The following is a 144179-nucleotide window of genomic DNA, read 5'->3' as shown; positions in this document are numbered from 1 at the left end:
AGCCGTTTGAAAGGTATTTCAACTAATTCAAAACAGAGACATGGAATTTCAACAGAGTTTAGCCACCAATAATTCTTTTTATTCCATTAAAAAAAGTATTTAGATTGAGACGCTTCCAACAATTTAAACACTTTAGTTGTGAACATGCAATGTTGCGGGAAATACATCCGCGCCATAACTCTCCTTGTACAATAAATACGACACGTAGCTGGCATCAGGTCAAATCACAGTAATTTAGCTAGCAAAGACAATCAAACACGGAGCAATAAAATTGCCTGACGGCAGGACGCTTTAGTGTTGTCGTGAGGCAATTACTTGGAGCGGTCACGCGATGACCGCACCAAGCACTGCCATATTGCTCAGGTGGCACTACGCTCAACCGACACAAACTACACTACTACTCACTACTCCGAAACTCACGTTTGACACAACACCAATTAAAAAACTGAAATACAGAATACATTCTATTTATCATTTTCTAAGTAAAGAAATCTCAACAGAAAATAATCCATATTCAATTTGATTGAATCAAACTCAAAGTGAAAGCAAAAAAATCTTTATAGAAACATCTCAGTCGGGAATTTAATAGCCAGCAATAATAACCGGATGAGGTCTAAAAATTATCATAAACCTAACACTGAAGTCGTCCTTAGAGAAAATATGAACCATGACGGTTGTGCACTTCGGAAGCATACATTTCGACCTTATTGCTTTGACATAAAATCTGTACAGAATACAACGAGATATTTGCAGCTGAAAATGTGAACACGAGTGTGTGCATATGGGATTTAGGAATGTCAACTCTACGGTGGTAGTAATAAGGTTCAGTTAGACGCAGTCAGCAATTTGGTGGTCCCCAGCCTGCGTATATCGATAGGCAGTGAAAGGATCGACGGACCTCCTTTATGTATTATTCATGGGCCGAATTGGTGTTTGTTTAAATTTGATGTACAATATCTTACACGGATTGAAATTTTGTTCAAACTTTTGATATTTGACATGTACATATTGAAGTCTATTAAAAGTTTGTCGATTTATCTTTTGCTCTCAATAGAAGTTAGGCTTTATCAACATAAAGTTTGGGGCAATCAAAATTTCTATACTAGCTGTTCGTTAAACATATTCGAACTTAATTACTCTGAATCTGCGTTATGGAAATTTACCAATTACTTAATCAGTATTTAAATAAATACGTTTCTAGAAGAAATTATGATTTCTTCTCGTATGATAGTCTTAGATGCTAGAAAGTATACCAGTTCTTTGGAATAGGTATCAAAATGGTTTCAGATGCTTGAAGGTTTTACTTGCTTGAACATTTTTAGGTCTATACTTAACTATCTTAAATAAAAAACATTTTTCAAAATAAAAAGATAAAAAAGTTGTTACATGTGGAGCATGTATAAAATAAAATATTCGTTCCTCCGACTGAAAATTATTAAAAACTCCTGGTTTTCGATTTTATGAATTCATTTTATTATACCGTCGTATCAGTATGAAAGTCAAAAAGAAAATAATAATGTAAGAATAAATAAACATAATAAATGTTGCTATCATAACTCCTATTTCATTACTCTGATGAATTATTTAAAAAGTTTCCTCAACTTTCGTTGTTGAGAATAAATTTTAAATCTTTTGATCTCTCAAACAACTCCAAGTTTATCACATTGTTTGCATTAGTCTGAGAACAAATATCGTTTACAAACTCTAGTACAACAATAGCTTACTCAGGATCCGCGAGATACTGCTTCAAAACCCTCCGAGCCGTCCCATCTGAAAAAATCCTCTACACGCCTGACAACAGGCAGGCGATAAGATTGCCGTCGTTCCATTGCTCATCGCGTTGAAGGATATTCGTTTGTAATTGAGTATAAGGCAGCGATGGTTCGGGAACTACGTAGGGTATCGATCGCGGGGTCTTGGCAGAGATCGGCCTGATCAGATTGACGGGCATTTATTTTATTTATCAGTAGCTGAGCGCGTCAGTTGCCGCTCCACGACTTTTATTGCGCTCCCCGCGAGCAAAGTGAATTTTGATGTGGGCTTTTATGTATTTCAATGAAACGTTTACAGTTTTTTCTTGTTTTTCTTTTTCTTCCCTTGTTCCTTTGCTTCTTAAGCCTGTTAATTTGGAGATCTATTTACTGGTGGCAACGCTCTGGGGATTTTGAGTTACGGGATTGACTTTGTCATAAAGGCATTTTGTGAAGCGAATTTAGAAATGTGATTTTTTAGGTTTCATTTGACAGTTTAGACATTTTTTTTCGTTACGACCATTGATTAATTGTGTTATTAAAACGAGTAAACTCCCTTTGTGATACAAACATCACATGCTTTACAATTTTACTTTTCACACACTTTGGTGTAAAAATAAACCAAACAAAAATCTTTCTAGCGGCCTAAATCCAAAATGACAAAACATTTACATTGACAACTTATATCATAAACCATATTTTGGTACGATCCCAATAGAATTTTACAGTACTAATATTTTTTCATTGAAATATCAGAATAGTTGAATAGTAAAAAACGAGCGAAATAGACCACAGCACAAAAAGTTCAATTCGTATATGCTACCAATATATTTGCGGATTTCGATTTAGAATTTAAATTGGAACCAAAACAGTAGGTACGTTTGAAATAACAAGGGTTGAAATAATAACACTTGTAAACCGTGGAGTTGTTAAGCAATTTCCTGGCCACACGAGCAGAAACCCCTTCGTCAAATGTTACGACTTTTCAGGATAAAACCTCAAAATAACATATTCGGTTTTTCTTTTATTTCCCAATGTGCTTGGAATGTAATCTGTGTGCCGCTTAGCTGGCAACCCCGGGGCCTTCAAATGTAACATGTTCAGATTAATTTCTTGTTTTATTTTCTTTGATTATACACGATTATTCTGATACGATTTTGTATGCTTTATGGTATAAGCATATAGCTACGTTATGCTATGTTATGTTATAAATTGTTATGCCAACTGACGAATTTACGTGTTCCTAACGCAAACACGTTTGGTCTTTTATCGTAATCATCTTTACCTAAAAATAGTGTTATTTTAATAAATCTGACCTATATCATTTACTCATATTACCCCATATTCGTTACCATAAAGACTGCTCACCAGTTCGTCATTCCAGAACTTAAGGGATATGACAGCTTTTACAAGTTTGGGCTCCTCACTGCTCCTTACCATCAGTCACCTTAAAATTATCTATCATACGAATGGTTATTATACAAAAGAGGAGTCACAAATGCTCAACGTCCTCGCATCTACACATAATGTAGGTCAGTCCGCTCGTCCGAGTGCAGCGCTCACTGTCCAAGGTCCTCTACAGGGACATTTGTCTTCATTGTGCGGAACCCACGTTATTGAGGTTTACTTACCAAATAAAATACGTGTATATTGTCGTTTTATTTTTATGTCGATTTTGTATTTTGAAGTTATTCAGCGAAATAATATGTGATTTTATTTATTTTTATAGTTTTAATTCGGAAATGAGTAAAAAAAAAAGGTCACAATCCTAATTCATGAAAATTGACATTGCTAAGTATCAGGCACTTACAATGCATGATTACTTTGATATATCAGACTTTTGTAATCTCACGATTGTCGAGTTTATTTCATTTAATCTCAGGAACTTCTGTACCAATTTCAAAAAATATTTCAGTGTCAGTTGCTTATTTATACTATACTACAGGTCACTTTTGATCAGGTAGCACGAAGTAGTTCTCACGGAATGCGAGGAAACTGATAGTATAAATAAATACGTATGTCGGAGATAGATCAATTACCACTGTGGATATCCGAACAAAAATGTGACAGATAGATGTCAATGTCAATCACCGTTGTCTGTATCCAAACGAAAATAAAAAAAAAAACAACAATGTATGACCATAGATTAAAAATGGTTCGCGCCCCGGTGCGTGAACAATAGTAATATCCAAATGAATGTTTTGATTCTTTTATTACCGATTATTATTAAGTAATCTTGCCAATTTCTTGTCTAATAAATCTAATGAATTTTTGACTAGGTACTTATTATAATAACAGAAACTAAATGGATTTTGTCAATATCAACAATAACATGTTATTTTGATTATTTTAACGTTTAAATGCGATTGTCTAATTACAATAATCATTCTTGGATAATTTAACAACTTTGCAATGTAAAAGTCTTGTAAGAATCTAGTTAGACTAAGCTAAATTTTAATTATTTTGTATCAAGTAAACGCTTGGCGCGCTTTCGCGCGCTTTGGACAGAGTTGTTGTGGAGAGGGGTCATTGTTCGAACGTCCTATAAAAGGACATGCATTTGATGACGAAATCAGTCTATCTTCGGATTAGACTCATTATAGAGCTCCTGCTCCCGACAAAACTGTCGGTTTCCTTGGTACAGCCTCGCTGTATATTCACATAGCTGTATTGGCATACGATACACTTTGTACTTGGGTGGCTTACGCCGCTGTACGGACTGTGACCCTAGTCTAGGGTCTGTTCGTTTCGCCATATTATTTACAAACATACTTTGTATGTGGGTGGCTTACGCCGCTGTACGAACTGTGACTGTAAAGTCTGTTCGTGTCGCCATATTATTTACAAACATACTTTGTATGTGGGTGGCTTACGCCGCTGTACGAACTGTGACTGTAAAGTCTGTTCGTGTCGCCATATTATTTACTAACATACTGTGTATGTGGGTGGCTTACGCCGCTGTACGAACTGTGACTGTAAAGTCTGTTCGTGTCGCCATATTATTTACTAACATACTGTGTATGTGGGTGGCCTATGCCACTGTACGAACTGTGACCGTAAGGTCTGTTCGTGGTCTACCTAATTTATTGTTTTAAAATGTGTATACTGTGTGGATTATTATTTTGTGTAATTACCCATTTAAAGTAATTAAACATTGTTATTTTGTTATAAAGACTTGTCTATCCCAATAAAATGGGGACTCCAAACCCTGATGGTGTACCGCTCGGCGCTGATCCTGATCCTACACGTATATGTATACTCGTATATACAACGACTAAAACAGCATGATAATTATTTGTGTTATCATTGAACAATAGTAAACAAAAGCCTAGATAACAATCAACGTTGACGCAACATTAAGTCGAATCCTTCATATAATTTGGTGAACATTTCGCAAATCATTCGTTCAGCAAACACCTCGGTCCTGGGACCGGTGAACCTATTACTGAGTGAATGAAAACTATCTGATTGATGCGATCGAGTCGGCCTTTCATTGCACTTTATTTACTAACTGTACTTTGTAGTGTGTGTTTGTTCGTTTATATTAGTAGATAGTTCCCAGTTTGTTTATGTAATTCGTTCTACGTGGTGATGATTTGTTTGAAGTAGAACGCTTTTTGTTAAATATAATTGACGTTAGGTAATTTTAATCTATTAATATAATAATCAATTAATTTAATATATTAATCTCTAGATAAATGACAATATATATAAAGCCGAACCCAACATAGTTGAGAAAAAGGCTCGGAGGATGATGATAAAATGACAATATATATCAATTGTATTTTACGTTTTTGACTTGATTAGATTTTATAATATTACTAAAATCTGCATAATTTAATTAACTTTATTTAAATCATATAGCCATTTTATTAGAAGTGTTACTGCTTTCTCAGACAAACGGAATGAACACTGTTTAGTATTAACAGTACAGGGTTTTTGGTGCAATTTTAACCTTGTAGAAACAAATGAAAACATTTTCACCTCGCCACCACAGTCCATGTGTTTGATATAAAACAACAGTTACAGTAGATAGAAAATTCTCAGTATTTTGCATACAAGTAACGAGTGACGGAGGAGTGGTCCGTAACGAACGGCCCGGAACCGGCGCTGTTTGTGCGACCGGTCCGGCGGCAGCCCGGGAGCTAGACACTACTGCGAAATAGCTTGTTTTGGGTTGTTATTTTGACTAAAGTTTTATTTGATATTGTTGAAAGTAGATTAATGAATAGGTATATAGTAGGTATCACAAGTTTTATGCAGTGTGAAAAATTAAGTAGATTAAGTGTATAAAAAATGCGCAGTTGTCTGATTAAGGTCTGCTAATTAATCATCAATTTTATAATTTCGAACTACTTGCCTATGTTTTAATAATAAAAAAAGTTTCAAAATTAAAATGTCCATGTGATCCATTCATGGTCTTAATAAAATACCAACACGTAGGCACTTAATGTATACTGATTTAGGGGGCTAATTGAAATGGGGTTATATGGTAGGTAATCATGTCATGTAAGCTGTAAAAGTTAATTGACGGAACCCGGTTTTATGGCGTGCGTGGAGATGACCCTTTATATGTATCGCCAGAGTCGTTAAAAGCTAGCCATTAAGACTTTAAATGGCTTTAAAGGACGTCGGCTACCTTTGAAGTTTTAATCAAATTCAAGTAGTAAGTTCTGGATGACGTAAGTGTATTAATCAAGTTGAATAATACTTATTTAAAATTCAGTTGAGCAGTAATCTGCTTTCTACCTTTAAAATCTAGATCACACAAACAAGGTATCTTAAAATTTAAAATAAAATGGTTTCCCGCCCCGGCTCCCGGTCTATCTAAGACAAGATATACACGACGAGGGCACAAAGAATCAATCGGACAGCGGCGAAGCTGTTTTCTTTTTCAATCAGTGGACGTCCTTTGAGAATTCGTGCGTACATTTGTAATGCAAGCCGCAACACCGACCACAGTCTAAAAAAACATCCAACAGAATTTCTACCCACTGACATTTCTGGTTAGAAGTCGGAAGGACTTTTCTACTCTATGACTTTAGGTGCTCGTACACTGGACATGTACCGAGTGTAGTTGTTAGAAAATAAATTGAATATTGGAGAGTGCCTGAGATCCCTTCGTATTTCGCTCCCAGATTGAGTGTGGCTTTATTTTAACTCGGCACATCGTAAATGTTAAAGTAAGGTGAAATTATGGGCAGCGAGCAATAAATACGTACGGGATAATGGAAGGCTGGCAACATTGATGTGGTTTACGACTGGCCCTGAGTATATTGTGCAAACGGCCTATTAATGTCCTATTATTTTGGTATTTTGAGGGGAAATTGAGAGTTAATAATTCATGCGCTAAATTATTCGCATAAATTATGAGTAGGTATTTCAAATTAAGTATGGCATACCTATATTTTAATTTGATCCAAATATTTAAATTTAATATTTGATCCAAAATGAAAAATACCTTAAAAACAAATACTATGAAAACTCCACAAACAAACGCACTCCTCATAATATAACTAGCAAAAAGAACATAATAACGTCTATTTCCCTTGCCATAGACACACGAATATCTAGACAGGGCCGTCATCAATAACCTATCGAACTGAAGAGCCGGACATATTTTATTCATGTCTATCCGTTCCGTAGCCGATACAGATTTTGTTTACCAAGTACTAGTGTTTGTCCAAGATTTGCTCGCGTTTTCCACTGTTTATTTAAAGAACAAGCTTTGCATAAGAAATGGAGTCTGAAATATATAGCATTGGAGAAGGTATGGGGCTCACTTAGCTTAGGCAAGTACGGGGTATTTTTACTAGCTATAATATTATTTGTTTGAGAGTTAAGGTTAATAATGTGGATAGAACTATTTTAGATGTTTTGGGCTTTTTGTATATGAATGTACATTTTATTTTGTTAGTAGATAAATAGTTTTGTTACGGTTTTATTTCTGTCTGATATCAAAACATTTTTGACCCATTAATATATAAATAATTCATACTGATTTAACGGTTTTTGTGTACAAAAAATATCATTGTAATGTATACTTTATGTATCCAGTTACAATAACAGTTCTGGTTTCTGTGGTTAATCCTTTCACTTTTGATTTAATTAACAATGAAGTGCATTGTTTTATTGATAACTTTTGCCTGTCAATCAAAATCGTTGTTCCGATTTAATTTTATCTCATTGGGTAAAAGTGCAATTTTATTGTTTTTCTGATCGGAAAACCTTCAATATTAGACTAATAAGTGACATACATAAGTAGGTATATATTGAGGTTATGATTATTTACTATCGATATTATTTTCGATAGTGCTCTGATTGTATTTTTCGTACATTCGTCATATAACATAGCCAGTGGGCAACAAGGCTCAGTTGAAAATAAGCTCCTGTTCACTTACATTAGCCGGCGGCTATTATATCTATTACACTGTTTGTATGTCCGTGTTTCTGTACATTTTCTTCACTGACGTATAATTAAAGCAGTTTTGTTGTTGTCTTGGGGAACAATTTCATAAACCTAGACTTTTTATTCTATTGCCCAATCTGATTTGCTCAATCAAAGTTTCATCAAAATCCGTGGAAGGTCACATACAACTATTGAAACCGCTCCTACAAACCTAGACAAACATACATTCGCATTTACTCTGTTGAAAGTATATTTTTTCTTTGCCTTTTGAGCTAAATATTCTTCTATCGGAACAAAGTGTAGGTGAAGTGAACAAAGAGTGCGTTTATTAATATTAGACGGTGATAACAATTCCTGTGGGATATATTATTCCTTTTCCCCGCACGTGATCAGAATAGGGCGCGCCGCTTCTTTGTAACAAATAGTTGGCTCAGCGGCTGGATACACTGTATTATTTGCTGCTTTGAATTTTATTTGAATATTACTCTGCATACAATGTTCTAAAATATCCATTCACGTCTATTCTTGGTACTTTACAACATACACTCCTCGTGTATAGTTAGGTATCGTCATTTACGTAAGTGTTTAGTAGCATCAAGTCTCAGTGCAATAGCAAAGAATAAGTGCTGTTTACTGCAATAAATGAATGCGAAAATAAACGACATTTAAAGCGCACAGCCAAGCGAGAATGTTGGTAACATAGTAATCGGGCAATATATCCCGCAAACTTGCGCAAACATTATCAAACGAAACTGTTCACAGCGGCGCGCTTCCGCAACAATTAAAAATGTAATAAATCTTTCAAAGTGTAACAGAGACGAGCGGAGCCGAAAGTCGAAATAAAGCGCGCCATACACGAGACATAATAAACACGGCTATAAAACCGCGACCGTGGCCCCGACAAAAGTAAACAGGACATCCGTTTAAAAAACAATGCGAAGTGCTGTACACAGAGCACGCCGAAAAAAATGAATATTTGTTCAGCAAACGAATTTCGCACAGTCCAAACAAAGTTTGTGAACAGAAACCGCGCGGAAACGCGGCCGGACGAGCGAAACGCGAACGGATGGCTTTTCGAACGGAATTTTTTACGAAACGGTTTAGACGAACTTTTTTTAGAGATAATTCAGTTAAAAAATTGGATGCGGACGCGTTGACTGGTTCCACCGATACCAGTACAAGTGCTATGAAAAATAGTTGTACTTTTATACAAAAATGTGCGTCGCCGAGCGCCATTGGCTATCGCTGACGGTTCGCGCGTGCACTAAAATAATTTTATAGTTTTTATCTGGTTACACAAAAAATATTTTTATGACTGAAAAACTATGTTTTGTTTGGGCATTGAGAGCGGAGCTTAGCGTAAAATAACCATAAGCGGATTATGAATAGAAACTATGGAAATGAAAAACGTTTAAGCGGACAGGATGAAACGTAAATCCACAAAATGGGGACAAAAAAATCCAATTTTTGGCTATTGAAATTCCAGGAAAAGTAGGTATGTTTGCATTTGGAGCCGAGTTAGAGAAAAACGTGTTTGTATTAAAAGCGAGTTCAGACGTAGCGAGTTGGCGTGACGGCACCTAATGCAACTCAACATCGTTCCTTCACTGGATGCTCGCCAGCCGACATGATTTGTAGCTCAGGAGATGGGATGCCGAACTAGATGCTTCGTTTGCTTAAACATTTTTTTTACTGCAAAAAAATCGTAAAAAAGCTTAATACTAATACTAGATGCTTTTTCATTTTTTTTTTAATTAATAAAACACTAGAGTTATTTAAATTGTTAAAACTAAGTAACACTTTCAGAGATATTACATCAATGTTCTGTTGTTATGTTCTCAGCAGTATTTTCACTAACCCAATGTTCTTTGGAGTATCATCAGAACTATCACCTTACGACACGTAGCAATGGAAAAGTCACCTTCAATACTTTCTACTATAGCATTTTACGTGAGAAGTGGGTACTTTTAAAACCCACGCTCCCAGTCTAACTTCTTTCGTAGAGACAGGAGCGTTCCGTCAACGTCGCGGCGTCTCGAATTTAATAACATTTCCCGTGGAGGAGAACTTTATTAGCCGCCCGTAAAACGGAACGCAGACCGCTAGCCGTCACCGGGGAACCTTCGACAAACTATCGCGAACCTCCATCATGTTTTATAACTCTTTGCCTAAGTTTATTAAGATTCGAGTTTGTCTATAAATTTGTGAGTCTATGTACCTAACTGTTATGTAGGAATTAGCTACGAAGTCTTAAAGATTTTTTTCATATTTTTCCTTAAAATACGAATTATAATTTGTTTTAGATTTTCTTATAATTGCGCTCAAAATGTTATATGTTCTCCGTTAGTTAGGTAGGTAGATACATGACATTCAATGTATTCAGAGATGACACAGAAGATCCTATTTTAGTAGATAACTTTAACTCGACCATGATCCCTGAAGATACTTCATTAATTCAATTAAATCCTTACATTGTATCTTATCCGGACAATTCAGCAACGAATAACCAGTATAGCACCAAACTTTCTTAGTATAATCTTAAAACATACTAAAAAGTGTGGTGTGTACAGTTTCAGTATACTTTGTTGCACCATAGAGTATAGAAAAATATCAATAACGAGTTTACAGCTGCTCGTTCATGAATGCTAAGAACGCTGTGAAGTGGGAGACAGGGAAGGGGAGGGGGGGTGCAGGCATAGCCGCGGGCTACGCTAGTAATAAAATAACTGTATAAGTAATCTTTTTACCCTTTGTTCTAGGATGTGAGATAGTTCTATGGCGTGGTGAGATGAATGCACGTTATATTTTAAACTGGTTTGTTCGTACTCAGAATTAAAGACATAAGAATAAGAATAAGAATCTTTATTTGTATGATTCTTATTCTTATGTTCTTTAATAAAATAAAAGTACATAATAATTACTTTGTCGCGCACATTTTTTTAAAAATGCCTTCTTAGAAAAATAGGCTTACAATGTTTCGATTCTTATAAGATCAAGCAAAAAAACAAACTTCCCATCTATATAACACATTAGTTTAGTGACTTTGGTGCTAGCTACTGACATTTTTTAAAATAGGTAAAAAATCCAAGCAGCCGTCTTCAGTAAGTTTTGCACGAAAAAGCATGTAATTTGAGTATTTCAGGCGCGTCTTACTCGCACGCTACCGACAAACATACATGACCATTTATGAATGTAAACGAAGAGCAAGTTTTCCTTAAGCTTTGACTTTATATACGGGTATTTAAAATTAGTCAGATGCTAGAGAGTCTGACAACCAGCCTAACCATGGGGCATTGGGTTTTTCGGGTATCTGGGTTTGTAGAGGTCAAATAGGCAGTCGCTCCTTGTAAAAAATGATACTCAACTGCATTTGGTTATAGTGGAAACCAGCCCCAATATGTTTGAGAAATGGCTAGGCAGATGATGGTGATGATTTTAAAATTACAAAGTGTTAAGCAATTAGGAACACAAAATGGTGATTTTCCATCAAAAATGAAACTAAATTAACATTCTTTCACTGTTTTACATAAATATCGCTGGTTACTGAGAAGAAATTAAAAACTAATCAACACTCCTCCATTTTCAGTACTCCAGCCTTCAGAAACAAGTATAATGAATGTATAGTCAAGTTAAACTTTCCTTACTTAAGTTCAAAACAAAATAAACATTTAACAGTTTTTTGCTCTGACTCAACAGTTTACTTGATGGCAAGTTAAACTTGAAACACTAGTGCTGAAACAGTTAAGAAATAAACTTTTCAGTTAAAAAGTCGTGCTGAATAAAAAGTAGAAGTCATACAGGACTGTGTACGTAAAAGATTTATTTTCGTATTCTAGACATTTTGTCTCTAAATGTTTTATGTTGTGAAGACTGGTGCCGATTTATATTCTTTCTGCGTATCAACCGATGTGTAATGAAATAAAATTGAATAGACTGAAGTTTTTATTAATTTAGCAACTTTTTTATTATAAAGTAATAATAAACATGGTTAGAAAATCTGAGCTTTCTTTTTGAATTTGAGGCAATGGGGACAGTTCAATATACAGTTTTAACTGACTCCTTAAAAATAAAGTTTTATTCCATATTTTTGTATGCTTTCTTCAATTCAAAGGATCTTATTATTTAAAGAACCTAAAGCGAAAAGATTGTCTGTCTATAGACGTGATCAAGGGAGAAGGAAGTACAACTATGACTATATTATGGTATGTCTTTCATCACGGAAACATATTTCTTCTCAGCATCAATAAACAGTATATCCAGGATGCAAGTAAATAATATTAGCATAAAATTTACGACCAATCATTCCGTTGTCAAAGTTTTACTGGCATTCAAGTATATTTACTGGCAACAGCCAAGATATTTGAATAACAACATGTCGTAAAAACAAGTAAATACGAACTGTTGCGAACGAGGGAAAAGTTCAAAACTCATTTCTCAATGTTTACCTAATAATAACTAGTTTAGCTGTCGTAATAATACAATTTGTTGTAGCGGAACGAAAAACTGTGTTAGCTGTTGTTTTTGAAATTATAAGAGTTGCCTTGAAAGTTCCTTTATTTTGGCTGCAGAGTAATGCAGGGAAACCATTATTCAAATGCAGCACGGCAGCTATGCTTATGTACCTGATAATGCATAGTGATACATGACTTAATGCTGCTACGAACTTACTACGCCGTAGCATATTTCACGCCTACGCGCTACGTGCCTACACAGTCGTGCCAAATCAACCCACATGTTTACTGCCGGATACTCAAAATAACAAAACTTATTAAACAGTATTAGATATTTACTAGAAAACCTTTTAGTACCTTTAACATTTACCCTCATCAATAAATAAAGCGTATCAGACGAAGTTGTTGATTCGCCTAGGTTCCTAAATTAGTTAGGTAATGGGCCTCAGCAGGTACCGGACTTAGGCCTTATTAAGTGCCGTCTGAACATACGTAGGGACATGAAATACTGCGGCACTCGTACCCCATTAGTTTCGAAGTTCACTCTGTTTATTGGAGATTTTCTGTGGAGTTATCGAATAACAATGGAAAATAAAAAATAATATTTTTTTTGGTGCTAACTGGTTAAGGCAATTATACGTGCATCATATTGTACATCATGTTGCACCGTGGTCGAAGAATAGGAATATGATATCTGATGTATCAATTCCAAAAACACATTATTTTTTTTTTATAGTGGAAGCCTTTTTTCCAGAAATCATATCTGATTTACATGTAACTGTAATCTAAAAGAGCTTATTTACTTTAATATAAGTAGTCCAGTCTTCCTGGATCTTCGAGGAAATACTCAGAAACACCGTGAGTAAATGTGTGGAGATAAAGAAATTCCTGTAACTAGCCTGTAGTAAATAATTATAATTGGTTTTACAAGTCAAAGTATCCATAAAGATTTCCAAAAATACTAGCCGCTTTCTTTGTGGGGCTTTATGTGCCCGACATTAAGGTATAGACACATTATAATAATCATCGGAATTAAGTTATAGGTACTTACGAATAAGATAACTATAGCTGTATGTACGCAGATATCTGCGTGCGTAGAACATTTATACATAATGTATAAATGTTCTGTCCTCGTGCACAGACACTAAGAGGTGATTTTATTTTTATAATAATCGTTAAGAAAGTTAACCTACATTTGTTTTATTGTTCGTTTTCCAGTAAACACGTGTATATTAAGTCCTTGAGTTCTGTGAAGGCGAAAACAATCGTCTTCGTGTCTGACTTCAAGTGATTGCGCGAACAAAGTTCACTCTAATTTCGTTGAGATTAATACATTATTAGGGCTTGATATTACTCCAAACTTCTATATTACTGTGTTGTAGTAAAGGAAATACAGTAAAACTGGTTCTTTTGGAACCCAATATCCGCGATATAAGCTGATCAAAAATAAAATATTGGTTTACTTTCAATCCACATTTCTAATTGTGTTTCTATAAAAAATCAAACAATCCAATTTTTAAGTCATAATTTATTGCCTACAAAACAATTAATCATTACACTTTTTATCAAGGTCTTCAAAGTACGTCCAGTATTGACATAGCCGCTAAGACGTGGAGCCACATAAAGTGATTCGAAGGCATCTCCTCCAGAGGCTCATAACACCTCCTTAAGCCCACCTCTCCTCATTTTTACGAGCGAAGACGGACAGTTTTATTCCTCCTTACCCCAATTATGAGCCACTGGCTTACAGAAGCTTTACTACAATGATTTTCATTTGATTGAAATGCTTACATTGCGAAAAGATTACTGAAACTCGGCAGTAAACGATTTTATGGACGACAGATTTGTTCGCTCAGTACAGACGAGCTCCGGAACTTTCTAAGGTTTAGGACTAAAATTGAAATACGTATAAATTCGTTTTGTAGGATCCGTTTATGTGAGTGGTGGTAGTAACTGCTGTTGGATTTGTGGACGCGTTTACATAATTTTGGGATTTCGTTTCGTCAGTAGGTTTTTGAACGGCGTTTAGTGGATTACGTTTTGCATTTTCTGAGAGACCTACTCGTAGAAACTAGATCAGAAAGAAAGAAATAAAACTGAGTGAAATAATAATCGTAAAATTATAATTACGTTGGCAAGAGCGAAGGAAGTTAAATATAAAAGGCACTGACACTATCTGGATAATCTCATTGATGCAGAAATGCCACTTGAAGCCAAGGCTATTTATTCCCGTCTCTCATAAACTTATTTCATTTCTCAACGTCTCGTAACGCATAATTTCATAGAAGGAAGAAAACCGAGACCCTTTAGAATACCTTAACATCTCCACGAACATAAATCGCGATTTAAAAAAATAAAACAGCAAGCAGAACTCTGCCAAGAAAGCTTTCACCGCAAGCATTTCTGAACATGGTTTAAATCGCTCCTTTGAGATACGCAACACTGCATTATCTAAATTAAACTCTATTGCCTCACAATAGAGTCTTATTTCCTTTGATGAGTGGTTCACTTCTTCATATATGATATACGCAAAGAAATCCCAACTTTATACAAAACGCAGAATGTGTATTTTCGCGAGCCTGGCGCTCCCCTCGGCCCCGCCTGTCACGCTCCCAGCAGTGGGATTCGGCTGGCAGAACATGTCTTATAGTCAACTTGTTTATTGTCAAGAATTGGTTAAAGTAGTGACGTTTCCCGCATTCCTTTGATTTCCTTATATTTTGTATGGGAAGTTTGTAAATTGAGTTTTTGAAGCGGACTGGTGAAGGAAAATGTTCGTATTAGAGAGCGGCTTGGCTCGCCGCCGTCTGTTTGTTCCACTTACGTGTGTGCATTAAATTTAATAAAACTGGAGCTTCCACGTACCCGCTTTACTATTGTTTTTACTCACAATGTGACTGTGTTTGTGATTATTTTCAGTGCACATTATTTAATTATATTATTTTCGTTATTGGTTCACACGTACAGACGGACAGGATTGAAACACGTCATATCTTCATTCCTTTTTCTACAGATACAGGCAATACCAGTCTTTGTAACCCTGTTCAAGCTTGGTTTAGCATGCACACTTGTAACGCGATCAACACAAATGTATGTTATTGAGCCAAGTTCCCGGGTGCTTACATTTTATGCCCGGTATCAACGTCTCCTGGGCGATATGAAAGGTGTGCAGCTTTTAATAGGCCATTCCCCACTTTGAACGGCCACCGCCGGTGGGTGTGCGCTTCACCCGGGTAATGCGCGCATTCGCTACAAATTGTTGTAAGTCTTGATAATTTTGCTTTGTTTGCTGCGGATGGGAAAAGAATTGTTGAAGAGAGGAATCTTAAGTTTTTTCTTGTTCGCCGCTTTATACTTATTTGCGGTTTAAAGAAGCTTTTATGAAATCTCTTTTATAATATTTGTAACATTTTACATACAGCTGTGTTGGTTTGTTTACGTTGCAAGATTTTAAAAACACAGAAACGAGACTTACTTGATCCCGGTTGTTAGTCAATTCTGGCAATTTTTTTCCATGCCTAATTACTCAATCAAAAAAACACGTAAAAATAAGAGTTTTGTGTCCACTGCTCCGTATCACCGGACCATTAGCGCGGCGCTCCTTTTGAGCGCGTGATGTATGGCGCACGTGATTTATGTACCTCTGGACATGAGCGCTCTTGTGTAGCTCCTAAAGATTTCTGCTGTCCTGGTAAGTGTAGCGACCATGTCTTTTGTGCTGTCTTTATACAAAGAAAACGTATATTTTTAAGCTTGGTTGTTACGTGTTATTTTATTGGCAATATCTTTCCTAGAATGTGTTTTATACTTTAGTAAGTTTTTAAGGTGAATGATATTGTGCAGCGGTATAGGCGAAACATTATCTGCTATTATAATAATCGCCACTGTTCTGTGCGTAATGTTTAATGAGCGATTGACTCAACAGTCTTGGCATTTTATTTCTAGGAGATGATTTGTGTTATACCTCTAGAGTAATAGTTTGTTAAGCTTTTTATAATACACATAACTATGTTATATGGATACCGATACGAAAGCCTTTAAAAATTATTTACCCTTAAAATAAAGGTATTTTGCCAGTATTAGGTTAAAAAGATCAGATAGCAGAGCCGCCCACTCACCGCTTCTAGTTATAGTGGAACCTAACCCGCCGTAGTTAACCAAAGGTTAGGGGGTGATCGATGGTAACGTGTCAGGTTATCAAAATACTAGTCATTAGTGATATCCGATCAGGTGAGACTGATCGATGGTGGAAAAACCACCAGTGTGTTACAGTATTGAAATAATGATACTTTGATATTTTTTAGTGTATCTAGTTCAATAGATGTATCTCTATGTAAAAGGCAAAATTCCGACGGTGTGCGGCTCTGTGACGTTTCAACACAAACACGTAAATATTTCTTCTGGTATACCCGCTTCAGCTAACACTAACAAATTGCGTGCGAACATTTTCTAAAATGTCCGCGAAATTGCAAGCCTAGAGCGAGAATTCCTGATAGTTGTAGACTCGCACCAACACGTATATATTTTTGGTAGGATCTCGCCATAAGATTGACATGAATTATGTACTCTAAACACCACGTAAACAAGAACCTGAAATTCGAATTTCACTCAAGCAATAGATACCATTGTCATTGGTCATTGCAAATATAGCTGTTTGAATGAATGTATTCTGTATTTCACCTGAACGATACAATATAATGTAACCAGATGGATTATTGCATTATATACATTTGACAATATGTATGATATATAATCTAATGAAGCGTGAAATGATGTCCAACTGAAACCCCAAACTCTAAATCCCTAATTAGCGTTACACTATCAATATCAGCGTTATACACTGGTTGTCAATGTATTACCCAGAAGGACCACAAACCGACGCACATCGCAGGTGCCACTCGATATAATGTAAGGATTGAACATGGAGAACAGAATTACTAGAGGAGATGATACAATTCAAAATCTCTTAAGAAAATAGCGCGCCAAAATGCGGGTGTTCGGGGACGAGGAACTTTACTAGCTCCTCTTATGAAACACGCCCATTATTTTCAACATAATAATTTGATTACCAAGCAATCGAGAACAATCTTTGATAGATTTGGCAGATTGATTTTGATTTGACAAGGAACTCGAACGGTCACGCCTACCGTACGTGTTACTTTGACCTACAAGAAGGCGCCTGACCTACCTTCTTAATGGCATCTCCGTTATCTTTCCTTCTTCCGTGTGACGGAAGGTTAATAAATAATTAGCGCGTTAATCTGCCCGCGAGTGTACGCCGCTCGATAATAGGCTTATGTGAGCTGTTCCCTTCATTACATCTTTGTTTCGGTATATCAATAAAGTTTAGTGTTGATTATTTGGTAGATATTGGCATTGTCAACGTGTTATTGCATTTCCCAATAAATGATACTGGATAGGTAAATTTCGTATATGTTTCACCCGGCGCTATTCTTACTAATATCAGGGGTGGATCAAGCCCTTGGAAAGGGTTGTGGCCACATCCATCTCGCATGGCTCTAAATTACACACTCTATTCATAATTTTCATCAAAAACGTCATGTGCATAAGTTAGGATTTTTTGGCCCAAAAATAAACAATGTTTATCCCAATAGAAGCCGGTGTACGAATGTTCGCCATTAAGCTGCAATTGGATAAAGGAGGTTCGCTCGTTAATCAGCGCCTCTCTAATCTGAGACCACGGCTATATATCGGCTTGCACCAATCATGTACTGTTCGCTTTCCATGCCCAATGACTAATATTGTGAGCAACGTTCGATAGGAATAATTGTCCGTAACTTTATACCTATTGTCCATGAATAGATTGACGTTACAGGAATTAACAGAGAATTTACAGACAATGGGGAGATAGGAATGTTAGTCTGAAAAATCCGGAGTGTAAAATAATGTACGGTAGTTTTTTACCAAATTTTATGTACCTACGTTTAGCTCACGTAAATAAAATACTTCTTAAAGAAATACTGTACGTTCTAAGCGGACAGGCCTCGCGCCAACATTTCCGCAAGAATATTTAAAAGTAGTGTCGATAAAATTCACGGAAACGTTCTCTCATACAAAGCGACAGTGCCAGAGACTGGCAGCGGCCTGGCATGCCAGAACACTAGCGACATCTAGTGCCAATAAAACCCCATCTTTTTTACGACAACCGTTCGTTACGTCATCAAAACTCCGTTGATGTTCTGTAATTTCATATACGCGACTTAGAGTATCGTCGACCGTAAAATATTTACGAGTTAAGCACAATTTGCTTTCATTGTCGACACGCTTAACTTGCCTCCATATGGGGCTATTCAATTATGGTCGCTATTAGCATCGAGTAAGGACGTTAATGGCTTGTGAAATAGTGGTATTGATCACGCATGTAGGTCGACAGTGTCTACCTGTCCGTCAGTATGTGAATGTATTGATGAACTGCATATGGCGTGTGAACTACACTGCAGATTTGTTGAGGATTAGGGACGTCTATTGTTATTTTCAGCTAATGAGCTTAGCCAGAAGCTAACTGTTATAATCTGCTTACTGGTCATACGTTGGTATTACTGTACGGCATTACGTCAGCCAGGTGGCCCTCAATTGGTTGATTAGTTTATGTACAATGCAATATCACTTTCATTTATTTACGTTTAAATAATGTCGTGTTGTTTCTATACTCTCATATGTTCCAATTTTGAAATGAGGTTAGTAGATCATGCATCTGCCATCAAAATATCCATGGTATCATAAATAACAGCGTATGGGGCCTCAAGTTTAATATAACCCGTCGCTCGTCAGATTGTATCGTCCCAAAGATTGCCAAAAATCCCCAGAATATTATGAATTGTTTCATAAAAGATTAATCATTGAACTTTTCGATATGAAATTAGAAGGCCGGTCTGTCAAAGGGCGTACGCAAACTCTCCGATGTTATCTTGGAAAAGTTAAATTGATACATTTTTAACAAGTTTGGTTGGCATGTCCCGAGCGCGGCTTAAGTCACAGATTTGTATTCCGCAACTTTCAACTTATTGTTGACTCGCTTCCTTATTGTCGGACTTTGGTTTTACCAAATAAGAAAAAGTCTAGTGTTTAGTGTAAGAGTGTTTTTTTTGTTATCAAAAGCTGTTAAAACAACTTCTGTAGATAATCACATAATTAGGCTAAATGATGGACTAAAATAATTAAAACTGAGATACCATGTTTATTTAAATTTATTTATTCGCAAACATTATTGTAACATATGTAATATTTTCTAACAAGTTAACTTACTCAAAGAACTAAACAACTATCAACTCAAATTGTAGAAATAAATGTCCCCTCATACTCATAATTTATCCCAAAATTGTGTGCGAGAAATTGACCTATATCCACACACTTGTAACCCCTATAGTCCATAAACAGCTCCATCCAATTACAATAATCGCACGTCCAGCTAACCCTGCGAGTGTAACCCTTCAATAACTTTGATCATATTTTCATATCTGCGGGCCGCCCGGCGCGCGCGAGCTCGCTGACTCTCCTCTCTTAGGCCGGGAGCCCAAAGAGTTTTTTCATAAGTTTTAATCAAAATATTCGTCCCGTCACTCACCCTGTGACGAGGTGCCTGTTTATATTAACATAATACTGCCTTATTTCCCGTCTTTCTATTGTTTATACATTATTCGTGTTACTGCGGACTTTTTCATTTATTAGAAATGGACAGTTGTACTCGTGCTTATTAATTTTTTATTTGATGGTTCATAACATTTTCAGAGTTTCATAAAAAAACGTAGACTTCATAAAACACATTCCCAGTTCTCTAGAATTCAGTACTAACACAATTTCTTTTCCAATCTTAACTTAGGTAGTTTGATATTGGTAATTTGCGTGGAGCCGATCAAAACAGAAGATTGGATAGAAGATACTGATGACGTAATTATCCGGTCGGAGGTGTTTGTTCACACTGCATATTATCGTGGCCTCGACAAAGACTTTATTGGCCCCAGAAAAATGACTTAATACTCCTCTCGGCTAAAAAAGCATTTTAAAATGCGCGTCCATTAGATAGCAGGCAAAAAGTGAGGCGATGGCACAAAGCAGTCCGGATCAAAGGATAGCGGGACGCTTTCAGTCTCTGATTGCTATTTGATGTGAGATAAAACCTGTTATCATTCGATGGCTCTATTGTTGATCTTTACATTTCGGTAATGAGGTTCTACGTTTTTGTATTGTGCTCGGAGGAGCGTTGAATTGCGTGACTATTATAAGGTGGCATTTGGAGCTACTTGTCATTTAATGCTGTTCAAATATAATTAACGAGACAACAATAAAATAGGAGGGTGCTGATGATATAACAAAAAACTTCTTCTTATTCCTTATAAATTTAAATCAATAGGTGCCAACACATTGTAACAACTACCATTTTGACATGAAAATCCATCTATTTTACAAACCTAAAACAAACAAAACACCTAAAACCCACATTGTCAGTCAGGTTGAAGCCAGGTAATTACCAGAAGCAGTTCGAAATAACATCGCATTCACGAAGTGGCAGCAATTCAGTGTTTATAACAAGCACAAAGTTTTCGATACAAGTCGAGTTTATCGAGACAAACAGAGCTGACTGAGTGAAATCGAAAGATAACTTCGTATTGTCGGCTCGAGACAAAAATTGGTTCGCACCACTGAATCTGTGAACTTGAGAGGAGTTGTGAATAGAAGTAGAAATGCAATGTTGTTGTGTTGTATTCAATTTGTGGATGTGGTTTGAAATTGTCACTATGATATTACTTGACTGTGATTATATATTTTACAGCTTATGACCAAGGGTGGGTTTTGTTGTATAGGGCCAAACTTATAGTACGTTCTTGTAGTTCCCTTGGAATGCGGGTGAAAGTTAGTACTCAATAATTCATTTAGACTATAAAATTAACATAATGTAATACACTGGTATTCAGCTGCATCCGGTTGGACTGGAAGCTATGCCCGAGATGGTTGGGAAAAGCTAAAAAAAGTATGAGTCAAATCTTGCATAAAAGAAAATTGAAAATCTTAGCTGAAAATTATTAAATCGAGTGTATATATTTGAACCTCTAAATTCTTTATACCCTTATCATAATTTAATCTTTACTTGAATTTTATTTTCACTTGTGTAATAAAATAAAGCCCTTTAGTACCCTCATATTTACATTGCCATGTCAGCATTGAAAGATAACTGAAGCATAAAGTAGATAACTCAAGTAACCGAAGAAATCTTATAAATTATTCTGTAAGCTGTAAATGCGTGAAGAATTATAATTCTGATCGAAAGATAAACGCTTGTCGCTCAAATATTCTTGATACCCACTCACGCGCGCCTAATGCTACACAAGCGAATGATATTTTCGACTCCTCCTCGGAGGAGGAGCTCCGATGAGCCGCTCCTCCGCCACCCCCAGAAGCCCTAGCGGACCCTTCGCTGACGGGCCTCCTGGCGACCTTTTTGGCCGAGGCCCCGCGACCACCAGAGGAGGACCCGGGGTCTTCCCTCCTCCTCTTGAGGAAGGCGTCGGCCCGGTGGTCCTTCTTGTTGCGGGGGAGCTTAAAACCCCCCGCATCCCCCTCGCTGGACACGGACTCGGATTCCGAGTCCTCATCCCACTCCTTTTCGTCTTTTTTGTTGTGTGTGTTTTGTGAATCCATAAACGTCCCACGAGTATGAGAGCAAGTAACCGTCAACCCCGGCAGTGGCCTCATACCGGGGCAAGCCTACATACTGTTGGGGGCGGCTGGCCCCAACAGGGGGGAGCGCTAACGACCGTGTCCCCCACGGCCATTCATCCCCTCGCCGCGCTCCCGAAACTTGGGATTGGGTGGTTTTTTATCAAGAGGTGTCCTTCCTCTGGGCCGGGCGATTAAGCCAAGCCCTCGGCGGCGGCATTATACATGCCTCCGTCTGCTGTCCGGCCAACCCGGCTCAGCAAACCCGCCGAAAGGTTTGCTCTTCGTTGTACGAAGAGCAAACGACCACCGCTTTAGTGCGCCTGCACCTCCGCGGGTATGGCCGCATCCTTGCCATGTCCACTAGCGTCGACTGGTCAGGAGCGGCCCCTCCCTGGGTCCCTCTTTGTCTGGCCTCTCCCCTGAACCTTTCCGGCATGAGTATCTCTACCGGCAGAGCTTCAGGATCATTGAGGCACGCAAGCCCCACCACGACGACAACGTGGGGACCCCCTCGGTGGGGATCCACGTTGTACTCCGATCACCGGTACATCCGGTTTGACGTCTCCGCCCAGAACCCTAGCGCGCCGGTCCTGCAGACCCCGAGTGGTCCACGTTGGGCGCTGAGGCACCTGGACTGGGAGCTTCTCCTGGAAGCCTCAGTCGTGCAGGCCTGGGTGTCATCACCGGACAGGCCCGCCGACATCAACGACGAGGCGGAGTGGTTCCGGGAGACCATGTCCGAGATCTGTGACGTGGCCATGCCCCGAGCCCCGCCAGGACGCGCCCGACGCCAGGTGTACTGGTGGTCTTGCGAGATCGCCGCCCTTCGAGAGGCGTGCGTCGCTGCGAGGCACCTGTACACCAGACACCGCAGGCTGCGCATCCGCCCTCCGGATGCAGTAGCCAGGGAAGCGGAGCTGTACGAGGGATACAGAGCTGCGAAGACCGCCCTCCAACTGGCCATCATCCAGGCCAAGGAGGTGGCCAATGCGGAGCTGCTGGGGTCTCTGGACAGGGACCCGTGGGGGCGCCCGTACAAAATGGTGCGGGGCAAGCTCCGCCCATGGGCCCCCCCGCTGACCCAGAGTCTCCGGCCTCAGCTGGTGGAGGAGGTGGTGAGCGCTCTGTTCCCTTCGCGCGGGGAACACTCTCCCCCGCCCATGGCTCTGCAACCCGCGGTGTCAACGACGGACCACACTTCCGACGACGACGATGTCCCCGAGGTGACTGGGGTGGACCTGAGAGTGGCGGTGGCTAGGCTGAAAGCCAAAAACACCGCCCCAGGGCCTGACGGCCTGCCTGGCAAGGCCTGGGTCCTGGCCCTTGAGGCTCTCGGGCCTCGACTTAGGGGGCTTCTCAGCGCATGCTTGGAGAGGGGCCAGTTCCCACTTCGTTGGAAGACAGGGAAACTGGTCCTCATACGGAAGCCGGGGCGCCCTGCGGACTCTCCGTCCGCATACCGGCCTATCGTGCTGCTCGACGAGGTGGGCAAGCTCTTTGAGCGAGTTGTCGCACACCGCCTCGTCGCGCACCTTGGGGGGATAGGGCCGGACCTTGCGGACCACCAGTTCGGTTTCCGCAAGGGGCGCTCAACGGTGGACGCCATCATGCGCGTGAGAGCTCTCACGACGGGGGATGCTGTGTCCCGGGGGGGGGTCGTCTTGGCGGTGTCTCTTGACATCGCCAACGCCTTCAACACCCTTCCCTGGAGTTGCATTAGGGAGGCACTCCGGTATCACCGGGTGCCGACCTACCTTCGTCGCGTGGTCGAGGCCTATCTGTCGGATAGGTCCATCATTTACCCCGGTCACAATGGGGAATGGAACCGGCGAGAGATGTCGTGCGGTGTTCCACAGGGGTCGGTACTGGGGCCGCTCTTGTGGAACATCGGCTACGACTGGGTGCTGCGCGCCGACCTCCCTAGCGGCGTCAGCGTGGTCTGCTACGCTGACGACACGCTGGTTCTGGCACAGGGGAGGTCGCACCAGGAAGCGGCCGACATAATGACGCGCGGGGTTGCGACAGTCATCGAGAGGATCCAGCTGCTGGGCCTGGAGGTGGCCTTGCACAAATCCGAGGCCATGTGCTTTCATGGGCTTCGGAACGCGCCACCTTCAGGCTCCCAGGTCACGGTGGGGGGGGTTACCATCGGCGTCGAGAGGGCGATGAAATACCTGGGACTCGTCCTCGACGGCCGGTGGAACTTCGTCGAGCATTTCCGACGTTTGGGCCCCAAACTGGAGAAGGCAGGTGCTGCATTCAAGCGGCTCCTGCCCAACCTGGGCGGCCCAAACGCCCCCTGCCGCAGACTCTACGCGGGGGTCATGCGGTCCATGGCCCTTCACGGGGCCCCGGTATGGGCACGTTCGGTACGGCCGCGGGCTTTACACTACCTGAACGTGCCCCAAAGGGTGATAGCCATTAGGCTAATCCGGGGGTACCGCACGATTTCCCGCGAAGCAGCTGGCCTACTTGCTGGACTGCCACCGTGGGATCTGGAGGCGAGGGTCTTCTTGCGCCTGTACGACTGGCGCGAGGAGGCTCAGCGCCGGGGAGAAACCCCGTTGCCGCGGCAAGTTGTCGCGCAGCGGGCGGAGCTCCGGCGCGATCTCATGGTGGCCTGGAGGGAGCGACTGTCGCAACCCAGTGCAGGGCACGCCACCATCGTGGCGGTAAGTCCCCTCTTTGAGGAGTGGCTCGGGAGGAGTCACGGCGCCCTCACGTACCGCATGACGCAGGTCCTCACCGGACACGGTTGTTTCGGGAGGTACCTGCACCGCATCGGTCGTGAGGAGGCGCCCGGGTGTCACCATTGTGCGGACAGCCCCGAGGACACGGTGGACCACACAGTCCAGGTGTGCCCCGCATGGGAGGGGTACCGCCGGGTCCTCGTCGAGGCTTTGGGCGGCGGCGACCTCTCGCGTCCGGCCCTGGTTCAGGCCATGGTCCGGGGCGAGAGGGAATGGGATGCCGTCGCCTCCTTCTGCGAAGCGGTCATGCTCGAGAAGGAGGAGGCGGAACGCCAGAGAGTTCGCACCTCTCATCCCGGCCGCCGCGCTGGACCAGGTAGACACCATGGGCGCCGGGTGTCGCGAGATGACTCCCGGCCACCGTAGGCGTGGGTCTGTGGGCGGTGAGTTCGGGTGGCTCATCGTCCCTCTGTCTTTCTAGACGACAGACCCGTGTCGACGGCGCGCGTTGTTCCACGCGCTCCTCAAAGAGATGTCAGCAACCCCAGCGGGGCCCAGCAGGGCCAAGGCCTGCCGGGGCTGCGGGTTGTTCGAAAGAGATACCGCGGCCCTGGTACATAAAAGGCCTATGACGGAACACGACGATTTTAGTCAGTAAAAGTCTGACACTCCCTCACCGCTGCTAACCCACAGCGGGAGGGGTCATTTGATGATTTTACGTCGCTAAAAAAAAAAAAAAAAAAGCGAATGATATTTTACTACATAATAAATGTATATACAATTTTTGGACGATTTACGCAAAAAAAACAACATTATTTTCATGTTATTGAACTATAAAAAAATATCAGTGTTCAGCACTGTTTTAGATGTTAAAATATAACCAAACACTAAAGTATATACACTCATAGTGCCTACTAAATTCACATTTTAAAATGCATAAATGAATTATTGCACCGTAAGTGCATTTGGCACTTATTCATAATGGATGCTACATTAATGCACCGTGTTCAACTGAAATACAACCCCGACTGTGTCTTCTTATACTGCTAAGAGAGAAATAAATTGTAATATGTTAAGTACATTATGATTCTTACTTTATTTTCATCAACGTCTTGTGTAAAAATATTAGTTCATTGTTGAGTCTCCTCCTGGCATTTTTTTTTCTTAGCCCTTATTGTCCCACTGCTGGGCAAAGGCCTCCCCATTTTGTCTCCACACCTCTCGATCCTTAGAGTGCTCCCGCCAGTCAGGGTTGTAGGCGTCCAGATCGTCACGCCACCTCTTCCGGGGCCTACCACGTCTGCGGTGTTTTTTTTTTTTAATTGACATATCGCCGAGTTTTTTTTTTAAATTACGCATCCAATCTTGCCTTGCCGTTTCTTCTTTACGAAAAAAAACAAGTTTGAAAATCTTTCCTAACTCTGTAGTTGTTCAAGTCCACTGTTAGATAGCCATAAACCCGTCGGCTGCCAATAAAAACTTAGTCGATGACATCACAGCTCCATCACTCTAGTGATACGTCATACGTCACTCGGGTTAGCTAAGCGCTTTTGTTTATCTGCTAGCCGCTGCCTGTTTATTTGACTACCCAACTTAGGACTATCAAAAAAGCGCTGAAAAGCACTTTCAGATTTATGGACACAAACATAAGACGAAAATAATTTACTACTTACAATGAAGGCGTTTTATTTTCTGGAGTCTCTGCCATAAGCATAGCTAAAGTATGGACATATTTGGTGCTTATGTTTAGTATAAATGGAGTCACAAAAATTATAATTCATAATGTAGTAACTGAAGTCAGAATAGCACACCCAATGTCAGCTGCATTTTCTACACAAACAAAATAATACTGCGTAACTTTAAATAAATTTAGAAATAACTGCGCTATAATGCTGAAGACTTGGTTTACCTAATTTCTCTAATTTAAAGAAATGCTGGATATATTTTTTTTGATAGCCTATTTGCCGATAGATAGGCTACTATACTTTATCCAGGTACACTTAAATAAGTAAGACAGACAGATTATATTAGCTATCGGTCACACACGACCGCGGGCGCACCTCGCACCTGCCGACACCCAATACCGCGGAAAGTGCAGCTAACGTGTTTACTTTTACATTAGGGAGAAACGTCGTGTATGTACTTTCCTGTCAGTTTTATATACATAGTTAAGATTGCATTACTTTATTTTGAAAGAATCAATTTGTCCAGAGTTGCAGAGTGAATGAAGCAAAGATAATATGGACATATGTATAATCGTTCCCATCATACCATCATTATTGCTGAAGGATTTTTTATTTGAAGGTAAATCTCCTACTGAAAATCATGTTACTGGCATAACTATTATGTACCAAATTTTCTAAAAGTGGGCCATCTTATTAGCAATAGTCAGAACACAAAAACATAACAAATGCTTACAAACAATTCAATTCCATTCTCTGCACAGTACAAGGGTCCACTAAGGAAGTTTTCACATCAAAAATCCCGAGCAACAACTCTACGCAAGTGGCAACACTATAATAAACACCATACAAGTACAAACTCCATGGTGTTCACACGAGTGAGGACATGCTACAGTCACCATAAGGGACACTTTTATGGGAGTCGTGGTCACTGTTATTGGTACGAGAGAAAGGATGTAAGTTGCTCACGAAAGGGGGATAAAATATATACAGTGGTTTGAGGATTATCTGATTGACATGTGTTTATGTTATGTAGATATAAATAATGTTTGTTAAATAGTTCGTTACTGAGCTCAAAACGAGGTTCTGGGTTCAATTACCGGCTCGTAAAACGTGGGCGTAAATAATAACTGTGAAAGTCCCAGAAAAACGTTTGTTTCAGGAAGAAACGCTTATGTCAATAGTTATTTACAAACGTGTCAATTTAAAAAAGCAATATCATGTGGTTTCCAAAAATCCCACCTAGTCAGCACCCCTATCCGTTATAAATCACAGTTAGAATCACCCTGTAAACGTACACTACCTACATAAATACATAAATATTGAACACCATTCACTTGTTATTCAGATCGCCCGATAAAGAAATTATGATTGGTGCATTACATTTGATACGCCATAATAACCTTTATGATACATACCTTTAAGGGTGATAATGTGATTTAGTGTTATTTCCCTTGTTGTGATTATACGTGCCGGGGTGTAGGCGATGCTTTTTATTGGTTTTTAAAGGCATCGTGGTGTTTATGACGAATCAATTTTTGTTTATAAAAGGTTTTATGTTTGTAATGGTATGAGGTGTTAAATTGAGCTGTCAAAACATTCTGATTTGCTTTTATGGGCTGTTTTATGACAACAAAAACAGTAATTTCTTGTGATAAGAACAATTATAACTTATAAAGCGGAAATGTGACTTGTACTTCAGGTAATACCGATGGTGATTATTGCACAATATTAATTTGATAAATCAGGCTAACATTTATATTTTTTTTCATCTAACAGTGAAAATTGATATGATGCAATGATCTGGATAATAAAATAAAGCTTCATTGAAATGTCTTCCAAGCAAAATACTAACCTGACCTTTTCAATTCAGTAATCGCCAATTACAAAAAGAAATTCAACCTCAAAAACACAATACAGAATCAACGAAAATAATTGAAATAACGGCGACCGCGCTTAATTATCACCTTTCATGTCAACACTAGCGGAATTTTGTTGAATCAGAAATAGGGGGCCCTTGAGGGTTCAGACCCCGGATTCCTGTACCCCCCAGTTTCCAAGTAATTGTAAGTGGTGGTGTCAGGAGCGATAGCCGTCAGTTGTCGGTTATAATTAGGCAGGGTGCAGAACAATGGTTGGACGAGATGGCTGGATCGCGTGACTGAGGCCCGATCAAATGCGAACTCGCCCTAAGGCGCTACAGACGAGTTTTGACGCGCGTTTTGTAGTTTGGACTATCATGTGTTCTGGTAGTCGATTTAGTTGTGACTTGTTTCATAGGTGGCAAGCGTCATGTCCACTTATTTTTTTATTTGTCCTGTTGTATATTGACTTTAAAAGAAGACACTTGCACCAGGCGGAAACCTTACCAAAAATTCAATTAAACACTGATGTATTGCCCAAAATGGGGAAAAAAATCATAGTGTCCTAATCAAAATCTCCAAAACTGAAACAGAAGCCTAAATGAACTCATTAACCAGTACGCTAATGTGTTACAAACATGGTAGATTTGTATCATCAGCTGCACAAAAAATGATGTTCAGTAATGTTCCTTTTGGAGCAAAAACCCGCTACCCTTACCGATGTTAACCTTGGCTGTGATCTTGGCTAAGTGACCTTTTTGTCCCACAGACCCGCCCATGGTCAGCTTGATTACATTTCCGTAACGTTCCAATATGACCCATCCTGTAGGGTAATCGAATATCTTCACTCGGTAAGGAAGATTACTTTCTTATGATATCTAAATCTTATGCAGATTTTTTTGTTTTTTAAATTTCTAAAATAATAAGCAGTTAGGTTTTTGGCAAGTGTCTCTTTTTCGGTTTAGATTCTTGACTTTATTTCATGCTTATACGATGATGTTCAAAATTATGACTTGTATGTCAGAACAACAACGTTTTTAATAATTAACCAATTGAAAAATATCATCAATAAACACTACCTCTAAAAGCTGCAGGAAAAGCTTACGATCCAGCTAATTTGTTGTAGGAACAATCCAGATTCCCGATGCAGCTGAACACAAATATTTTGCAATCCAATTACAATTGTTTACCAATTTAACAGTAAACCGTTGGCCTGATTCTCTGGCTTTTAACTCGCATCGACTGTCGCTGGTACTCGAAATGCCACGCATTCAAGTGCCTTTGAGAGCATAAAAAACATAAATGCATAGTGAGAACAATTATAAAAGCAAATCAAGTTTGCAAAAGTATCGGAAAATTAAAACTGTTTCCTCCATTCTCCATTCAATCCATTATATCTTCTTTTCGAAAAGATTTTTGTTATAAAGCACGCACAGATTGCATGCGATAGTTGTCGATTTATTCGGAAGTACATGGAAGCGACATGAGCACGTTATCGCTGCGATCGGCACCGACGCAGCGATGGACACTAATCCATCAAGCGTCCGTCCTCCTCCCGATATATCGACAAACAAACAACAATACCTACCATTTGACATTAATCTTGTAACGTGTGTATTTTTTACGTCATTTCTCTTTGTCAGTTGTTTTGTACAGCGCTTGTAGATAAATACCAACGTTCAAATGTACGGTTAGTGCTATTTAGTTGACTTTGTATTTTTGTTTTTGGTTTTAATCTGAAAAATGATGTAAATAAAAGCTTGAGTGTAAAATTTTATTAAATAGTTTTTTAAAAAAAAAAAACATTGTTAAAAGAAGATAAAAAACAGTACCTTCTCCTTTAAATATAAATTAATAAATACAAATTTTCGTCGCTGCGTGCGGTCCCTTTCGTGTGTAGTACCTCTAACCTAAGGGTCGGTACATAATAACGGGTATTTTGGGTAATTCACGAAATTACAACATGAAGTATAGGGATAATGTGTATGAGCCTACTGTTTTGTGATTTTCAGTGCTAATGGTACCCGCAGTTTTTATTCTATGTAATAATCCTTATTTTCGGCCAGCCGGTATAATATTACTTTATTTATTTTTAAGAATATGGCGTGTGCGTGTTGGGTGTTGGTTCTTTATGTGTCAGGTATTTAACCTTTTGCTTTGGCGTAGAAAGGAAAATTGGCGTGCTTATTATTTTTAGAACATTATTGTTAGTACTTTGCATGTGGTAATGTAGCTTTGTGATAAGTGTAGTTTCATTTTCTTATTTTCTTTATACTCAGTATTTCGATCCACCCATCCATCCATAACAACCCTTAAGTTGTCCGTTTTCGGAAGTAGACCACTTCCAGATCCCTAGTATTTCCAAATTGGAAATAAAATAAACAAAATATGTTTAACATGCCAGTGAGTGGCTGATGGGCGACACATTTCCGTACAAACGGTTCCTATACAGCCAACACCGCAAAATAAAAAATTCACCGCTACCGCGCAGAGATTTATTAAAATTTAACCCGTTAAGTAGAAAATTAAATTGGCCTTTTTCGAAATGATTACATTCGCGTGTTCCCCTGTTGAAAAAAGGCGAAACTTTTTCGTTTGGCATTCTGTGGAGCCGGCTAGTGTGGGGTACAATTTGGAGAGTTGTGTGGGGCCCGAAGCCGCGGCATCCGCGGGTTCGCTGCTTTTGTGCTTTTTGTTTACCCCCACCCTCCTGTGGTGTACAGCCAGCAGCGAGTCGCTTAGCACTCTTACTTTTTGCATAATATCAACAAAAAATATCTCCTTCATTTTTTTCGAGCACTCTACCGTGTAATTTTGTAATACATAGTTTGAATGTTTTATTGTGTATTGAAAATATAAGTTGCCTACTTAATTGCGGCAGTTTTGCTATCTGTACTCGGTATCATCGAAATGTACATGTGCTACAATGTATCTCTTCATTACGTTTGTGCTCGCATTGTGGAAGGAGTGAGCAGTTTACGAGAACGGTTTTAAAACACAAATGTATGCCTGACAAGTAGTTGTATTTCTAGCCAGCGTCAAGTTAAAAATATGTTGACTTTCTTTTGCATATTTTCCTGATTACCTGACATTACGTCGTGGGTTACCTCTTAGGGAATTCCAAACATTAAGATCTATTTATTTTATTTTTTATTGAGCTCAGTTTTCATAAAATAACGTCTAGTTACGTAAAGAGCTGTCACAGTAGAAACGTAGATATTATTTATCATGATGTCACATTGGGACACAGAATAAACAGCCACTTGAAGTGAAATAAAGAAGTTATTTCGGGGCGAAGGAATTTGATTGTCTTTGATCTTATTTCTCGACGTGGAGTAGCGACTGAGCGCTGATATTGCCTAAAATTTCTCGAGAATTCCTATATTTGTAGAAAATCCACGATAAACCTCGTTAGTAACGTCTGCAGAGAGGAAATGGAAACTCTTAGACAGTTGATTGATGACGTTTATTTTAAGTTGTTCAATCGATCAGCTGACGTTAACTTAACATTTTCGACGGCGTTTTTTGGAATACTTTTACCAAATCAATTTTGTTCAGTCAGTTTGCGAAAGCGGCTTTTTGTACTAGCAACATAAAAACCATTAGCTTACTTTAACCAATGTTTGGAGTCATTTGCAGGAACTGTATGAAAATAAATAATACGGATTCCATCAAATAAAATAAATAAATTACGCCCTCTATTTATTACAACTATTTAAAGTTGTAGGTATTAACAATAAACAATTGAAAGATGCAAATAATACCATCAACATAACCGTTAAACTGATAGTCCAAGACAAAGATAGCAACATATATTATACAGAATAATATTTACTTTTTTCAGTCAAAGGGGCGTTCCATGTATCTCTCTCCGGTCACTCAGTTGCCTCTATATATGTAAATACAGGGTGTTTATGTCCGTTAATCTGTTGGTTCAGACTCCTCACAGTGTGTGCTAAGCCAGCGATTGAACTTTAGCTTTACGTATTGGTAAATTGACTAAATAACTAAATAAATAATTTACATACTACTACTATCTTACATTAAACGCCTTCCTCACTTCTAATTATTTTGCTGTGCCCATCAGGGCAATTGTGACTATCACTTTATATTTTCCACTTGATGTACATTATGGAATGCAATAAACGATATGATATGATAACTAATTACTTGGAATCACTATTTAAAATGTTGAAAGATTGTTTGTAATACTCAACGATGAAAGCCTGTCCATATTGTATTTGTTTCTTGAGAAAAAATAATATCAAAGGAATTATTTAAGAATTTCTTATGAATACAATATTCTGCGGTTGACATGTTGTGGTTCCGATCCAATCTCCATACAAATGTGAGCAACACGATCGCTTGTATATGTCGGTAGAAATACTGAAATAAACACAATATACTTACGTACATTTCTTACGAAGCCAGTGAAAAATCATTGGAAGTCTACCTTTCATATTTTCTTGAGTCTCAGCTACAAGGAGGAGTAATTTGCTTGTCCTTTGTCTTGTCATTTCTGGAAGGTGCAGTCTCGAAATAGTCCTTGATATGAAGGAGCGCGGTGCTCAGGTGTCGCTTCACGGTGCACATTATACTTTATGGCTATGATTCTCCTTGTATCTGATAAATAATATAGCATGTAGTAATCACATAGGCACTGGCACGATGGTGTAGTGATGTTAAAAACCATATTAGGTATATGAGCTCTGGGATTTTTCCGTTTATAAAAACCAGCTACAGATTTCAACTTCAACTTTTCTATGAAACAAATCAATTCGGGTTGATAATTGCTATTTTATCAGAATCACTAAAAGCTTTGATTTAAACTCCTAAATTTTGCTGTACAGATTCTAAATTGAAGCGGAAAGCACCTATCATCGGTTTTCTAGTTGAGCTAAACAACCGCGGCGCTGAGCAAACAATTCGCGTCACTAATGACGTCAAACACGCTGGCCGGCGTGACGTCATCAGCTCAGCCTTCCCCCGGGCGAACCCCGCGGCTTATTATTCCGCGACAAGCAAACACTTCGCCCCAATCGCTTTAGGGATTGTTGTAACGTGGTTATACTCCCGGGTAGGCTGTTTGTTCTCCGATCGCATTTGACGCTAGTAAATAATCGGAGATTGTGACGTTTTATCCTATTGAAGACTGAGCATGTGGTCATAACGTAAATCTTTATCTTTTAGCTCTTAATGAGGTTTCTTTTGATCAAAGATGAGTAAATAAATATTGATGCTGATTATACGTCTAGACTGAATATTAGCCAGACATTATTGGGGTGGGATGGTCAAAAGGTAATCATCGTATCGTGTGTGTATGGGCGTGGAAACTAAACATTTGCTAAGACTTGCTAGATTGACACAAAAGTGGTTTGAATATTACCCTAGAGGGGTTTACTGCAACTGAAGTTTCAAAGGTTTTTGAACTCCCGAACTGAAATGTTCTCAGTATTTAGGGTTCTAAATAAAGCACTTGAGCTATCAGTTTATTCATAGACTATTGATCCCTTTATTAGTTAAAGAGGATTTGAGGGTCCTTGCTTTGATAGAGCCCTTCGCTAAGTGCTAGCCACATGAATCGATAGATCAGCTGTAGTGGTTTATACCCACTCTCGGAGCTTCGAGTACCTACGTTTTAGATCATCTTCAATTTACCCCTTTCTATAATTAATACTGCAAGAAGTGGTTTCACGGCGGTGATTGTATACAATATTCCTACGAGTATATTTTTTTTATATGCGGAAAAAAATCAAGATTTCTTAAAGTTAAGCCGTTATCATGACAAACGGCTCTTAAGAAACAATGATACCTAAAAAGAACCTAACATAACATGAGGATTTACCTAGAAATATATACTGAGAAGCACATAAAGTTATGATATTGTAACGGTAAGTTTATCAGGCGCCTGCCTAAACCGCCTGCAGTCAAGTTGCAACTTAGCTCAAGTTACGCTTATTTTTCACAGTGAAATATCTACTGAAATATATCAACTTCAGAGCAGCGAGGCGAAAATGTGATTTTATGATAATAATCATAATTTACAGCGTTAAAATGATATCAAGTGGTTTTTAGTTTAAGAGATGGAATTATTTTAGTTAGATTAATTGTTTTGTGGTTTGCTTTAGTGAAGGTATTTCTTCTACCTGCCAACTTTATTAATAATGTACTTTTTACAAGTATATGAATCTGAAGATGTAGTACCTACTGGTCAGCGTATGTAATCTCAATGTATACTTAATTCCTTCGTAGCTTCAAAACCAAAACTAAGATCATTCTATGTTCTTACTCGCTTTTTTAATCTACATTGGGCATGAAACATTAAGAAGCATGGATATCCACTCAATACCTGTTAAATACAATAATAGAACTATTCATCAATCTCTCAGGCGATACTCTGCAGTTTCAAGTTGCATTGTGGTGCCCTAGTGTATGAAGACGACTTGTAGAGCGCTTCCATCGTCTTACATACACAATGTACAAAAATAGTTAATGTTGAAAGGTTGATGTAATGTCCTAAGGATTATTTAGGTACCGACGAAATAAATTATGCTTAAATAAGTGACAAAACTACGAAAATATCACATTAGATATAACAGTAAAACTGTTTCAGCCTCAACATAATTTTGCAATCTGATAGAAATCGACAATCATCTTAACATCCATCCCTGCGATCACTCATTTATTCTCGAAATACCTACATTTAATTAAGATGTAAAGCCGTTCACTGATTCCGATCTCCGATTCACATTACGATTCAACCACCAAACTTTAACCTACGCTGTTCTATGCGTGTCTGCTCTTGGCTGGTCTGCTTCATACCCCAAGTGCGGCATCTTTGTGCAGTAGACTAGAGTCTTGTGCAATCTTGTGCGAACAAGCCATGTTTATTCGGTCGAACATTCTAGATAGCCGGTGCCGAATTATTTGTACGGCTGTCTACTCGTCGGGATAAATCAATGCACTGTGTTTAGACTTCGGAGTTAGGTTAAGGTATATTACATTGGAGGCTGAAACTTTCACAAAGAAATGGTTTTTGCCAAGTTGAAAGATAAAGGACACAAAAACTCGTAGATGTAACAATGTCCTTTATATACGCGTAGCTTCTACAGAAACGATTGACCATACCTGAGTCTCAATAATATTTCACGAGCACAGAGCGCCGTAAATCACCAATCTAAATCCCGATACTGAAATCCCCGTTCACGAGATTAAGAGACTCCTACAAAATTTCAACAAAGTAAAATAAAGCATGGTGCACACTCGCCGGTAATCCGTCGACCTAAGTATATGCCGCGCGTGTGTCATCACATTCCGACGACGGCTTAAAAAGGTACCAACCGGCTGACACCCCAGATTTTATTTATCCTAAAGAAAATATTGTACTTAGCAAGATTATGAAAGGAAAAAAATATAATTTCCGAGATTGGCACTCCACTTCAAAAGAGTAAAGATATATTTTTGCTTATTCTCGTACTAAATCGCTTTTCCTGAGTTGGTTTTAATGCGATTTTATTACAAGAAAGCAAATAAGATGTTCACGTGAGTGCTTTACATGCGGTGAATTTGATTTCATTTTGCGGTAACATGTTCAGACATCTCGTTTCAATGCAAAAAAAACGTATATCATTAATATATCAAATTGGTTTCCACATGATATCATGTTAGCGACACGTTTATTTTGAAGTCGGTACGAACATCAATTTGTATCATCCGTAAATAAAAATGTTTTTATAATTTAGCGAGTCGCTCTCGTTGCGATCCCATTACTAATGGCCTCGAGGTATTCGATTAAATAAAAGGCAGACTTTTTAATAATATTTATTAATACTCCCTTTTTCTTATTACAATTTATGTACAAGATACAAAAGAAACAAAATCAACCTCTTCAATATAGGTAATCAGTGATCGGGCATTTACATGAATACCCACTATTAAAAACGTCCCGTTCTCTCAACCGTACAAATAAGTTAGTCGTCGAATTACATTAGTAACATCATACTACTCTTTATTTAAAGGAACATAGCTAGGTATATTTCTGCTACCGTACTATCGCAATATTTCAGTATTAAACTACTTTACAAGTATACAAGAAGATGGAAAAAGTCAACAGTAGTCGTCGCGCCGCGTCACATTGCGTGCCGCACGCCGCAGCGCGTCGCGTCTCGCGGAGAGCACAATGTACGCCGCGTAAGTAACGAGCTGCGCGACAAAATCAATTAGGCACTCCGCCTTAAATAACCCCAAATTTAGTCCGCCGTAAACCTAATAAGTCTCGTTTTACGCAGCGTAAATTGACTCTGTGCGGATCTAGATTAACATGAAAATTAAATTCTATTACCTGCGATGAAAATTCAGTTTATACATAAAAGTTTTAGTGGAAAACAGTCAATAGATTCTTAATAATTATTTGTCGTTATTCCCTAGTAATTACAGTTTGAAGCCACTTGTCATCAGTTACAGGGATTTGTGTATTTATTAAACGTTTGTTGCGAGACAGAAAAACTTTGATGGGAAGGTGAGGCTTGGCGTAGCTTGCGTAGGCGTGTAAAGGGGAAGTTTCACTGTAGGCTTGTTGGCCAAGTTGCCTGTTTAGAATTCTCAACACAAACTTATTTGACACTGCAACACCCACAGGTGAATCACGTATCCGACGAGACGAGGGAGGGGGCGAGGAGAGGGAGTGCGGGGGTGAAGTTGGCGCGGTTTTGTTTGAGTCAAACACGGTCTTGAGTCTTTACGGAACACGCTGCGTAATTTAAACAATTAGTGTGTACTCTGCTTAAGAATAAACATTCCAGTAATTTGTGTTAGTAATCGAACATAAGGTTGAAAGAGATGTTTGAATAAAATTAAGAGGGCTGTGATCTTATTTGAATTAATTTACTTTTGTTTTTCCTTTTAGTAAACATATTTAATTGCACGTAAAGTCGATATTAGATTCGTAATAAAAACAAATGATTGAAAACATTATTATTGTTACGCTGAAATCTTTCTTATTACCTTCATTATTTTTTCCATTTCCGATGAAAAGTGGCTTTGATAATTTTAAATAAGTTGTTCTAAGAACAAAATAAGAAAACAGTTTTTCACCACTCAAATGGTGGAACGACTAGTACTATAATATCCAATCTTATGTATTAAACTCGTTTATTTTGTATTTACAACAATACGAAATATTTACAATGCGATCTGATATAAACTTTATTTATTCTACATCATTACGTATAGTTTACTTTATTTACAAAAAATGTTTTACATTCAGTTTGTTTGTTCAATAATAATTCGTCATCAGCAAAATAATTACTTCATAGTAAATAAATTTACATTTAAATGAGCATTGTTGAACGAGCTTACACGAAATTAAATTTCATTTTTAATTTATTAATTAGATAAATAATAAGTTAATACTGCCGCGTAACATTACGATCACAAATTTATTTGTTTGCAAAAGTGACAATTATTTCAATAACATTTCCTAAATTAATACTATTATTAAGTTTAATATTAATCCTACAACGTTTCGGGGGTTGGAGCTCTTATTTTTGTTATAAAACCATTTAACATGTAGTATATGAAAACAACTTTATTAACAAAAAGAGTATTTTAACATGAAGTCAATTTATCCAAAATAAACTGATATTTGTGCTACCAGTAAAAGAGAATCAAGTCCTGTTTAAATATTGAATCTGTATTATACGCTGAAAGGATTTGTACATTTAATTATACAAATCAAATAACCAGTTACGTAATTAGATCAGGAGAAGTCGAACGTTACAAAAATTAAGGAATGTTTCTCGAACCACGTTACACAAGACTCTAAATGAGCTTGTATTTGGGAGATCATAGAAGCAACAGTCTGTTATCATGAATCAAACAAAATTAGACTCTGTTTGTATGGAATGTAAGGTTTATAACTGAGATGCTCCGAGCCCTGGCTGGCGGCGGCTAGGCCGATCATCTGCAGACGGCGGACGAGAGTAGGTAGGTGACGATCGCACAGCTCAGCTGTGACGTGAGGTAGGACGACGCGCGGTTGCTCGTCTGCATCGCTGCTGGGTGCTCGCCTAGAGGAAAAGTACACGATATTATTGTAACTAGAATTTAAGAAGATTCTTCTTCTTCTTCTTCAGTCTCTGTCCTTACTGTAAGAACGTCCATGAGTTAAGTTAAAGTAACCTCTTTACCAGCTATAAAACTTGTATTCTTTGAAAACGATTCAGGTGGTAATGATAATCTCTAAAGTTGTTTAAAACTTAACTCCCCTTGAATTGACTTGTTTATCTACACATACAAGCCACATTATACAGCCAAGTTGGGCAGCAATAAACAGGTAATAAATGTAAATGCGAAACTTGACTCTGGGTAATCGATTCCGCTTTCACATCAAAAAATAAACCGATTCTAATTTTTCATATTGCCTTGTATGCCTTCGCTGTTGTTATGATATACATACCCTTATTGTATAGTGAGCGTAAAAACAGTTTTAAGGAGGTGCACTTTATCCTTGGACTCCTTTAAACCAAGTCCTTAGGGTGCGTCTATACGATACATGTAGCTGGCGCAAGTTCACACGCGCAAGTTACAAATGACAAGTGACAAGAACACGCGGGTGGGTAGATGCGAGAGTCGCTGGACGCGTTTTTTAGATGCATGTACTCGCGCCGTGTAGATGCACCCTTAAAAACAAAGATATAATCTTACCATTAAGCACGTGCACAGACACCGAGGCGGGGTGCGCGTTATTGGGCACGCACGTGTAGTTCCCGGAGTCGGTGAGCGCGGCCTTGGTGACCAGCAGCTTGCTGGTGGTGCCACCTTCCGTCTTCTCCGTCTCCAGGCTGATGCCGCCGCGGGGGGAGTCGAAGTCGACCACTGAGTTGCCGTGGTACCTGGTGGGGAAGAATGTGTAGAAGTGAAGGGGTATTTTGATACTGGTTAAAGGAGATTGAAAGTGGAAGAAGAAAGTTTATTTATCTGAAGCAAAATATTTTTAGGTTTTTTTGAAGGATTATCTTGCGACTTTAAAGCGTCTCATATTATGGCGTATGAAATTACCTCCATCGCAAATTGTTTTTACATTAGTTCAAATTTTAACTTGAGTAGTTCTGAAGTTCTTAATTTTCTTTCAACAATCTGAATACTTTAAAATTGTATTATTGGCAGAGAAACAACCTAAATATTATAGCATGAAGCCTGTTTGCCACAACGTTATACCTACAACACAATTTAGTAATACAATGAGCAAGTTAGTGTGACACTACTCCGAACTTGTACAATACTATGACTAATTCGATTTGCGTCTCAAACGTTTGTCTATCAATTAATTACTATTCTAAGAATAGTGCCAATCTAATCAGAGAACTTTAAATCGATATTTAGTTACTTGAATCAAAATTGGCTTCTATTCATTGGCATTGTGATATCGAATTTGTTTGTCTAGAAGTTTTAATGTGATTTAAAGAAGTAAATCAGTCAGTCAGTGACTTCGCCACCTTTTTTGTGTACAAATATTATTAGCAAGTACATAACTTCAAGATTCTGAACAAACATTAATTTCCTCCAAAATTCCTCAAAGAGGCAAAAAGATAAGAAGCCCAAAAGGCTCTTCAAAGACTACGAGTACAAGCCAGGCTAACATAAAGGCAGATATTGTTGCCGTCCACGTAAATATAACGAACAATAAGATTTACCATAAAATTGAGGCGGTGGATGGCGGCGACGAGTGCACATTCACTGAACACGTCAGCGATATTGTGCTGCCTTTCTTCACGTACACGTCCTGCGAGCCCCATATGGTCGCCGCCGCAGCTGCAACAAGCGAAACAGAACCTTCACTACATAACGTAAAGTACACAGTACAGTAACACGAGTGACACGAGAAAATGCTTGCATATTTACAAATTGTATGCAAATAGGGATTCAGGGTTCATGGTAAGGTTTTCAAATCTCAGGTAATGAAGCTAGTAACATTTAGGTATGTCGTCGGTACAACCAACGGTATTTAGGTTGTTAAAATTGAACAAGTCCTCGTTCAATGAGTTTTTATGGATACAGTCACGTGCAAAAAACATAGCCACAATCCATTCTAACTTTAACTTAATTATTCTTCTTTATGTTTTATTTTCCTCACATTTTTCGAATTGCTGATAAATCACCAGCGCCTAGTCTCAACTTAAACCTTTTATAACTCTTTTGAGAGCCTACTTGAACAAGACAATAATGATGATGCAAGTTTAAAAGCCGAGCCGAGCCAATTCCACCTCGCCTAAACTTAATTTGACTTTAAAAAGTGTTTAACTTAGCATTATGGCTTTCTCTAACTTACTCAATTCCAAACACTGGTTGACGTAACGACTAAAACGTTTATTTTTATTATGGCAACCCACCGATTTGGATGTTGGCAATAAAATTTTATTCTACTTTCTGCGGCACAGTTTTTGACAGTAATAGCTCGTCGGCTGAGTTTCAAGTTAATTTTGTTACAGCAATATTTACTATCACCGATGACTTAAGAGACACGCTTTTGATCTTGGGTGACAACCATGCATCTGTTTGTATTTACTGCAGCGATGGAGGCGACCGACATGGACTATACAATGTCTACTGCATGGACAACGTCTGGCGGAGTTCATGCAAATTCAAAAAGCGCTACACCGCACGCCCAACCAACTCCATCTAATCATATCCAAACAAAACATCTCGTGCTGTCAACGAAAACACGAAAATGAAGCCGCTACGAACAGATGAAAGTATAATGAAGTACTAATGAATAAACAAATGAAAAATGTAATTAAAAATGAAGAGAAGGATACGAAACCGGTACCTGAGGAGCGGGGCGGGGCCGAGGTCGCGGGGATGAGGGACTCATCTGGAATTCACAAGACAACAGCTTAGGAGAGGGCGAGGAATACAAAACAGCATGTGACCCTACCAGAGATGCATCGAAAGAGTTGAGCGCACTATTACATCTGGTAGAATTAGCGATACAAAGACTTAGCAATGGAATGGAAATTACTGAACTGGGAGCGACTTTCAAATTGATGTGGCAGACGACCTTGACGCCGTGTTTATTATTCAAATCACAGTTTGTGCAGAAGTCTGGGGACTAGAAAATGGGAGATGACGTGATAGAATTAAAACTGTGTCTCAGATGAGTTAAAGTTGGGAGTTTAGTGAGACCTCAGCAATTAGACAAGTTAGGACCCCGCCGTGCATAGTAACGTTGTATAGGATAGAACAGTAACATTTCTACATGTGCACTTACCATAATATCTACGTGGTTACAAGTTGACATAAAGCGTTAGAGTTTTAAAAGAGCAATTTTGCTCGCGCCCTAACTCTGTGGTTATAATAAATAACCAGATGAGAAAAATCCACTATACGTCCGGCTTAATATATTCACACAATAGTGGCCATTGATACTTGTCAAAGTAATATCAACATCATCGTTATTCATTGTTATTCAATATCAGGTTCTGGTTGCTAACCCTCGCTATGCCGTTACCGTGGCAACTTCAGCGTGGGCGGGTTAACGTCTTCCCGATTTCTTCCTAATCCTTGGAGTCAACACGTGTAAACCCATTATCCTAAAAACGATATTCTTAATTGGGAGAAGGCTTAACTGTCACCGTTTCTCTATCAATTTTACTGAAATTTCCAATAACTAATGAGCGACAAGTCACAAAATATTAAGCAAAGTACTAAAAGGTCGGTCATTAGCTCAATCTTGACTGTGTAACTATTGAGGCCAAGACAAAGTTAGATATCAAATTATTTTGTATATTTTCCGTTCCTATTTAGTACATCCAAGACTCATTGTGTCATCCGAGAGCACTTATTCAATTTAAACTACAATGTAGCAACTAGCATAAACTACACGGCGCAGGCTGGGTGAGGCATTGTCGGACATTTTTCAACAATAACAAGCCCTGTAATTGGTTGTGAGGTGAATTTGAGAGGCTCGCATGACGTATCTAGCGGCGAGGCGTGCACTAACAAATTGGCTACTATGAAAACGAGTCGGGTAAAAAATTGTGCTCATTTAGCCAACACCGGTTTTGGTAACGAAACGGATTTGTTCCGGAACATAAGTCACGTAATCGATAATGGAGTTTGAGTCCTAGACCAGGATTTTATAGAATAGATCGACCGTATTTATCTTGTTGAAACGCTAGACGTCTTCTTGATAATAGTGAAGGATGCTGTGGATGGCGAGGCGTTTGGATTTCGGATAAACTGAAGCATTATAGCGTTATACCGGAACTGTGCGGATTCACTGTGAGATATTTTTGTCGTGATCTAAATATTGGAAATACAGGTGAACTTGGGTAATTTATCAAGATTTACTAAAGTTCTGAAAAAATAATCCTCTTTGTTCTAATAAAGAGTCTTAAATGAAGTCAAGAGTCAGAGAATTACATTGAATTAAACACATTTATCTTCCTTGACTTTGATGTCCAAGATAAAAGATAGGCGCAGGGCATTGTCCTCGCAATTTGAACGAAAAAAAAGAAATTCATAGACTTGACAAGGAAACAAGAAAACTAAAAATAGCAACACTCACGACATTTTTGTATCTTCAAGAGTCAGAGTAGCAGTCGTCATGAATCTTACTATAATAAAGTGCTTGTATTTTTTAACACTTCCACGGCAAACGGGTAAGCTATTTCGATAATACTTTGGCTGAAGAAATTTCCTCGTAACATCTACAATTACTACACTCTAACTAAGAAATAAATTACTTAAAATAAATTTAGAAGTCTCCTTGTATTTAAAATAACTAAGCTGAACGCTCATAATCTGCGTTTTATAATTAAAAACATAAGCTGTGGAGCTCGGAGCGGGAACACTTCACGAATAGAGTTATTTTGTAGGGGCAAGCTTTTAATGTTTCATAACGATGAAATAAAATTTAAGTGACAACAATTCAGCGTGCTCTAAACTTTCCGGGTTGCGGTACTGGTGAAAGGGTTATGGTTTTTTATTTTATAATCCGCGTGAGAACGACTTTGTAATGGGTAACTATCTCGTATGAGTGAAGTGGCAAACACGCGCCCTTACGCATTTCATATAAATGTGATAGTATTTTTACAGTCTACGTTGTCTTCATTTTTATTTCAATAGTAACTATTTTGGCCATGCTAGCTTGTTCCGTTTGAAACATTATTAATTCCTTGTTTATCAGTGAATCTACTGGATTTTAAAATAAATATATGCCATAATTCTGAGTGTCTGCTTTCTGAAAGATTCTCGTAATCAGTGCCTCTTTATCGTTGAAAAAATATTTCTTACTATTTTTCATCCACGATATTATTTCTGTAAAGTTCAACTTCAAAAGGCTGTCATATTTATTGCAACATACCTTACAGCAATGATATTATTATTACGCTGGCCCAAAATGAGGCCTTTGAGGGGAAAATAAAATGCAAAAAGAATATCTTAAATTGAGTCGTTCAGTCAAAGGCCACGTAAAAAGTTAACTGGATCTTGTTTGAGCAGTTACTGATTTTATGGAGCCTTCGTGATATTTATTTTTATTCTGTTTTATTCTTCGGTTTGAATTTTACACTGGTAATCATTTAACGGAGTTTTGAAGTAAGGTTTTATTATCTACGGATTTTAGGCGTATTTTAATGTCACTTTGTTAAACTTGATATTGGAATGACATTGAGGTACTTGAGCTCTATGATTAGACCACAATCCTAAATAACAAAATCTCCACATAATATCCTTTCATAACAATTTACATTACAAGACATATTTGCGAGATAAAATTATTTTTCCTGCCACATGAACAAGGACAGAAGAATTCCTCAGTCCATTGAAACTCCAGCTATATGTAGAGTATTTCCCATATTTTCCCGTGGAATAATCGGTGAGTCCCAATACTTTTAGATCGATCTACCGTGCGGGGATTGATTTGAATGCACCTATGGGTTTCGCTTTGACAAGCCATGTGGCTGCAATATCAAATGAATGAATATTTAATTGGCTTCCTCGAGTGGTCTTTAGACAGGAAAAATTTTAAGCAATTACGTTTTTTCTTCATTTATGTAATTTGTGTATTTATGATAAGTACTTTTATAAGTCGATCGCTCAAATTAATGCCTTCATAATTCAAAGAAAATCTATGTTTAAGTTTAGCCAGCTTGTTTGCAATTAACTTCATAAATCAAGGCTAAAAATGCTTACAGCGATACAAATTTGTTTGGCCAAGTTAAACACAACATCGTTTTCTGTTTTCAGATAACACTTTTAATAGCCTTTCTCGGGATTAACGTCATATTTTCACAAGAATTTATCGTCAGCGAATATTTAAACCGTCGCTTTTTTACAAAATCCTTGACCTATTTTGTTTAAAATTAAATTTTATGAAAGTAACCAAAAAATTACATACTTTTACGCAGCCATTTGTTTAATGAACCCACTCAATTGTTAGGACCTTGACCCGTTTTGTTGAGAAGTTTTTATAAAAGGCCCACTGTCGCGTTTAATTATAAAGATTCATAATCGGATGAAAAAACAGCGTCATTTTTGTTGCTAATGGCTTTAGCTGAGATATAAAGCTGGTTAGTAATTAATGTATTTTTAACTATAGGTACTTCACGAGTAGTCAGGTAGATTTGGATTTTTAATTTTTGGTTGTATAAGTGAGTGAGTGGAGATGAGTTTGTTAATACCGGAGAAATTATGTTTATTGCAAATAGTGTCTGTGATGAGGTTTGGGCCTTAACAGTTTGTATATAACTACTTAAATTTTGAATTGAGTAGAATTTTCTCAGAATATTTCATCTATATATCCTAAACCAATTCATATTCCCATTTAAACTGATACAGCATTTATTTATTTACAAACTAACCCAGTTTACATCGGAGCAAAGCCGGTGACTATCTATAAATATTCTAGTCGTATCTATCATCAATAATGAACACTGCAGTCTCGGCCGAAAGGACTTGCTATCATATTTAATTCACGAGAACACTGATTTTGTAAATAATTTCCTTTTGAATAGATGGCGGAACGATTCTCGTTTGTGGATTATTTTGAATATTAAGTAGAGGTCCATTCACCCTTCATTTATATTGGGACCGTTTTGGTTGTTCAATAGATGGATCAGGAAATTCTACAATATTGGTCCTTAAAATGTTCAGTTAGAATAATTTATTTTACTAATTAATTAATTAAATAAACCCTAACATAAAATGGAAATAGGTTTATTTATGATAGACATATAACATACCTTTTATAGATATCAAAAAACTAATGAAACATTTCAAACAAAGTTTTTCATTAGAAAATTAATATAATTTCATATCTTCATCATAAACGTTTTTATTACGTTTCAGTTAATTAAATACAACTTTGACAGACTGGTGCGCCCTTTAGTTTGATACCTAATATTTGATATATTTTTTATTATGCTTGAGATGAAAATCGTGACTGACATGATAAGCAAAGTAAAAAACTTAGAACTCAAAGCACGTATGTTAACAAAACGCTATTTAAGCATGTACTAGGTATTTTCGAAAAGTATCTTCGAGATTGGCTCAGCAACTACTAGTACTTTGAGTACTAGCACACATGAATTCTCGGAGTCAGACAAAGTATTGAGTTTCTATAAGGAATTTCTCAGTACCCTGAAGTCCTCAAACGAGTGAGACTTAAAATATTATCGAAACTTAGGTGTTAATATACGTGAGTTCGACGTAAGCAATACCGGGGAATATGCCTGCTTTTACCAACATTTATTGGCTATTTTAGGTACCTACTTAAATGCTATCCTTTGCGACAGTTAAAGTGCGCTTAGAACTATTTTGATAAAATCTGATTTTCAGCATTAAAATAAAGATCTTTTAAAAATTATTGGATAATGGTGTGAACCAAGCAGTTATTATTTATCGCGTTTCATCTCATTTTCTCATTTGTCACTGCCATACAATGCGTTCGGCATTTTTCCCATCTATTATAAAATAAAAGGCTTCACTAACACAAGTAATATCCCTCGAGTCACGTTCACCAATAACGTATTGCAATAGCCCGCCTTCAAATCTCAACCGCTTATAAATATCCTATAATAGTCTATTTAAAAGGTCTATGAAATTCCACAAATGCACTTTATTTTTAGGTTCAAAATAAAATTACAGCTGTTTTTTATTTAGTCTTTGCTAAAATGAGATTAAGGTTTCTCGCAAAATGCTGAGTATTTATATTTACAAGCAAGTTTTAAATCGATTACGAAATAAACTAGAAAAAGGTTTTGAGTGAAAGCAAATTCCAAGTAGAAAACATAAAAAATGGCTGTGTTAAATAATGTGTACTTACTATAAGATACATTTTTTAAAACAATTTTTACTACATAAATATTAAGTTGCCATCGTAACAGCATTTCAAAATCGCAGAAAATCATTCAGAAATATATTTTTTTAGCGTTTATTAGGTTTTTTTTACCCAAAAAGATGAAACAAAATTACGATCCATTCAACCACATACGAAACACTACAAAATCACATTGCAACATAATTTCGATAAATTTCAACAAAATATTTGAGCGTGCGATCCAAGGGCGTCCGTCACGCGTGACGTAGATAGATGTGCTCCACTTTGTACCGCGGCATTACACCCACTACTAATATGACGAGAGATGAATGCCGGATTACGGCGTCGTCACTTTTCATGCGTTGTACATCTCGCGGACTGACGACCAAGGCTTTTGTATTGTTTATACGCGTTATATGACCCTGTTATGGGTAATGGTCCGATGTTTTTTCCTTGTGACCTGTTCTTGAATATTTTTCTTTTAGTTTTAAAGTGGATAACTCTGAAGTTTGCTTTCACTATGTAAGTAAAGTCGTTGGTAAGGATAGTTGAAGAGCAACTTGCGTCAGTGCGACATTTTGCGAAATCAAGGAAAAAAGTAGGTACTTCTAAAATGATCCAGTCAATAAAGGATATTATATTTTTTCAGAATGTAGCCAATTTAACCCTTTCGCTATTTTCGAAGATCTTATTTAGGTTTTCATAACCCCGTTTGTAATACAAGGATCATCCTGACCTACCCTTCGTAAAATATGTACGAACAATTTCAATTCGTATTACACATTCCGTTTGAGTCTAATGACTTTATACATACGTGTAACAAAATACTGGTTGTTTGAACAAATGCTGTTTTAAGTGGCTTATGACGGCTTAACATCATATCTGAATTACATCTTTGGTAAAGGCTCTTAGTGATAAATACATTTTCCAAAAATTATACTAATGGTAAGAGTTTTAACTAAAAATATTTTTCAAACTCAAAAAGAGAAAAATGGACTCCATAATGCTGTTTTACACGCGTACACTCAATTATCTTGGCACAGAATACATTTGTAGGTTTATTAAATTAATTCAAAAGGTTCTGTATCGTATTACGAATTAGTATGAATGTTATTCAAAGCATTTTATCGTTGCCCTCAGCATAATATTATCATGTATTTCTAAGAAAAAAAACATGAACTAATCTAATTTAATTATTTAGAAGTTTTCCGTGTCCTTTGATATTTATAAAGTTAATTTTGTTTTCTTTGAGAAATAAATCAAAGATTTTTGAAGTAAACTTATTTTATGTTTTATTTATCTTACGTTTTCTCGACCTTTAATTTCAATTCTTCGTGTTTAATCAACAAATTGTTCACTTTTAATTAGCCCTGAATTAATTCTGAGTGCTTACTTTAAGGCTGAGAAGCTTATTTCTTTAATATTTTAGAGATTTAATTAGTAACGATTATTAATTAATGAAAAGTCCCCTCCCCAGTATAACTTGACCTGCACTTGTAAGCAAAAAAAGTCACCTTCGACCGTCAGTATGACAGCCATGTTGATCTTGGGTTCCGTGTTGATCTGGCACTCGTAGACGCCGGCGTCCCTCGGCTGCACGTAGTCTATCTTGAGGTCCCAGTCGTCTGAGGGTTCAGGGTGCAGCACGCTGAACCGCGCGTCACCCGTGTATGTGAAGATGTGGGACGTCAAGATGTGGAGGTCACGTTTCCTCATCCACGATACCTGCAAGAGAAGGGACTTTGTAGTATTTTAAATAAAATCAAATGATGATGACGAATAACTCGCATACACTGCAGCAATATTAATTAATACATTGGTTGGTTTATGAGTTAATTATTTTAAATTAATCGAAACATTCCTGATTGAGTTCCGATACAAACAGATTTAATCTGCGATGGTTAAAAACAGAATCAATTATAACTGTAAACGAACATAAGCTACACAAGTTTACATAACAAGCGCCGATGATAACTCAATTATCAGATGTCGGAGTTACTAATAACAGGAATTACGAACTCGGTCCCTGGGGTCTCAAAAACCGGGCAAGTTGTCTCAAACAGCGGAATTGTCGAATGAAGCCGGCCTCAAGTTGTGAGCCCAACTTTACCTGACGAATATCAATTAGCCGCTCCATATTGCCCTGAACGTCTTTCTCGTGTCTGTTAAAATTATGATGGAACTCGTTCACGTCAATATTCAATAACCCGGCCGAGGCTGATCTAGTCCCTTTTTGATTAGTCCTTCGATATTGATTTGTGCGTGTTAATATTAATAGGATATGAAGCTTTCCTCACTCGTGCTCTATCCTCAGAAACTGCTGTGGGAGATAGGGATTCGGTTCCGGCCACTAAATCTGTATTGACTGAAACATACGTGCTCTGAAATAGTTACTGACAAGCCGAGTAAAAGACCTTTACGAGTATCTTCTTAGGATAACGTCTCGCTAGCTTATGTTGTGATGTTCGTTTTGCTTTGATGTCTTTTCCTGGAAAATATCATATCGGGTATGTCGTTCATAATCACATTAAATTCTATCACATTTACTTCATGATATTCTATAGCGAATTGTAAAAAAAAATAACATAATCCATTCAGTGGTTTAGCCACAGGACTCATTTTTCGTTTTCATAATTTACAACATCATGTGTAAAGCAGAGATAAAGTTAGGAGTATCGAATGTTTTGATCAGTTGACAGCTGTCAGTTTTCAAGGGAGAATTTCAGCTGTTTGTAATGACTGACTTCTATATGGTGTTCTAATTTTCGCACATTTTTATTCTATTTACTTTGTTTGAAAAATGCATTTTTTTATTTTCACGGATTTTTCTTTTTTCTTGGTGTTAATCGACATATATTAACGCATTTTATTTAATGTGATTATGAACGACACACCCGATATAAGCGCGAGTACCTACTTGTTACTGTTACACTACATAATAATAACCAGTTGATATTACTGATTCTGTTATCCGGTATATTACAGTTCTGTAAATTGACACTCTCAGTTTCCATTCTAAAAATTCGTTCAGTTATAATGAATTGAGTTCAGTTACTTCGTGGTGGCATTTCAGTGAATAAGGATAAGCATGTAAACACACAAACCGTTTACCTGGGGCTGGCGGCGAATTATTTCTGAGTAACTCGCTTACATCACAAAGAGATAGGCCGCTGCCTTTTGATTAAAATTACACCGACAATAAACGTTTGAATTATATTTTTAATTCGAGAGCTCTCCAGACTGAGAAATTAGAAAATAAATTCCCCTCCCTTTTGTTGGGTTTTTGTTTTTCTACGTAATTAGAGTAAGCTGGGGGTGAGCCCGTAAGCCCGCCCTGTAATTAAGCAAGATGGAACGTCCTCAGACTGTTTACAGCCTTTAAAATAATAAAATTAAGTAACGGCTAAGCGACCGAGAGGTTTTTCTTGAGTTCCCGTGGAGCGCACAAACTTGATGAATTAACCTCAGCATTGAAGCGGCAGCATTGACGTCGTTTTATATTTCCGCACAAGTGTGCCGGATATTTGTTTATTTTATTATCCTCGTCAAGGGCTAAGGAAGATTTATTTTGTCCTGCTCGCGATATTTTGCGAAGAGGAAATGTGCAGGATTTACTATGATCATCCGCCAGTTTATGGCCGTGGACGGCGCTTAATGTTTATTTTAACCGAAGTATAGCACTTTAGCTTTGGAATCTCATTAACTTGGCTCATATTTAATGCAGAATAGGTGGTATAGATGTGATATAAAAAATAAACGTAGATTACAAATCGGATACATTTTTAAGCAAAATAAACGGGATCAATCAATTTACCAAATGGATTTTGTCAGAATGATAAACATTTTTTTTTTTATTTATAATTACACGATTGGAAAGTTTTCATTGATAAAACAGACGTAAAAATAAAATATAGAGAAATATTTACGCGGCTGGTGCAGGAGGAAACAATGACAATATAAGTGTACATAAAGTACCGGCGTCGCTGCGGTGACCCAAATACTACATTTGTGCCAAATTGCTGTTCAAGCTATTTTAACGAGTATCATCATTATGACAATATCGGACCATTACAAGGCCAATTTCATCGCTGATTTCCAGTTATTTCACGATTGAAAGAATGATTATAAATACAAATAGGAAACATTTTGCGAAATTATATCAATTAAAATTTTCCAGCTTGAGTTGTTTCATGCTTCATTTTAAACAAGGCTTTTCATCTTAATTATTCCCCAACACACCAACTCAGTGAGCACTTAATACCTACATTTTATGAAGTTGGTAAAAATTACACGGCATGAAAGAAAACTGAACACGAACAATAATTTAAACCGCCACTCAGAACACTTTCCCCCAACACAGAAACCCCATCACAGGGGTATAAAACAGTGAAAAAATCCCAAAAAAAGGGTTCGTAATCCCGAGGCCTTTTTACAAGAAAATGACGGCAGATAATCCATGGCGAACAATATATTATAATGCATCGTAGGACATGTCAGATGGCTATTTATTTTCTCGAATGGGTTGGAGATCCCTGAACCATTAATATGGCGGCCAGTGGACCGAGCCTGAGGAGGGATATCGAACCAATGAGGACTTCGACGTTGAAAAATGATATTTCGAGAGGTTGGCAGGTGGTCACACGCTGTGGTGGGGGCACAAGAGCTTTGATTTGTGTGATCTGCGTCCCTGTGTGCGTAAACATATATTCTGGGGTCCGCGTTTCTTACAAATGAAATAAGGATGTGTGTGTGATGTGTGATGAAAGCACGCATTACATGTTCAAATTATAAGAGAGCTTATTCATTAACGAACTTTCAGCACAATTTCCTAGTAAGAAATAATAGCATTGCAACCACTCAGGTTTCAAATTCTATTACCCGAGAACACACACGTTCATAACTCGATAATTATATCCATACATATGTTTGTGATCCGTCAGTCATCCATCTAACTCCACACATTACATTGCCGGTTGTGGCTTAGCGCCCGGCGTATGTATAGAGCATAGTAATCAAGGTATTAATGACTAAGATAATAACCGCTTCGGTTAATATCTCGGTCGGCTGACCGACCGGGATGCCGCAATCATTGCCGTAATAATAGTAATTTATGTTTTGGATTACGTTGATGGAACCTCACCCTTGTTACATACTAACTTAATGTTACATAGCACTAAATCTTGATTAAGAGATTCTAGGTTTTCATTTAGACTGAGACCTTTCGGAATGGTGAGAGGTAATTGTAATTAATTTAGAAGCAAACGCTGCTAGGTTTAGTTCGTAATTGATTCTGTAGAAATATCTGTAGAATTGTGGGGGTTGAGACTGGAAAGTGCCCATTTTGTGTCATTGAATGGTATAGGTTGCCAGTTAAGTGCAGACATTTTCTCAATATGAGTGTTTCTTAAAAGCCTTTATTTATTATTATTTATTAGGTACTAATCCCTGTCTGATATATTGATCGCATACCAAGGTTGACGTTTTGACATGGGAAGCAGGATACAGGCAACAATTTCCTTAAAGAACCGATTCTAATATCCATATTAAGAGACTACGAGAAAGGTGTCGCATTATGACATGACATTATTTTCGAAACTCCAATGCGGGAGAGATACTTTTACCAGAAGAATAACTGTTTTCTGTTTCTCACCAACCTTCAACTAGAATCATAAAAAAACTACAGATAGTAGGTGAAAATGGATGCTATACAGAGAGATAGATACGGATAAGAAAACACAAGAAGTAGTGATGGGTGAGTGTTTTGGGGGCTGTCCTTTGCAAATTATTGATACTCAAAAAGTGCGGTTTTGCAGCGAAGATTTTGTTAGATTTGTACAGATTGCATGAATACATACCGTTCTATTGCCTATGTGCTTGGCGCGGCACCGCAGCACCGCCGCCGCGCCCACCACGGCAGACACGTTGCGCGGTGACACGTCGTCGAAGTACGGCCGCTCGGGGCGCGTGCCGTCGCCGCCGCTCACTCCCGGCAGCCCTACGACAAAACAAATGATCGGTTAAACTAAATGTCATAAGATTTTGAAAAAAAAAAATTAAAACCACCTGGTGTGGATTGACGAATATCCACACCAAAATGTTGCAAATATCCTGCTCAAAACTGAGCATTATTAACAATCATTCTGTATTACAAAATTAACGTAAGTAATACGTTAGTTTAAAATAAGATACCTATACCTATATTTATGGGCCGTAGTTGCCTGATAATAAAACTTAAAAAGAATGCTGCCTGTACTTTGCAAGTACTTTAAGTTAATTAAGAAAACTTTTAGCTTTAACCCTTTCCTCCTAAAATGCATAACATTACGTTTATCACTTAGTCGCTTGCTGCTCATAATAAACTTGAAACATAATTAAAGTATTTTCACTGACAGTCGACTAGACGATATAAATAATTAAGAACTTAAAATGGCTGAATTCTGTTTGTTTTAATAGCTTTGTTATTACTTGGATAGAAGCGTCTTGCGGTATTTTATGCGACATCAAATAAAACCACTTAAGGTTTTTGTTAATTAATAGTTATTTGTTATACAAGAGTGCAAAGTTGCTTTTTAACCGCGGGCTCAATTTTGATGACCGAGCAAGCGAAGGATTCTAAAATTGAAACACGAGCGTAGCGAGTGTTTCAATAATTAGAATCCTGAGCGATAGTGAGGGAATCAAAAGAGCACAAGGTGAAAAATCTTTGCACTCGAGTGCAACACGTAACTTTTCATCCCACCTCATCGAGGAAATTACTAAATGCAAAAAAACAAAATGGCGCGCACATACGAGTATCAAATTAAAAAGATGTACCTATTAAAGTTAACATATTTGAAAACTCGCTTTAAAAATGAAACGACGTTAAAAATCTGTGTAAAAACAATAATAAAAAATACTTAATTAATTGAATAATTATTTTAAGCAGTATTTTATTTATTTAATATGTATTTGTTTGAAAAGTCTTATCAAGATTGTCACAAATGGAGTATTGCACACGATGTTCTAAATTCAAATCACTTTGCCGCTCTAGAGGATAAAAACGACTTTTGCACTCAGATATCAAAGGGTAAAACTACTCTTTCCGAGATGGTGGGATGAAAATTATTTTTGATTTTTTGCAGTAATGAGGTTGAACTAAAAATAAATTAGATATTTTAGGATCGCCTAGACAGAGCGTTGATTATTATTAGTTGATTATATTTATATAGTCGGTGAAGCGTCAGTAAATAAAATAAAAAAATAACTTTGAGCCCTTTTCATTTTCTTCTGTAACTTTATTTATTTGATTTCAAAGGTATAATCAGAAAAAGTTATCGTATACGATAATACGAAATACAACTTTTCAAAAGTTAAAGATAACGTATCGCATTAGAGAAGATTAGTTTTATGCCGATTTTATTTAGACGTATCAGGCTGTCATAAGCGATCAAATATGTTAGCCTTCCATTTAATTCTTTATACGTCACAGCTGTAACAGGGATGACAAGCATAGGCTAATAACATGAATCTACATAACAAAAATACACGTCATCCCTTCACGAGATAACTCATATGATTAGTTGGATACAAAGCAATTATCCCTCGCGACAACTTGAATGAAATCTCGAAATTAACAAATACAAGTGACAGCTCGCCACCTGAGACCAACGTGATTTGCATACTATTTGTGTTACATACACATGCTGGTTTCAATGTTGGGTTGAGGCTTATGTTTCTGTGTGATAATGTTTTGGTGGGGTGTGTAAGTTAGGTACTTGTAATTACGCCTTCTACTAAAAATATTATAAATTGCTTCTAAAAACATGCTGTTGTTTGAGATTAAAGATGGCATATTTCATTGTTCTATGAGTATCAAATAACTTATCTATTCCCCCATTATAATACAATACATTGATCCTTTAAATAAAGACCCACCCCTATGTATAACAAAATGATACTTTCAAAACAAACTCTCTCAAAAATTTAAACCTCTTTAAATGTAGCCATCCCTAGCGAACTCAATTTTCCTAACACAACATTGGTAGAGCGTGTGCGATATTGACCAAACATTGGCGCCAACGTTGGCCGTCACTACGTAATATGCGCGCGGCTGTTTGCTCAGATATATCTAACAACACAAACATAACTTGATTATTTAACTTAGAAACGTTTATTACGTTCGATAGCAAGCGAAAAGCAATTTTCGCAAACGAACAGGGTTGGCGTGTTTCCTAGTTATTAGGTAACATTTATTTATTTAAATTTTGATTTTTTTATGGATTATTTAGGCAACAAAACTTAAAAAATTACATTACTAAAAACCTATAAAATTTAGGCTTTGTACAGTTACGATACGATAATGATCAACAATATACGCAAATGTATCTTATCTACTTCAGTTCTGGCCTACAAAAGACAGATTTCCAGAAATTGATGTAATTATAAACAGATACTGTAATGCCAACAGCTTATGTGAGATGAGCGACCAGATTGACTAAACATAATGTTATTGATTCGCCCTACAAACACCAGAAGGTACGCCATTAATATTCATGGCAGGCTGTACCTTATCCGAGCCATAATGCTTGTGTAGCCGAGTATCAAACTTAATGCTAACATCAATAATTTAATGTAAAGACAAATACTATAAAATAGCTCAACGGTATCTGTAGGAAAAGTGTGTGTTACTTAGATTGATGACAAAAAATATAAACGTATATTGAGAGTGGAAAAAAATTATGTGGTCTAAAATTACCGTACCTAATGCACGTACTAAAAGAATTGCCACAACAAAAGAAAGTGTTTAAAAAAACATATTGTAAAATGAAGTATTTGTCGGTACACATTAACAGAGTAGTGTGTCTGAAATTACCGATTGCGAGTTCAGCTCAGAAAATGTAGGTACCCTTAATTTTTACAAAAAAATGAAACCCATTTTCTTTAGCAAACAGTTTCAATACACAGCTTAAAAAGAATGAAAATACAAAATACGCAGGCTTTGCCTTAAAATGTTCATGTAAGAGCTCCTTCGTTATCCTTATTAAAGAACTAAATAAAATATAGTTACTTTGAAACAAGTTGTTCGGCAGGTTTGCGCTAAAAGTAAAAAACTTCAGTTTATACCAAGTTTGTTCTAGTTACTTTATAATGTTTAAGTAATTCGCGTTTGTTTTCGAACGTACGTCTTTGCTATGTTCAAGTATTATGTAGGCGTTTGGGTAAATGTTAGATTAAGATAACTGGGAAAATATAATACTAATAGTATTTGTAAATGAATATAGAATGCTGGGAATAAATTACTTTGAGCAGATCTGAAGCTTTCATTCTATTTTGGAGGGCTTCAGGTTTAAATCAATTGAACTAGGTGGGTGTTTAAATTGTGTATATTAATCCAATTTGTGAAAATCATATTACTGCAAGAAGCCTCAACCTACATTTTCGTAACACAAGAAAATCCAATTTCTCTTAACTGTAGAACATTATAAACATTTTACATTAACGAAACAAACTCTTCCAAATTCAAATCTCGCAAGGTCTAGAAAAAGAAAAACAACATATTATTATTGGAATGTGTCGGTGAGCGCTGTTCGTTTCCGGTTACGTGACGTCACACCCGTCGAACCGGAAATAAGAACGGAGCCTTTGCCCGCCCTCTTATAAGGAAACACGGCGGAGCATATAAAGCTGCGGTGGAGCCACGAGAACACCGACTGGGATCGTAAGATGCTGTTATTATGAGGAAAAAACCGCGTGAAGACTGTTTTATTTAGAAATAAACTTATAGTCCAACATTTATATGAGCTGAGTGCTTCGAAAATGGAACCATTACTCTTTTTTCTTTTCGGTATAGTTGACAGTAAATATAAATGGTGGCAATAAGAATGCTGTAGTTACATACAATATACTCATTTATTTTGTAATATAGTGCATGGAAGTTTAAGATGATTTACCGGTTTAGTCATCGAGCAGACTATTTAGTTGTTCCTGCTTCTACTTAAAGGCACCTATCCAATGTATGTAAATGAAATTGTTAATGTTAAATGCCTCTCTTTAGGAATCTTCTCAGCGCTTTTCCAAAAACATTATATATTGGACTTGAACTTACATATTATATGAGTAGTAAATAAGAACTATAACTTAATTTTATTTTTAATTCACTTAACCTTCAAGGCAGAAATAAACTGAAATGTAATCATATTCTTAGATACTAAAGTTAGAAATCTCACACACTCCAATTTTCTAGCCCCACACGATAAGTCTGCGGTGCAGCAAGAAAATGGAAATGACAGCGATGAAGTTCTTTTGTGACTTCAGTCCGTGTGTACCAAGGTTGAGTCTTTTGTCTTATTTGCCGTGTGCCGACGTACGCCACCCGCACCTACCACTACTTGAGCCCACTATACAGCGGGTTCTTATTGAGTATTTTGTTCGAAAATTTTCAAATGAGTAAAGAATGTTAGATTGGTATGATGTTATTTTACATACAAATTTTATTTAAATCATATCAAATTTATTATAGGATAATTAATTTAACAAATTCCATGAAATGAAATCCAATAGAGCAAGCAATATCTTTACTGGAATGTATGTTGAATACCTATACAGGTTATTGATGAATTATTTCTTTGCAAAATAGAACAAAATGTGAATATTTTAATGAATTGTAATTATGTTTCCTGGTAAAGTATACAGGGTTAATAATGAAACACAATTAGTTTTCTGTAAAAATGGGTTTAGATTACAAAGTACCCGTGTAAATCAAGTTCAATATTTAACACATGAACCAGATAGTTTATTTATCAATTTATGTACAGACAATATAAACAAGACAGAAGAAAAGGAATGAAAAAGTATTATACAAAGGTAAAGCTTATTTCAAAAGAAATCTCTTCCAGCTATCCTATTTATTTTTAAAAGACCTTATCATACTGAACTCGCTTTTTAATTAACTGTGTTTTAACCAAAATTTTGGATGTGAAAAACCAGCACTAAAAAGAGCACGATAGGAATACATTTTAAAGTGCACCCTTAATATTGGAATGGATGATTAAATTAATTACCGATACAGTACCTATGCGGTATCTCTGAAATAAAAAGGGAAACTATAACTATCAACACTGTTCTGCAGATGAAAATAACACTAAAAATATCCCGATACCAAGACCAAACCATTACTAAAAAGAACCAAAACATGTATAATGAAAACACAAAACCGAAGTCGGTTAGTGTAACAATGAAGTGGAGGGTCGGTATTGCGGTACCAAAAGGAATAAACCACCGCACTTCGACCACAAAGCATGCTTCGCTCGCTCCGCTTCGCTCCACAGCGTTTCGCCCCAATGCGCTTCGCTCAAAATTTCCGTTACCTGAAAAGATATATTCTAAATGGATTTAAACCGAGGTAGAAGCAACACTTTATATCGCTGAAAGCTGAACAATTTTCGTGATACTAACCGTTTTCTGATATTGCATCGTAGAGTTATTGCTAAGTGTTCCGATTCCGAATGGGTGTTGGCGAACCAAATGGATGGAATTATTTTTATGCGGTCCGCGGCGAAATGGCCTTCCTCGACTTGTAAGTGTACTATTATTTCAATTTTATTGAGTATTTAGGTAGATTAATGTTGGGAAAAGTTTAAAATAATTAACTTATTTAAAGAAAATTAGGATCGTAAATCTTGATCTACTTCTCGTTCTGTTGAGAAAAACCTTTTTTTAAACTGATTATAAGAGTCATTTTTTTCTATGGAACACAATGCTACTACATACTTTACAACTATAATAGCATAACACCATTATCAAGATCGCTAAATCAGCATCGCATTAATTCGCACGTATTTCACGTGTCACCACGAACCGGTTCAAACTAGTTGCTATTCAGGCATGTAGCCGACTGCGCGAGTTTGTCACAAAGCACGCCGACACAAAAACTGTGGCACGCGATGCTAACTGCCTCATTTGGACACAACTAGGTTTTGTCATTCCTTTGGTGATTATTTGGGCTGATGGTGTTAATGTTGCGAAGTTGTGTATTTCATTAAGGGGATAGAGAGATTGAATTTATCCAAGGGACATTTTACTGAAGTATATACATACATATAATTTTATAATAATAATTTACAATATATTTCACAAATATGCAAACTAAGGTGTTTAACCTCTCTGCAGATTATGCGTAACTGACATCCTCGCGACATTCCCATTGCGGTTACGTTACCGCATCGGTTACACATATTATTGGTTTAACTTAGCCATAAGCTGTTGGCCATGATACTTCATTTAACTGAATTCTGAAAGCTGCAAAATACAAACGTGGTATACCTTAAAAAATAAAATAATATTAGTATGTTAACATTAGAACGGCAACGCATAAAAACACACAAAACCAAAAACCACATTAGTAAGTTGTATCATCATTATTATTTGTAACTTTAGTACAAATAAACAAATTACAAACAAAATAACAAGTACACAAATAACAGCAGAAACTTCATGGAAATAATACTCGTACTTGATTACAGCTGAAAACTCGAAAAGTAAAGAAAAGCTGTAAAGTGTTGCCTGTGTTTGTGTTCGTCGGCACGCGATCACATTCTCTGTACAAACATAGCTTTGCTTTACATTTACATAAACACTTTCAAAGTTCATGTTTTAATTACTATTTAGATTGTTTGTTAAGTCACCTCTTCACAAAGTTACCAGGGTATGTATGTTACTTATATAAGTACATATAGCTGTAACTCTTGTGTCAGTATATATAGCTTCACTTTGTTCCGTCACTTTCCTCAATCTAAAAAATCAAATACAAATTATAAAAAGGGATGAGATTATAATAATCCGGCAAAGATAATTCAAAATAAAATACAGACCAAGCTTCTATCATAAATATTTTTTAAAAAGATCATGAATTTTTATTAAGGAAAAATTCATATCGGGCACTTCATAAATAATAAGTCACTTGACTCTGTAAAGTGGCTGAATTTCAGCGCTTCAGTGACAAAGAGCGAGGGATGGGAAGCGGGGGTCACGCGCGGGGAGGGAGGGAGTAATTACACTAATGAATATTAACACGATACTGTAGTGGTATATAGAATCTAATGAAATAAGATAAAAAGTGATCCCTTCCATTATAAAAATGGCAGTGGCTCTTTCGTAAATTAATTTTGCTCGCTGTAGAAAAATATCTAAACAAAATGTTGCGTAGAAAATGCTAGATTCTATTCAGAGAATGTCGCCCTAAATGTTTGTGAAACATTCTAGAGATTTTTTCGTCGTTTAACAAAATGGTTATGACATTATTCCCGGTAGATGTAGATATCGTATTTTTGATGCTGTGTATGGGAAGGGAAAAAGAATGACGTGGGAAAAACATAAAAGAGGAAGAATATAACATTGTTTTGTTCACACAATTTACAGGAACTAACTTAGTAAGTCACTTTCACAAGGGATAGTCTAATTCGCCATAAAATTAGTAGTTGTTGAACTGAACCGAGTATTAATTTTCATAAACCATGGTTGTTCACACAATGGTGCGAGAGCCCCACAAATCATAGCGCATTGCTATTTTGGAGCACACACTCTGTAATTACATATTTGTATCATTATGCTTGATAGTTCAATTTCATTTAGTTACTGTTTTAGTTAGTATCTGCCAGTATTAATGGCAGGAATTATGAAATACATTATTATTTAGTAGATAGCGAATATTTTAGATAGTTATTAGAGTACAAATTTAGGAAATGCAGGTTATCAAATAATTGAAGTGATTCTATATGAATTAATGACTAACACTAATTTGATTTAAATAGCTGAATTCATATTGTATTTTGATGATTATTGCTTCATATCGATCAATTACTATTAGCTACTATTAGTTTAATGCTGTGTTTAGCACAATAAATCTAATGAGTTAGTTATATCGAAAACAAAGCTAGTCACGCGAAAATTGTTAGACTGCAATCCTCCAACAATCTTCTAACGACCCATCTATCAAAGGAGTCTTAAAAAATAACATCAAGTTTCAATCTTTCAGCCCTAAAAGTAAATAAAAGTAATAAAACGTGCAACAAAGTAGGACCGCGGCCGTTTGGGTTTTATTATCGATACGCGGGCTATAGCTCGCTATCGCGGGCCCCTCACTATGCGCGTCACGTGGGACGTCGATACCCGTCATGTATCCAACTCACTTTTATGAGATAGTTCAGAAAGCGGTTAATTGCTCCACCGATACGTTTCTTTAGGTGACATATTCGTTTCTTTTTCTGCCATTTTTTGTCTGCTCAGCTTTATACGGTCGTGACTTTTTTAATCAGGACTTTTTACGAAATACTATGTTTCTTTGTTCAAATTTAATGTCTGTGTACTACTTAATAGTTTTGTCACCTAAAATGCCCACCATGGACAGATTTTTTGGAAAGGTTTAATTAACTATTTAATCTTAATAAAGATTAACCTAAAAACTCATCCAATCTCCAATTTACTAGTACTCTCAGAAACAAGACACGTGAATAACAAAATATCAGCATCAATACACAGACGCAGTGTGTCAAAGGTTGCCATGGCGACGATTATTGCATCTCGTTCGGCGGGTCAAAGCAAACCTCCTCTACGTTATACTTATAACATCTTCATATAAACTCTTACCGTCTTACCACAAAAACTTTTTAACGTCAGTTTATGCCTTGTCTAAAAAAATGTCAAATTATGACGTTGACATAAGGTTCATTTTGGAGCCACATTTCGTTTAGACAAGTGTAAAACAGTTGTTAAAGTTTTTGTAGTAAGGCCATTAGTTCCTTACAGTTTCTTTGAACATGTCAGAAAGATGGAAGTTACTATAAGTATTTATATAAGTTATATATGTAAAGCTGATTGTAGGTTTTATGTCTTTAAGATGCGTAGTCATAAGTTATGAGAGTATTTATTAACAAAGAGATGTTGTTTAGTTTCTGAATCAAAAGAGTAACACTCGTTCTAGTTGATACTTGACTAACATAACAGGTTACTTCTGCTTAATTATTTTACAACTTATCTTATTGAGATGAATCTTGGAACAGAGGTATCTAAGTAAACACTTAGAAAACTGTACGATAAATTCATAGTAAATAGTTGTTTTACGAAACTGTAGTTTATTATGTCGTTGAACTTGACCTAAATGAGGCCTCTTAAATAATATTGTGAACAATCAATAGTAACAATCCTAGCATACACGATCAAGTTTGCAGAAACTGTTTGCCGCGATATAATATGTATGAATGGACATAACATCAATGGTGTTAATTAATTTCTGCATAATTAAACCAAACTTTGCTTACATACAACACCGAAGTTAGTGCGTCTAGTTGTGCGACCTTAGGTATACATGGTGGGATTGTAGGTAAAAAATATTTCAGAATGGAAAATGCACCTGCCATGTTATCTCTGCATTACCCTAAGGTTGACTAGTGAGAATGCCTATGGCATTAAGTCCGCCTTTGTAATTTTAGGATTGCATAAAGTTAAATAAATAAATAAAAACATAGTTGTTTTATTAAATTGATAAAATATTTTACACTAATATTTTCATTCGTAATTATTAGTTTGACGAGTTTATACCAGTACTTATACTTACATTAGAATCACGTATGAGCTACTTCTTAGTCACGGGAAGCAATTACCTCAGGAAGCCAGTAAAACCACTGGCGAAATTGATTTATTTTATTTAATGAAATCCATTTCAGTATTTTTAACTAAATTTGTACATTCATTACGGTGGCTAATTAATAAACAGTTTATATCAGCATAGTCGAGTACACATAATGTTCGTGTCCAATTTGTCAATAACGTGTCGAAATAACATAAAAGCGAGTAATTTGTCCACATTACAGTAAATGAGACTTAACTGTAATTACTATATGCGCGCGTTTTATATTAAATCTGTATTTACTGGCGGGTCGCACACACCCAGCTTTTATGCTAATTGTAATTAATCACCCCGTAGTTAACAAATATTTATTTATTTTCAAAAGTAGGCTGATTGCTACAGATTTTATGCAGTCAATAGAATTCTAATCAATTTATCATTGATTGACATAACTGATTTTAAACCAATACTTATGAAATATTTAGGCACCTATGTATTGAGAAACAGGCATAACACCGATACTTTCAACTTAACTGACATATTTACCCGTATGAAAGATTTGGCTTCTACAAAAATTTGTAAAATACGAGTGAATCTCAGTTTCAAAAATATAAATTTTAATACCTCTCCGTTAAGACACGGCCGCGTCGCCAGTACATATAAATCTTACACACACACCTATATCATAGTTATATATAGTAGTCATAAACTGACGAGAACGTAATAAGTTTTGATATCAACCTAACATAGTAACTTAGTGCCTACGCCGTAGCCTCGTAGCAGCGTAGCCTCGTAGCGAGCTACGTGCGCGTAGCACCGAGTTTCCTCGTAAACGTCAAGTATTATTTGATCGTTCGTCGTTATTAAAGGGTAATGTTGTTTCGTTAACATTGATTATTTACTCGAAGTAACAAAGTAGGTAAGCTAACTTAAATAATAATATGTACTCAAGTAAAGTTCCAATTGATTGATACGCGTTCAAGTTTAAAATACAAATTGAAATTGCTATTTATACAACGCAAAGTTCAATATAGGTATTTTATGCGTTACTTTTCGTAACGATTTAACTGGTCTGCCATTACGATTCACAGAAAGAGTTATTAAAACAAAATAACGAATCGAGAGGAAGGGAATTTTAAACTGACGTACAATTTAAAAACCTTTTACTGCGTGATATACATTTGCAATCAAATATTTCATTTATTTATTTTCATGTACTTTAAAGTCTTATACGTCTGCAATAAACCTTTACACTGTCAGTAATCCCCCTCCCCTTCTGGTCTCCGGTAAATCATGAGGAGTATTGGAGTATTGAGGATGATGGCAGCGTCCGGCGAGCTGAACAATGGAGGCTTCGCGGCAGAAGGCTGTAAATCTTCACAAACGGCCGCAAGGATGCCTCCGAGAGGCTCGGCACCAGGATATTGTAAATTGAATCAGATAGATATTGAGTTTCGCAGTTCTGTGGTCACTTGAGTTGTATGCTGAACTTATGTAGATTTGGTTAATAAATAATGATTATACAGGCTACATTCTAACATTTTTGGTGACTACTAAATGATGTCTACATAGAGGGTTTTATATTTATTAATGTTATGGTCATTTTACATACCAGATATTTTGGCACGTTGTACTTTATGTAACATAAAATGTTTTAACACAAATCATTTGTGGTTTTACAGGATATCACAAAACAGTTTAATTTTACAAACAAACTAATTTCCTAGTCAATTTGTAACTTCACTGTAATACATAATTTGAAGCAAACCTGACAATAAAATCTTCATCACTAAAGATTTTAATATTTTTGTTAAAACACTTATTAAGTAATAAACAGCAGCAGTACAAACTTGTATATTGTTGAACAACAGTTAAGCTAATAAATTGCAATAGTGCACGAGTAATGAAAACTTCCCCAACGGCAACAAGTTACGATTTTCCTGAAACTTACAGAATATGGCCGATACTCTTTATACACAAAACTATGCTTAAACTAAACTATTACTGAAGGATTCGTTGTCTTAGCGAAGGTTTGCTCGAGATAGTTATTACTTGTTTTTGTTCTCAGTGTTCAAAAGTTTGCGACGTGGATAGCATCGCGAGTGGCTGGTGGATACCTCAACACAATAGCTATGGCTTATTTATGTATTAGCTTTAGTTACTAAGATAAGGACTTTGACTTAGATCAAAATATAGGGGATTAAGGCCTGTGTTACCTAATCAAAGTTATATCGTTTCTTCATACAAGAGTCTGTTGAAGATTAACATCTATCCATCTATCTTGGAAGTTCAGGGTAGGTAGGTTCGTAAGGCAAAATTTTTTGAATATTATTTTTGGAGCAAATATTTAATTGACGGGATGGAAGTTTACTCACACCGTGGAGGCTCCAGTTCGTTACAAAGCCTTCAAAAATGCCAGTGCTGGTGTTAAGCCGGGATAAGCCGGGGAAATTATTCACGTATCCCCGTGTCCCAGCAGGGCGACGCGGTGCGAAGGCGAGCGATCATTTTTCACGAGCTGTCCTGTCTCTTTAGTGTGACATGGAACACATATTGTGGTTTGTTTTATGACTTTTTTGTTACAGTGGTTATGTTCGGCCATTCAGAGAATGCGTTCCTGACACGTCGCGATTGAACTGACGACGTAATAACATTCATTGATTATTGATATAATAATGTTGTTTTAATGCTCCTCAATTGTTAAAACGGTAAACAACCAGCAAAAATATTTTTATCGTAACTGCAACGCCATTGCAAAGTTACGTCGTCAGTTCAATCGCGACGTGTCAGGAACGCATTCTCTGAATGGCCGAACTATAGTAACAGTTATTATACAGATGTCACTAAATAAGATAGTTCATTATCTTATTTGTGTGACTTATAAAGTGTTCTAAAAATATTTATATCTAAGAATGTGTGAGTATAATGACACAAAATTATGATTAAAGTCAAGTTCAAATACAAGTTTGTTCGCTATCATCTTTGTGGAAGAATATTATAATACCACTTAATATCATAAAACCGTTCTTGTATTCTTGCGCCCACTACCTACATGTTTTCATGTATGTATCACGTATAGTGGGCGCATAAACATTTATCCGGCAAAATCTCCTAAGCTGATAAGGTTAAATCTACAGAACAGCTTTTAACGTCACTGCTTCATAGGCCAATGAACTTAGACTTCACACTCGGCACTAGCTATTAAGCCCTTACAACTCCAAAGATAACATCATGATCTGCCTAGCCATTTCCAACTATTTTTCCAACCGGTTGCAGGTGAGTGCCAGTGCTTTGGAGCAACAGCCTATTTCTGACGTCCTCAACTCAGTGATTCGGGCAACCCAATACCCCACGGCAAGACCACCAAAGACTAACATCTCCATGTATTCGTGTACCAAAAGTATTATTTCTGATCATTTATCCGTTTCCTCTATTAGTGTACCGTGTCACACTGATCGTTAATGACACTCTGTCAATGTGGGTACAGAGCGTTCGGGGCACGCGTTAATTCTTACGTGGCCTTATGCTATATACCGGTATATACCAGTTTGTACCAGTATATACCAGTGTATACCGGTATGTATGGTAGCACGTGTACCGTTTTATGAATAGTTAAGCAACAAGGAAACCTTTCAATCGTTTTGAAGTTATTTCTCCTTGAAACTTGTACAACTGTGGAGGAATGATTATGTATATTTGAGTACGTGGGTGAGTAATGTGAGTATGTTACTCAATCGGAAATTGGGGAAGGAAAACAAATTAAAGACAGATATTATTATTTAACACTTATAAGACTAAAATAGCACATTGTACCATGTTTATCTGATTCTGAGTATATAATAAGTGTATTTAATTTGACAAAACATAAACACATTTGTGCTTAAAAAATGTAACCTGTAACAACAGCATATTATTATGTCCATTCCAACACTCAAACAACAACATTCTCTCAAAAAATTCCATCACTCCTGTAAAAGGCCTGAGAACTTCACCGGGCCCCATAAAAGTCCGTCCCATATTTACAGCCCATTTAAATCGGGGCCCGTAAACAAAACACGGGTTTAATCAACACCTCGGATGCTTATCCCGGGCATAAACAACAGCTATCTTTATAGCCAATAAAACAGCTAAATAGTTTTATATCGATTGTGTGACGTCATTTGTCTCGGGCCCCGTCGCCCCGCATCAGATTAATGGCCGAAAATGTTTGTTTTTCTTTTTTTTTGGTCCGCAATAAGGTTGGCTTTTAATTATTGAGTTATTTGATGACTGTATTTGTTTGTTACAGGTAAGAGGTGAGTTTTGTTGGAGGATTTTCATTTTCAGATACTTCTGAAGCGTAGGCAAGACTTGAATTATATTGAGAGTAATTCTAGACTTATCTAATTGTATAGGTATACTTTTGTTGCGATGAAAAATATAATTATCAAGATATTTTCAGAAATTCACCGGATAATTAATTACACAAAATTCATAAACGTCCGGTCAAAAAATAAATTAACATCACTTAAAATAAAAATCTCCGACACCAGCACCCTGTTCGTCTACAAAATAAAAATCAGTTTAAGGCCTTCAGTGTGGCACTCAAGAGGCGCCCATCAACTACTCAAGTGTCAAATCGTATCAGCTCAATGAAACGCCGCTTAAAACCAAAATAAATCGCCCTCCTGTTCTACTCGTTACGTCTGTAAGTTAATTTTGTACCATTATTGGCAATGGCGTGGCACTTATCGAGAGGGCGATAAGCTCGAGTTTGTGTGTAAATAGCCGTGATTCACACGGAAATAACCTATGTTCAAGTATTTTGCGTCGTTACCCTGTGCACTCGAGTTTGGGAGAAAGTGCTCATTGAGGCGTGGCTTAAAAACGGTTGGGATACTTGCAGTTTGGGACCCTTTTTGGTGGTGTGTAGAAAAGTCTTATGGGATACATTTATTAATTTAGCTGAAGAAACACATTTCTTTATTACCCTGTCAGTGCGTTCATCAACATATTTTTTTTAGAGACCTATACTCCTTACTTTCACCCAAGGGCATGTCTATTTTAGCCCAGGTCAGTGTATCCTCTCTCTAGTTGCTATGATACTGGCACTCACAAAGCTGATCCCTCGAGAGCTATAAGAAACGAGCGATTGATCTAGTTTTATGACGCGACTGGACTTGCTTTATGATACGCAACATACAAAATAATCTAGTCAAATTCACCGGTTTCACCCGTGTCTCGGGTGAACAATTTTTTGTATAAGTAAATATAGACTATGTTACTCATAAATATCTTGAATTTCAATGAGTAAAAGATGAAATTCAAAACCGGTTCTACAAATACAGGATCACGCCTTACAACATAACAAACTTTACCTAACAATATTTTTCGAGACTGTAGACGTGACGTCAGTCAAACAAAATATTTCAATATTCTTCTAAGACAGAAAAACAAGCGGGTTATTAAAATATATTTTTCTCCGCTGAGGCCGATATATTGAGCAAACCAGTCCATCAATCACTGAGCACTTCTTACTGGCCAGTAATTAGCCACGAGTTACACCCAGTTACTGTGATGACGTAGCACTAGGGTGACCATGGGTTTACATAGACTGTTTATTACGATTTTTTTTTACCTTTTTTTATTAATCTGAGCATTAACTTAGACTATTTTACCATCTTAAATTCTATTGGGATCAATCAATTACCGCTATGTTAGGAAAAAAAGTATTTTACCAAAACTACTAATTTAATTTGGCTATTATTACCCTATAAAAATCTCTTTATTTTTTTAGCTACTAAAAAAAACAATGGTTTAACATTACAAACTACTTTTTTATCTTATACCAATCAATTTAGAAGAAGAACTAAAGGGAACACAGTATCAACACTATGGCACCAGAATTTTTCGAGTTTCAGTAAAATATTCGTTCGTCACGCACACTTTAAGTGCTATTAACTGGTACAATATTTTGTCGAGTGGTTCGACCGAGAATTATAAATGGATAGGATATTGTTTTATGACTGATTTTAGTGGTGAACATAAAGTGAACAGTCACGCTCTTGTGGCGTTAATTGGGGTTAAGTTGTTTTTTATTTAATGGCTACATTTCTTTCTTTGATTTATGGATAGCATAGAAACTTTTTAACTTAGGTTCTAGTGATACGAAATTCGTTTATAAGTGTAACGTTTCGACATTTGTCGACTCGACACACAATTTGTTTTTTAAACTTTTTTAACTTGCAATGTATTTATTTTTCAAATCCTATTTTTACAAAGAATCTAATTATGTTTTAGAAAACACCCGTCAGTAAAGTCTTAATCTTTACCTTAACGGTTTGAGTCTACGATAGATGTTAGAAAAGCTGGCAACCCCAGCTAATACACTTGTTGTGCTAATGCAATGAAACAGTCATTAGTCACCGTCGACTCAACAACTTTTTGTTCGCTAACTGTTCATCGACAGTGATTGCTCTACGTTCCCAACTCATTCAGATCTTATGGTTTATGCTTGCCTGGTAACTAGGAATTTAGGAAGTTATGTTGAATTAATGATTATCTTTGATAATATATTCTACATTAAGCAATACTTTTTCAGAACCTTATTTATCATCTCTTAAACAAAAAACTAAATTCATACACAAAATACAACAGCAATATTTCAAATAAATATAACTAATATACATACAAATTACGTAATAAACTATAATCCAATGGAGAACCACTCACCGAAATCATTGAAAATAACGTTCCGGTCATCCAGCTCCCCTCATATTCGACCATTAAATAAATCTCATATTTTATGGTAAACTAACTATCAGCGCTTCCTCCTGACCTTGTAATAAAAAACTTATATAATGAACAGTCCATACCGAACAAATAGGGTGTCGCAATAACACACAAATATACCGCCATCATGGATAATTTGCCCATAATTTGATGCGTTCGAGGGACAATGGCCACTTTGCGCTCTTTGTTCTTCGCCCATCAACGAATTATTGACGAACTTTCCATATTATAATTTTATTATTCCCGTTTTATAGGCGTGTTTAGCGTAAATTATTGTCACCGTAGTTGTGTATTGCGCACTTAATAATTTGTTAGTGTTTTATTGGAAAACATGGCAATAATTTTGTTTTTAGCTTCGGCTGTCTGGCTCGTCACACAGGCTACAATTTATGGACTTTTTTACGTATTTACAACGAGGTGAATAATACTCTAGCAGTAACTAGACAGCGACTTTGTTTATTGAATTCTTGTTGTTTGTTATCTTATTTTATTCATTTAAATTGCTACAAAAGATGTTTGCGAGCTAAATTACTAAGCAGTAAATCTTTACTTTTTGTAAACAATGTTTATTTCTTTATTTTGTTTAAAAGTGACTTGTAAAATACTGAAAATTGAAGTAATTTGAAACCCAATCACGTGACAGTGCGTGTTGAGAGTGCGCGCGCCCTCACAAAGCGATTACGTTGGCAGTTTCACGAACAACTATTATTTAGCCATTACTCGTTGTAGGCTACAACAGCTAACTCCACTTTTATGCTCCCGCCCATAAATAAAGCCGGTAGTCCACCATAAATTAAGTACTCCATAGCATCGCTTGCCCAAAATTATTTAAGTGTAGCTAACATCGACGCTCGCTCCAACGTTTTGGGGAATATATAGTTAACAGCGTTATTTACGCGCTGATTTATTTTATTTGCACGACGTTAGTGTCGCTTTATACATTGTTGTTTATAGCTTTTTTGGATTTCTATGTTTCGCTTTCGATGGAAATTGGGGTTAATGTTATAGGGCTGCCTAGTTGGATTTATTGTTCCGATGTAAAATTGGTTTTGGATGACGACAAAAAAATTGTAGCTCATAAATTGTTATGATTGTTTATAGCTTTGTCCACGTGTGTGAAGTACGTTGTTTCGGGTTACAAGGTTTAAAAATGGGTATTTTAACTCTATTTAAAAAAATATCATCATCATCCTCCGAGCCTTTTCCCAACTATGTTGGGGTCGGCTTCCAGTCTAACCGGATTCAGCTGAGTACCAGTGTTTTACAAGAAGCGACTGCCTATCTGACCTCCTCAACCCAGTTACCCGGGCAACCCGATACCCCTTGGTTAGACTGGTGTCAGACTTACTGGCTTCTGACTACCCGTAACAACTGCCAAGGATGTTCAATGACAGCCGGGACCTACAGTTTAACGTGCCATCCGAAACACAGTCATTGGTGTCTAAGATATACTTAGAAAGTACATACAAACTTAGAAAAGTTGCATTGGTACTTGCCTGACCTGGAATCGAACCCGCGCCCTCATACTCGAGAGGTTGGTTCTTTGCCCACTAGGCCACCACGACTTCCTTCCGATTTAAAAAAATATGTAACAAAAAATTATAGGTACCGTTTTCTCATATTTCATTCCGTCTTATCTTTCGGCTTAAAATTATGTATTTATAGATTGTATAGTCGAATATATTTTATAGTGTTAATAAGAAGAAAACAGCAAATAGTGGAAGATTTTTAAATTACTTTTTAAAGAAGATGAAAAAAATATTCAAGTAATATTATGAATCCTGAGACGTTTCATTTTAATTTTCATGTAGTTTTATTCGATACTAGCTGTTGCCCGCACCTTCGTCTGCGTGGGCAATATAGAATAGTCAAAATACTACTTATCCCGTAAATGCATTCTTTCACGTGACAGTATAATTAGGATTAGATTCATTGATCAAGGTTGTGTTGTGGATGTGACCATTTATCTAAACAAAAGAAGTAAAGTTTGTGACGTTGTGAATATCTCTGGATCTAGTCAGCCAATTTGGAAAATTATTACGTATGGTGCGTAAGTAATTTTCACAGGAAACAGCTATAATCTATGTCTATGCTTTGAGTCTGACAAAGCTGTCATTTGTACATTTTCTGCAGCTGCTGCGACTAATCAGAAGCCAGAAAGTCTGTCAGTCTTACCATGGATATCGTCTTGTGTAGTTGACTGGATTGAAGATAGGTAGATAGGTAGTCGCTCCAAGCAAAATATTGGTACTCAAACAGATTCGGTGACTGGAAGCCAACACGAACATAGTTGGGGAATAGCTGGATGGATGATAAAATGAGTCATCATCATCAGCAGGCGCATAGGGTAGGGTAGTTTCACTACTGGGGAGAAACACTTGTATGACGGGGATTTTCTGTGCACTTACTCACTATGGTAAGGCTGACCCCACATTAGGCGTGCGTGATCCTCGGGCGTGTGAGTAGCGCGGGCGTCGCGAGCGCGCTGCGTGAACGTCGCGTTTTGCTGCCCTGCGGCATGTGTGAAGAGTGCAAGCGACGCGCTCGCGGCGAGCACGCGGCGCTCGAGTTGCGTTCTTACCCCTTCGCCCGCTATCCCCGCCGCCCGCTAAACGCCTTAGCAGTTAAACGTCAAGGAGAGCGGCGCGTGCGCGCCGCGAGCGCGCTGCAAATGCCGCAGGGCAGCAAAACGCGACGCTCACGCAACGCGCTCGCGACGCACGCGCGGCGCCCGCGCTACTCACACGCCCGAGGATCGCGCACGCCTAATGTGGTGGCCTAAGCCGGGACTCCACCGAAATGTTTGCATTAGTTCACGAATAGGCAAAATGTGCGTATCTGTGCGAGTCCACTTCATGTGTTCGTACTTGAAACCTGCAGTTTTGCCAAGATTTTCAAAATGTACGCTCGCAATTTGCCATTTCTTGGTGGAGCCAGCAAATCAAAAGAAACATAAGTGTTGTATACTGTGCGTCACTACCGCACACCGGGAAAATTTCGCTATTGCGGAGGACGTTTATATACCATATTTTGTGTCACACGTAAACAGGACGACAGTAAGTATCCACCGAAACACTTTCAAAGATCTGATGAACAAACAAATCAGACCTGACTTGGTCACCTAGGGCCTATCAGAGCTCTATGAAGCGATCATACGCTTTGGCTCCTACTGTTATTGTGGTTTCTGAAAATTTAATCACCTCATTCAACGATGAATGTAATTCTGATGGTACTATTAAGAACACTTGCTTAGCGCAGAAGCTGACGTTAGCAGGTCAAGTCTTTTGACTTCTCGAATAGGATACCATTGGTTTTTGTGCAATGCACACCTGCAATGCATTCTGGATTAGGATAGGATATAGGTGGATAGGATTTGCAACAGAGAACAATTCTGTCTTTGTGATTAAATGACATCAAACGTAGTTTTATATAAAAGGTGTTTTTTTAGACTTGGCTCGGGTCTTACTGAGACTGTTCGTAATCGTGAACAGTGTATTTGCGATCAGAAGTTGAAAGTAAGCATGTCTCTGGTATGCGGCGCGTAATTAGTACGTTTTCAGACGCATAAAGCATTTTACGTGTGTATGGTATTAAATAGAGAGAGCTCCCATTTCTTATCTGCACTTTGTATCTGGGCTTGTTTTTAAAGCTACAGAATCCTACATTACCTACCTCACGCTTAGCAGCGCTTGCGAGAGATAGATCCTCATTTCTTCTAGGATTAAGTTTACATATTTTGCATCAGAAAAAATAATTAAGGTCTACTTAATACTACTCACTCAAAGTAATTTGTTTTAAGGCCACCACATTAGTGGAAGATAAGCTAAACTATGTTTATGAAAAAATCCTGATAGAACTCCATCTGTAACTTTAAATGATAATTAATTGTTCCACTAAAGTCATCATTTTTGACATTATGTTAAAAAAATAATTTAGATGGCACCGTTTTAAATTTGGCCGAGAACTATTAATTTTCCTTTCATCAAGGTAATAATTATAGTTGGATTTTGATGTGGCACGGCAAACTGACAAACACTATTGAAATGTCTATTGAAAAATTACACTTCGTGTTAAAATATGGTGAATTACGGAAAATACTAACTCCATCTGTTGAAATAATAATCCTCTATAAAGAATGTATGGTAATATTGTCATTTACCACCTCGCTCCTTTGACAAATTGATGATGTATTTTATTTACCACAGATATTTAACCGTGGCTAAAAAAAATTTCATTTTTTTTTTTCTTCCGAAGTTACTTATAAAGGTGTGATTTTCTGTGTAAAGATTAATAATAGGCCGATCAACTAATATAAGTACAACATTCAAATGTACAGTTTTGACAAATAGATTGCGTGTCGTAATATTTTACATCTTGAATTCACAAAATTAATCATATCTTTTGATAGAGTGAATCGATTTCGATGAAACAAAAACTAAGTAATACCCCAAGTTACGTAGAGTTTTTGTATATAAGCATTGTCTGCATTTAATTCGTAGATTTTACGTGAATCGCGAACAAACAAACAGATAAACAGACAAACAGACAAAAATGACAAAAATGATGGAAATGGGTTCTGTTAGTTATCCTTTAACATGCTGGCTATTTTTTTTTGTCAATTTCTTCAATGTACAAAAATTACTTTTCTACAGATTTATTATATGTATAGATTATGTTTTATCTATAAATCTAATAACGCTTACTCAAACAAAAACGACTTTCAATTTTATTATCAATCAAAAAACAAGAATTTAGTACTGAGCTACAAAATTCAAAAATAATATCCACCCGAGAAGGGTTTATCTCGAGTAAAAAATTCTTTACAGCAGTTTTGAGCAAGTTAAAAAAGATCATAAAGAAATGTTCTTCGGAGGCCCATAACCTTTAAAAAAAGGTATATATTGTAAAGTTACAGGCAGTCTGTATAAATTCAAAGAAAAACAGCTCATTTCAAATATTAAAACGCGGGAACTCGGGCTCTGGGATTCCCTAGGTGAAAGCTACGGGAAAGTATACTTAATATTTTTAGGGGTTCCGTAGGAAAAATATAAAGATTATTATAAACTATTTTTTTAATAAATAAAGGAGGAAAATATTATTTTACCTTTGGTGGAAGGTAAGTCTAGTTTCATAGGAGTTTTTTGCGATAAAAAGAACACAAAATCAATCAAATATCATAAATAGTAAAAAAACTAAAAATCGTAAATAGGGCTTTCTATGAAATTGAAAACACGTTCATTTAAATAAATGCTACTTCTGCGAATTATCGAGAATTTAAATTAGCATTTCAACAATTTTGATAAAACAAAACCTTCTTAATGAACAGAAAACAATGAAGTAACATTCCCCGGCGACAGATCTCTAAAGAAAGCCCTGAAGTATCGCTCACAAGGTGGGTATTATGGGAAACTTGAATTCCTCCCTCGAAGCTAATGCTCATAATCTTTGCAACTTTTAATAGGACAGGCCCGAATTTGACGGCCGTTATTCAAGAAATATACTCGAGGGTGTCCCACCATCTGTGAAACTTTATTTCATTCGAATTACCTCAAACTTCAGTGTTTGCCTACTGTGACGAAATGAAGCCTTACTGATCTATTCAAACAATTTTATTATAAGCCTTATTATGTGCTATGATATTTATTAACTTTTTCATACGGTCAAAATAATTTTGTACATTTTTAAGTAAACATTGAGGTACTTAGTGCAGATACGTTATTTAAATGTAAATCCTCTTAATTTGTGATTGTATTCAGATGGTATTATGGAATTGTAATCAAGCTCAATTTGTACAAATTGTTATAATTAAATCTCTGTAAAGATATTGTAAATCCAATAACTTCACAATAAAACTATGATACTGCCTTATTATAATTATAGAAAGCAATAATAGGATTTTCTTCACTTCGTTACTTTGCGTGACTGATTCAGAAGTAGTAGAATAAGAGATTTTAAGGTTCAATAATTGCCCTACATAAAAATGCGTTAATACTTTACGTATTTAAATCGAATGAAAGTTGATAACACTTAACATAATATTTATTTAAAAAGTAGAATAATAACTTTCAAAAGTAAAAAGATCATTCTCTCATTACAAATGGAAACAACTTTGAGAGTACATCTATCATCGTCTAGTCTAGAAAGTCTTTATTTTGCCAACAGACAGAAATAGGCATTTTTAGACAGCCAGATGTTTCAATTTTTTTTCGTATCCTAAAACAATAAAAGTAGACTAGACCCCAGACATCAAAGACCTATTTTAGTTCTATTGCTCAGCTGTTTCGAATGGCTACAGATAAAACAGATAGAAATAAGTTGATCAATCGCATTTGGGGTCCTCTTTGCTATACGCATGTGTTGCTCAAAACAGTCCCCAAAAGGCGATTGTTTTATCTTTTGTGATGCAGATGGGTATTTTGTTTTAATGATAATTTTTATTACTGTGTAATTACTCGGGAAAAAGATTACAATTTAACCATATACTTTCACCTATCACCTATGAGTATGAACTTTTTATCTTACAAGGTAAATCACAATAAATTAATAGTAATGAATTCAACTAGGGCAACATACCTATTTTTTATGTTCAATTTAGTTATTTTAGCTTTAGTCATCCTTCAACTATACATTATGTTTGATGGGTAGTAATCATATTCTATGGATCGATATTCATGCGTAATAAATTAAATGCACTTACTGAAAACACACTACCATTATAACCCTCAGTAAAACGGTAACAATACAATTTCATTTACTCCCAAAATAACGACACAAAATACTAAGGCATTCAGACAATTTAAGCAATTTATTGAGCCCCAAATCTCAAAGCAAAACACCATTAAAGTCGTTCCTTTTTACGCTACAACTATTACAATAAAAAGCTATTTTGAATATAGGTCAGTCGAGCCGCTGCCTCTAACGCGCCGAGAGGCCGATTGATAAATGTCTTCCTATACGAAATAAAGAGGGCACACATAATAGAATCAAAAGTTGATATTGTGGCCGAAGGAGCACTTCAACCGTGATCAGTGACCTTTGCGACTATAAGTTGGCCGACTTTATCTTGCTGTTTGCACGTAAGGCTGTTGGTTCACGGGATTAAGGATCCGTTTCAAAGGAACAAGGTGTGGATTTTAACCTGGTTGAACCTTGCTATAAATATTCAACGTAACTTAAACTTCCTTTTTATTTTTAGAAAGCAACAGGAAAAACAATATCGAAGCAATAATGTTAATTGATTTTTATTGACAGCAAAGGTTGGATGAATGTTTGATCAAATTAAGAGACCTTTTGCACTTCCCACTCACAAAATGTTTCCAAAAGCCAATAATTGGTTCGCAAATCTAAATATAGAGCTGAGACACTGATTGAGGAAATTTTGTAATTTTTACGAATACTAATTGCCTACTTGACATTTTGAATAAAGCCATTTAAACCGTTGTGCGAAATGACCTTATTTTTTATACTTAAGACTCCTATTACGACATGGAAGTTAGATAAAATTCAAGAATAATAAGTATATATATTATTTTATACAAAAATGTATTTATAGCCTAACTTTCAATATGATACATTAAGTTCATACAACTTAACATAATGTAACATTTAAACTTTTATAATAGGTCATAACGATTGACTTTGGTCGGAGTCTCAATAAGTGTTACACTTCTAAACTATTCTAGAGCTATTTAAAGTGCTAAACAGACTAACCCAGTGAGACCTAAATTCCAAGTGGAGTTTTAGCATACTTACGGCTACTTAGAAAGTTGTGTGTCTGCCAACTTGAACAATAACCCTTTATCATAAGCTGAAACTACCTTTGTGGGGCTGTCTATTACCGAAGTAGCGGGAACTGCGGAATGCCTTATGATAAGTGGCTGCTTACTGCATGCCTCGCAGCTATGTGCCTCGAATACCTTTGCATTGCATTACAGAGTGCCATAACATAGGGTAATGCATAGATTGGGCCTCATTGGGCCGTTGTCATTCAAATGTATCGTATTGATCTGTCGTCGGCGTGATTACTGTCTCACTTCACAGCACATGCCTCGTCTCATATAAAGCATCAAAATGAGAAGTCACGGGTGAATTTTAGACTTATTTAAAAAACGACTTTTCTGATGACATTATTCTTTGTTCGGTCAAAAGTACAGTTTCTTATAAAAGTCTCATAACCAGCTACTGTGCTTTCTACAAGGTTTTGAATTCAATTAATTTTTGCTAAATTTTAACGTGTCCAAAGCTCCGTAGGTATTAAAGATGACATTAAAGGCCATTGAATGATAATTGGCGAAGGAATCAATTTCACGCGCCATCTAGGTGCGAATTAGTGCCGGTCTGCGCGGCCGTTAGTTTGTGCCGCCAAACCCATTTACTTTAACTGAATCAGCTGACTAATGTTACTGTACTAGGTAAATGTTTAACGAAGCTTTTTGAAGTAATGTATGTTTCATTCTTCTTCCTCCTGCCCTGTTCCAATAAAAATACCTTAACCATGGCACTTGAAAACAGCAACTTTAAAAATGACATCTTCTGCAAAAATAAAATATATCTTCCCCGTTGCGTAAACCATCATAGTTGGAAAACGCCTAACCAGATGACGATTGCAATAACATAATCATTCTAAATAACACACTAATAAAATGTCAGTTCATTAATTTCGCGTGACTTCAAATACCACTCTCTATAACCATGATTGTGACAATAAATGCCCCATGAGAGCACCAGGGTGACATAAAATGTCGGCATTAAGGTACAGGTGCCTCCGCCATGCTTATTAAAATTAACAACGGTGTAAGCGGGAATGTAATAGCGTGTTCCGACTTAACTAAGCACACATTCCTCTGCTTAATTTCTTGGATATGGTTTATCGTTTTAGTGGTTATTACAAAGTGGTTTTAATATCAAAAGCAAATTCAGGTATTGAAGTAATAAATAAAAGACATAAAGATAAGCATAATATCGTAATACTTCAGCATCTATTTATACTTACATTTGCTAAACCTTCGGCTCATTAAACATTTATTCGCGACAGTATTGGCATTAGTTTCACGTACGTTATACATTTATAACGCAGGTACAGTCGGGCACAGCTCCACTGATTTGTAAATATCGACGTGATTCGAATCCCATACATTTGTGGGCCCATGTGTAATAATCATATATGTATTCCTATTAATTGTAATTTAATGTTAGCTATTCATTAAACTATTTAGTTCATAGCGAACATTTTATTACTAAATTATTATTGAATTTTAGCATTTTAAGTGCAGGATTAATTATTATTAATATTGTTTGTGTTTAAAACTAATCATTATTATTGATTATAGCTCTGAACTCTGCATTATGTTTAACTAAAATTGCAATAATTAATTTTCCTAGGAACTTATTTTGACATAGCTTATGTCAAAAAAATTGAATTAATTGAAAATTATCCAGACGTCTATGAATACAAAGTTATTCATACTTATAAACTTAGTACTAAAATAATTATTTCTGAAAATTTCAAGACAGACCAGATATTTTTGTTTCTTTAATTTGAAAATGATAAGGTAATTTTATGTTAAATCATCAATGATTTTACACAGCATGGTATCGATTCGAAAAAGAAAACTTGGTAGCATGTAAATTTTTTTATTCGGCAATCCAATGAAAGAGCATTTTCCGACAGCGATGGAAACTTAACACATTTTGTGTGTGCAGTGCAACGCGATGGGCTCACTGAACGTTTTCTGTCGGCGCAGTTAGTCGCACATTCCACGAAAAAAACGCCCGTCTATCGCCCGCTATCAATTCAGTGTAAAATGGCCGCTGTCAACTCCTTTCACACCTTTTTGTATTGTTATTCACACCTCGACTGCTTTATTTAACTCATTTCACAAACAAACTTACTGTTTGTTAAACACAAGTTTTGATTGAATTTCAAAATTAATTTCAGGGAGCATTGTAAACACTGAGATTTTACGTGTTTGTTTTAAAATATATGTATTGAAAATTATTTGTGAAGTAAAAAACGAGATATGATTGATGTTTTGTAAGAGCAAATATTATATATCGAGTTTGCTGTAGTTGGGAATGGTATTTAATGTTAAAATTTTATGAGAGAAATCCGAAAATTGTATCTGTAAGCTACGTAGAAATAACATAACACAGTAGCCAGATAATGTAAACAATTTGTTACCATTACATAATATACTTTGTATTTAACATCAAAAGTAAAATGAAAAATACAATTTCCACATAATTGAACACAATATTATTTTTCGTGTAATAGAAAAAACTAAATGGAATTACTGATGAAACAAATAACGGCAAAACGAAGTTATATGTAGAATTAATCGAAATTTTTAACACTAAACCTATTCACGAGAAATAATAAATGTATCTTTATATTGTTTTTGTGTTTATGCGGGACATATTGGCAGCGAGTTTCAGCTCGTAACTTGAGATGAGAGCGTTATAATATTAAATGACCTATGACAAGTTTATTGCCCTTTAAAAAACCCATTCGCCGATGCCAATGAAGTGTAAAAATTCCCCTTTTCACACGTTTGCGGAGTCTATTATGCTATTGTTTTGAATTCACATCTTTTTAAAAATAAGTTTCACATTTTCTTTGTTCATTTTATTTTATTAAATAACTTTTATATTTTCATACAGGGTTAAGGGTTTTCTTGTTTATTTTTACCTCGAATATTATTCGAGTATGAAACATAAACTTGAAATGTTCTGTAACTATCATTTCTGACAGCCATTATTCGTCATTTCACTTTTTTTTTACTTTACCTACCATATTATTTCCATTACCCATCATTATTATTCTTCGTCTCACAGCGAAAATTTAAAACGAACTACCAATTTAAAGACAGACATAATGATATTTATTCCCGTTTGTTATTCTACCGGGCCCAAAGCGGGATCTTTATGTACCGATATAAATAGGCTTTTAGTAAGCAATGGGCTATTAATGTCCCATTCGCTTGCAAATGTTCGATCGATGTTATCGCAAACGAGCTTTAATCACCACACCCTGTAAATTTCGGAGGTCACTCATTGAATAAATATCGCGTCTGTTTATAGCATACTAGGCGTTAACTACTGGTTTGCTCGCTTACTATGGACATTCAGTGTTAGAATTACGTTGAGACGGTTACGCGTTTTAATTACGTCTCAAGGATGGTATCCAATTATAGTACCTATGTTAGGTTGAAGCCTTTTGAGATATAACGTCATAATATTTTCCATAGTTACTTTGAGTTTACTTTTTAAATACATAATTACAACGATTACAGAGGCAACAATAAAATATAACACGCAGTAAAAGATGAGGCTCTTATTTTCTGAAATAATCAATATAGTTATTTATCAAGCGTTCATTATATGAAAGATATTCATAACATTGTTATAAGATATTGTGTGTTCCTGATAGAGTTGAAGCTTCGTAATAAATTGATAGATGGAGCGTTCTGTCTATCGGGACTTACACGGGGAAATATTTTATTGCGATTCCTCCACTTCTGATATGTTTTATTTTGCATTGATGCGGGTTTAGATACCTAGAACCTGATCCCTTCGGATATAGTGTTTTATTGGCACATTTATGAATTCTCAGGTAATTTGGATGTAAAGCTTTTTTTAAATTTAATTTATATTATCTAGATGCGTGTGTACCTAAATTCGTTGTGTCATATACATGAAACGATTACACTCTAAACTATTTTCATTGCAACGAGTGTGTTGTGTGTCATTGCTTTTATTTTTCATATGCGAACGGACATTGGTTCGGGTTTTCAATTCCTATTTGTGTTTACAATATCCGCATGTATATATTCATACAGATTTCGTACATCCCAACACCTATAAAAAATATATTTTGGGTTGAAAAGCTATAAAAGCTGTATGTTTAACCTCAATCTAATTAAGGCGTTAAGCCGGTGTACACAGGAGGTGAAGTTAATATTGGCGCCAAAAAAGCCGGCGTAATTGATGGCAAGTGTGCACCCAGCCTACATATCACGCGCTGAGCTCGGATAGGAATTCAATTACAGCTCTGAATTACTGCCAGTGTACGCTGCGGTTTAAACTAATAGCCACGCCCACTGACACGATGTATTGTAGAAAAAATGTTGTTGGAATTCATTTGAAACGATACTTTATTATTTATCTCAATAGTATCAAACAATACCTACACGAGTTATCCGAATCAAATAAATAGTACCAAGAATTTTTATATAACATCGTAACAAAGCATACCTATTTATAAAAGCATAAGTATTTTTTTACTATTGGAAAATAACGTAGGTTTTCTATCACAATAAATTAAGTCTAACACGATAAAATTATAGGAAAAACAACTACATACTCTTAAAGGCTTTTTTAATTTTCATAGCAAACCAAAGTAACGTAGTAAGTATTTAAAACATTTTGAAGCCATTGCCAATAAAATCTCACCATTATCTCAATTTTATTGAACACACAAAATATAACAATCTCTATACCTATTATCCCGACAAAGCGAAAGTGTAGCTGAGTTGTTGCTGAAGAGGCGCGTGACGTAACGTTCATAGTTGTAGTGTCGGCCCCATAGAGGCCCATCCAGCCGGGATTGCCGGCAAAAACTACTATACTTGAGCCATCAATAAAATATTACTGGCTGACTTCTTTCTCTTCAAGAGAAATGTGGCGACAAATGTTTCGTACACGCTCCGCTGGGGTTTCTTGTAGTCACAGACGAGTATCAAGATGGATTCTTATACGTCAACAGAGTTATAATAGCGCGTCGATTACCATGTTTTGTACATTACTTTTTTACTCAATCATACACAACTTTGTGTAAAGGATATGCCAGAAGAGTGTTGTTGCATGTTTTATTTTATCAGGAAAGATTTTACCATCTGATAAATGTATTCTCTGCAAAAATATGTCCGCTTGATATTGTTTACTTGGTAAAGGATTTTAACAATGCACTCACAGTATCGCCGCAGCGATGCTAGGCGACGCTACGTTTTAATCTCTATTCATACAGCACGAACTTTATACAGAATTCAGTGTTGAGAGAAAACGGTGGACCAATTTAAAGTTTATGTACACGCCAACCCGTTTGGGAGCTCGGCTGAGTAAAACATTTAATTTGAAACTAGCTACAGGTACAGATACAACGAAATGAGAGATGAATTTTGTTACAAATGCGTTTCCAACAGTTACCACTGTCCGGTGAATTAAATTCCTCATTAATAATTTACAGAACTTACTCTTTGCAATTTACTTTATTGATAAAGTTATTTTTTAACAAAAATAATTTACCGTATACCTACATAGTACTACCTGTAAACATGACATTAATAAACGATTAAGTATAATAAGTATGTAAGAGTATTTGGAGTCTTTTCAATATACGAAGTATCTCAAGTACACATAACAGTAAAAGTCCAAACAAGAAAGCCAAACACGAAACACCGAACAAAGAATATTTCTCAATAAATAATTTGTCAGAACCTTTGATTCCTGCCATCAAAAGTTCCAAAGCGCGAAAAAGTCAACATTTCAATGTCTCAAATAAACGCAAACAGACATAAAGACTTAAAAGCGATCCCGAACAGAATCGATATGAATTTATAAAAGGTAATACAAAGACGTCAAAAGGTAAAGATGAATATTTGAAAGGTTCAAACGTGGCCTGTGTGGGGACGTGTGCGGCCTTTTATTCGATATTTTCATTTTTTGCATCGACTTTGTGTGCGTAATTGACGTAAATTGAGCGAGATGATAGCGAGTAGGGGCTCCACGCTGTAGTGCCGCGCGGGACTGCTTCGGGACTGCCTCGGGCGAGGCATAATGCGCCTGATGGGCCGCTTATTGAACGTGATGCCCTTAATGTGTAGCGAGTTAGCTCTAGTGCCGGATTTGCCCTTTGGCCGGGAATTAAGTGAAGTCGTTTGTTTTTTTTTTCTTACCTTAATCTGTTTGGCAGCTTTCCTTTATGGTACGTTCACACGCGCGCGTTCAAATCGACATTCAACGGGCACAGTCACGTTCACGAGCGTGTAAACGGTACGCCCGAGCCCGTGAACGCGCCCGTGCCCGTGAATGCCGCGAACCGGGCGAGTGTCGGTTTTTTGGCAAAGTTCAAAGGATGAATGTGCGGGCGCCCGGCGACTGTTTACACGCGCGCGGGCAGTCAGTCTCTCCTGCGCTTTCGTGACGATTAAACGTTCTAAGAAAGTCGCTACGATCGGAGATTACAACATGGCGGAATTGTTAACGTCGTTCATCATTTTGATTCTTTTTCCAATAAAAATAAGTTAAGCCAAAGGCTATGACAGCAACAACACCAAGATCCTCGCTGCTCGCCATTCTTGCACTGACTGACACGACGGCGCGCGTGTGAACAGCTTGAATGTCCGCTTGCCCGCGACGGGCTGCACGCCGCGCTGCCCGCCAGGCAGCCCGCCGGGCTGCGCGGCGCGCGTCTGAACGTAGCATTAGAAATTGCCTTTAAGCCGAATTGCGAAGTATAGAATAACTAGTTTTTGCCCGCGACTTCGTTCGCGTAGAATAGTGACTTCCGGCAGATTTTTGGTTTGACCAATAGATGGCGCTACATGTCCAAAAATAAAATTCATTATTTTATTTTTTATTTTTATATTTTTTTGTAATAAAATCTTATGTCCTTTCTCAAGTTCCAACCTATGTCTGTACCAAATTTCACACAAATCGGTTCAGTAGTTTAGGCGTGAAGAAAAGACAGACAGAGTTACTTTTACATTTCTAATATATTAGTTAAGACTTGCAGTGGTCATAGAAAATGAGTGTGACGGTCGATGGTAACTAAAAGATTTAATTTGAACACACAATAAACATTTTTACACTTAAAATTATAAAGATATAAATGAACAAACCATTTCAAGCCTATAGTATTACAAAAAGGGCTAACATGAACGTGGCTCAAGTATTAAAAAGCTAGTCTCAATGGTTTTGCCACATCATACAGTTAAAGCAAGGTCGACATTACCAAGCCAACACATAAATAATACAAATTCCACTTACTTAGTATCAAACATGAGCTGCGAGTGGTCTGAAACCTAAATCACTCAAAGCTTAACAAAGGCTCCGCTGGACGAATACTATCTAATTCGGCCTTTATGAAGTACTCAATGTTTCGGTCTGTTTTGTGTCGTAAGCCGAGCCCGACACGTGTCGGCATTACCTACACTCCGAATGCTCAGTTTGTGTTCCTTTGTAGTAATTTGCATTAAGTTGGAAGATTAACTTAACTTATGAGACATGTTATAAGTGTTTGAGCTCACTAATGCAAAGCTCTGACACAAGTGGAGCTGCTGTTTGATTTGTGGTCGTACATGAGTGCTCTGTCTGACCAATGACCTTTTGAAACTCCTCGGTATAATAAGGCAAAGCATTCCAGACTGCAGTTGTCATTTGTATCTCTTTGAGCGCATATCTGTATGAAGCAGTGACAAAAATACTGCAAACAATTAAAAAAACAATAGACAAAAAATACAATACCAATAAGCACAAAGGAAAAGCAAGAAAATCTCAATAAAAACAGAGTAACATCCAATAAACTTTTAACGAAAATGTCGGCACGCAAAATTAAATACTGCATCATTTCTCGCTGAGATCAAATATCCCAGATATCCGCAACGCATGGCTACCGTAATAATGTCAAAATGAAATATTTTTAATGAACGTCGCTTTGTCCGGCGGTTCGCGGACGTGTGGACACACGACCTGAATATGTTGGCCTGTCTCAGCAATATTAACATTTTAGAATGAAATATTTTATGCAAAAACTATTAAATGCTGCTCAACTTTACCTGCCATTTCAGCAATATTCCGTATTGAAGTTTTATTGTTACGAATTTCTGCTTTTAATATTACCTCCATTGTTGTAATAGCTGGCCTCCTATTGAGCATACTTTATGAGGAAATATAATTGTGCTTTAAATTGTCAAACACAGTAAGTATATTTTCTTTCTATGTACTTAAAACTCGCACAATGTACAAAAGTCGAAGATTTCCGAGTTCAAGGTTAAGAAATGGCTCGCTTTCATAGCTCTCCTCAATTGTATATGTTACCGTAAGATTACAAACATCGTTAGATTACAATCTATCTCGAGAGATTGTAAACTGTCGAATTATTGTGAACCGTAACATCTGATTGCAATTTAACGCATTATTTTTCGCTATATTATAATCTATCGATGAGAAATTGTCAAATTGTCAACTGTCCGAAAGCTCTCTCTGATTGGTCAGTCTTTTTGTAAGATCGACCAATCACGACCAGCCGTTCTGTTCCCATGGAGTTCCCGTAGAGTTAGGAATGAAGATATATAGAGGTGTCAGTTAAATAAAATAAATGCTCTTCAAAAATTCTTCAAGTATTAAATTTATATAAAAATAACTCTTATAAAAATACAGTTAGGTATTTTGTCTTCAAATACAAACTAATATTTAAAAATAAAATAAAAGGGGTGCTAATTAAACAGGCTTCTTTTTAATATCATTATTGGCCCCCAAAAATGTATGTTGCCTTCTAAATTACTAAGTCAGCCACAATTAATAAAGCGTCGAGCATCTAAATAATACTATCTTAGCCACGAGTTATCTTCCACTCTAAATACAACTCAGCATGATGGTTATTTTTTTGCATCTAAATTTGTAGCATGCATTCTAACAGTAAACTTCTTAAATACTATTAAATGACATCATAAAAATATTTATTTACCTTCTAATTTTTTAACTCGTACCTACTGAGTTTTTTGTTTAAAATATAACACATCCCATATTAATTGACCCAGCATGGAAGTAAGCATGCAACATGCAGCAAGCATAACTTCTGTCACGGCTCCGGCGCTGCGGGGCTCCGGCGGTCCCATGCGAGCTTATCGTCGCAGATGGTTTTCACGCTCACCACCGCAGCTTCGGCTTGCTGGCCGGCTCCGACGGCCAGCCTCAGCCGCGGCGGCGAGCGCTGAAACTACCTGCGCCTCAGCTCGCAGGCCGCCTCGCCCCTCCGCGCCTACGCGGTTTTGAATTGCACTCTAGGGGTAGGGCAGACAAGACTACGTGGAGTCGGTTTTGCAGCGATTCGTTTTCGTCACTAACTTCAATTTTTAATACAATTTTTAATTGTGTGTAATTTGAGTCTTAAAAATTAAGTACAATTTTTGATTTTATAAAAAATTAAACCGTCACTTATTTTTGCACGTCAAAGAGCTGTGACACCGGGAGTTGCAAAGAACATTGTCTTTTTTGACGTTCTACCAATCAGCGCGCAAGATGCATTCCGTTCTACGCCAGTTGACAATTTGACCGCTCTACATCGCTCTCGATCTTACAAAAAAACTGACCAATCAGGGAGAGCTTTCGGACAGTTGACAATTTGACAATTTCTCATCGATAGATTATAATATAGCGAAAAATAATGCGTTAAATTGCAATCAGGTGTTACGGTTTACAATAATTCGACAGTTTACAATCTCTCGAGATAGATTGTAATCTAACGATGTTTGTAATCTTACGGTGACATATACATACCTTCTTACAAGGGAGCCTCGTGAAGGATGACCGAGCATGTTCCAAGCATTAGGAGTTGGAAACCCTTTCATGTAGTACTGTGACATTCAGCACCAAGTATTATAGCACCCTTTCGCTGATGTGGCAGATTCTTTTCAATATATTCTTTTTGTGTAAGGGTTTTGACCAATGAGGTAACCTCGGTCATGCTATGCGATAGATGTAAAGATTCTATCACATTGTAATACCTCGTGTCGTTTGTCTTACACTTCATATTAGCCCCTAGATTATAATCGTGGGACTCATATCCCATTTGCGTAGGTATCTGACGAAATCAAGGCACTTATTTCGTCAACTTAATACTAAAGTCGCTACAACAACAAACAATAACTATTTATGTTCGTTTGTGTTGAGAATTCAATTAAAACATAAAGTCGAATCAAAACACGCGTAAAACGAGTAAGGATAGAAAACAAAAAAGGTACATTTAATTAAAAAAGTGTTTCATTCCGGGACTAAAAGGGTGACCGAGGTACTTGGCTCGGCTTTAAATTCGTGAATTTGTGTGCGGACGGTACCGAGTGACGTCACGGATGGACTCTCGAGGGTCATAGGTCAACAGCTATAGCCATCGTCAAATACTGCTATGGTACTTACAGTTTTTGGATGAAATAGGAAGAAGTACGGATATGTTTGAAAGCGAGTTAGCCATAATCGTATGAGTAAATGTAGTGCACGTTGTTTTTGTATACGTAAGCTAGGGAAAGCTCAATAGTGATCGAGTTGATTAGTTATTAATGCAAAGTAAATAATGCATGTACATTTACACATACAAGTATGGCTCACGAGCTTTCGTCTATCAGCTTACGTAATATTAAATCTAAGCCAAAAAAAAATTATGAAATAAATAATCTTTGGGACATTATCAAACTTAAACCAATGATGCCCCTTATTATTATAAACACCACTATATACTTAAATTGATAGAATTCCCAGCTACCTAAGGGTTTACCATGTTTTAGTCAAGACGTCATTGTTATAGAATTTCCTATTTTCTTATATTTTTGGATTTAATTTTAGGTGACTTCGTATTTAAATAGAGGTAATAGGAATGGAAAACCCACTGGATCATTAATCTTAAGTAGTTCGATTGCTGCTTTGGTGACAGTTAACGGATTATTCCGTAATATAATAGTATCTACTATTATCATGGTATCTACTATGGAATCCTGGAATACATGCAGAACATCTTTTAAAAACTCAAATAAATAACAATCCAATGAGAAAGGAATATGAAAATAAATAAGCCTGCATAAACTAGAATCAAACGTGAGCAATAAAATAAAGACCACTTGGTAAGCAAAGTAAACACCGCAATCATACAGACACACAAACACACAGACATACGGACAAACAATATCCGTAGCTCCAACAATACTGATTGCAGATAGCCGGTGCAATTTGACGTGCATTCAGCTTGCAATACAAATCAAGGAAAATATTATAATTTCATATCAATAAATGGAAGATAGAAATAAAATATTATGTACGCGAATATACGTAGGTATAAGAGAGTGCTATCAATTATTTTTGTTTTTTTTTTTTACTATGATAGTGAATTGCTTGCATTTATATTTGAATATCAAAATACGGATTTACAGCGATAATGCTTTTTTGTTCATATGGGTTCATTAATCAATGTTTTCACTGAATTTTAAATTTCATATTGCCTTATGGCTTTACCTGTGAAATTTGAGACTTCATTCATTGCCTAATTATTCACTCAAATATTTTAATAACTGCTTCAGCGAGGTCGTTATCGGAACAGCATATAAAAAGTACAGTAAAATGTTGAAAGTTACTCCGGAAGGCAGCCGTCGGCGTGGACGGTTCATACAGAAAACCAATTGATAAAACGTATATACTGCGCCAGAAGTCGGCTGAAGTCGCCAGAAGCCGTAAAATGTAATTCGAAAACTTGATCGGATCTCGAAAGTCATTTTTGTAAATCCCACAAGAACACGCTGTGAACCTTTTCAGAGGCGTTTACTAAAATAAATCGAATTCAGTTTAATTGGTAAAGTTGGCGGTTTTCTCAAGTTTCTCACGAAATTAGCGAGAATTTCACCATCGTATAATAAATTAAGAGCTGAAACTCAAACAGAAGCTGCTGCGATATTGAGTATCGCTTTGTGCGCGCAAAAAATATTTAGCGTAATTATTTGTCGAGCGGAGCACTGCACCTCGCTCAGTCCTGCTCAATACGAATGGCGCTCTCTAGTGTTTTCATTTAAGCGAAAATGCATGTATAAAGAAGGTAGCGCTATAAAAGCTGCATTTGGTGAATAAATAGAAAGATAAAATCATTGTGGAATAGAACATGATTTTCTCTAATACTCTCATTCAAGTTGAACTTTCTGTTTATTCATGATTCTTTACCATTATGAAATGTGTTTCTACAGTTTCCATTTTAATTAGACGTCTTCCGAGCCATTGCTAGCTGAAAACGCCAACTTGGTCAGTTTAATAGATATGGAGACATTGCGGTTTCACTCTATTGACATCAAACACTAACCGATATACCTTCACACTGATTGGCTCTTTGCTTGTTCAACCTTCGAGCAAGTGCAGAGGCATTTAACATTCTAGTTCGATTTTGTGAACATTTCCAAGGAACGTCTTGTATATTGTACATGTACATATGTTAGACTGATGTGAAGTTCGTACAATCCAGTTATGTGATAGGGATCGAGTTCATTGGCGACTCCATCAAAGTTGGAACAACGATGGCAGCAACAGATATAAATTCCATCAGCGTTGATCTGCTGTTATGATCGCAGGTTTCATAACTCCGTCTGTTTTGTAAAGGCTTTCAAACTGATCAGCGTTTCGTTTTGTTCTTGTTGTGGGAGTTTTTATCAGGTTTATTTTATTCATGAATTCATGAAAGGGATTTTATTAGTTTAGTTGTGATTTTTGTCTTGGAGATGAAGTGAAGAATTTAATCTGCCAAAATATACGTAAGTATGTAGGTATGTACATAGAACCATGCATAAATTCAACACTAAAAGACATAATAAGATTAAATCCTCCGTTAATGGTCCTCATTAAAAAGTCTACGTTAAGTATTTCTGTCTAGGAATATTCTTTTAAAATCGGTGCTGGCGTAACAACAGCCATTAGACAGCAAGTCCCACTTAAACACAATCTTGAATTGTAAATCGTGTATTCTGTAACGACCACTAGAGCATCGTGCACTGTTCACAATTCGATCGGAATACATTACTGCGTCTGCTCCGTTTTATATTGCGGACTTTTATGGACGGCCGGAAATGTAAAGTGAAATCTAACCGGCTGGTGCCAGGTCGTAATTCGCGCGGTACAACTTGCGGAACATTTTTGCATTGCATGAGTATGCGTTGAATAGAATAACGTGTGTAACTTTTGTGCATAATTGGGCAAGAAGAGGAATGTTCGAAAGTTTTCGTTTTCCATTGGAAAGCTGATTTTATAAAATGTTATTTATGTACTAGATAGAAATGGATGTTTTTCTTTTTAATTAAAACAGTGATAGCTAATATTACCTGATTAGGTTTTGTTTATATAAGTTTAATAGTATATAAGTAAGCAGTAAAAATGAAACAATTTCCAATACTTGCTAACAACGCAATAAAATACTCATAAAAACGTTAAACACAATTGATTATGTTTTTTATTATACTCAGCAAAAGTAAAACAGAAAGTTATTTTAGATTAAGTAAAATTTATTGCGCTATAAAACTGTATTTTTTTAAACAAGAACCATCAATAATACCTACATGGACGTAATTGCCTTCAGTAAATATATCTTACTGAGCAGTCATTTATAGAAATGAAGATACAAATTACGTGTTATCTGATCTGCATTCCTAAGTATTCCTAATAAAATGTGTTCCATGTAAAAAACTATATCTTTTATATATCTTTTTATGAAAAAAAAAGTTTATTTGCATCATACATTTTGAATCCATAGGACCCTATAACTAATAACTCTATAAAAAAAATAACCACCTGGCATGTGTGAATATGGTCTCATACACCCAAAGAAACCCTTTTAAATAATAAGTTGAACGATTAGCAAAATAAAACCATGTAACGCACTATTCCCACCAGTATTTTAAAACACCATAATAGCCTTCTATATTGTACTGTAAGTGTGGGGCCATTACGTCAGCGGCCATTTGTCGCGCGACGCCATCGCTGGCGGTGTGGCCCCATCATGCGTAATGTGCACTATTATCCTATTTGTTACGATTGCACTATACTTATTTTTTTATTGTTGGTTGGTTATACTGGTTGTAGGGTGTGGCTGATTTCAGAATAGTTGGAGAATTCAAATATTATCCTTTATGGGTTTTATTGTAATCATTTCATGACTGTATGAATTTCAACCATGTAAATAATAGGTACCTACATGAATAAAATATCGGAGCATCGTTAAAATTAAAAAACACATTTGCCTATAGGTACGAATTGCAAAAATTTCAGAGGCATCGCAATTTATTTGCTGAAAATCATGACGTGATAATGCACCGACGTTATTAATGCGTTTCGTGAACATAACTACGTGAAATTGTGATACTTTTCGCATACCCTTACGTTACGTAAATTCTGAGTGAAATTAATTATTAATGAGAATAATTCCAAGGATTTTTGATCCAACTTCGAATTACAAAGTAAAGTTAATTATGAATGTTTCGGTTAATTAGAAATTGAAAAGTAATGGCTTTCCCTCGTAAATATTTACTTGTATCTAAAGTTGGGTTAACATTTTGTTTTAGTTAAGTATATATTCTGTTATATTGTTGTTTTTGTTACACGTGGAAGCTTTGTGATGCTTCAGCTGAGAGACGCCGGTTGCGTGAAATGTTTCGGGGGTTTAGGAAAAGGATTTACAAATTGTACAAATAACTAGCACGAGCGTTAAGCGATTTACTGACTTAAGCTGTAGGTAAGTGAATTGAAGGTTTTCAAACGATAATAATATCATTAAAGGTACTTAACTGTTTTTGTTTGTTATTAAAAAATATATAATTATATATAAGTAGATATATGTATAAATAGTAGGCATACTACTGAAAAGAAACTTGCCTTATTAAGTCTTAATATAAATGAATGTGCGTTGTAAGATTCCTCGTATCGAGAGCGTGTGTTGGTTTAGGACGAAGAAAATTCACGTTAAACATATATTTACATGTTCCAAGCAGAAACTGTAATGATTCTAGACAATACGTTCACGTTTAAAGGGGAATTTGAATTTCAAATCATGTGTTTGTTGTGCTCAAGATTTCTACGTAAATGAGAATTACATTAAAATTGGAGATTGTTTTACTCGTGTGCCTATATGATGTACTCTACTAGTTAAATTATGTAGTACCCTATTAATAGAAATCTGTTATTTGTGTGAATAGTATAATGGCAGTGTCTGCCTAGGTGTAACTATTTCACTATACACGAATTCTTGCTAAAATAATTCAAGTACATCGCATCCACATATTAATAATTAAGGTAGTAACAATGTAAAGCCACGTAAAACATGGCTGTACTACCGAATATAAGCACAACAGCTCTTACAAAACGGTTACGGGCCGGAGTTAGGCCGTTGTCGCTGTCCGGCAATTCGCGACGGCCATAATACCGGCCGCCCGGTTCCGCTCGCAAATAAGCGCTGGCTCCCGTGCCTAGCTGGGGACACAGTTGTAAAGGAAATGGAACGGACTATACAAATTTGTAGGAAATGTTATTTGATAGAAATAAGTCGTGGAATTATCTTAAGGGAAGAAGGAATCCTTTATTTTTAATGAGTTGAAAATCATATCGTTATTCTTTCACGGGACTAATTTAAAGTCTCAAGTTTTAACTAGCTGAACGACAGTCAGGCAGATTGAAAATTACATAAGAATTTGTTTACACTTACCTTCTTTAACTATGTAGGTATACAAAGGGCACATAGGTAATCACAAAGCTATTGTTTTAAAGATCACTAAAACAAGTCAAACTATGACACATCTGTCACCGAATGCACCTACATATTCAAATCAAACTTCATACATTTATCATCCCACTGCAAAAGGTGGCAACATCCAGCGTAACTAAACATCGGTGTACATTGCGCGCTGTGTTGCAGAGCCCCCTACTACACTAACGATTATACTAACTGCCTCAGCAATGGAATGGCCGCTTGTTTCGCTAAAAAATGTTCTCGCCTGCCAGCAATTGATTGTTTTAAGCCAGCGTTATGGGTGTGTATTAACTTGATTTAGTTCAAGGAAATGTGAGTTTTTTCTTCGTATGTGTGAATGTTGAAGTAGAGCTTTGTTTCGACTAGATGTGTGAATGCAAAAACTGGATTCAAGGCTTTAGTATTCCATATTTTGATTCGAAAGTTGGTCATTCCAAATGATTTTGTACTTTTAGCTTTAATTTCTAAAAACCATTAATTGGCTAGCAGTAACTACCTTTTAAAGGCAAAATTTATAGAATAATACAAAAAAAAAATAGTTATAAGAAGAGACTCAGTAAATTAGTAGGTGTAAAACAATAATTTTAAAGCTATAATTTGAGTATTTTTAAACGTGAAATAATAATGTATTTAAATCTCGTTTACATTCATTATTATCATTATATTTTAGCTAGTTCCATATCCTACTGTCAAATTCTATTACTGTAGACATTTTAATCACATTTTGTTTTAAAAAATACTTTGGTGCTATTCTCTTTCTTTTAGCGAGAAGCAAAAGGTTGCACAGCCCACTATTAGCATTTCCAAGCGGACGACGCCCCCACTGCAAATAAAAATATCGAAAATAACGAGAGTTATAACCCCATCCCGCACACTCGGAATTCGATTTTATGTAAAAGACGCATGGTTTAATTTCCGCTGGCAACATAACCGAGTGACGACTTTTATGGGCAGCTTCGATTCACAGTATTTTTACATGATTAAACTTGGATTAGTACAATATTGAATTTGAAGAAGATAGCTTCAGGCATCAAATCTATTTTCTAGTTATAATTTGACCCTAGGACCTTATTTGAATATTGGATCAGAACTTTCATAATGTCACGGATAAATTTCAGACTTTTCAAAAGTTTTCTTTTTATATCAAAGTTGATTCTGAAAACAAAATGAAGTCACATAGAATATCAGCAGCTTTTTTATATTTTTTTGTGAGTTGAAAACTAAAGAGAACAGAGTTGTTTTCTACTTTATAAAGCAGTATACTGCTGCCTCTTATTGTTTTTATTTGCTGTCTTTATATTATTTTCATGAATAAGTTTTTATTCGCAAGACGACTTTAACTCTCAATAATTATTCCAATGCGTCTCTCTGTATTCAGTTGAGCGTTCAATCACTCCACGCCATGTGTAACATGTAAACGGCAGCGCAAACCTGGAGCTAACCAAATGAAAAGCCATGTGTTGGCAAATTCATCACGGTTCACAAGACGCCGCATAACCAGTTCGTACATGATCGACATTGAATCGATAGGACACTCGATGGCGCGTTACTCGATGTGTTTCATGTCACCCCCCCACCCTCGCTCGACGTCGCCCGCCGGTCCGCGCGACCCCGCTCGCGAATTGTATTGTCACTCCACATTTTCTGTCTATTCAAAGGGTTGAATATGTTTTGTGTCCGACATGAAATCGTTTTGTTGGAAAATCATTGGACACGTAATAACTGTAACGTTTGATTGGACGTCACGGGTCATAATGGTGAGAAGGGTTGACAACTGATCAATTTTTGCAAGGGATTATGTTTTAGTTTATGTGGTTTATTTTACGCGTAAATCATATTATATTCGTAACGAGTAAACTGACATTCTTTGTTTATCCGAAAAAGAAAACTGCACCTACAGGTATACCAAAAAAACAATAGTTTCCTTCGCTATTACACTCACCAACTACATAAGAAACCATTGACTTATTTATTTCTATTCACCTTAATACTACACTTTGCTGAAACTTTCCAATCCAATATCACAACGTCACGAAAAAACGAACATTAATCGAATAGCAGGGAACCCTCAAATCATCGCTTCACAAACTTGGAGCTAAACAAAACTGCTTGTCAGGCGCGCGGGTCGGTCCGACCCGTCGGCGTCAGCTGTCATCGCGACACCGCGGCCGCAGGGTTTTTGACACGACCAAATTGTGCCTGTCACTCGCGCATACTGACTACTTGCCTGACAATTAACGGTGACCAGTTATAGGGTTATCATAAAATAACTCTTCGATTGCAATGTGAGTCTGACGTTTGTTTCATTCGTAGCTGGAAGTTATTTGGTTTTTCAAGGGAGATAGGTACAATCATTATATGATGATGTAAGGTTAACGGTTTAAACACCTATGTGCAAATAATATCAATTACAAATCTGTTTGTACAGCGTTTGTGTCAGTAATACCTGTAGTGACTACCATTAACTGTTGATCTAAAATGATAACGCCAATCATCGTCCGAATAGCATGAAACAAGAAAGCACAATTGTCTGCCTAATTAAATAACTGAAACAACATCTATTCAGTAATACGACAACAAGCTATTGTAATTAATCTTTAATATGTCTATTCATCGTTACACGCCTTACTTAACCTTATCGCGTAATTGGTGGAGGAATTCGCGACTTTATGGTGTTGGGAATAAGGTCGACAATGTGTTGGTAATGAGAGGCGCGGGTCGTTTGGCTGGCTGGTGGCAGAATATTAATTGTATACGGAGTATCGGAGCTGAGGGGTTATTGTTGCGGCGTCAAGGCGTTTTGTCGCAGCGCGTCACTGTCGCCGTGCTGCCGTGTCGCGTTTGATTTATGATTAATTGTGACGCCTAACGATCTTGTTTAGTTTTTAATGAGTTGATGAAACACAACCTTCACGAGCCTCCTTACCAATAACAACTAAATGAAAGAACTTCATAATAGCTGCTAAAGTAAGATTGATTGTTATGAAGAAAACGTTAATAATACTAAGAGTAAATCGAGAACAATGAGTTCGTATTTGAACGGGCCCTTTCAATCTGAGTTATACAGTTCCTAAAATAAATTACGAGCAGAACTTCAAAATTTATGTGAATGAGAGAAGTCGAACAGTGGCCGTGAATAATAGACAACACAAATACCAACATTAAATCTTTGTTAATGGCAATTGGCTTGAAAACAAAAAAACAGATAAACGATATGGCATTCTCTGCGGGATCGAGTCGGTGTTAAAGAAAGTCTCTGTGGATACAAGCACAATAACCTTTGTTTTTGTATGCGAAAAGCATCGATAGCACAAAAGGTGTGAGCCTCGCTTTGTCACCGCACTATTGTGTCGCGATCTGGCTCACGGCGCCTCTCTAGCGCCGCGCGGAATACCACACCAATACTAGTCAATATTTACAATACTTTCTTTTTTAAAGTTACGCTTAGTTAAGTTTTTGTAATGTTTTGAAAAAGTCTGATAAATAATTCGCAACAAAAGCAAAATTCTACGTATTTCAAAGGGCATCCTAAACTAAGGTTTAGCAGTTGTTTTGGTTTAAATTGATAGATCTTCGGCTGTAATTTTAAATAGATAGGTCCCAAGCTAGATAGCCTTGGCAGACAATATTAGTGAATTTTCCCTCTGTAAATATAACAAGCGTGGTATTTCTCAGTAAACTGTTGTGTTGTATCATAAACATAGCGCTAGAGAGCGATTAGCGCAATCTATGCGATCTTTGTGTGTGCGGCCTTATTTAGTACCAGGAGCGCAGGGAATTGCAGAGGTTGGTGTTAGGACTAATTCCGTACTGAATGGATATCGACTGATAACACAGCTGCAGAATGCTCATATTGGGTAATGCTTATATTGTGTCCCCACACATCCTTTATTTTAAATATTCGGGGACCGGTTTAGATTTGCACTCAGTTTATTTATGTTGAAACTAATAGTAGGTAACTAATAGTAGCTGAATATGTGTTATGTATTATGGTAGCATTTTTATCGACAATTTGAAAGGCGCGAATAGGATTTAAAATGTTTATGTTTTGATATTGATCTGATTTCGAGAAAAAATCTGGCATAATATATTTATCTAAGGTTTATTCGAGCTGAAAGAAAACTTTTCTTCTTTCTTGCTCTACATATTAGTTTATTTAGATACTGATTTGTGTCTGCTAAGTTTCTTACTTTCTGAAAAGGACCTTTATTAGTCAAACTTCACGGGCTCATTATATCACAATCGGAATTGCCATGTCCGGATGATAGTGCCGAATTTCTAAACCCTTGTAAGTTATAAAAGCTTAACACTCGAGGGCTTTCGAAAACCGTCTGTAAGTCAGAAATAACACGACAGGATGACGGGTAGATTCCTAAAATAGACACAATTGAAATCCACTGCCATTCAGACAATAGGAAAATAGGATATACATGATCATCGTTAATGCTTTAGTTCATTTTAGACGCGATCCTACATTACTCATCCATGGTGTAGTAACGTATTGTATGAACTTTAAAAGAGAATACGAGCGCTGAGCTTCTCTTCAAGTTATTTAGGAAATACCAAACTGCCTTTGAGAATCTGACGTGCAAAACTGTTGATTTCAACCAATTTGCAAAATAAACATCATTTACCATTTCAATATCGCGTATGGATTCGAGCAATTCATATTTCCATAGAATAATTTCCAACATGTGCACAAGTTTTCGTAGAAATTCCGAGTGTAACACACATCCGAAGCAGGTAATTCCGTGCAGGTATAATACACAGCTCTAAATTCAAAGCTGGTCGTGAGCACTGAATGCGTCGCAACTGCTTCCCAGTTGGCGCCGAACAAAGCCGCGTCGACTGCGCTTGGCACAATAAGACGCTGTGCGCCCCGCAATCAGGTCACTTCCATTCACCCTACTAACGTGGAATTAGCCGGATTTTGTTTGCCTTCAAATCGTTTTAATTACGTCATCACCTGCCCTTTGACGAAAAAAACGTTTGATGCAGTTTATCGATTTTTCATCTTGGTATCGCCCTACTAATATTCACAGAACACAATAAGAACGCTACTTACTACTAGGTACTAGAGTTTTCGCACAGAAAAATCCAATAACTTTGGAATTTAATCCGAGATCTAGCGCTTTATTGGCTGTCATCAATTTTAATATTAAGCTTACCGTGTAAATCTCGCTTCGATATTTTTCTATCTCTCTATTTTACTGCACAGATAAAAGTTAGATAAATTGTGTATAATATCTGCACTAAAATATATTAACTAGACACATTCGTCGCTGTCCGATCACTCACTGACTCGAAAGTTAATTAATCCTTTGACTTTGAGCTCACTCTATTTATCCAGTTCGAATATAATATTGGTAAACAATTTCAAGAGCTTACTGAAAAGAGTTGCTTTAAATACGACTTTTTATGAAAATTAATTATTTTCAAATACGCTTCAACAAAGGCACTGTAATTTTTAAAAGCTATTTTTGGACTTATTTTAATTGGTGCTTTTAAGAAAGAAGTTCAATGAACTGGGTATTAAAAACAATAAAAAAACACAAAAACTTAAACATTCCTGATTTTAGGTGCTATTTAGAATTTCGTACACCTACTAGGTATATCAACTGCACGAAATCAGTTTATGTATTGTCAACAAAAGTAAAGTCAACATCGCAGTAGAGCGTTTCAATCTAGTCAGCAATATCGTGAATTGGATCGCTCGAAACAAAACGCGCGACACAAACTGCATACAAATACTTGCAAATATTATAAGTCTCGCTTCCCTGGTATTGTCATACGGAAACCTGAGGACAACAGTACACTGCACGAGTGCAAACTCTGCATAAATCAATCTGTTTGTGATGCATCGAAGGTGCATTGAATAAAATGATTTCTGATTTCAATAACATGGACATCATTACGTACAATTACTGCCGGAGAGAGGCCTTATTTTACATCTGCACGTACTCGCAATACAAGGCACACAATTGGCGAGCACGAAACAAGTTTTCAGTCCGCATTACTGAAAGCAGCGCCCACTAATCACAGCGCGGGATGAATGCTGCGCCGCGCCCGTGATGCATCTATGCCGCGTCTGTGCCGCGTCTGTGCAGTGCGTCATCGAGCCACCTTTGTGGAGTCATTGGCGCTTTGTGGCGTGACGTCATCGCTTTGTGCGCGCCCCACTTGCGACCGATGCTTTTCCACCAGTTCGCTATAGAAATGTTCGTGATAGTTTCTGATGGATGTCAATGGATGGAGGAGTTTCAAATTGATTGTCTGTGCGACGCTGATGTACGCGTCATGCGATATTTATGAATGGTCGCCCGCCAATTCAAACTCGACCGAATTTAGAGACGAATTGAATAGTTCTTCGGAACCAATTTATCGTGAATTTTCAAGTAGTTTATTATATCCATTCTACAGTTCGTTTAGTTTCAGCCCAATCGCGGTAAACGAAAGTCAAACTTCTCTTAAGTCTAGCGTGCTCCGTTTTTATTACTTTTCGAGCCATTTGCGACGCTTGCAATTTATAGATAAGTGCTCTCAGCGTCAGAAGCAGTAATTATAACAGTAATGTGGCACATTTATCTAAGTATATTTCGGCAAACGGTCATGAAGGTTAGCTGAATGAATGACTATTCATCACCGTAATTTGAGAAGCATAAATCCTTCTACAATTTTCGTGGCTTCGATAACATAAAGTCAAAAGCCCGCAAGTTAAAAGTAACGACGTACGAAACAACAAATAATAACGTGCTTCGGAAGCAAACAACAAAGCAATCAGTCGTCCCTCATGTGTGGTGATGCACGACATCTGTCACTTTCAATACACGCCATCATATCCCTGACTTGCACTATTGTTTAAATCAGTCCTCACTTGTACAGACACCCCTCACTCAATTAACAACCTTACTCCATTAAACCAAAGTTGAAATTCGTTTGGCACTTGAAATATAGCGGTTCTCCTGTCAGATTGTCGTAAACGTCATCAAATAGAGGCCAGTGTAGTTCGCATTTCAGGGTGGAAACTTGAAACGTTTCAGTCAAAGGGTTGCCATCATACGGCGTACGTTTCGTTCCGTTTCACTCTCTGTAACTAATCCTGTTAACGTGAGGTTCAGGTGCAGGAATATGGAGCATTTCACGAGATTCCTTTTCCATCTCATGTTTCGAAGAAGTAACTACACAGATTTCAGACGGTATCGCGATGAAACTTGCTCCTGCAAGTAATACTTTGGGTGATTTTCAGAAATTCTCTGTTCAGTGTTAGTTTCTTCGGTTTTTGAAGGAGTTTATACTTATGTCTAGATAAAAAAGGCTAATGAGATGATGCTGATATAGGTACGTAATGATCATCGTAATCAATCTATTGAGAGAAAAAAAAACAGTCACAATAAAAAACACATAAGCATTTCTAGGTTATATAATTAAACCAAAAACTATCATAACGGCAGATCCTACAACAACTCAAAGACAGTCTCTCACAGGACCCGCCCTGACATAACTCAGTTACCCCGTCACCCTCGAGCCCAGCACGTCACTCGATGGTCACGTCGATAGCTTTGGTCTCGCCGACAGCTTCCCGGGTTAACCTCGAGACACTAGCCATCTATTACCTTCTAACAGCCTTTTGTGACTTCAAACAACTGTGCTGAGAGAAACTGAATGGATTTTACAGTGTATATTTTGCTTGGGTTTTATCCGACTGTGAAGAAGGATTATGTTTTTAACCAACTCTTTATAATTATTTTCTTTTTCCGTGGTAGAATAAATGAATGTTCTACTATACTACGTTCACTTGCCAGGAATTCTAAAAGTAAATGTATTAATGTAGATTATGTACAATATAAGTGGCACACAGTACAAAGTGTCGATTTTGCTAGTTGAACTAAAGTTATGCCTAGTGTTAAAGTTGTAGTTAGGCCTCGATCCCTTCGCTAGTACTCAGCTCAAACAAATATAGCAGAGTACTCGTTAGACACACACGAAGGTATATTGACATTAACTAGTTCGAGGACCTATTTAAATTCCATACGTTTTACTCCTCGACCTTCGACGAAAAGTAAACTTACCAGATAATGGTAACTTAATCTATGCGCACAAAAAGTTTCAAGTTAAAATATCTAAAATGTCTTTCAGCCAATGACGTTAAACAGAAAATGTGTTTTCGAAAAGTGATTTTCAGAGTAATTTGAATAATTGAGTTTTGAATTTTCAATTTACATATAGACGCGTTTAACCGCACTCTATTTTGACAAGATTGGGGCATAAATAATTTAGCCTACATATTTGTACGTGATCGGTTATATAACTGTGTTTGAAGAGCAGTAATGATGGAGTTTGAAGCATCTGCGTTTCAAAACGAGTGATTGTATGCAACATATTCAGGTCACAGTAGTGTCCCCGCAATATGCGTTAAATATGAGTGTTTACCTGTCGCCGGTAATATCGCACTGATTGTGACCCGCATGGCCGGCGCACCGCACTGCACAGTGCCCAGTTCCCAGTGCCCAGTGCCCAGTGCGCGGCGCCCAGTTCATTTGTGCGCGAGTGTTTGTGCTCCGGTTTGCACAGGCGACGTGCCGCCGTGTGACGATCGACGCGTGCAATCAATTCACGTTATTTGCAAAATTGACCGAGTGCGGTAGAGATTTTTGTAGGTAAATTGGGGCAACTAGTTTAGAGAAAGCTCAGTTTCACGACCCATACCATATGAATTAGACAATCTGGACATGTAAGTATACTATGATATGAGGTACTTTCTGTTGGAGGAAAGTGCCCATGAATCTGTTTCTAAATAGAATATGAGATATTATTATGAAATTTTAATGGGTTTATGTAAATGGCGACAGCGTGATCCGTGTAACGTGTAGTACAATGCCGTGATCGACAGAAGTGCGCGACAATGTGCGACCCGGGTCTACTGGGATTACACGCGTCATGGCGACAAGCACGGTCATCTCAACAGATATTATGTTACTTTTACTGAAAATTATGAATATATTACTTTCTAAATATTGGTTCCACGAATAAATACTTTATGGGATGTTACATTTACAAATATTTCAAGAAAAGAGACATAGTTTCGTCACAATTGACCAGCAAAAGAATTATATGGACACTAATGTATATTTGAACATAGTAGTTCAACAAAGACAGAAACACTGTCGGCGCACCTAAGCGAGCAACCGCGATGGCGACCGAAGGGAGTGCTGCGGAGGCCGGGGCGGGGGCAGCACCGGCTGGCGAGCCCGCGGCCGCGCTCCCTTCACTTCTCCCTGCGACGCGCTTGACCACGGGCACTTACTTGTTTTCGGTTGTGTGATTGACCATTGTAATTTTTACGGCATTAAAAGCCTATGTTATACAGTCCGCACAAAGTTTTATTTATAAAGTCCCGTTAGGGCTCCTACAACATATAACACAAGACATACGATTACATCCACCCTAATACCTTCCGCTCATTTAGCAAATATCCTTCTAATATGCATACGTATGTGTAAGTAATTATGCCAGTGAGGCTCCGCTTTGAACATACATTATGTAAATGTGCGCTAAAAATTCTTACACCTACAAACCTAATTCGTATTACTGCTACTGAAACTTTGAACAGGTATATTCAAATATTATTATTATTTTTTAAATTAACGAAAGAGGTGATAGTGACGTAATATCCATTCCTTTTTTAAAAGAAAGGAATATTCGTGTAATACAATATTTCATTCGGAGGGTATGTTAAAGGAAAAAAATAACCAGTGCATGTACATAGAAATCTCGTTTTTCCAGTGTATTCTGAGAACAGTGTTGAGGTACAGGATGTTTCCTATATTTTCTTTTTGTTTGTGTTCTGTTGTATGTTTGCGGAGTAAACCGAGCTGACAAAAATAGCTTACCTGTATGGTTTTAAGTTGTTTTTACATTAGAGTACATCTTTCAAAGTTTTTTTTCGCACGTTTTTTGGCTTTGTATTAAATCTATTAGTTTAGGTTATTAGAACCTACAGAAAATACAACACATAATTTTCGTAATTCTGCTACCTATTTTGCTGTGCACTTTTAGTAGATTCCTATGCTTATAGCTTCGATTGCGGTTAGGCAAGGTAAGACTAGAATTAATTTATTATTTTTTTACATTAAATATTCTACTAAACAAATATTTACAGTAATGAACAAACGCATAGTGTGGGGACAAAAGGACATCCAAGTTTAAATTAACCAAGTGCAAAACTATTCGCGAAATTGATTCGGACACACGTAACGAGTTGAAATGTGCTTAGGCCAGGCCACACAATATCGGGCCTTGGACTCAGGCCAAGTTTTAATGAGTCCACTAGTAAATTTTACACGTAACGGAATAACTAACGGGTGAAATAATGCCACTCGTAACAATGCCAGTATTTCTAAATTCTAAATACCATTTGTATAATAGTTTTAATTTTAAAATAACTGGTTCAGTCACATGTTAGACTTTCAAGACTGAAAATATTGATTTAGATGTAAAGAATGGGAACGTAATTATTAAGTTTTGTATATGTTTTCACTTTTTTAAAATAATTTATAAACCCTTGCTATGTTTTTTCTAAATTGAATACAGACAAGAAAATTAATATAATTTATCAACAAGATCTAAAGAAACTGTTCTTCAGAAGGTAGCATTTGACATAATTCCGGATTATAATGTAAACTAATTAGAGCATTATTAGTTGATCCCGATTATGTAATACGCGTATTAGACAATATTAATTAAAGCAATTAACCTTAATCGCGGTACTTACGTAACGAATGGCTTTGTCAGCGAGTTACTTTAAAGTCAATCATTCATATTACTACGTATTCAATTAATTATGTCATTATTGACAAGGAGCACGTGTAGTTAGTGTATGGATTAACTTAATGAACGATGTGTTCACTTGGTAATTTTACAATCTATTTTCAATCTCTGATTTTGGCTCTATCTTGTCATCTTCATAGAATAATCTAACAGTATTTTCAGAGCTCTTTTACCAATTTGTTCCCTCTACTCACCTTTAAATAGCTAATTACTCCAAAACATCCCGCCATTTTGTCGGCAATCTAAATAAACATCAGTAGTATGTAGCACATTGTACGAGCCCACATACATTAATTCCGCGACAATCAACGGCGGAGGGATAAAATTTGCACAAGTACTAAACGTCACTAAAAGGCTCCTTCGGAATCCGGTCCCAACTCACTGTTGACATGTACCGATCTGCATACAAATTACACACATTCACACGTGGATAACACGCAAAAACAACCTTTACTCCTACAATATAAATCTCAAAATCCCGTGCGTCATTTCGGGCAAACTTATGTTCTGAGACCTTGTAGGTATGTCATACGTAAGTTGACAGATGTTGAGTTGGAACTGGTCCATTGTTGTTTGCTGAAGAGATTTCTCGTTAAAAGTGGAATTGGTTTTGTTACAGAAGACCAACAAAAGTGCTCGCACTAATTGGCCTAGACTTTGATTACTTGAGCGCCAATTTGTAAGGATTATATTTTGTGAGCAGCAGCAGGCTACAAGCAGACCTAGTTTACACGTTCATAGCTGCTTTTCTAGCAGAATAAGGAAGCTTTTACAAAATGCACAAATAATATCAACATACCTAAACATTATTTGCGTTGCATTTTGTAGGCATTGAATTCATAATTTTTCTTAAACTTTTATATACACAACTATAAAGACAAATCCTCACCAAGATACAACTATTTGCAGAAGCTAAATATAGAACCGCCTAAATAAACAAGAAAAGATCACAAGTTAAAATAAAACCGTGTCGACAAGAAATCTCGTCGTATCAAAGCAAGTGTAGCACTTAGTAGAGTAAATAACTATTTAGATTTACCTTTATATTCAGTGCGGATTCCCGGCAGTAAAATTGAGGCCAGGTACTCGTCCCTACTGCAGTAATTGAGTTTGTTTAACATCACTGTCCGACTGTTTGCATGTTCTCTGCGGAACTCTCGTAGCCGCGTAGCGAGCGTAGGCCGTAGCGCGTAGCAGCTGCGCTACGATAGCCCAAAATTTTAGTAAAGTGGTCGGTCAGTGGTTTTAATTCCACCATAATTGGGTAGTGTGGTGTACGGATAAGTTTTGCTTTTTGCTATTTTTCTTTGCTGTAAACAGAACAAATACTACAATATACTTTGATCTAAAACCTTAAGATTTTTTCTCAAAATTCAATATACAATAATAGTTCTGAAAAAAGTAAATCCGATGTTCTTTAAATGTGATTGTTTAAAAATCCTGCGAACATCCCTCAATCGGGTTAGCCCTTTGTAACGAATAAAAATTGGATTGTGCCCAACAGTTCGATACAATAAATTGTTTTGACAAACGGAGAGGAAATCAAGTGTCGATGACTCTCGGCTGAGAGGAGACGAGTGGAGACGAGTGGAGAGGACACCCAACTGCTGCCAATAGTTATGAATACATTGCAATACATAGCTTTGACACAAATATTTGGCCAATTATTGTTTGCTTGCATGACGAATTACACGATTGAACGGAATTTTTTGCTATACATATTTCATTGTGCAAAAAGATTAGCAGGATTACTTAATACTTAATAATAAAAAGCAAACTTATAATTATTTGTAATAATGTTTTGAATTTTATCCTGCACATAAGCTGTACAAAAATAATTTTGACGTTTCAGTCACTAATGCGATTACGTCTCTCTAAATTGGCTTTACTTCTGAAAAAAGAACAGTCGTTTTAGTTTTAAACATCTGTCGATTCCAAAAATTGCTCTCTAATTGAATTTTTGCCCGAAAATGTATTTAATGACATCGTTTTAATGAAGCAGAAAGTTTTTATCGCGACTCCAATACATTAAGCTCTTGGACAGTTACAATCCGTTTCGCATGAATATTAATATATAAAACGATACATTATCTGGCTGTTCGTATAAATATGTATGTATGGCAGTGGTACGACTTTTATCTTACGTAACATGCATGTTTCACGAAAAGGCTAATATTTCGGGAGAAACTTGGGGCAATATAGTTTGTATGTTAAAGAGTTAACTTTTGACAATCAAATTGTTTTCACTTTTATGTTAATATCTTACTGAGTCTATTAAAGTTAAAAAATCAGTTCTGAAATGTTTAACCAGATGTATAGTACTTAACTATATTTCTAAAATATACCAGTTTTACGAGAATAAACCAAACACGTGACTTTTATTACTAAGTAACATTCTGAACTGATGTATCAGTTATAAGTGACATTATATACCCAAATCTAGAACAAGTCTAAACTTAGTTAACTCTCAGTACACAACAAATGAAGGTCATTACAAACTGTACAGAACTAAATTAAAGTTTGATCGGTACATACAGTAAATAAGTGCTGAAGTGTCCCTCCGATACAAGTAACTTCATGAGCCTACATCGCCCAAATAATTGCCTATAAGCTGTGCTCTAAATGTGGGTAGTTGTGAACTTTCGGGTCTCGTGTTATCAATCTCGCAGCCGCTGTGTATTCCTAACGGAGTCTTTGTGCTGATAATTTATTGCTGTACCTGTTTATTTAAGTATTAAGGCTTTATGTATTATTTGAATATGTGATACTTATTTGAATGTTTCAGTAATGTCTTTTTAGAGAGTACTTTTCAGTTCATATCTCTGTAGTCCTTCTAACCAGAATGAAACTATAAAGATATCTTTACAGCCAATAATAGACATTACAGTCTAGGAGACTGTCCTAACAGTTTGCCTCTTACATTTTCAAATAAAAAAAACTTAACATAATTCAACATTTACAAGACAATTCCCACTGCGTTTAATTTAAAGCATAATAAAAAATAAGCGTGAACCCGCTGCAAGTTAAGCTGGCAATATAAAAATCTTATAAAATGTGGAGCGGCCACTCGGCGGGAAAAGATTGTAAAAGGAAAAGGATAATAAAGATTCAATTATAATAATTAGTGGGTGTTGGCAGGTGCGCCGGAGCGCCGGGCGTCGGCGTCGGGCTCTAGAGCATCTCTCGTGTGTCTGTGTAGCCGGGACAACTTGTATAGAGATGTGGAATAACGATATAAGTTACTTTTTGTGTTCTTTTTTAAACGTTTGTAGTGTGGTATTTTTCATAAAAACTTTTTTTTTTTTTTTTTTTTTTTTTGTTTTAAAGAAAGCTTACAGACTAATTACACCAATTATTTAACAAAGTATATAAAATAATTGCTAATGACAAGCTTCCACATGTTTACAGAATTATATTAAGTTCATATTTTTAACAAACAAACGTGTTTCACTTGCTTCACTTTTATACTTAATTCAAGTAGGAATAGGAGGATGGGAACATTTTAGCAGGAAACAGGTAAATGAACTACATGCGTCTCCCATCAAAATAGTCCGTATTCAAAAATTTTCTTATCTTTTGTGCGCTAGTGCAGAATAGATCAATATCCAGGTGAGATGGCAATTTATTAAAAGCTGTAACGCTGCGTATGCAGAAGGCATTACCCCTATAATTTGTTGATGCGTGTGGTGCCTGTAGTAGAGGCCGTTTTCGTAATTTGTTTTGATTGGTACGAATAAATATTTTGCTCAGCAGTTCGGGGCAGTCAACAGAGCCATTTGCGATATTTGTTAAAAAACATATGTCATTAATATTACGCCTTAATTCAAGTGGTAAAAAGTGGTATCGCTTACAACGGTGCTCATAGTCGTCAGAAAATTGCTTGGCTTTGTAATCTAAGTAAAGTAAAAATTTTTTCTGAACAGATTCAATGCGAGATTTGTATATCTCGTATTGTGGGTTCCATACTTCAGAAGCGTATTCGAGGTTGCTGCGCACGAGAGAACAGTATAGGACTTTTATTGGTTTTTTATATTTTAACTATTGATAAATAACTGCAATCAAAGTATTCTTTCCTTTTAAACGTTAACCTGCTTGTTGACTGTTATATAAGTAAACATAAACTGACAAGTATTGCAGCTGGAGGGCTTGCAAACTAAAAAACTTCTACTGTAGATCTCTCACGTGCTTTGATAAAAAATTTGGAAAGTTTGTGTTTTTCGTGCGTCAGTGCCAATATCAGTAAAATAAAGCAACGCTAAAGTTTGAAGTACAGGTAATTACACAATTCCCCGTAACTTATAGAACAATCACAGTTAAATGCTGTTACAACACGTATGCCTATAACTACACGTTAACGAGCTATTTTCTGTTATCCATTAATTAAATCATTAAACACATCGAAACGTTATAATCATCGCAGTGTTTTTGATAATAATTGGCGTCGGACCGCGCTACATACAATTTATACCACTTTTAATTGGCTGATGGCGCGAATAACGCGGTTATAGCGTTATAGTTACTATAACGACTAACAATAACCGTTAATGTGAATCCAGTTTAACTGTTATTTTTATTGAAATTAACACTTGGCCGTGTCGTCAGATTATCTATATTATTCTGTCGCAGTAACTTTGTCTTGGTTCTGTCCCTTTTGGTGATCAGCGAATTAATTGTTTCATTAACGGCCCACTGAGTGCCGTAATTATTTTATATTCGGTAAGTTGAATTAATGTTACATCAAAAGGCTTATCTCCTGTCCGTTCTTTGTTTGAACGCGCTTTTAAATGATAAATTACTTCCAGAATAAAGTGTACATTTAATATTATTATTTCCAATAATGTTGAATTTTCCAGAAATAATGTATCATAGGTAACATGTGACGTAGCAATTTTAAAGATATTATATTTATTTCAAGTAGCATACAGTTTTTGGTCAGTTGATTGATAGACCGGCGCCGACGCTACTGCGGTCAAAATGACCGTTATATCATTTTCGGTTATGTCAGGACTCGGGGTTGTAAGTACCTACTAAGAAAACTGTTTTATTTTCCTTTACATAAATAATCTATAATTTCCTTTAATTAATTAATATCTCAAATGTTTGTAACTTTTCATACTTTATTTATAATCCAAACTCCTCAAGTTAACTCTCGAGCCTTTAAGGCAGGTATTCTGCGATCAGGCGTTGACCTACATCACGCGTCAGATAATGACTGCGTACGGCTCTCTAATGAACCCACTAATTATTTCGACGCCCATAACCGGGGATTTATTGTCCGGGGGGCGCAAGTAGCGGGGGGTCTGTAGTACACGCGCCATCGGCCGCCCAATGTGTGTAGTGTTAAGTAGGTATCTGTTAATGCTGGTAATAATTATGTGGTGCTCGTAATTGATGGGAAATGCATCTGTGTTCGGTGTTAGATTGGAGTTGTGGTTAGATAAGAGCAGGGTAAGGTTTTGTTATCTTTGACAGAAATTGTGTAGATATTAAGAAGATATCGTTATTTTAGAATATACATAGCATTATAGTTTCTAAAGATAGTTTAAGTTTGTATACATATAATGTGTTTATGTCATTAGGTACAGGATAATTTTCGTAATTCGTTTTTGATGCAATAAGCCGTAAAATAATTTATTAAACACACATATCACTGCAGTAACAAGTAAATGTCACTAAATCCAGATAATGTGAGCTGTTACATTGTAGTACATTACGAGTAAATCAACTTAGTAAATTCTGTAGCAAAATATTCACTGGGGTATCTCTTTTTACTTGAACTGTGAACTATAAAATATAGTCAGTAGCTCCCACAGGAAATTCCTCGCGTTAATTTGGTCAAAATAAACAGAAAACAACACAGGTTTAATTACGACAAAACCCAGTGGTTTGGCACAAAAACTACACTAAATTAGCACGGGAACTACCCTACAGTCACGTCGGTTTTTTGTTATTTTGGGTACGAGTCGTGTGAGTGAAGAAATTATTAATATTCGGGGTTAGTTATGCTTATAACTTGGATGTTTAATAAAAGTATGAATTTCAGATAAAACTGTATCTTTATCATATAAACATATTATAAATACATTTTATAAAAATGCCAGTGGCATTCAACCTCACATTCTCATTTACATCATACTATGCTATCAAGCATAACACTAAATATTACGTAAACTATAGGAAACTTACGAAGTTTAACTGAATCACGCAGTAAACTTGCTCCCAGAAACGCACCCCGACGCTAAGTGAAGAATTACCCCCTCCAACTTGTTGGCTAGTTAAAAAGGGTGTGTTTTCACTACAGACGAAGTTTACCGAAGTCGACCGAGGTCGGGTAAAGTCGGCTTTGCTTTACCTGGAACCGCGACTTTGATGCACTTAAGAACGCTTCGCTTTGATGAAAATTTTACTTCTGATATCTTGGGAAGATGCTGAATGTTTGAATAATAACTTTGTACCACAACTCGAAAAATTGACTTTGATGTCATTTTTCCCCCATAAAAAAATATAGGTAAAATTCAGGTGTTAAGTAAATAAGTGTTGTAAATCAATAATTTAAGTCGCAATTCCAATATTGATAACCTAAAAACGTAAATTCCTTTCACAATCACTAACACCGAATCCAAAATAGTGTCCGAATAAAACGAGGTTAGTCCAGGACAATATGTCACCGCGTTACGCCGCAGCTTAAGAGCGCATAATTGCACCATTTAACTCCTTTCCAGCAGTCGGTACACTTGGCACTCGCACTTTAATCAAATAACGTGCCATCATACCGCTCGCTATTTATCGCACAACCCGCAATTGCTCCCATACTTCAACTGGAATTTCACAAAGTGCTACAATTAGTTTTATTCACTAATGCAGCAATGTATTACGCTATCAATTAATATGAGTTATGTTAGTTTAATTAATAACATGCGGAGTATAATAAAGTATGTTTCATTGTAAATTCAATGACGGAACTGTACTCGTTTGTTTGTTAATTATTCCGTTGTGTTCTGCGGTACGTACGGTGTATTGGATCAGACATGCGTGATAATTGAGCGCCACCTATGTGAATGCCATTCATATTATGTATGTGTCGTCATGCTGTATTTATTTACTCGTTATCCTGTGGAAATTTTGACACTCATAACATCTAAATTTATAATTTTTGTAAAATTTTATTTTATTGAATCAAAATAATCTTGATTCATACCATATAAGTCGACCTTGAAAAGAAACCCAATAAATCTCAACCCCATTACGATTCAAAACCGGTTATACCCCGATTTCCCTTCCAAACATTATCCTCATTAGTTTATCCCCCAATTTCCCCCACCGTCATCATTCAGTCGTCGGAAATCGCGACAAAGGATCTTCTGTTAAAGTTAGCCGACAGGGGGCGTGACGACAGTTACTTTCAATTGCCGCTCGTGTGTGTGTGTGTGTGTGTACTAAATAAATTCACTATAAGTGGTATTTGTGAGGACATGTTCCGCTTCCAGTAGAATCTAGCTGCTGTCGACTTGTTGTTGGATAAACGAACTGTAACGTTATGTTGATGTATGTTTTCAGAGTTTTGAAAGAAATGAAAATTGTGAGTCTATCTATCTTGTAGGTAGTTTCTTTATTGTCTGGTTGAAGGTTATTACATGCCTCTATACTTCCTTTTGTTTTCCACCACTTACCCAATATAAATGAAAATACTTAAGAGTTACGACATCGCTTCCCTCCCCGGCGTAACAAACAACAACAAAATTAGAAAAATATTCGCTCACACAATACATTACGTCCAAATTGTACATACTTTCTATGAAAATAAGAATTTTTAATAAAAATGTTTAACACAATTGTTGGCACTTAGTAAACAATTTCCATATGGGGGAAGTTTGCATCATTTCATCGTAATAGCTTGTAGCGTAAAGGCGCTACAGACGATACGGCGGCCCCGCCCCGGCTTTTTATTAAATTGCTTCAGCACGGCCGGCCGAGGATCCGGAGTCTTACATTAATGTATTGGGTCACGAGGTAGTGTGTAGTCTACTCGCATAAAACACCACTTCGACGACAGACGTTAATACTTAATTTTATAGTTTCCGCTCATGTACTCTTGTGAAAGGAAAGTGACAGATACGGAGGGAACAACTTTGTAAGAAGATGAGGTGAGAAGTGGTGATGTTACACGAAACCTTTTGAAGTTATTACCAATCATGTACATACTTTTTACACTTCAATTGGTATAAACAACCGTAGAAAGAAAAATGGAAAGAGTCCGTACTATTTTGCAACCCCTCAGGCACTGAAAACCAAAGTCAACAGCAGCAACCACCAGGAAACCGTCTAACAATGAAACCCTACAAATCGCTATCAAAGAAAGATGTGAACCGTAGCAACCAAACCATAGTTCCCAAAGCCCACATGAAACACGAGAAATACAAAGAGTTACGTCATAAACACAAATTGACCCCCATGCCGCCATTGTTACAATACAAAATATAAAGCCGCGGGTATCAACGTGAATACAATGCTGAAATACACACGCGAGCTTAGCCAAAACCAAAAAACGTAAACTTTAAAAACTGGGAATCGGTTTAGCGAACGTTTTTTGTTTCTACTTCACCAAACCTGTATGAAGCAGTATTATTTTGTGCGGCTAAAATAACTGGGGATATCGTATGCGTGTATTGTGCTTTGAATTTACTAGGGTTTCTCAATATTATGGATATTTGATTTACCGCACTTTGTGGTACGGGTAATATCATATTAAACGGTTTTATTTAGCTCACCCCGTTTGTTTTATTCTTGGGTCAAATTTAGTAATTCAAATTTAAGTACCTTCCTGTTGTCAGATTGATCTGAAATTTGGTACACACCTTTAATTTCGATGACAATACAATATAGTAATATCAATAATATTGTAAATCCAAGATGGCCGCCGGTACAAAATGGCGGATTACATATTTTTTCCACAACCCCCTCAATATGGGTATCAAATGAAAGGGCTACTCAAGTAGAATACTGTCAGCAACTCCAGCGGGGTCCAACAGGGCCAAGGCCTGCTGGGGCTGCGGGATTGTTCGAAAGAGTTACCGTGGTCCTGGTACATAAAAGGCCTATGACGAGACACAACGGTTTTTAGTCAGTGAGAGTCTGGCACTCCCTCACCGCTGCTGACCCATATGAGGAATATTCGGTAGGCATTTTCATTAAATACTAAAAACTATAAAATAAAAAATCGGTAAAAAAAAAACTGTTACTTACCTGTAAACCTACGTTATGCGTTATGCGTGAGCTTTATTTTTTAGTTTTCAGTGCACATAAGATAAAACCGTTTAACTTAAAAGTTTTTTTACCGATTTTTTTTAAATCCATATTCAACTTCATGATTTTATTTTAATGTCGGTTATTCCTAACTTACTAATAACTTGACTTGGCATAATACGATGATTCAAATTGAGTTTTCTAGGACTCATTTTAATCTTTATGCTGTAGTTCAAACAACATATCTGACACATAGCCGCATAAAGTAAGCTCAAAATGACTTAAACCGCGAGCAACAGCTAGATCCTATTTATATAAATATTTTCCACTCGGAATATGTTTTACAAAGTTTAAATGTAAACTTGTTGCTTCAAGTGGAGTAGAATTTGTCCACTTATATTATGAGCGTCATCCTTTAAGCCAGATTGTAGCCACGTATAACCAGCTGATATTTGTAACAAACGTATCAAGCGACTCATAGTGCTACACTCACACTAAATAAGAACGGATTTGTTTCACAGTAAAATGTAGTAGTTATATAATAGATAGTTAATGTTGTAGTTGTAATTTTGAATGCATGATTATGCTGTCGATTCCTTTGTGATAGAAGTTTTTTTTTAAATATACCTATAGGTCATCTTAATCTAGACGACAAACAAAAAGCTTTCAAATTCGTATTTTTACATAGATGTTCTTTGTTATTTTAATTTGTCTACAACACCTACGTACAGGAAACCAGTTTTTGAAAGTGATGTTATTCTACAAAAGCAGCGGACAGCACACAACAGCTGCTTAGCACCGACCCTAATGAAATATAAATAATTAAACAGGCGATGATTAAGCCGCTTTATGGAGAATCATAAAGCGCTTTATGCGATGGAGACAAAAGTTACAACTTAGTAGATCTTAGTTAAGAGAGGACCTGGTAGTAGACACTTTAAAATTATTAGATGTGGACAATAAATTACCATGAAATAAATAAAGTTTTAAAATAACTTAATTGATATTTAATCAAATGTTAATAATCATGTTTGACTCTTTGATATAGCAAATAATTTATTTGTGGTTTATAAATACATTCCTACAAACAATGTCAATGAAGCGTTTGGCGATAATTTATTTCTAAATTAACTAGCTAATGTTATCAATTAATATTATTTAGCATTTAAAAATTGCAATTTATATATATTTCGTTGTTGCGACTCAAATACAATGACAAACATTGGGCAGATAGTCCCCCTGTGGTCAATTGCCTCACTTGTCTGGTTCGCAAAGCCCCGGTACTTACACGTCTCGGTCCAGAATGCCTAACTCTAGAGAAGACAGCTCGACGTACCACTGTGTACTCCAAATTGTACGTGGACCAACTATTTCAACGTTATTTTGTGCCCTACTTAAGTGTTCTGTGTCAAAGTCTAGAAATTCTTAGGAGAAAATTACTTTCTGCTGTCCATATATTGCTTGTTTTTGCGTGGCAATAATACTAAGTAATAGACTCATAGAGCGATCAGCGATCAGCGCTGGTAGCTTTGATTTGCTGGTAGCGTTGCGTATGGTTAGGTATATGGGTAGTTTTTTTTTATGTGGCCAATTTGGCCATTATCATGGCTAAAGAGAGGGTAGGTACATATTAAGATGACAGATAATGGAGGTGTGTGGATGAAAAATACATGGCGAGACATATACGTAGTTAAATAAAGTCAAAACAATGATGATTCGTTCGATTTCATTAACTGAACTACTAACTAAGATAAGAAGAACCATTAGTTTAAAAAGATAAAGAATCATTCTAATAACACGAAAATCCTCCAGAGAGAATCTCGGCAACTAATTAAAACTATTACACAAATAACAAAGACGATTCTATTCTGGAACGATTTTATCTTAATCGCTCAGTTTTATTTGCTAAACATTTTTATTTCTATTTGTTTAAAGAGTGCTCTAATGGATGCTAGCGCGACCCCTGGCCGGGATCTCAGACAAAAAACAAATGAACAAAAACGTTTTTTGCTAACGGCCTAGACCAGGAGACCGGGTCATTCTTATTGTGGATCAACCCTTGTTACATTTTAATTTATCATGACTAGCTTCCGCTAGCAGTATTGCTACTTCGCACCTGGTTGAAAGAAGTTTTGTAGCCTTCCTCGATACATTGGCTTTTAACACAGTTTTTTTTTTTTTTTAAATCGGCATAGTCTTTAGTGAATAAGACAGCTTTTAAACTTTATTTTTGATATAAAAGATATTTTTTTGAATATATCTAGGTATTCATGGAGGGTTCCAGAATACAATTATGTAACATCTTTAGGCTCGCTACGTAACGTTATTGAGATGAATGTCATTAAATCTGGCTCGCAGCTCTCCAGACATGATAATATTTTTAAAGTAAATGCTTTCTTTGATATTGTACAGTAATTTATTTTGCTGCCCTGATTTATTGTTGCCTAAAACGTTTTAGCCTGAATTGCGATACGCAAACAGTTAATTATTTATACTGCCTGAATTGTTTACAGTAGATTAGATACAGTAATTACTAGCAAGTGATTGGGAATCATCATTATAGCGAACATATAAACGGACAGCTGTTTCACACTCAAACACAGAGTTGCAAAATAGTTGAAATTCCTATCGACGTAAGCACACACTAAGCAAAGTAAACAATAGAAATCTGTTTATGTGTGTAAACGTTCGGCGTGTTTACATATTAAATAACGTTTTGGTAAATATCGTGCTCCGTCTCCGGGACTATAGTGTTGTGCCAAATATTTCGAGGCACCGTGTATGCGCATAATTTCACGTGTTTTTGTCGACAACCGCGATATGTTTGTATAGAAACGTAAAGTGACATCACTATTTGAGTGTTCGAGTGATGTCTTCGTTGAGAATTTCAATGTTTGGGAAAACTTTACAGTCAATACGCGAGCAGATACAGAAACGCTTTGATCTTTGTTTGTTCGATTTATACTCGAACAAATTTTGTACGTGTTACACGCAGTAACCGAAAGTGTGGCAACAAACGAGATCTCTCGCGTAAAGTACATCATCTCGTGTTTCGTACAGACATCAAAATAAAATAATTCCATTGTAGTCGCGTCGTGTAATCTGTTTAGCGCTTAGTTAAGATTCCGCGCAGTGGCTGAGCTGAAGGTTACGGCCTATTAAGTTGTTCGCGAGCGATGGCCCCCGAACATGTCATTACTCAGGCAGTATTGCCGCCGCGGCCTTATTCTACGACGTGATTTGAACAAGCTCTTACGACCTGCGGCGGGGGCGTACCTCACGCTTAATAGTTCGGAAATAACGGCCAATCGTAAGCATCAGGTAACCTGCTCCACAAAGAAAAGTTTAGTGAGAGAACACACATCTGCCGTCCGCGCTGTGTTTTCATTTCATTCGAACGTATCGTATAAAAACATAATTTGGAATTTTGATTAAATCGAGCTGTGCAAAAAACACAAGTGGAACACAGTGCGCATCTGTGTCTGTTGTTCAAAAAGTCCGTATATTATTACATTATGTCGGTACGTTCATCCTTCTATGGCGCGCTCCGTATTCCATTTATTAAATTACTTTTACTTGGTATAAATGACTGAGTAAACAAGTATTGTTTGCTTTGTCAATTTTACGCAGCGTTCGTAGAAACAGATTTTACAATTTCAATATTCCGAGCGTATTTTTTAAACAAAATGAGAACATGTTTTTTGTTAGTAGCGAGATGGCACGGAGAAACTTATTTGTGATAAAATATGCGGAGATTGTAAAGTGCGCTAAAATTTTACAGAACACTGTCTACTCAGTAAAAAGAGTATTTTATTTAGTGCTTTATTTTGTAGACTGTTGGTCTTGAATTTTTATTCTTGCGCTCAGACATACTATTTTAATGCACTACTCCAATTTTGGAATTGCGGTTTCCGCTCCGGAGCAACGAAAGCCCCATCAAAATCCATTTGGTAGTTTTTGCGTGACGCAACAAACGGCGGCCGAGCGGGACAAAAACATGGTGGCTTCAGTTCCGACCACACATACACCGAGTGCTCGACAAATGTACCTACGCCTTTATTATTATATTTCATATTTACCACTCAACTATTTGCGAGCCCTCGTTTTTGTAATCCTCTTGTATTTTGCGTTTATTAATTTAGTAAAGACAAGGATTTATCTCAAAATGAAAAAAGCTCATGCAATTGTTTAAATGACAGATGTTCAATTGTTATTTCATCGATATAATTTTTACAGGCATGACATTGTTTGCCAATGAACGCGTTATTAGAGAGCCGTCAGGGGCTGTCAACTGGCCGGCAATATTGTCACTTTAAGCTGCGTTACGATAAATTACAAGAGACTAGACTAGATTAGACATGTTGATAGACAGAAAGATTAATAATGGAAATTATTACTGTATCGAAAATGATCTTTAGACGTCATGAATATTAAATAAGCCCCAATGCTCAAATTTAGAAGCAAATGTTAAGATTTTCAGAATTGCTTAAAATAAAAATACTGCCATGGAAACATAAAAATGTCCTTCATTTTCTATTCAAGCTAAATATCTACAGCCTACAGATAAATGCTCTCTAAAACGTCGCCGACATAGAGTAGCAATAAGCAGTTGAACAATTAGCTTTCAAGAACAACTTACGCGATAGGTGACGGAATAAGTTAGACGCTTGTGACGTTGTGAGGGCACTTAGCGCATAAAACCATGTCTGTCTGTAGGCGGCTAATGTATCCAGTGCTCGGCTAATGTGAGGCAACTCGCTAGTTAGCTCTCGATCTTGTTAATTAAGACAGGCATGCCTGGTAGTCTTGTCCAGGTAAGTTGAGAAGGTTAATTTTGACTAACCTTAATATAGGAGTTATACCTAAGTCTAAAATTACCTATCTGTAGTAAGCACACATAGCGATAAAATAATCACGTAATCAGTATCATTAAAGAAAAAAACCCAGTAATAAAAAGTAAAATAGCCCAATGATTGAGATGAATAATATTAAGCAATTACGCCTTAACGTAACATTAACGATACAGATTATCTAGATTATATTATTATATCATCGTTAGGTATATGACTGAAATTAAGACCAGTGCTCCGTTTATTTTTATTTTAGCAAACTGTAACGTGTTCTCTATTACACGGGTCTGTGTTATCGCGTGCGGTATAATGCAATAGGCCATTAGGGCGCTGACCTTCTGTATGTTTCTGGCCTATGTCGCAGGACTCGTTCACCTTCAATTGAATTAGCCGCACCTTTGATGTCAGAGGTTATATTTTTGGCACGCCTGATAGCCGCACCGTCGTCGGTCGGGCTTCATGACGTTAAATCCAGCTCCTTTTTATGGAATAAAAATGTATTAAGTTTGAATTGTTTCTTTAAGTAAGTTTTGTGAAAGCAAATAATTAATCATTTTTAGTAGACTGCCTCCATTGCACTTAAAAAGACATTTCAAAACACCACAAAGAAAAACAAGAATAGTTATTTTTATTTTTGAAACTTGAAGCTTTTTGTTGCGATACACTTCAATATCACCATTTGAGAACGTCTCCATTAAGATAACTTTTTATTTTTTTACTTGTTAGTTTTAACAAAAACCCTGTGTAGTTGATATTTGAGGTAACCTAGACAGGTCATGTCATATCTCTTATTGTTATGGTTTGTATGATATCATCGGCAGTCTCCCCAGTTAACAAAAATAATTGAGGCTTTCACAATTTCACCGCTTATATATTTTTTCCCAACATCATTCAAATAATTGAGTCTTTCTATTTGCAGAGTAACATTGCTCTATTTCTTCGTCTTATCTACATAGATCGAGTCATGTTATTGTATGTTTCATTCTTTTACAATACTAGGTACACCTTTTAATGACTTATTGTGTGTTTACGAATAATAGCATGTATAGCACGTATTATACCTGCTGACTTACAGATTTCTAGACCTAGTACCATTTAAGTATAATCTATGTATGTACTATAACAGGAAGGTCACTAAGCAGGATTGGAAACATGAGTCAGCAGGTGAGGTCCCAAACAAACAAGCCAGGTGGCCGATCGATGGCTAGCACCCTAATGTGACGACAACTATTAGGGTTACTGTAGGCTGTGGCGTACCTTGGGTTCAGCTCTAGTGTATGTTCCTATATGCACTGGGATGGTTTTAGCCAGTAAGAGTTATATATAAGAGTCCATGACTAATTTCCATAATAAAAAGGCTATATAGTACCATGAGTGGGAACTGGACAACAGAGCATAAAAAGATAAGACACCAATTTGGCGTACTTTTAGATATAAACGTGTATAGCTAAAATTAGATACTTCACCTGTCAATGTAAACACAACATACAAAATCATTCTGTTTCAACTCCTGACACACCTGAATGAATAATTAGCACGTTACAGAGCCGCGTTACACTGTGTACGCTCGCGTTACGCCACAGTGTGCACGCAGCCTTAAGCGCGCTGACTCACCGCACTGTTGGCAACTAATGGCGCGGAACGTGCGCTCTATAGCGCGAGGCTTTTACTAACACATTTGTATTCTAATATCGCTCTAACTATTTATATTATAATTAATTTTCCAGCCAAAAATTGGCGCTTTCATCGGAAACAATTGTTCATTTGTATATGTTACCGTAAGATTACAAACATCGTTAGATTACAATCTATCTCGAGAGATTGTAAACTGTCGAATTATTGTGAACCGTAACATCTGATTGCAATTTAACGCATTATTTTTCGCTATATTATAATCTATCGATGAGAAATTGTCAAATTGTCAACTGTCCGAAAGCTCTCTCTGATTGGTCAGTCTTTTTGTAAGATCGACCAATCACGACCAGCCGTTCTGTTCCCATGGAGTTCCCGTAGAGTTAGGAATGAAATAGAGGTGTCAGTTAAATAAAATAAATGCTCTTCAAAAATTCTTCAAGTATTAAATTTATATAAAAATAACTCTTATAAAAATACACTTAGGTATTTTGTCTTCAAATACAAACTAATATTTAAAAATAAAATAAAAGGGGTGCTAATTAAACAGGCTTCTTTTTAATATCATTATTCGCCCCCAAAAATGTATGTTGCCTTCTAAATTACTAAGTCAGCCACAATTAATAAAGCGTCGAGCATCTAAATAATACTATCTTAGCCACGAGTTATCTTCCACTCTAAATACAACTCAGCATGATGGTTATTTTTTTGCATCTAAATTTGTAGCATGCATTCTAACAGTAAACTTCTTAAGTACTATTAAATGACATCATAAAAATATTTATTTACCTTCTAATTTTTTAACTCGTACCTACTGAGTTTTCTGTTTAAAATATAACACATCCCATATTAATTGACCCAGCATGGAAGTAAGCATGCAACATGCAGCAAGCATAACTTCTGTCACGGCTCCGGCGCTGCGGGGCTCCGGCGGTCCCATGCGAGCTTATCGTCGCAGATGGTTTTCACGCTCACCACCGCAGCTTCAGCTTGCTGGCCGGCCGAGCCGGCCAGCCTCAGCCGCGGCGGCGAGCGCTGAAACTACCTGCGCCTCAGCTCGCAGGCCGCCTCGCCCCTCCGCGCCTACGCGGTTTTGAATTGCACTCTAGGGGTAGGGCAGACAAGACTACGTGGAGTCGGTTTTGCAGCGATTCGTTTTCGTCACTAACTTCAATTTTTAATACAAATTTTAATTGTGTGTAATTTGAGTCTTAAAAATTAAGTACAATTTTTGATTTTATAAAAAATTAAACCGTCACTTATTTTTGCACGTCAAAGAGCTGTGACACCGGGAGTTGCAAAGAACATTGTCTTTTTTGACGTTCTACCAATCAGCGCGCAAGATGCATTCCGTTCTACGCCAGTTGACAATTTGACCGCTCTACATCGCTCTCGATCTTACAAAAAGACTGACCAATCAGGGAGAGCTTTCGGACAGTTGACAATTTGACAATTTCTCATCGATAGATTATAATATAGCGAAAAATAATGCGTTAAATTGCAATCAGGTGTTACGGTTTACAATAATTCGACAGTTTACAATCTCTCGAGATAGATTGTAATCTAACGATGTTTGTAATCTTACGGTGACATATATACTGTTTACTACGAAAGAAAGGAATCAGAATGTATTACGAGTCCGTTACTACAGGTTATTTAGAAATAAATGGAGTTATTTACAAAGTGAATTATAGATCACATGTAGAAAATAATTAGATGTCTAAGTTGAAGTAAAGCAGTAAAAACGTCTGGCGATATGATCGTGCAAGCATCCAAGTTATTGTCAAAGTAGACCGTTAACCCGTTCTTTCGGTTTCTTATTAAATTTTCCAGACTACTTGACTTTCACAGAATACCATTCAATAATTAAAATGAAAGCACACTTTGAAATCAGCTGAAATCAACTGCGAAACATCAATTTGTTAATTATTTTTCATCTTTTGATGTTCATAGAAACATACCCTCTCCGTCCATGCGTGAAATATCGTTTTGCCATTATTCATTCAATTAAATTGAAGCACTTAAGGTTAATTTAATGAAAAATAATTGTTTTACAATTTCAATCATAAAGTGAGTTCTACAGATTTATTTTATTGCGAATTTTATTATTGCAGAGACCGCCAAGTACTTGATAATTCGAAATCAAAAGATAATAGTTTATTGCGCTCAGGCGTTAAGCAGTTTTAGAAATTCTTTATAAGTTATTCCATAATTTGATTTCAAATTGTTAAAATAATTTTACCTCTCCACAGCGGAGTGCAAAGTATCTACTTCAAAACATTAATTTCATTTCGAATACTTCTATGAGCACACATTTTTCTGAAAAAGGGTCGGGTCTTTTTTACAAAACAATTTCCTGAGATCGCGGCAGCGGCGGAGTTTATAAATAGACTGATAAGTGCACACACGGAGCCCCGCGAGATGAACTCAAAGGTTCCGCCGTGCACAGGACAGACCCTTTGATCTCGCTGACCCTCCTCTCAGCAGCTCACTTCAACGATGTTATCTCGTTTTTTATCTCAACGACGATTTACGACGTACACTCAAATTCTAAGCAAAAATATCCTGTATAATTTTGAAAACTTTTTCTAAACAAACAGCCCAGACCCCCGAGCCGTAGTATCATGTTCCTGAAATAGGTATTTTAAAAGCCTTTTTTTAAACAAAGACAGTTAATTGAATTTTTCTTCGAGTAACCCTTTGCAAATAATATCCATTTCAATCAGGATTCTTAAAATCCAAACAAATCGAAGTTTACTTTTCCAATTTTCCTTTGTGGAAATCCTTTACCTTTTATAACTACGTAGATTAAGTGAGTTCAAACAGATATTTATATAATAATATGTCAACATTTCATTAAAGTTGTCTCAAAAGGGCTTCAGCGTGTTGGCTTCGGCCCCACGTTCGCCTCCCAAAAATCCGGGACTCTATAGTCCCGAGGTCTGGAAGAGACATACATATAATAATAGTGTCACCATTTCATTAAAGTTGTCTCAAAAGGGCTTCAGCGCGTTGGCTTCGGCCCCACGTTCGCCTCCCAAAAATCCGGGACTCTATAGTCCCGAGGTCTGGTAGAGACATACAAGAATAAAATAATAATAAAGTATCCTCACCCTTCAGCCGCTCATGTACCTGTTGCCCCCTTGTTGCGATTTAGCGACTGATTCCCGGGGGCCCAGTAAGTGAGTTGGCGAGTCTCCACCTGCCATTTTTACGTGTATTTATTACATTGTTATCGGCAGGTGCCATAGTTCCCGTAGTTTCCCCATTCCTAGTCCACTAGCATCCCATCACAATAGCCCAAGTAGTTTTCATCCATAGTTAGCAATAGTTTAGCACAGAACCGGGGATTGTCCTTGGGTACATTTCTATAGTGTATACAGGGATAATCGTCGGTTTTGTGTCACCATTTCATTAAAGTTGTCTCAAAAGGGCTTCAGCGTGTTGGCTTCGGCCCCACGTTCGCCTCCCAAAAATCCGGGACTCTATAATCCCGAGGTCTGGTAGAGACATACAAGATAATAATAATAAATTTTATTTATTCAGATAACTGAGATCCATACAGTAGTTAGGTACACAAACAATATAATTATAATTAATACACAATAGTAAGCAGGGACTTAGTCTTCTGCACTAATTTCCACATAAGCGGGCAGTCGTGTCTACTGGCTATAGCACTCAAGATGCTGTGGCGACTTCCACGAGTCCGACTGATGAAGGATGCGGTCTTTTTACGCCATATTGCTGCAAAGCCATCTGTGTGCGCAACAGCAAACTAATAATAATAAAAGATAAAAGACTAAGATAAAACTAATAAAAGACCGTCAACAGCTCAAATCTTTGAACCATGTAAAAAAAATACTTACAAACATCTTAATTGTTAACCTCCTCCTTTTGGTAAGTCGGTTAAATCATATCATTATCTTCAATTTGAGTAAGATGGAGTTCAATCTTAATGGTATTCATATAGAGCTGCGTGCGGTTTTTCCATCTCGCAAATTGTTCGCTGTCACCGCGTCGGTTGCGCCGCGCCACATGATTTTCTAAGCAGAAAGCTAATGTTGGTCACATTTCCTATACGTTTTGTTTTCCAAATATTCATTATTTTTTACCTGCTGATATACTGTAGCATACAACTGTAGTATCCCTGCAATCGGCCATTTTGTTCAAACGCGCGGAATTTAGGAAATGCTCATACTATTTTATATTGGCATCGCATTGTCAAGTTGCTTGAATTGATTGGATTGTTTTTTTGAATTGCCAATTTTGGGAATGTGTATATTATATGGCTAGTATACTAAATAATAAAATGAAATTAACAAAATACTGTGATAATTATGTATTTTATATTGAAATAACTACTACATAATTACTGCATTATTTAAAATAGTCATAATATTGTCGAACCATGAATTTACACTCAATTTAAACTATGTGGGTATAAAATAGCAAACTGTTTCAAAGTATATCACAAATTCATACAGCATTCCTAAAATAATACGAATATGTAACAGTAACTCGGTCTATTTTAAATCTCTCAAAATAGTTAAGTAAGAACAACATTTGCTTTAGTTGAATATTCTAGAAGGAATACATTCCGAGAATAAACTTAAAACAGTCGTACAATTTCCACAATTTAGCTCATAAAAATATCCAAGTGTGCGGTTATTTTATTCCCGTGGGAAGGGTAGAAATGAAATTAAAATTATTATTTTTATTGCAGTTATATCCTGTATTAAGTTTTCTTCATTCAAGGAAAACTTGAGAAAATATACTCCTATTGACAGCATTTTATGTTATGCCTTTCATATCTATTTTTGTCTATACCTTTTAACTCTTGTGTTAGTAAATAAGTATTTAGCTTTTGAAGTAGTCCTAGGCTTTCTATATATAGTTTTATATTTCATGTTTACGGAATTATAGAACTTGCTTCTCACGAATATTTTCAGGAATATTGGAACAAATTCTGTGTACAAACAAACGTGTTCACGACTCACTGAAATCTGATATCTACCTATGTATTTTCCTCGGTATTCTAATCTCGCTAAAGATTTCATTTCGCTCAATCCGGCCGCCGGCGCCGGTGCAAAATATCGCGTTACTGGAGCGGCGGCCATTTTGTTTTTATCGTCTAATTAGTGCTCAAGGAGATTTTTTATTTTATTTTTAGAAGGAATGTTATTTCTATTAAATCAGAAATTTAAACGAAATGTTTCTCGAGGATTTCAATAAGGAAGTAGAAATAGGAATAGTTTAAATGTTAATTAAGACAGTCGATTCAGCAAAAGGTGCTGACTATACGGTAGCATACCGAAAATGTGAGTGTAGGAACGTTCTATTGTAGAAAAATATAAAGTATTCGTTTTTGTATCGTCGCGTATAGTGCGCACTTTATTTCCTTTGTTTCCAATTCCGCAGTTTCGTATAAAAAATGTTTCCTGCAGCCCGAAATCGGTGTAGCTCGTAGTTACCATATTCTCAATAAAAAATCAGTGTGCAGGTTTTACACGATTCATTCCATTCGATTGGCGAGGAATGAAGGAGGAGCGGTATCGAGATCCGTGGGACGCTCGCTCGCTGATCCGCTCCGGTTGATATCGCTCTGTGTCAAGGAATATTTTTTGCTTCTGATCGTCGTTTATTATTGATATATATCGCACGTGATTTGTTGAGTCACGTGAATCATTCCTCGATATATTGTGAGTGATTTTGATTTGAATTCAACGTGTTCCAGGTTTTCTACTATGGTTCGGTTTTGGCATACCTAATAATATATAGGCAACCCGCCTATAATATATTAAAAAGATATTTTATTCATAACCATCCGAATAATATTTATTCAATATTTTATTTACCTACGCAGATAGTAAATAGATACATTATAATAATAGGTATTTTTTAGAGTGAGCTCTAAACACACACTAACACATTATTTCGAGAGAACCCAATTAAATAGTAATATAATTCTACGCCGTTCCTCTAAGCTAAATTCAGTGGCAGTCACATATATATTTAACCGTTTTATTCTCACATTATACCGTAGCACTTTATCTCCAGCACCCATGAAAAATAAATCTCAGCGCAACAGTCTCTTCATACGTATACGTTCCATCCGTTAGGAGTCAGTAAAACTTGATATTGTATTAAATTGTAAATGTTCACTATCACAGGTTAGTTTTATCACGCTGCATAATTAAATGCGTCGTAATATCACCTCGGCGTGGTCGTGCTTCATATTTATACTAAGAAACTGCGGAGTGTTCGCGCCCCTCACTAAGTTAGTAACGCGCTCCGGTTACTCGCGTTTTATGTTAAGCCTGTGCTCCGGCGCGGATCCAGCATTTCCCATCTCATTCACAACGCGCAATAGAACGTGTTTTTTGTGATATTTCCATTCTGGATAGTGGGGTCTTTGTTTTATTTCCCGAATAGAATAAGTTATGGCCGGGGTTTAAGGGAATATTTTAGCGAGATTCTCGGCGAATATCGCAAGTTTCTTCATCTGTTGAATTTCCAGCTATTTTTGTTAAAACTTTCAAGAATTCAAATACGCATTAAACAAGAGCTCAAACTTATCACTTAAGTTTTCTTATCTTCTTGAAAAATAAATTGCTTGATAAGTAATTAAGATTTAACTGTCTATTCATTAGAGATAAAGGTTCTGCTGACAAAACTTTACGAATTATCAGGTCAGATATTATTAGAAAGAATGATAGGTAAAGTTTTGAACGTAACGACATATAAAATGTCAACTTAACGTAGGTTTAATTTGTCCGATGGGTCACATTCAGTTCTGTTTGAAGAGGGCGAAATTGTCTTTTTTAGCTGACAGCCGCACGTCTCGAGCATTTTTCACGAATGCTTCGGATTCATTTGAAGTCCTTGCGCACTCTAGAAGATTCTGTTACGTGACTTACCTCCGCCAGGTATGGAGGCAGTAGTGGCGACGCAGAAGCAGTGCAGCAGCAGCGAGAGCAGCATGTTCGTTGTCATGGTAACGCGGACGCTGCTCATGGTGGACTCATGGTCGCCGGCTCCCGACTGGCGCCCGCTCATTTCGTCTTCATCTTCATCCTGGGGTGTGATCTTACATCACTGGGGAGTCTATAACAAACAGAGATATCATATTAGATTGATGTTAACATACCCAATGCATTTTGGCCCTAAGGCTAAACTGACGCTTTATAATATGAAGGCCTATAGGTCAGAACTTAGCCACATTTTTAATTATAGCATTAACAGTAGGTAGCGTAAAATAATTTTAATTCCAACAACAATCCTTTATTCCGTCCTTTGTAGTTCTTTTACACAGTCCGTCTACATTTCTGTATTCTAACTCTCCCCTGCTACGGGTCTGCTGGAAGAGACTTCATTCGAAATAAGCATTACCTTTGTACTATTTATATAACTTATATACTTATACTTAATTCTTTCATGTGTTCACTGTGTACATAAATGGTTAAATAAATAAACAAATCAAACTATGCACAATATTTAAAGCCTAGAGAAACGAAGCAATAGATCTCACAGATGTAGCGATCAAGTCATGAAGTGTAGTTAGCTCGGTTGTATAGTTGTCTGTCCGTCTGTGTCGGTGTGTGTCTAACCGCATTGATATTTCAACTGGCTGATGTCTAACCTGGTTTAATGGATGACACGTACGGACATTCCTTTGTCGACGCTCGTCATGTATTTATGCATAAATTGTGTTTGACCGAGTGTTTCTCGGCCTGAGAGCTCTTGTCAGTTGATGGCTATTTAGATCAGCTTTTTAGGCTGTTAGTTGTATTCATTCTTCGAGTACCGACTGACCAATTACCACTGATTTATTAATATTTTATATATGGAAAACAATCTTCAAAAAAATGTCAAGAGGTTTGTGATTTAGTGTGACATGACGGAAAAAGGGTTATGCGTGTTAAAAATGCTGCAATATATGTTAATAAGTACAGGGATGACTTGTTTACATAAATAAATGAATTAAGTTTCATTATATAGGTACATCAGTTTATATTCACTCCCTTCAGTACATGAACATTTCTCAATGTTATCACAACCTTTCTTCAGAAACCTTCTCCCAGAAGACCAAACTAAAATAAACCTCGATTGGCCTCACTCGGTCTATAGAAACTCTAACTTTGCTTTTGTTCGACTCACGACGTTGCACTGCCACCTATCAATACTACATAAAATTTTATATCAGCACTGACTTGAAAGGAAGCAGAAAAATCTACATTTTCTCGAACTAGGACGTGTAGGAAAATAAATGCTGCAGAGCTGTGCGCAGTTATATAATTAAAGTAGCACTGATTTGGCACCAGATACAGCCATGCCAAAACTTTTTAGAAGATACGAACACGAGTGTTTGTGCCACCAACTAGTTCTAGAGTTTAACGACCCCACTAAATTATTTGATATTCTCAAGCTTTATAAATAAACATTTTGCCTCGATTTAGAATGACGTATTTAAATAAATGAATGCAAATAGTAAATGGATTCCTGTTTTACTAAGTATAACTTAGTGTAGATATGTATTTATGCTAGTATACAAGTTCGCAACTAACTGACAGTACACAACTCGCTATAACGTCTGAGCAGTTTACACAAGTTCAGCAAGAAGTTCAACTCTGAAGCATAAATTGTCCATAACATAAGTAAGTCTTGTCCCTCGGCCCAGCAGTCACACCAGCACTTAATGGTTCGATATCTCATTCCTGAATTACCTATTACCAAACCAGCATAATAGGCACTCGGGATAATAGCGGCAACTGCGGCGTCTCGCGTACCTCCAATTTAGTGAAACAAAGTAAAGAGATCAATTAATTAACAGTTCTAATAGATAGGTAGTGGTCTGCTCCAAGATGGATGGCCTCTCACGGAGCCTTTGTGCTGCGAGAGAGGCGTCGGGACTTCTAAACGAAGTTATTCCAAAATTGATGTTGCTCCGCTATTTCTTTAACAAGCTAGCTGCTCGAATATCTCGACGGAGTTTTTGATACGAAAATAAATCGAACTTTAGGAAATAACGAAACGGTAGAATATAAAAGCCGAGTGTATCAAACTTATTCAATTAAACTATTTTTGAAGGAAATTCTTGAATATCATCGTAGACTGCTGACGCCCACAGCGACTTCGCGACTCACAAAAGAACAACAGAAAGACGATCGTAAAACAATGAAACGTCCATCGGTACATTCGCAACAGAACATTACCTGCCCATAACATTATCGGCGCCATAAAGATCCTCGTTGTACCAAATACGTATAGCAAATGCTCGCAATTTACTTTATTGCAGTCTGCGTATCACGGTCAGCGCTCCGTGACCTGTCAGCGCGCGTACTCCAGCCCGTGCCTCGTCCGGGTAGCCCGGGTAGGAGGGGGCGGGACGGGTCAACATAATTTGGTTGTAGATATAGGTTTCGTGAGCTCGTTCCGCGACAATTTTTTTCAAACCAAATTCGGTGCACGAGATCTCTATTTGTCAAACATGCCCCGGGGGGCGCGTAGTGCCTCGAGTGTCGCCATCGCGCCATGTAAACGAGGCCTGCGCGGTGCTGTGACGTCGCCATCAATTCCGGAGACGTTACGCGTAATAACATTATATCGTCCGCTTAATTTTCAGAGCTTATTTAAGTTGGGTTTAAGCACTCGTCGAGATAATTCCTGTTTAAAGTGTCGCTCACGTATCATGTCAACATTTTCACACGTACTGTAATTTATCGCTTTGAATAATACTTTCTAAGAAAGTTTGAATGTGCAAAAGTCACTTTGAGAGTATTTTGCGGCTTTATAAATTAAGAAAACATATATAATTGTTTTCAGATAGTACCTACAAAGTTTCATGATCTGCCTAGCCTTTTTCCAACTATTTTGGGGTTGACTTCCAGTGTAACTGGATGCGGCTGAGTAGTGTTGTACATAGAGTGACTGCCTATCTGACCACCACAACCCAGATAGTGAGTGACCCCAGAGAGTACCTGGACCATCCAATAGCCATAACGACCGCGGAAGATGTTATCGTGCCTGTAGAAACACGAAATAACTCGTTATGACAAGATGGACACCCATTCATGGAGCTGCCGTACCAAACGTTGCTTAACTTCTTGATCGATCGATCCGGACGGATGTGACTTAGCAACGAGCTCATCCTACGAAGTATCTACAAGGTTTATGCAGAAAAATTATGTATTTTCCTTAGCAGTGGAATGAAATGAAACCTTAATAAAAATAATATCTTCTTGTATCTCTTCGTGTACAAAGACTCATAATTTCAACGTCGAAATAAAAACGCGTTCTATAAAAATAATTTGTAACAAAACTTAGACGACGTCGGTTCCTCGCGGAATTTAAAAACACTGACATTACTTCTAGAAACTTGTGTAAGAAGGAAATACACGGTTTCATCTGTTGAACAATTTGTTTCGCGACGCCGACGGACGGTTTTTATCCGTCACTCGCAACACTAATTAGTAAATGAATGTTTTAGTGCAAAGAGTTTAAACCAAAGTGTTCCTACGCTAAGTTTCATTAGTACAAGTATCGTTAAAAGTCGTTGACCTTGCTCATCCCAGTTGATTACTTGTAACTTGTAACGTTAGGGTTATATTACAAACACTCAAAATGGTGGACGTGTAATTTTGGAGATGGCTCAAATATAGCCCTGTCCGAAATAGATGCTAGAAAATAAACTTTGTAATTTTCTGATTTGTCTACAAATTGCAAAACTTTAAAAAAAACCATTTTAGGCCAAATTATATTTATGTTAGTGAGAATTGCTGTCAATCTTACTTTACTTTTACTTTAATTACATAAAAGCTATTAAAGTTATTCTTGCAACATATTCTATAAAACGAAATAGCTATTTAACATGATCAGTGTGATGGTATTCCATTCAATGTAATGTCATTGAGTATTAATTTCCGACATAAGTTGATTATCGAGAGGATACACGTCTTAAAAGCTTTTACGAGCGCCCTGGAATTCCCGTTGACTTAGTATAACGGCATTAATATGTCAAACTTCAAAGCCGGCGGCGCCGCACTCCTTTGTCGCAGCCGAATAATTAACATAGTTTACGATCAATTTCGAATTCATCTATAACGCACACATGCTCATCCCGTTCCAACCGAACACTGTGTCTGCTATTGTGAACACTCAGTTCAAGAGAATAGAACATTAAAAGTCTCATATAATTATAATTTTTATTTTATTTCAACTTAACAAAACAATGTTTTAACAAAAAGTTTTAATGAATTAGTCTCGTAATGTGAGCCTAACTCAGTATAATATTTATGAGACATTTCCCACCTCATAATGCGAACGTATAATTTAAAATTATATTAAAATATTTTTAGGACTTTAGGTGAACCTTGAAATAACTTTCGTGACATCCTTCTCGCTGCATATTAATAGGAACAGTTTAAGAGAATACTGATTATATTCAGTTAAATCGATAGCTAAATGGTAGGCTAGCTAGAGAAACAATGAAACAATCAGGTAATATAGAAGTGAGCAATGCTTCTGAAACTAATAGCATAATAGTGTAGCATGGTGAGTTGATGACCGGCGGGCAGCACCGCGATGACCTCCTCAATCCCTGCCTAATCCCGTCCAGATTACAATCCGACCGGCCTATTTGTACATTAAGTGGGCCTCCCCCATTAGTTTGAAGAGGTTCGTGATTAAATCGATCCGTGACTGAGTTTGGCACTAATCTGACGATAAATTTATTCTGCGTATAAACTTGTTGCAAACACGTATAAATTGTTTCAAGTATTATGCGGAGATGTCGTCTGCTTGAATTAGTTTTATGTGAGCACAATGGGGTGATTATGAATGTGCAGCTGGATAAAATGTGTTTTTTACTTCGTGGGTTATTTGTTACAAAAGCAATTAGCTAAAACTAGTTGGCTGTGAAACATAAAAGCTTTATTTTATGTATGTAGCACTACTTTATTTTGAATTAAATTAACGTTATGATTATAATGAGTTATTGTTATTTGATAATTCTGAAACGAAGATCTAAAATTGGTATTTTATTATGTGACAGGGTTGGAACAATTACAAACACCAATTTTTATTTTAGACATGAAGTAAATCACTGATTAAATGCAGTATTTCTTTTAATACGCGTCAATGCACCTCATGGTGCATCAAATCTCGTTTGTACAGCAGTAGATATTAAACACAGGTTGCCATGTTTTGCAGCTGTGCCGGCGTCACCTCGCCCAATGTGGCGAGTCAAATCACATTGCGAAGCTTAATATCCCGACACGGTTGCGCGCAGTCGGACGCGTGCCAAAGCCAGATTATTGTTAGTCGCCACTGGGTCTTTGCACCAATCGCCACTTGGCACCAGCCCCGCACACGACTGTTCTTTATTTTCATCTGTCAACACGAATTTATAAAGCTCCTAACTGTAATCACGAATTCGTTTTAGGTATTTAGGTCGCCAAGCAAACGTATTTTTCATTCTGTCATTCCTAAAATAAAAGAATCTCATAGACACTATATAGCATAATAAATAAAGACCCAAAATTTGCTTTTGAGTTGCTAGTCATGTGTAGAAACTCAAAAACATAAATGTCACGTTTTATGATTACAAAGTAATTAAAAGCCGCATCAAACGTGTGAATAAAACCATTAAAGCAACAAGAACACTTCACTTTAGCGGTGTCCTAGCGTTCATTAAAGGGTGGAGTACCTCAAGGCAGCGTAATGGGGCCGCTACTTCTCCCCCTTGTTATCTCATACGATGCCTCCTTTGTGCGACCGTATTGTATACTCCGTTAGTTGTATCTGTCCTGTGTAGCTCCACCTGCAGCGATCGTTAGGGCCACACAGTTACCGCATTGTTTGTATTGTACAATTAGTTTAACTGAACTGTTTTGAGTTTGTAAGTTCAGTGCTACTTCGTCTGTTTCAGTTACAGATTTTGATTTTGCTACAAAGTTGTTTGTTGATCGTGTGTTTTGTTTGCAAGAAGTTTCGTGTAAATGTAAATTTCGGTTTAAATTTGGAATCCCGACCATCAAGAGTTTTTCATCATTGCATTGGCTACTTTATTTTATGTCAGACATCGACTCATACGGGATGATTTTAATCACTCTGAAAATGTATGTTTCTAGAATACCTGTTTTGATAACAATCGGCAGGTGTATGAAGATCGTTAAATGAACGAAGACTGTGGTATTCAAAAGTTTCAATTTTCATACAAGCCGCCACTAGCGGCGCAGTAATAATCCGATCACAATATACGCAGAAATACGGAATAAATCTCACCGCTATCGGATATTCCATCAGCATTTCATACATTTAACATCTGTTTCCATTTCATTGACCGGTGCAAAGAGCATTATTTCCAACCGACGCAGACGGCATTACGGGCATTAACACTGTACAGATAAAATAAATAATTTCCAAGGAGCGATAGAAAAGATGATGTCAATAATTTATTATTTTCGTTTCCTTTTAAAACGATGCCATTAGCGTTCCGCTGAGTGCTCCCCTCTCTTCTCTCCTGCTCCAATATTCGCTTTTAAAGGAAAATTTCTAGAACAACCTCACCGTTACCGTGAGGATGTCTAAATTTTATCTTGCATTAAGTAAATCGGGCTTTTTGCTTATCAAATTTCTCTGGCTGCCCGCAAAGGTAACGTAAATGTATGTTTGATCAAATTTCAAATACTTCCAAGTCTTTCTTTAGTCGCTGCCGTGAGTAATGATGATGAGTGTAGCAATTTTCTCACCGATTTCTTTTAGATATTAAAGCCTCACTGACAAAACAGCTCCAAAGAGTTACAAAATCTTGAGGACAAGTCTGCTCGACACTTTTATATGACTTTGTTAGAAAACGCTTTACGATTTGCTGGCTTCTTGGATCGCGTTCAAAAGCCCATTTTAAATAAAACTGTATTACTTGCAGAACTCTTTGAATGAAGAAGGGGTGCAAAGAAAAGGTTTATAAGAGTGTAAGAATTTGTACAAGCCACTGAAAGGCCTATATCTGTGGTAACTGCATTATCCGATAGACGGTCGGCCGCTGAAAGAGAATCCAAAGTGGCTCTAATGAGACCAACACAAAGGCTATCAAGTTGTAGAGTGAAAAGGTCGCGGTGACGTAACCGCTCTGTAGTGCTTCTTATAAAACGTCGATTACCGTTCAAGCGTTCCCATTGTACTAAACCCTAAAATGGCCCGAGGCTGTCGGTAGTGCGTGGGACCATTATCGCTGGCTCTTTTTGTCCCCTCGTCCCTTTTTTGCTCATGGTCCCGTGTAAGACAGATACGGAATGGGTAATAATTGGAGTTAAAACCTTTTTTGTTGGTGTCGTTTTGGATTTTAATGCGATTTCAGTCCTTTTAACCCCTTTGTTTGATTTAATTTTGCAAGTCATTAGCTTGTATCAATTGTTGTATGTGTACGAACCATTACATTCCTTAGAGTTTCATATAATGTTATCGGGTCTTTTCAAATGATAAAATTATTGAAATTATGAATACTTTTAAGGTTTAATGCGAAATGAATTATTTCTATGAATACGATAATTTAATGCGTCTATTCAGTTAAATTACATAATAACTTTATCTCGGCGCTCATTCACTAGTCGTAAAGTTTGTGATTTTTCTAAATTGAATTTTCATCGATGCTGTTACCAACGTTCTTAGCTTCATTTCGCACAAAATGGAATTTGTTTGATGAAGTTAGGAGAAAAAAATATCGCAAGGCAATCTAAACGAAAACAGAGTTAGAAAAATAAAACGTGATTCGGATCGCACAAAATGTTCTGAAGCAGATAATTCACCGCATTTTATAGCCGAAGCGGAGATTCAAGTGAACTACACAGATATCAGGCATGCTTTATCTAAAAAAAGATCAACAAAACGAATATTTGGAATGTGAGTCCGGGCTTATCTGCTCCGTTTGTAAATGAAGTAAGGCCCGTTGTAAAATAGGATTAAAGAGCTTCAGCTAAATTTAGCTGAAAACCATTTTCCCTCGCGTTTTTATGGGCGAGTTTTGTAAAGAAATATGTGTAAATAGTAGAACTAGGGTGCACCTCATTACTGCGAGGCCTGCGCCTCTGTCGGACGGAGGTGAAATTAATTTACGACTTAATACAACGGTGCTATTGTGCCAGTTCGGTGGAAGTGTGAGACGCCAGCGGACGCTCGAGTGTCGCCTAATGAATCATGAAAACTGTCTCCTCCGTGAAGGGCGAGCACTCGTAAAATGTTTTTCTTGCTAATAAAATGGTAAGCACGCCAGCAATTTGTTAGATTTGATTTTCGAGGTAGATATTTTTCGTTAGAAGCTTTTTTACTTTATAAGACGTACGTACGTAGAAGCAACAATATTTACTCGAGCCGATATTGGAGTTACTTTCTTTAATATATACCTACTCTATTCAATAAACCATTTTGTAAATATGAATACATACCTACTAGCAATAATAACGATGTTTTATTAAATAATAATAATAATAATAAATCATTTATTTCAGACACAGTCCATACTTATTACAATAAATTTGATCAAGGAAAGATAAAAAATTGTCACGAGATTTACAAGAACATACACACAAAAATTAATAATACAGAGTCAACATCAATAAATCAATAAAAGCCGGAATAATTTTTAGAAATGAGGTGAATGACCGTCAAAGACAGTAATTTTCGCATACTTTTTCCTCAGCATTATTTAGTGGTGATACTTATCGCAAATCCCATCGCTTACCACTTGCGCCATAATATCTTTCATCTCGGATAAACAAGTCAGTGAGTCTGGGAATTTCTCAAAGCCTCCTGTTAAATAAAGTTTAGAGGCTTCGCAACGTTAGGGCGGTGGGTTTGCATTTAATTTTTCGGCTTAACGCTACCCATCAAAAGAGACGTAATGCCTCATTTAGTATTATGAATTTTTGACACAATGAAGACGATTGCGAAATAAGTGTTCCGCTTCAAACTCCAATTTAAAATTTAGATGAAGTTCCATTCTCTGTAATGGTGTTGATTACATCGCTAATTTTGTTGAATTAAACTAGAACAAGTAACATTCAACTGTGGGTATTGTTTGTTTTTTTTAACAGATTTCAATCTAACTTCTTCCTGTAGAGGTTGATAAATAGATTCAACTTGTAGTTTAGACGTAAAAACGGAACTGTATCTAGCTTACATTGGTCTATCTTCTTCCGAATATTTGTGATTCATATAGCATCGATCAACTAATGTTCATTGGTAATTAGCAAACACACCAGTGATGTGAGGTCAACCGCGTCTGTAGTGATGGGAATCATATCGATGTGACCACTATTCTGATGATGTATTTAATCATCAGACCATAGTACTGGTCCATCATTCAGCGGGAACTGTGCTTTTATGACCTATAGTTCGGCCATTCAGAGAATGCGTTCCTGACACGTCGCGATTGAACTGACGACGTAACTACATTCATTGATTATTGATATAATAATGTTGTTTTAATGCTCCTCAATTGTTAAAACGGTAAACAACCAGCAAAAATATTTTTATCGTAACTGCAACGCCATTGCAAAGTTACGTCGTCAGTTCAATCGCGACGTGTCAGGAACGCATTCTCTGAATGGCCGAACTATAAGGATTTTTAGTGAGATATAATTATTAGTGAATTAGATGAATTACATTCACGGTATTTAATTCAGTAACAGCCTTTTGGCTTCCCATCTCCATACATCCTTGATATTTAATCTCTCAGAAAAGTTTAGTGTTTAGTATTTCGTTTCCGTCCCTAGTATCAGTGTTTCAAGCTTAGTGGGGGCGCACACCGCACGACGCGACGCGTGCGGTGCGCGCGGTCGCCGCCCGACTTGTGTAAACGTTAGTGGACGACGGACTTGCGGGGTACACTGCACTGGCATTGTAGGCTGAGGATTACAATGCTAAGTGGCTGATTTACGTTGCTGTTATTAATCAAAGATGTACGGGTATATAAAACATTATGTTGTGAGTCTAATTGAGAACCGAGAGAAGTGTTATTATAATATCAAAACCATACTAACTGGCAATGTCAGGCATATGTGTGTAAAGCTATAACACTGTTCGAACTCCACAAAGCCAGGTCACGCAGTTTGCAAGCTCCTAGGAAAGCGATAGTTAGCGACGTGTTATTACCGAAGCCATATCAAGATGTGGAGCGCCACGTAACGTACACGTGAGTTCTGTTACTCTACGTATAGCCTACTGAGATAAAACATCTTACGATCAAAGTTATGCTGGATACGTGATCCCGATCATTCTCGGAGTAGCCGCACAACTTCGGAATCGCGGTGTTGCGGTGGAAGCCCGTGCAAACTGCTACACGCAGCAACTAGGTCGTCAGTGTGCGCTCGACCTTATGGCAAGGTTTACCTTCTGATATTTGAGTTCTACGCTTACGCGCCTGGATTACACAAACTAAAACTATTAACAAAACATAGCTGTGTATTTGTAGTTCAATACCTGATTTGATTTCGAGGAAATCATATTGAATCTAAAATAGTCAGCTTTGTGTGTGACATTACATCGTTTGATTTGATATCGATTCGAGAACATAATAAGTTATGTAAAAGTAGGTATACGTACGAATATATGAGGGCGTTGTTACCAACTGATTTTATACAAATTACTCATCTAATTTTGGAAGCAACTGAAGCCCATATACATTAGCTGATCATGCGGAGATGTACGGTTCGCTTGACAAAGCCGATCAAACTCCTCAACATTGATTTCATTCGTGGAATACGTTAACATCCTTAAATAATTCAAAAGGGAATGAAGGAATATTTATGCTTCATTTTAAGATGTCCTAAATATTGTGGATGACAGGAAGCGGAAATAACTCCTTATTTTACTTGACACACAATATCCATTCAGGTGTCGCCTTACACCGCATAAACAATATCAGGAGCTCACGGGCGCATCATAATTTAGCCGAGCCACGTGGCCGGAATAGCTGCAGTCACACGACACGCGCGCCACACATACGACACGAGCACGCCACACGTAGGTACACACCGGTGCAGCCAGCGCCGCTGGGGAATATACGACAGGATTCATCGGAAGAATGCAATACCTGGTATTGTAGCGACAACTGTAGCATTGCAGAATCAGTCTGTTATACAAATTATGTTGAGCAAAATATAGGTCCTAACTCAGAACAAAGTAATTTGCTGAATAAAATTCTCATTAACTTTGTCCAATCTATAGAACTAAGAGTAGGAGTACCGCTACTTAAGCCAAGATTGATAGGCTTTAATCACTAGGGTATAAAACTTCAGGAGAAGCCTTAACCCTAAAAAATTCAAAGACTAAATCTGAAATGACGTCGTCTAGAATTTCTTTAGTTATTTTTTATATACCGCATAAATCTAAAATGTGTAATTCATCTCGACGACGTAGCTGTGTAAAAGCGTCGTTCCTAATATTTATTACAAGGCCTCGTATATTTTTCTAATTCAACACAAACGTGACACTACAATCCCGGATAAGAATAGCGTTTGTGGAAGCGCCTTAATTCGGCTTCATATAAAGGTGTGATTTAGTGTCCGGGAACACTATTTATCACCTCAACTCGCAGCGCCGGATAACCGGCGGCAACTCAGAATGGTCCAACTTGAGACAAGAGTTACTGTCCTAATTAAAATGCATGCTACACGGTTCCGTATAAATTATCATATGATTATTTAACTTTTTGTTTTAATGACGGAGAACTCTTTATAGGGTCGTAACTTCACGGGGTTCTAATGGGTTTTGTTTTATGTCACTCTTGGGAGTACCGGACTTTATGGTACCTACTATAACGAAAATAAGTAATAATCGCTGTCCTTTTGCAAGAATTCCAATGTAATAAATCTGTAACATAAATAGCTTCATTGGTCAGTCGGAATTATTCTCAGGCGACTTAGTTAACGATGCCTGCAGGACTGGTTTATATATTATTTTTGGTTTAACTTCGTACAGCGTTGTTACATTTTTCTTGTAATCTTTTTAACAAAACAAATTGAAGACACGGCAAAAGAGGATCCTTATTGAATTGTAATTTGTCGGTGCGGAGGCCGCGGAGCGTGCCGCGACGAACAAATCGTAACGATCACCAAAGGCTCACCTACAATTAAATAAAATAAAAACAATGCGCGCCGCTGTCCCGTGCCGCGAACATTTCTCGTTAAATCGTCACGGTTCATAATCCCGGGTTAACGGGATTGATTGGCAATCTCTTTAAAGGTGTGCACTGCTATTGTAGGCAACAAATTGTTCCGCTCTTCGCGCAACAATAATTGCTTTATTTTGTTCACAGTTAAAAAAATAACAATTGAGTTCAATAATATGAATATCGTTTATTTGTTTCGCGCTATGTTGATGTGTCAGTGATTGAACTCTAGTGTCGTTATTCACCATGTCGGCTTGACGTTCATTCACTGTTATTACATTTAATAGGGAAAAACTTTCATTAGCATGTTACATAAATAATAGGTATAAAAGAGTTAATTTTATGTATTATTTTGGGATCATAGATTTATCTCGTTATTCCGTGTAATTTCTATTAGAGACTGCATGAGCCTATACTTACGAAGTAAGTTTATACTTATTGCAAAATTAACGTTGTCCGCTGCCAAACCATCGCTGTATGTTAATATCAACATATGAATATATGAACACTAGTAAATAGTCAAATTCCCAGAACTAGGTACCTTTATTGCGCATCGGCTTATTTAGTGATGTAGATACTGTAAAATCCTGCTACTAAATTCCAACACGCAACCATCGCATAAATCATCTTACTGGAGTTTCAGGATCCAAATTGATGAAACATTAACTAGCGATTACACTATATTTTTTTTTTCATTTTTCATTCATTTTCATTCATATACTGCTACATGAATGTTATCTAAAAATGTACCGTACACTCCATGTGTGCAGCCTCGGAACCTCGGAGCGGCGCACATCGTGTAGGTACATAAACAAGGCGATCAGTTGCGCGTTTAATTCCGTCGCACAAACAGACGGCGCGAGTATATTTGCCGCGCGCGATATTGCGCCGACAAGCGCGTTTTATCGCGCGATCCCACACAATTTGTCTTCAGGATTCATTCTGTACGATATTGGACCGCGGTTTATCGCATCGCCGAATTTACGTGCCGCCTGTTTATACCAACACCCTTTATATTTATCCGCTTTTATTTCCGATCGATGTTCTAATGGAATGTTCGCAGTTTATTGATTGCAGTAAACGTTTCACTTGCCTCGACATACTTTCAGTTCACGTGGAAGGTATTAAAAAATATAAAAGAAAAAGAAGTAGCATTTTTATTATGTCCGCATAAAAAAAATATCTGCTCGGGTAAGTCACAATGCGCAATATTTTAGGAAAATATGCGAATCGATTGAGTATTGCTGAAGATATTACAAAAACACGATAAACTTCGTGGAATTATTTATCCGATACTTCCGTGAATTTCATATCTGTGTGCCTTCGAGAGAGTGAGCATTAGTTGTATGAAACCGCTCCATATTAATATTTGGATACCTTGCTGTTATTTCATATTTAATCAGAACGTTACGTTAAGATCATGAACTTGCACGTATTTGATTGTATAAAACATAACATTCTCTAAAGTTATAATTTCATGTTAATTTTGTATTCAACCCAGAAATAGTTATGAAGAAGTGAACTAAGTTCGCTAATTGCGGATTAGTTTGTATAAACTGCTTGAAGAACACTTCACAAATAGTATTGTAGAACATCGGCTCATTAGCAGCTAATTAGGAAAGTCACACGTCCGAAGTTAGGGGGCGCCACGCCTTCATCATCTCATTATAAGTTAAGCAAATTAGCACAATAAGCTTCAGCTGCTCACTTACACTAGAAATGTATGTACATACTGAATAATATGCTATTGGCGAACACTCTGTCTCAAATCTGACCGAATTTTGGTTTTTATTATGTTCTGAATCATTTGCGTCAAGTTATTGCTATTTTCAATAAATGTGTTGCAGTGACAAGTCACATAGAAATAGGATAAGTTGTTAATCTGAGTTACTTAAAGAATATCAGTTGCAAAAATTATGATCTTATTAAGTCATTATGTAATTTAAGCAATCAAAGAGTGAATCCGTAATTTATATGATTAAAGTCCCCGTTTTGACGGCAGGCATCGTAAGGAATCCCACACGAGTACTTATCGTATAAACCGGCCTGAGAGCGACGTGTAGTGGCGCACCTGTCACGTCGAGTGTGAGCTACCGGCGCCCGTGTGAGACCGGGTCAAGCCGCTGCTTACCGCGCTTTGTGGATATCATAAACGAAATCTAATTCCCACTTCTTGTCTGTCAGATTAATGAGCATAACTTGCTTTGCTGCATATTACAGTCATTGTAATTATGTTTGCCTGCTGGAGTTAGACAGAAATAATATCGTAGCTTCCCCTTTGAAGAACGCTTACGTTTACAAAATGGCGCTTCTACATTACGTGGTTTAAAAGAGACAGGAAAATGCCCCAGCCCTGCCAATCAACAGCACTGGCTGCGTTAGCACAACCCATATCAAGTACTTGTCATCCCCAGTTACCTCTAACCCGACCTTATACAGAAATTGAATTCGTTCGAGAACATCAAGAACTATATCGTACGCCGCAACACCGCGCGCCGATACAATAACATTACGTAAATAAAATGGTGCACCAATAAGCGAGCCCGCGTACATTATTCGGTGACAAAACCTTACACACTCCTAAATAGTGGGCCATTGATTCGGACCCTGGCAGACCTTAATAAACAGTCCGCTCGCTCCCTTCTAATTAAGCGCCTGATTGTAATTGAAAGGGTCCATTCTCTGATATTTGAACAACAATTCTTGAAAGGGATTAAGACGAGCTTTGCGTGTGGAGGTCTTTTTGTGTGCGCTCGTGTCCCCGGCGCCGACCACTCGCCTGAAGGCCGAGCACTCGCCGCGCTGCGGGGTCTCGTCTCATGTCGAGAGAGTATCTATTCAATAGATCAACTTCACTTAGAACCCGCTCTGATAAATTACGTGATTCTCTAAGACTGATCCGATCCGTTTTTACGAATCTTTTTGTTGACTTATCCTCGGCGGTATTTCGGGATTGATTTGCGTAACAAATGCGGACGGAAACAATGTACAGAGGAAGGGAACACATTACAGGCCGACATCAAATTATATTACTTGCAATGAGAGAGCTACGAGCGAGCGGTAAAATGCTAAATTGGAGACACGATGTAAAGCGATTCAGCGCTGAGCGGGATACAGAAGCGCGTGTTACGAGCGGCTGCGGGGCATCGCTACAGTACAGCAGTCGCCGGCTTATTGCAGTGATAACCAGTGCCGGGAAGCGAATACCCAAGCGTTTGATGTCACCGCATGAAATTGACATCGCGGAGCACAGAGGTACTACGGACAACACGTGGCGTAGAATGGACAGCGACGGAGAGAGTCCTTTTGAATGCAAATAATTAAATTACTAATAAATAAGAATAATCTAATATCAAAATTCAGAAGCGTCATTCTGTCTAAAGCTAGAAGTATGTCACACTCATTAGTACAATGTACAGAGACAAAGTTGAACAATGTAATGGAGTTTTCCAGAGATCTTTGAGAGAAGCCGTTGACACACGCCATCGGCAATTAATCACACGAACCGAACGCATAACTCGGCTGATAGGGAGCCTCATAAACTTCAGCTGAAAGTTTCATTCATCGTGGAAGCGAGCACAAAGATTTGTAAGTAGAATTAATTTGGTAAGATAACATCGTGCGGGTGACGAGAGGGATATGATTTATGTCGGCTGAGCCGAAAGTTGGCGCGTTGTGTCACCCGTCGCCCGGTGTATGCACGTGTCGCCAGTTTCATTTGACGAACGTGTCGCTCCTCAACTAAATGTAGTTTTACACCAAGTACGAGTTTGGACGTGTTTGCTTGTCTCTCATTACTGTTTTATGTTTTGCATGTGATGTGCTAGCTATTTTCTTTTACTGCCATCCCCTTTGTTTTACAGTTTGTAGTTTTACAACATAAAATACAATACTACTTGTATGAGAGTAAAGTCATTCTGTTTTAGGTTAGTCACTTGGAAATAAGCACGTACGAGAAGGAAAAGAGCGTCTCGGAGGTACATAGTTACCATTTAACATGGACATTCACTACAGATATAAAAGACACACACAAGATACATTCATTATCATAATTACAAAAGCTTGTCACTAAGCTCATAAAGTCCATAATATGTTAGTCATTCTGACCTCATATTCCGTACAAATAAATATCTTTTATAATCCCCGTCAAAAGTTTTCTGGAAGAGAGAAATTTAATTAGCACCATCGGTATCTAGACACACGGCAGTGTGTCCGCCAAGTTCGAGCAAAAAAGGCGACACACCGGCCGTGGGTTATATTACACGAACCATTTCGGGCCAAATTCGACCCCCCTGTAACTCAAAATCTATTTTATTTACGCATATCAAATTTCTAGTATCTGTTGAGACCCCCTCACTTATCTAAAATACAAAATTTCATTAATATACCTATTGTAGGTCTTGAGATATTGACGTCAGAAAATCGCTATTTTTACTATACACTCACTGACTGACTCACTCATCAAAAACCTAGACCACTTCCAATGGTCGTATTGACTTGAAATTTGGCATGGAGGTAGGTCTTTATGTCAAGGTAAAGGAAAAAATCTGAAAATGGCCAAGTGTGAGTCGGTTTCAAAATAATGAAGGTGTTTTATACCCGGTGTCAATTTATACCCCTAAGGAACTAAAACGAACTAAATTTATCTATATTTATATAATATATCTTCGAATGGTACAAAGGTTTGTATTTAGTCAAAGTAAAGTAAAAATCTGAAAACGGCCAAGTGTGAATCACTTTAGAAAATAACGAATGTGTAACTTTGATCCACGAACATAATATATGATAACATGTCATGTCAGTCAGTTGGTAAATCTAGTCATAGTTAATCTAGTTCATTTCTTTGTAAGAAACATAGTGCATATTAAAAAATCTAAAAGATAGTATAAATGAGACATTTCTTTAACTAACTTCATCATAAGAAAAAAATAAAATAAACAACCTTACAAAAATAAATGAAATCCCACCCAAAACAAAAATGTGAAAGACTGCCAAGTTCGATAATATGGGAATGCTTTGCCTATAAAAGAAGTGAGATCTGAATAAGTACCAAGTTCCATACACATACCTCAGTTAAAAATAGTTACTTTTTAATGATGATTACTTGGCAAGTTTTAATAGAAAATTAAATACTTGATTCATTGCGTTTAGTAGGTTTATAACAAGGTGTATGAAAACTTGCCAAGTAACATCATAAAAAGTAACTATTTTTAACTGAGGTATGTGTATGGAACTTGGTACTTATTCAGATCTCACTTCTTTTATAGGCAAAGCATTCCCATATTATCGAACTTGGCAGTCTTTCACATTTTTGTTTTGGGTGGGTTACTATTATACTTGGTGTATAAATAAGCGGACAAACAATTGTTCCAGTGGAATTATTTGATTAATTGGTGGTGTTTCGCCAAGTATATTAACTGAGGGGATTAAACAAAGGGTTCAGCTACAGGTGTACCATACTGTGTACGCAACTGACAGAAGTGTCATGAATACTACTTATGTATAGAACAAATTGTTCATGTTGGTATTGATTCTTCTTTAAATATAATGTACATAAAATAAATGTTGCTATAAGTATTGGAAAACCTATGTAAGTGGGGCTACACTGACGACAATAGCTGCGGGTGTAGTGCCATACCACAAACCATGCGGCACCTTCTATGCTGGCCACTATGCCCCGACAGCTGCATAGTGGAGGACCTTTACAACGCT

General features: G+C 37.0%; 1 protein-coding gene across 1 annotated transcript; it reads right to left on the bottom strand.

Moving 5' to 3' along the window:
- Positions 1–36331: 36331 nt before the first annotated feature.
- Positions 36332–126458, bottom strand: LOC124637190 (protein sidekick-1-like). The gene is made up of 7 exons (XM_047173550.1): positions 126450–126458; positions 126220–126376; positions 52698–52837; positions 48357–48567; positions 40217–40334; positions 39228–39415; positions 36332–38590 (listed from the first exon to the last, which is right to left on the bottom strand). The coding sequence occupies exons 1-7, from the start codon at positions 126456–126458 to the stop codon at positions 38481–38483; spliced, it is 933 nt and encodes a 310-aa protein (XP_047029506.1). The 3' UTR covers positions 36332–38480.
- Positions 126459–144179: the final 17721 nt, after the last annotated feature.

This window comes from Helicoverpa zea, chromosome 15 (assembly GCF_022581195.2).
Source record: "Helicoverpa zea isolate HzStark_Cry1AcR chromosome 15, ilHelZeax1.1, whole genome shotgun sequence".
Classification (NCBI taxonomy): Eukaryota; Metazoa; Arthropoda; class Insecta; order Lepidoptera; family Noctuidae; genus Helicoverpa; species Helicoverpa zea.
Note: the sequence above shows the minus strand (reverse complement) of the source record. Positions and strands in the feature narration are given on the sequence as shown.

Coding starts and splice junctions, on each gene's coding strand:
- LOC124637190 (XM_047173550.1), bottom strand. Junction 40,335..48,356: donor TGTCATACTGACGGTCGAAG/GTGACTTTTTTT, acceptor CGCTTGTTGCAG/CTGCGGCGGCGACCATATGG. Junction 39,416..40,216: donor TCCACCGCCTCAATTTTATG/GTAAATCTTATT, acceptor CTTCCCCACCAG/GTACCACGGCAACTCAGTGG.